Source organism: Oncorhynchus masou, chromosome 22 (assembly GCF_036934945.1).
Source record: "Oncorhynchus masou masou isolate Uvic2021 chromosome 22, UVic_Omas_1.1, whole genome shotgun sequence".
Lineage (NCBI taxonomy): Eukaryota > Metazoa > Chordata > Actinopteri > Salmoniformes > Salmonidae > Oncorhynchus > Oncorhynchus masou.
In genome coordinates, this window is record NC_088233.1 from 26,098,954 (window position 1) to 26,207,190 (window position 108,237).

Below are 108,237 nucleotides of genomic sequence, written 5' to 3' on the forward strand. Positions count from 1 at the left end.
TACAGCTTGTCTGTAAGTCTGAACTATCCTGCTCAGGTTTACCAGGGTCTGTCTATCCTATCTTTCAACTCCTCATTGATGATCAGCCTTTTATACACACACACACACACACACACACTTTCCCTTTAGGGGAGTTGTGAGACATAAGCACAAGTGAAAGTACACATGGCTGAAATTCCATTCACATTGTGCAACACACACACATACTGACAGTACACAAGAGTAAGGATTTTCTCTAAGCAGTTTGGAAACTGATCTTTTGGTTCTCACCTGCAATCTGTAATTCCTTCATCACTTTAAACTATAAGTACTGTGTGTGTCATGATATTGGTTTGACTTCTGTTGTTTGCACTGCAATTTTATGGTTAAGCAATAACACACGAGGAGGTGTGCTATTTGGTCAATATACCACGTCTAAGGGCTGTTCTTCTGTACAACACAACACGGAGTGCCTGGACACAGCCCTTAGCTGTGGTATATTGGCCATATATCACAAACCCCAGGTACCTTATTGCTATTATAAACTGTTTACCAACGGAATTGGAGCAGTAAAAATTAGTCTACCAAAATGTACTATTGTGTACCTTAGTTGCGCTTCCCTTCCTCTTCTTTCTACCACTAAATATATGTGTTTTGTCATAACCTTGGAATACAATCTGATATACCACGGCTGTCAGCCAATCAGCATTCAGTGCTCGAACCACCCCGTTTATAATTAAACTTAACATGGTGAATGTGTGAGGCAGGTGTGTCCTACGCTTATAGAGAAGTGTCTGGATCTCTTTACACCAGGTGTGCTCACCTATTCTTTTTTTCTGTTACTCCTCCATTTTGTGTGTTTGGTGTCCAGTTTGTTATATAAATGCAGAGTAATACAGTACTGTACATGAAGTAAATGTGTCCATACAATTTATCAATTTTCACCAATATAATATGAATTAATCACCTTTGTTATGCTGGTGTTAGGTTTGTTCCCCCTGTCAATCTATTTCTCTCTATTTGGCTGTCTATTTCTCTCTCTCTCTGAGATGTGGGGAAAGGGCACATAATTACTGAAGTTTAATTGGAGAAGCAACACAGAGACAGGGGTCTAATAGAGCCAAAGCAAAAGGCTGCAGTGAATTATTCATTGTGTGTGTGTGTGTGTGTGTGTGTGTGTGTGTGTGTGTGTGTGTGTGTGTGTGTGTGTGTGTGTGTGTGTGTGTGTGTGTGTGTGTGTGTGTGTGTGTGTGTGTGTGTGTGTGTGTGTCAATCAACTGACCTGAAGTCAATCCTCAGAGTACAGTACAGTATGCCATGACAAGTGATCACTTGATAGTCAAGAAGACTGAATGAAGGTAGCACATATACAGTTCAATGTGAGTGTCAGCATTGTAAATTGTGTTCATCAAAAAATCTAAAAGGACAGACAACATTTAGTTATGAATCAACATTTATTAGTTTCATAATCGTATGTACACCAATGGTACAACACTTATTGATATGTATGAACATACTTTTATACCACAGATCTGGTAAAGAAAATAATTCAGATATTTTTTGTCTTTATTTTGTAATATTCTGTCCCCCAGACATAATCTCTCCCTTTACATCAAAATTACAGCAACAGCTTTACAAATAAGGGACATCCTAGAACAGTAAGCGAGGGAGTGAAAGGTAGGGCAGGAGTGAGAAAGGTTATCAGGTCTACTCAGGAGGAGCCTATCAGAAACACAGAGACTTCTGCAGAATACAGACTTGAAGATATACTGGCTCACCTTAGAAATACTGTGCCAACCCATTTCCATTTGAGCATCCTCTTTACTCAATATTGGGTTTGTTTGTGTGTGTGCAAACAATTGTGATGAAAATGAAGAAAGGCAAAAAGGCAAATTTACCAATATGTGTGTGTGGATAGGTTTATGAAATGGTGCTGGTGGGTTGATAGTTCTGGATAGACAGAGGCTAGTGTATGGATATGGCACTGGGACTCGTTACAGTTACTGTCTCTATCTGTGAGGAATAATCTAAACATGAAATCTGACTGTTTGGTGTATTTAATTATGTCTTGTAGTTACTACAATATGATGCATAAAGCACAAGACAGGAGGCGGACACTGATGGTGAGTGTGGTGTTCTCTGGTAGAAAGTCTAGAAGATTCCTGGAACAGGATCAGGGTGACCACATGAGGAGCTATATTTTGTTAGATGCTAGGCCAGACATTCTGATCAGATTTGCTATTTTAGTCATAATGAACAAGCTAAGCTGTACTTGTTTCACTAGTTAATAGTAAATTTGACCTTTTCCTCTTCCTCTGGAGACCTAGTCATGATAACATCCACATCTCACCAACTTAGAAACAGCACATCACCCCACATGGACTCCTTTTTAAATCAGATAGTTTATCCTCTTTCTATTTGTCTTTCCAGTTCAACATTGTGCACCTCAGAATCATTGTTATCTCTGGAACATGTATGCACAATGAAAATGAATGTACATAACTTATATCTCCATGGAACAAACATTCAAAACGCTTACATTAGATACAAAAAAGGATATGCATATATTGATGTGTGGCAGCAAAGTGAGAACTAGTTAACAGCTATTAACAAATAAAAATAAGCGATTTATTACACATTATTTTCTAGACATTTTGACTAATCTGTTTTTATTCAGAACATAGATCATGTTTCTCTAGAGGATTACAAAAAACTGTCACAGCAATTAATCTCTATTCCTACATACCATGTCAACGCCCCCCCCCCAAAAAAAAATAAAAAAATATTTGTTACCCTCAATATGTACACAAAGTGCAAGGAGGCACTTCAATATCATGCTTTTAAGATAGTGGTGCAAAACAAATATCCTAATTTTTAACTTCATGCTCCTACAACAGTGAGTTTGAACAGAATAGTGTTCAAACACTCAATCCCTATGGTAACATACTAGTCTGCATCCTCTCCTTATTGGAGGACAAGTTCCTGAAGGTCACAAGGTCAAAGGTCAGGCCCTAGCCCTAGTGCCATCGGGGTTTTTAGTGCTGTGCTCAGCATCTCACTCATTGCATGTTAGAATGTGTGTGGTGACATTCCAGGTTTAATTGTGTGTGTGCATGCAAGTGTCAGATGTGTGTATGTGTTGTGTGCGTCTGTGCATGTATGCGAGTGTGCATACTTGTGTGTGCATATGTGTGTGTGCGGGCATGGGTGTGTGTGTGTGTCTGTGCATTGTGTCTTTGTGTGATGGCAGTGTCCATGCAGCTCTTACAACAGAACACCATTGTGTGCTGTGTCGTAGAGAAGAACACTTTGTTATACAAGCTCAAAAGCAACGTGGCATTGATATTCTGACTGAGAAAGATTTTAGGTAACTAAATGACTGTGTGCTGCACTATGAATGCTTGTTAAGTTTTCTAGTGTGACTTTAATCGGCATTGTTATAACGGTCAAACTGACTGTACAGTTTGGAGATAACATCTTCAAAGCAAGGTTGTCATTGAACAAAATAAACAAAACTAGACCATAGAGCAGGACATGACACAGATAAAGAAATCCACACCTGCAGAACGCCTCACCTGCACAAAAAGTCTCTCATACAATCACATACATGCATTAATGATTAGCAGCCAGTGATAGAACTTCGTGTGGGTTTATCTTTTTAGCCAGTTTGGTTCCATTAGGGGGATAGAATTCTCCTACCTGATTGTTGCCATGTTTGTAGTGGCCATTTTCAGGCAGCAAGATGACTGCTATACATTAGTAACAATAAGAGACCAATGATACACACAGCTGCAGCATTCAGGGTATCTGAGAACAGTCGTCATTGTCTGTGGTAATAGGTTGTTTACTCACAAAGGAGACCCCACTCTTGGGGTGGATAAAAATAGTTGGGATGTAAATACTGCCAACTGGCCACTAGTTGTGCAGTGAGTTATCAACCTGTTTTACTTTTTTGACTTCTATGGTTGTTCTGTGGCATCTTTGATAATATATGTGTGTTTGTACTTTCAGGCACTAAGGGAAGCCAAGAAAATTGGAGTCACTGGAATGGTAAAGTTGGAAAAATGTGAAAATTTATGTGGGCTAAAAATAATCCCTTAATTAAAGTATCTTACTTAGTAATAGTTGTAAAGGGAAGCTTTGTCTCTGTCATATAGCAAGATATACAAAAAATGTTTCTCTTTAAAAAATATCAAGGTGTTAAACAGTCGGTGTTCAAAGTCAAAGCTTTCATATTTAAGTTGTGCTATATAAAGGCAAGTGTCAATATCCTATTTTCTTTCATGAGCAGGTAAACATGTTGAGGGCTTGGTGAAAGTGTATCTTCCCCTGCCAAGGAGTTAATGCTACAGCCTGAGTATAGTTTCCCTTTATTGGGTTATTCGAATTACAAATGTCAAATGTGAAAAGAGACCCGTGTCAAAAAGGGATACATTTTTTTATCTATAACTCTTTTATCCTCAAAGCTGCAATTGTGCTATTTGTACTTCTCAGTATTACATTTACTTTCAGTTTTAGAACAACTTGATTTTTTACTTGTCATATTTATCAAGATATTTATCGTATCTTGCTAGATCCTTCACAATTTCTCATTATTTTTAGCCTCAGATAATCAAATTGACAGCTTCAGTAGAAGGGAGAAGGGTCTGATAAATACCTCCTACACTTCACTACTTGGACTAATTTATATGAAAAACATCCCTGAACTGAAGCTATTGATATATTGGTATCTGGGGACAAATTTCACCTTTACGTTTCTGTTTGAGGCATTGCAGTAATTGCGTGAAGAGATCTTTATGCACCTCTTGGTATATAATTTGCAGGAGTTAAAATGAGTAATGAGACACATTCTTCACTTGGAGACAAATAGACTGTGTACAGAGTAAGAAACCCCGAAAGACCATATAAATGACCGTCAATAAGTCATGGAGGTTTTTCAAAGGCTTCTGGCTTGATTGATTATATGCCTGTTTGGTCCCTATTAGTAACTGGGGAGATATGTCATGTTCTCACCCCCAACCCATCCACACATACACACACAGCCACACACCCAAATCACACACATACAGTATATAATCTCACACTAGAAGCTAGAATCGACAAGAAGTCCCTTTCCCTTACAGTAGAAATAGAACATATTACAATAAAAAGGGAAGGAGAGGTTCCATGTTTCGTTTGTGTTTTGTGCTTTTGAATTCCAGAGAACATGTGCTTGTGGAGTAAGGCTCAGGTTGCAGACCCTGCCCTTATAGGTCTGTGCCTCTCTATTCTACAGTAACACCACCCTAATTCCCCCTGGGGATTGTGGGTAATATCAGGTAATAAAGACACTCAGATAGGTCACATGGGCTCTGTCAGGTATAGGTCAAAGGTTAACTTGTGAGGAAAAAGGGGCCAGGGCTCAACAGATGCCTACTGTGGTATCATTGGTAATAGTAATGACGTGTGTAATAATGTCAAGTTTGATACAGGCATTCCTTCAGCCTAGCATGACTCACACTCTTATCTTCCACACATTGTCTGTTGTTAGACTGACAAATTGCCAGTACCAAACTCACAGCTACAATCACATTCTGGAGGACTGTTGTTCCATTGTTACTCCCCCAAACTCTGACCCTCCCCCTGCTTTCCCCCTGCTTTGAATGCAGTACTCTTATAGATGCATATATTTATAGGAATAATTTATGTTGTGCAAATGTTTGCTATGAAGCACACATTAGTGCTCTAACAGGTAAAACATACCTTTGTTATCATCTCACTGATAAGTGAATTAGTATTAGTCCTCTTAGTCAGTCAGATAGACGGTTAGAAACTCTGTAGGAACTAATACAAAACATTTAAAAAAGAAATAAAACTACATAAAAAAAGACAATTAGTAGTTTTGTTCGCATGACTCTTTTTTTCACCAGATAGGAAAGCATGTGGAACTGGGGATCTGTGTGCTGGCTTTATTCACCTCTCTGGGGTTCCTCCTCAACAAGCATGCACTCCGCCATGGTCGCCGCAGCGGTAGAGCCATTTGTGGTCGGTTTTACCTGAAAGCAATCACCATGGACATCTAAACAGCAGGTTTACACATCTATGTAAACAGGCACAGTGTATGCTTCATGACCTGGACTGAATACTGTGGAGCAAAGACAGTAGAAGAACTGTAGAACTACTCTGATCAATTGGTTTGCATTTGGTTGCACATACATTATATACTTAAAGGCTTTTACTTTCAAATTGTACTTTTCTAATTGTTTTAAGTGTCAAAATATCAACGAAAGACTATCATAATGAAACAATTGGTTCTGTGCTCCAATGATATGAATGATCACAGTATAACAGATAGGTGTATACTGAAGGTATCAGGAAGACCTGGACAATCACTGAGGATCATGCTGATGGAATCACGGTGGTATGTCTTAACAACGAGCACCAGACCTTTTTACTGACCTGAGAGAAATCAGCATATAATCACACATTTTACATGCAGTGAAATACAGAGGATCTTAATTTGACCCTGCTTCTCACAGCAGGAAAATAATGATTCAGCCGCAGGAAATGTGAATTATTATGCGGATTATAATGAATAGACATTTTTGTAGGGGTTGATACATTCAGGGGTTGGAATTGATTTAGGGAACAGAACAGAAACCCGAATAAATGAATAAATAATAATGACTGAGGAAAATAATCAGAACCGGGAACTAAAGTACTCTGTTCTGGAACAGAACCGTTATTTTAAAGCATGGGAACTGGTTAATAAGGTAGTTACAGTCTTGTCCCATTGCTAAAACTCCCATATGGACTTGGGAGGCGCAAATATCGAGAGCAATAAGTCCTCCGAAACATGACCCCGACTAGCCACACTGCTTCATGACACACGGCTTGCTTAACCCAAAAACCAGCTGCACCAATGTGTTGGACGAAACACCGTACAGCTGGCAACCAAAGTCAGGGTGCATGCGCCTGGCCTGCCACAAGGAGTCACTAGAGCGTGATGGGACAAGGACAAGACGCTGGGCCAATTGTGCGCCACCTCATGGGTCTCCCGTTCACGACCACCTGCAACACAGCCTGGAATCGAACCCGGGTGTGTAGTGACGCCTCTAGCACACCAGTGCAGTGCCTTAGACCTCTGCGCAACCTGGAAACGTTTCCATGCTCGTTACAGATAATATAGTTATCATTCTTCACATTGGATTTATTAACTAAGTATTTTTAATTCTGGTGCCGCTCTGCATACACAAGCTTGTTAGCTAGCTAGCTCTGGTCCAACATTAAGCCAACTCTCGAATGTTTAAAGACATTCAAAGTTCCTCCATAGAAGCCGCTCCACCATATGTATAATTCCATGGGCCTAATTTAGATAATGCATGTCATAACAAGATGCCCAGCACTTAAAGCCAAGCCTCCTCCTCCACCCTCTCTCACTCTCTACCCAATCGCAAAATTCCAGTTGCATCTCACACCCTACACTTGTTATCGAGCATGTAAACAAGTCTATAGGTTGCCCGCTCTATTGCAAGCTGATCTATTTGCACTGATTGATGAAGTAATTCAATGTAGAGCTAACGATAAAAAAAATACAGGTTTAAAAATTAACAGAAAGGAACGCTATAAACCGGTACTTTATTTGGGTTTGAACTGGTTCAGAACTTTATTTTGCAGGTCAGAGTGGAACAGAACGAAACAAATAATGGTTCTGTTCATAACTAAACGATTGGAAAATGATTTTGGTTCCAACCCCTGGAAACATTAATCAAATCCAGTCTGAATTTTTTTAATTGAAATTACAAATGTTTTAAACCTTGCCTACGCTACAATGTGTGTTTCTTGCTGTACAGGAAAATGCTCTGCGAAAACAGAGTGATTAAATTAAAATAGAAGATCGGTATATAAAATGTTATAAATACAAAAACAGATACAAATGAAACAAGGTACAAAATACTACAAAATGAGTGCAATGTTATGTTTTAGTCTGTACAAGTTATTTTGCAAGGCGTTCTACAATGGTTTGTGTCTTTGGTTAAATGTTAGAAAAGTTATTTGAGTTAGTTAATGTACACCCAACACACACAAGAAAATAAAGAGAGAAAACATTGGAAGAAACAGCCTTTGTACCATGCTTCGCTAGCTTAATGGATGGATACAAAACTGTCAGAATACAGTATATTGTTGTGGTCAGACCATTGGAGTACAAGGGCCTCCGTGTTGCTAGGCAACACCCTTGATCCTGTAATAAATGAATGGGTTCATCAGTAGGCCCTTTGAAAGCAGGGCTCGCTGCTCTACAAAATAAGCAGCCCAAATTCCACCACATCATAGCAGCCAATGGCCTTGATCTATTCAAACAGTGGAATCAAAGTGTTACTGTTTCAGATTATGCGTGAGCTACATTGTATCTTCCATTTTCACAAGATTTCTCACAATGAGCAAGAATAACTGGTCTGAAAATGCAAAAGCATCTCATCTCTAAAGACTGAGAATGACTCAGTCCCGGTCTGGAGGGTGCCAGGGCTCAGTCATAAAATGCAGTGCTAATGAAGCACTGTATCACTCTCACTGCAATTATATGACATCCCTTTAAAATGATCCAGTTAGACAGAGAAATTTAAGTCATTTTAATGGATATAACAGAGTACGAAGAGAATGCACATCTACAGTGTTTTCTCATATGAAGTCTAATTTGATCACAAATTCAATAACGAAGCCTAGAAAGCAGCAGGAATAACGGCACAGCCTCTGAAGTAGCCCGGAGAAAGAGCCTAAACCACATCATTTGACAAGGGATTTGGGGAAGGAGATAGTGGTGAAACCTGCATGCGCAGCTTAGATGGCTTTCCCTCTCTCTCAGATCCAACCCCAGCAGGTTGAAAGGGAGGGAATGAGGCCGGGTGGTGAGTGGGGGAGGTGGTGGCGGGAGGGGGCATTAGGGTAAGCCCACTCATTTGGATTTCCACTGGTGAGAGACACTCTCATATTTGTGGGTGCATGTTTTCTGGTTTGCAATTATTTGGGTATTTACATAAGCTGTTTGTGGTATTTACAAAAACAGAAAAAAATGCTGCAAGTTTAGAATGTATTCTTATAAACATTGCACAAAAGCTGATATTCCAAGCGAATTCACACGGAAATATATACACATGTATTTTTTTATATTTTTCTGTTTCTTCTTAAAATAACTGTGTATGTATTTACAATGGCATCAAACAAACATGCAAAATGAAAGAGAGAAAAGAAAAGTTGCAGTGCAGCATGCAGCATGTTAGGCAGCTATATACCAGTCTCTATGTCAGCAAGCATGAATTGTACCTTGCACTCATCTACCACTACTGAATTGTGAGCGGCATATTGGACGCACTGGTTGGAGTTGTTTTCGTGGTGGTTCTTGAGGTCATCATAGTAGGATGAGGTCTTGTTCATCATCTCAATGTCATCTGACTTGCCATGTGTAGCGTCCAGCTCGTCCAGCTCAGCCTTGGACAGGTGGTACACGATGCCCGCGCCGTATGAGTCTCCCACCACGTTCACTGAGGTACGGAACCGGTCCCTGGGATAGGAAAAAAAGGAATTGGTGGGAATACACCAAAGTGTTGTGTGGAGATCAGAAAACGGGATGGATTGGGGTAAGAAAAGAATCAGCTTTAACTGAGAGCATGGTATATATCCTGTATACACAATTTTATTTTACTTGGCAAGGCAGTTAAGAACAAATTCTTATTTTCAATGACGGCCTAGGAGCAGTGGGTTAAATGCCTTGTTAAGGGGTAGAACATCAGATGTTTACCTTGTCAGGTTGGGGATTTGATCTTGCAACCTTCCGGTTACTAGTCCAACACTTTAATCACTAGGCTACCTGCCATCCCCACAATCAGCTCCTTGACTTTGAATACATATGACTACATTAACTTGGTTCTGAATCACTAGCAATGCAGATCCACTCACAGGAGCCAGTCAACAGCAACCAGCAGGCTGATGTCCTGAGTTGGCAGGCCCACTGCAGTGAGGATCAGAAGCATAGTCACCAGTCCAGCACTGGGAATACTGGCCGCACCAACACTGGCCAGGGTCGCTGTCAGACTGCATGGGGAGAAAGATAGACAGGAGAGAAACCAGTTCATGGTTAAACTGCTCTTCAGATTAAATTTAAAAGTCCAAAGGCCAAGCACTGTGTCTATTAACCAAACTGCACTTGAGGCTAATGGGTACAGTTACTTCATGAAGCACGTTCAGAGTGAGTTGGTGTCACTGTAATAATAATATGGGGATTCAGGATATTTTGGACTGGCATCCCTGAGGATGAGTACTCAATTCCTGCCTAATCCACAAACACATAACTATGTATGGTAACCATAAGTGTCTTTGAATAACAGTGTCCCCTAAATTTGCTGAAATTTCCATAACTACTTATTAAATTGATAAGGTAGGCAGTGAAATTCCCACCCTGATCAGAAAAGAATTCACAGCCACATTTTGTTATGTTACAGCCTGAATTTAGCGTGATATTATGTCACTGGCCTACACACAATACTCCATAATGTCAAAGTAGAATTATATTTTTAGAATTGTTATAAATTAACAAAAACATTAAATAAGTACTCAAACCCTTTGTTATGGCAAAAGCCTAAAAAAGTTCAGGAGTAGAAATGTGCTTCACAAGTCACATACTAAGTCGCATGGATTCACTCTGTGTGCAATAATAGTGTTTAACATGATGACTTCCTCATCTCTGACTATGATGACTACCTCACCACACATTCAATTATCTCTAAGGTCCCTCAGTCGAGCAGTGAATTTCAAACACAGATTCAACCACAAAGACCAGGGAGGTTTTCCAATGCCTCGCAAAGAAAGGCACTTATTGGTAGATGGGTAAAAACATTTTTTTTAAAGCAGACACTGAATATCCATTTGAACATGTTGAAGTTATTAATTACACTTTGTTTGTTGTTTCAATACACGCAGTCACTACAAAGATACAGGCGTCTTTCCTAACTCAGTTGCCGGAGAGGAAGGAAACCGCTCAGAGATTTCTCCATGAATGAATACAAATATTCCCAAATATGCATCCCGTTTGCAATACGGCACTAAAGTAAAACTGAAAAAATGTTGTACAATCCAGGTGTGCATAGCTCTTAGAGACTTACAGAGAAAGACTCACTGCTGTAATCGCTACCAAAATGTGATTCTAACATGTATTGACTCATGGGTGTGAATACTTATGTCAATGAGATATTTCTGGTTTTAATTTTCAATAAATTAGCAAAAATGTATTAAATCATGTTTTCACTTCGTCATTATGGGGTATTGTGTGTAGTTGGGTGAGAAACAAAATCGAGTTAATCCATCTTAAATTCAGGCTGTAATACGGCAAAATGTGGAATAAGTCAAGGGGTATGAATACATTCTGAAGGCACTGTATGTTTTATGGCAGTCTGTACCTGACAGTGACGATCTGACCAGCATCCAGATAGATGTTGTTCATCTGGGCAATAAAGATGGCCGCCACGGCCTCATAGAGGGCGGTTCCGTCCATGTTGATGGTGGCCCCGACTGGGAGCACGAAACGGGTGACTCTCTTATCGATTCCCAAGTTTTCCTCCAGACAACGGAAGGTGACAGGCAGTGTCCCAGCACTGACAGAGACAAACACAGCTACAGTATGAGAGAGTCACGGTGTTGCATTCATTATTCCACAATGTTCAGTCTGCATATGTAATATGAAAGATATTACTAATTTTATAATATTTCTATGTCTATGAAAAGTTACCTGTAGATTTAGTGACAGCAGCGAGATGTAAATAGTGTAAATAGTTTGATGCGTCCAACGTTGTGGCCCTTACCTGGAGGCTGTCCCTAGGGCAGTGATCCAGGCCTGGAATATGCCCATGAAGAAGGTGTAGGGGTTTTTCCTGACAATGGCAAAGTAGATGGCGGGCAGGAAGATGGCTCCATGGATGATCAAGCCAACAATTACAGTAACCATGTACATCCCCAATTGCCTAGCAACCACCTCCAGGTCATCAATGGAGATGATCTTACCACAGATCAGGCAGCAGATACCGAAGGGAGAGTACCTAGGGGCAGAGAAGAGGTTTAACACCACAGGCGGCCAGTGGCACCATAATTGGGGAGGACGTGCTCACAGTAATGTCTGGAACGGAATAAATGGAATGGTATCAAACACATCAAACACATGGTTTCCATCTGTTTGATACCATTCCATTCACTCCATTCCAGACATTATTATGAGCCGTCCTTCCCTCAGCAGCCTCCTGTGTTTAACACTGTATACACTCTGAAGAGAAAGAGGTATCCTTCTTAGTCAACGTCTACAATATATACCGGATTACCAAACGCAATCATAAAAATACTCATGTTTCTATCAGAGGAGCCTGGTGGGAGGACCTATATGAGGACGGGCTCGTTATATTGTCTGGAAAGGAATTCATGGAACGGTAACAAACACATCAAACATGCTTGTCTCCGTTCTATTGATTCCATTCCAGCCATTACAATAAAAAAGACATGTTTATTTGTCACATACACCAGATAGGTGCATTGAAATGTGTTGTTTTAGTAGCACGGCACCCTGGAGCAAATAAGGGGATAAGTGCCTTATTCAAGAACACATCGACATATTTGTCACCTTGATGGCTCAGGTATTCGAATCAGCAATCTTTCGGTTACTGGCCCAACACTCTAACCGCTATGCTACCTGCCACCCAATGAACTATCTGCCACCCAATGAGCCTATTCTCCAATAACTCCTCCCATCAGCCTCCTCTAGTTTTTATGGCTACCGTAGGTCCATATGGAATGGGCTTGAAAGGCTAAAGATCTCTTACCACATGATCATGATGACCAAGTTCATAACAATCTCGTTGAGGATGTTGAAGAACTCCAGCATGAGCTTGGCCCTCTCTCCCATCTTCCCCATGCAAATGCCAAAGGCAATGAAGAAGCCAATCACACCTGCAGTCAGTCAGGATAGGGAATCACAGCTGGGAATGAGTAGAGTAAATTGGGCTCATGGAGAGATATGAAGACAGAAGATCATAGTGAATTGAGAAGTTGTTTTTATGATGAATAAAAATCTGCTACAGTTCGTGAGACAGAATTAGCTCCACCCAGGGATCACTTAAAGTGTGATACTATATGTTATGCACTGGTTTATTCTCAGACAAATAAGTAAAGACAATTTTAAAAGTGTTATATGCACAATTCCTTTCAGTTGGGCGGTTGTAGAAACAATTGCAGCCTGGTCCAAAAGAGAAGCCACCATACCTAACACGTTCATGCCACTCTTAAACTGGAGGGTCTTCTTGATGATGAACTCAGGTTCCTTGGTGGCGTTGGACAGGAGCCCCTCCAGGGTGGTGGTGGCATTGACGTCCTCCTCAATCACCTTCTCCACCTTCTTAGTGACTGTCTGGATCTGAGGTGGGACAAGAGAACACAGACAAGTCCTTAATATCTTACATCTCAACCTATCTTAACTTTTGGTAACAAGGGGCTAAGGATGTAAATACAAAAACATTTAAGTCATTGTAGTCTTCATAAGACTTGTTCTGGGGTTGCCTCATCCAGGCCCTTATTGACTCTCTCATCCAGGCCCTTATTGACTCTCTCATCCAGGCCATTGTTGTTAAAAACATTTGCTAAAAATTGACTCACCTCGTTAAATAAATGTGGGTGTTGTAGTGTATTTTACCTGTTGGAAGCAGGCCTGTACAAGGTTCTCAGGAAATAGGTTCCTGATGAGGTCAAAGAAGGCATCCAGGCTGGACACATCATCATGTTTTTGGCCATCTCCCAGCTGCTCTTTCATCTTGGGGTTTCCGGGGTGGATGGCCAGCACCAGGATGACTCCCAGCACAGCGGCAATCACCGTGGTGGACATGTAGTAGACCATAGCCCTTGTTCCCAGGCGACCGCTAGACTTGGCATCTAGACCAGCCAGACCTACAGCCAAAACAAGCACTTCTAAACCTGGCATTTTTCCTCTTTCAGATTGAATATGTGTTGTTATAGCAGTATGGAATAAGTATCGGCCTATTAAGTTACTTTGAAGTGCTAAAAGTGAAAGATGATGATTGATACTAATAAATAATAAACTGAACAAACTATATTTAAAAACAGTAGTTTTCTCTCCTATATTGAACCTATGACTGTACTATACCTGTGATTAAACTGGAGATGATGAGAGGCAGGATCAACATTTTCAGCATCCTCATCAGGATGTCTCCAGGGAAAGCGATCACCATGACAATGTCTGGGTGGATGGGAGAGGCATAACGAAGCAGCATCCCAGACACAGCCCCCATAATCACACCTGGAGAATGAGAGGGGGGAAGGGTGTGAAAGAATACTAATAGATACAGAGGGAATCCCCTATGCCTGCAGCCAGAGGAATGAGAGAGACACCATAAGAGGAGAGGGGAACCAATACTACATCGTGACCAGATACAGAGACCACTGCAGAGGGAGAGAAAGCAGTAGTGAGGAGGTTGTGTGCCACAGTGTTCATGATTACCCTAGTGCAGGAAAGGCATTAGGTCCCTAACTCAGGGGCCAAGGAGTTAAGAACAGGTGGGATTTGGAAGTGACCCACAAGTGCTGTGTCTGGCTCCCTTGTGAGAAGGTCTGGGGTGATAAGGACTTTCTCCATTTAGAAAACATGCTGTAAAACTGTGCAGAGAGATTTTGGCGATAATGAGAATAATTTCCAAATAAGACTTGCTTATGATATAAAGGCATCTATAGGAATATTAACAAACAATAACAATATTTAATTTTCATAGGTCTGCCTTAAATTGCTGCTTCTCGTTGCGTATTAATTTATCAGTCTGGATCTGGTTATGAGAGGCTGTGGATTGCATGTGTAGGGGCCAATGGGTAGGTGTGGATGGGGGAGACAGAATTGAGTCCCAGTGTGAGACAGGCTGATAGAGTCTGATAGAGGATTAAGAGCGGGTCTCTTTGAAGACAGAGGAGGAGTCAGAGCTTCAGACAGGGAGAGGAGCATCTCTATTCCCTCTGAATCAGGTTTTCTAGGAACACTCAGTTAGCATCAGGGTATGATAATATCACTCTCACTATACTCCAGTATATGGAGTAGGCCTATAAGCAAGGGGAGTCCTGAGGAAAACAATAACACACTCCTCTGATCCTACAATGGCCCTGACTCTATCACCATGTGCCCTCAACCCCATCAGACCTCCTTTGCTTCCCATGGTTCAACCTTGGAAAACATCCCTAACCCACTTCCCAAATCCAATCTACATGTATGCTAGATGGAAACTATACCCTGGTCCCCCAACACCCCAAACTCTCTATCCGTGTCCTTCCACCCCAACCCCCCTCCCCCTGTGCCCCAGAGAGAGAGCTGAACTCTGAATGCTCCTGCCCCCTGCAGTCCCGTCTGCACACTGGCCCTGTGGTCAGTCCCTGTCCCTGTCCCCGGTTCTGTCTCTCTCTCTGTCCAGCTCAAGCTTGACAAGGCTAGGCCCAGACCCAAGCCCCCACCCCTCACCCCCTGTAGGCTGCACTTCCTCTGCTGCTAGATCCCTGCCAAAGATCACAGGCCCTGAGAGGGGCAATTCAAGCCTTTTAATCTCACAGATATCTGTCAGCTGTTTTACATTCACGCACAGCTTCAGAAATGTAACCTCACCCTACTGGTGCTGCACACCTGCTGGAGGAAGGCATTTGTTTTCCTGTGCATGGAGCATCCTACATCCCTAACCCCATCCCAACCCCTCATCCAAGCCCTTATGCAATTTCCAAAATGGCAGATTATTGATGCCACTAAGGGAGCCGCTATGAAGGTGTTCTGCCAAATGGTCTGTATGTTATGAATACACATGCGCGCACGCACGCACATACATACAGACACACCCACAGATACACACACACACTCATTTATTTTCACGCACGTGTTCATTTGAACACACATAAAACCACTGAATGCAAACAAAACCGCTGTGACCTGAAACAAAAAGGGTATTTTTAGCATCACTACCACTCTGCCCATCATTCCATTATAGTAAATGACTATCATATCCTTCCCTGCTATGTCCTCACATTACACATGACTAGGGCCAGGAGTTGTTCCTGACCACATGACCTGAGCTGCAGATAAATCCATAATCAGAGTCTATATCTATCTATGGCTCACTCTACACATAAGGGAAGGGAGGGTGCCAGGTGGTGGTGGTGAGGGGGCACCAGGTGGTACTGGGCTAGGGAGGATCAGGGCACCTGCCACCTGGCTTGCTGGGCCAGCACAGATGGCTGCTCCTCTCCTCTCCATTGCCCTGGCCACTAACATAGCAGGACAGAGCACATCTGGCCAGAATACTGAACCGTGTCATCTGTCGGAATTGCCTTGTGTGTAACCCACCCCATGCTTGTCTTTTTCTCTGCCTCAACGTTAAACCGTTGGTGTCTCAAGAGGTGTTTGAGACACATCATGGGCTCTGATATATCAAGTAAGAAATTCATCTTTGTCATTATACAGTATATGGATAGGCAGACATGCAGGCAAACAGGAAGACACAAACAGACAGAAGAGAGAGAGAGAAGAAGAGAGAGAGAGAGAGAGAGAGAGAGAGAGAGAGAAGAGAGAGAGAGAGAGAGAGAGAGAGAGAGATTGTGATTGTGTGCTTGGTAAAACAGCTGACAATAGTACTGACCGAGCACAGTGAGTGTGAGCAGCAGGTTCTTGAAGAGAGAAGAGAAGCAGCTGATACATTTGTTCCTGGGCCTGGCCTCTATGGGCTCCAGATGACTCTCATGCATCCTCACCTCCACTTGCTTAGGCATGATGCCGGCACTGTGTAAGAGAGAGACAGACAGAGCCACAGAGAGAGACAGACAGAGCCACAGAGAGAGACAGACAGAGCCACAGACAGAGCTTTAATATGCAAACAGTCACATGTTTGGAGAAGCTATAGATGTACATTATATGATCAGCACATGTGCCACAGTCCTCTGTTATGAGAGAGACAGAACAGAAAACAGAGTTCTTTAATGAAAATACAGCCAGTATAGTGCAGGATGCAGCCAGGCAGACTCCGACAGGACAGGACAAGGTGGAAGCAGAACAGAGAAAGAAATAGAGAGAGGGGAAGAGAGAACAGACAGGAATGAGAGACAGCCAGGAACAGACATAACAAGACATGACAGACAGAGCGCCTCCTGGCGACTCCGAGGAGGAAACCTGGCGGCAACGGAGGAAATCATCGATCAGCGAACGGTCCAGCACGTCGAGAGAGGAACAACTTACCGTTACTCCCAATCCACTAGGTACTGATGACCAAACGCATGTCCAAAATCTTACGAACCCTGTAGATGGGTGCATGGGGGAGGAGACATGGAAGACCGGGTGAACATGCAGTCACAGTTAATGACCTGAAATACGAACGCCAATGACAGAGAAGCTGTCTTACAGTGGAGAGCCAGACAGCACATGTGCCATTGCAAAGTGTCCTCAGGTGCGCTCGCAACGCTGGACAAAAGCCTGAGCGGAGGGGACGCAGGACTCGGCGAGAGATGAGAACAGCGGAGGCTGGTACCCGAGGCTGATTAGATACTGCCCAGGGGAGCTACCAAGACTAGGGTTAAATATAACAGTATATGGGGATGAAAGCCGGGTGGCCCCAATCAAACGGGTAAAACTAGACGTGAACTGCGGACCTCTGTCAAACGATGTCAGACGGAAGGCCATGAATTCGGCCATTCTCCGAAATGATCTGAGAGCAGAAGGGAATCGAGAGAATCTGACAACCGTACATGAAGGCAGTCCGGTGATAAAATCTAAAGCTGTGAGACCACGGTCGAGAGGGAATGGGAATGGTCTGAACAAGGATTGCCAGATTTCCTCTGTGCACAGTCGACCGCGTAACCAGAAACGCTGGCGAATTTGTTCTTAACTGGATTCCTAGGACAAGCTAAGTGTGAGCGAGATGCCTCTCAATTCCCCAGACAGTCAACCCGGCCCCTCAGGGAGAATCCCATCAGACCTCAGAAGAACTGAAGAGACAGATAAAGCATCAGGTTTGGTGTTTCTTGAGCCCGGACGATAAGAAATAACAAACTCGAAACGAGCGAAAAACAGAGCCCAACGAGCCTGACATTAAGTCGTTTGGCTGAACGGATGTACTCAAGGTTCCTATGGTCAGTCCAAACGACAAAAGGAACCTAGTCGCCCCCTCCAACCACTGTCGCCATTCGCCTAGGGCTAGCGGATGGCTTCGGCCAACATCATAGTTACGTTCTGACGGCGATGATGAGAAAAAACAAGGATGGACCTTGCCGTCAGAGAGAGAGCGCTGAGAAAGAATGGCTCCCACGCCCACCTCTGACAACCTCAACAACAAACTGTCTAGAGATGTCAGGTGTAACAAGAATAGGTGCGGATGTAAAACGATTCTTAAGAAGATCAAAAGCTCCCTGGCGGAAACGGACCACTTAAAGCACGTCTTAACAGAAGTAAGGGCTGTGAGAGGAGCTGCCACCTGACCGAAATTACGGATGAAACGACGGTAGAAATTAGCGAAGCCCAGAAAGCGCTGCAGCTCGACGCGTGACTTAGGAACGGGCCAATCAATGACAGCCTGGACCTTAGCGGGATCCATCTTAATGCCCTCAGCGGAAATAACGGAACCGAGAAAAGGGACAGAGGTGGCATGAAAAGTGCACTTCTCAGCCTTCACATAAAGACAGTTCTCCAAAAGGCGCTGGAGGACGCGTCGCACGTGCTGAACATGAATCGAGAGAGACGGTGAAAAAATCAGGATATCGTCCATGTAAACGAAAACAAAATGTTCAGCATGTCTCTCAGGACGTCGTTAACTAGTGCCTGAAAGACAGCTGGAGCGTTAGAGGCCGAAAGGAAGAACCCGGTATTCAAAGTGCCCTAACGGAGTGTTAAACGCCGTCTTCCACTCGTCCCCTCCCTGATGCGCACGAGATGGTAGGCAGGTGAAAAACCTGGCTCCCTGCAGGATCTCGAAGGCTGAAGACATAAGAGGAAGCGGATAACGATTCTTAACTGTTATGTCATTCAGCCCTCGATAATCCACGCATGGGCGCAGGGACCCGTCCTTCTTCTGAACAAAAAAAAAATCCCGCTCCGGCGGGGAGGAAGGAGACTATGGTACCGGCGTCAGGCGAAACCGACAAATAATCCTCGAGACAGCCGACAGAGAATATAATCTACCCCGGGGAGTAGTTCCCGGAAGGAGATCAATACTACAGTCATACACCGGTGTGGAGGGAGAAGTGGCCTTGGAACGACTGAACACCGTGCGCAGTAGGAAACAGGAGGGATAGCAGACATTAAACAGGTTACATGACAAGAAACATTCCAGGATAGGATAGTATTACTAGACCAATTAATAGAAGGGTTATGACAGCGCACTAGCCAGGGATGACCCAAAACAACAGGTGTAAAAGGTGAACTTAAAAAGAAATGGTTTCGCTATGATTACCAGAGACAGTGAGGGTTAAAGGCAGCGTCTCCACGCTGAATCTTGGGAGAGACTACCATCTAAAGCGAACAAGGCCCTGGGCTCCCCTAACTGTCTGAGAGGAATATCATGTTCCCGAGAGATGATCCGCCCCAGAGTCTATCAAGACTGCAGGAAGCAGATGAACCGGGCCAGCGGAGATGGACCGGAAGGATAAAGTGCGTGAAGAGAAGGAGAGGCAGAGAGTAGTTGCGCTCACCAGTAGCCCTCCTCTTACTGATGAGCTCTGGCTTTTACTGGACATGAGGTGACAAAATGACCAGCGGAGCCGCAGTAGAGAGAGGCGATGGTGATTCTCCGATGCGAATACCCCCAGCTGCATAGGCTCAGCATCCGAGCCGGCGGAGGAGGGTGGCAGTGAAGCGGCAGGTGGCAGTGATGTGGAGAGGGGAAAACGTGAGCTCCTTTCCACGAGCTCGGCGACGAAGATCAAACCGTCGCTCTATGCGAATAGAGCTATTAAGGAGTCCAGACTGGAAGGAACCTCCCGGGAGAGGATCTCATCCTTAACCTCGACGTGGAGACCCTCCAGAAAACGGCGAGCAAAGCCGGCTCGTTCCAGTCACTAGAGGCAGCGAGAGTGCGAAACCAATAGAATAATCAGTTATGGATCTATTCCCCTGACATAGGGAAGACAGGGCCCTGGAAGCCTCCTCGCCAAAAACAGAACGGTCAAAAACCCGTATCATCTCCTCCTTAAAGTTCTGATACTGGTTAATACACTTGCCTCCCAGACTGCCGTGCCCCACTCACGCGCCCGTCCGGTAATTGCTAGTCTGTTGGGCTGGAGAGAGAACACCACATCACACTGAGTGAGGAATCTCAGTGGGCTCCCCAGAGTAACTGGCGGGTTGTTGATCCTGGGCTCCGGAGACTCGGAAACCCTGGAAGTGGGCGGTGGATCGAGGTGGAGTTGGTGAACCTGTCTTGTGAGGTCAGAGACTTGGACGGCCAGGGTCTCAATGTTGAGTTCCTCCTCATGTCTGCCTATTCATGAAAAGGGTCCGGGCCGCTGGGTCCATTCTTGGTCTGATTCTTCTGTTATGAACTTGAGAATGAAAATACAGGAATGGCATAAATCCTCTTCCAACGTTGTCAGGGAACAAAAAGAACAGTATAGTGTGCTTCAGCCAGGCAGACTTGGAAGCAAACGAGATGACAGCTTGCTTCTGGCATCAAAAAACACAAACAAGAATCAGACACTGAAAGTAGCAGGAACAGAGAAAGAAATGAGACCTAATCAGAGGGGAAGAGAGAACAGGTGTGAAGAGTGAAAGAGCTAGTTAAGATGTAGAACAGCTGAGGAATTAACCTAAAAAGACCAGCAGAGAGAGAGAATCAAGAGAAATGACAGAATGTAGAACAAGAATGAGAGACAGAGACAAAAAGACCAGCAGACAGACATAACAAGACATGACAGTCCTCATATTGTGAGGGTGAGGAAGGAGGCTGGATTAGATTGAGTATCTAGAGTTAAATATAAAATATGGGGTGGCAAATAGCCTAGTGGTTGGAGTGTTGGGCCAATAACCGAAAGGTTGCAAGATCAAATTCCTGAGCTGACAAAGTAAAAATATGTTGTTCTGCCCCAGAACAAGGCAGTTTCCCCACAGTTAAGAATTTGTTCTTAACTGACTTGCCTAATGTGAGATGATCAGTGGCTAAATACATAGAGGACATTATAAGTTCAGGTCATGCAATAAGTTCTCTGGTATCTCTGTAGTGATGCTTGTTGCCTAGCAGGTTGTCATGACAAGGTGGCCCAGGGTTACTTCGACAGCCAACAGATGGTGAGTAAAAAAACTGAATTCCCTCAGAGGCGGGGAATTCAAAGTCTGTTTAATCGAACAGATGGTGTATTTTGGAGACTTAGATCGGTTGTTGACAGGGTCTTGCTATCTGAGGCAGCATTTTAAGTCAAGTCCCAGAGCTGTCAGATAAAGTCAATATTTGTATTCACTTGGCAGTCCAGTAAATGGAGTATTTAGACTTTATTCCAACCCTTTTTGACTGTAAACTTGAGGCAAATGTTAAATAAATGTTAACTACATTTTGTGTTCCATCACTACATACTTAGAAAAGAGGGTTCCCTTAACTGCTTAATCTGACTATCCCATTAGAGATGATGAGAGAAGAATAGAGTAGGGATAAAGGCAAGAAAGAGAAACAGAGAGTGAGAGAAAGAGAGCGAGAGAGCAATAGAGAGAGAGAAAGAAAGAGAGAGAGAAATAGCCTGGATTTTAGTGCCTGTAACTGTATACTGTAACTATTACTGTACTTTGTAACTTGCTCTAATTTGCTATTCTGCTGAATCAGAGGGTTCTTTTCTGTGCATTCTAGATCCCATCTTGTATTGGCTTGCTATGACAGGAGAACTAATGTGAGTGCCATTCATAGTTAATCATATCAGAATAGCCAATGGGCACAGATGTCAATTCAATGTCTATTGAATGTTGGTTCAACAGAACTTCCTTGAAATGACGTGGAAGCAAAGTTGATTCAACCAGTGTGTGCTCAGTGGGTAATCTCCTGCCTCCTTGACACCGCTCTGCACTCCCCCCTCGCCCTCGGTCTAAATGTAATGAAAAGAGAGGAAAAAGGACAATTCTACTAAGAGCATTCATGCAGTAGCTCTCTCAAAATTACATTGTCAAATAAATGTCATTTTTATTACACTTCCTTCTAAATTAATATGACTTCTCCTCCAACAAACAAAAGCAATACTTTTTTTGTGACTAACTTTTTATTTAGTTCTGTCATTTAAAAAAAACTACAATAACAGCCGTGATGATGACTAATGTGTGCCTGTGCATGGTGTTTACATGTCCTTTCTGCATTTCACACGTATGAAATAGGAAATGAATAAGTGGAAGTGTTTGCTCCATCTGTGTGCCTGGGAGCAGGCCAGCTGCTTTATCCTGTAGCCAAGCCATATACACATCATTATAGAGGCTGAGATGATCTTTCTTCAGTCTTCTCCTCAGCGTGTCTTGTTGTGTGTGTACGTATACTGTATGCATGCCTGTGTGTCCAATTAGGGCTCTATTCAATCAGATCTGCTTTAGCCGACATCCGCATAATGGTTGTGTTGACGGTTTTGGAGTTGGAACTGTGTTAGAGCTGTCAAATCCACAAGCAGCTCTTGTCATTATACCTAAAGCGGACATTAAGTCGCATTAAGAAAACACCATTCAGCTTTGTTTACAAGTTTGAACATTGGAATGTGAGATGTAATCTACACCTTGATTAGGCTGACCTTAAATCATTTTAATTTTGAACATTATTATTTCTATATAGCCTACACTTTCTTGTTCTGAACTTCTAACGCAAGTGGGTCAGGTGTGGCTTCGTGACAATGATCAAGAGCAGCTTCTCACCAATTTGAAAGCTCCAACACAGTTACACCTCCGACATCGCCTAAACATCAGCTATGTGGGTGTCAGCTATCACCGGTTAACACTTGATCTGATTCAATCTAATGCCCGAGTGGCACAGCGGTCTAAGGCACTGCATCTCAGTGCTTGAAGTGTCACAACAGACACCCAGGTTCAATTCCAGGCTGTATCACAAAGAGGCCATGACTGGGAGACCCATCAGGTGGCGCACAATTGCCCCAGGGTCATCTGGGTTTGGGTGGTGGAGGCTGTCATTGTAAATAAGAATTTGTTCTTAGCCGACTTGTCTAGTGAAATAAAAAATCTCTAATATTGTGTGACATTGAACCTATAAGGTAGTTTAGAAAAATCAATCTGTCAATACTTTGGCTTCGTCTACAAGAGAATAAAGAATCTTAGCTACATTGCTCTCTTTCTGTGTCCTGTTCTTCTTTTTCTCTACAATTCTGAAAATACTTGAGAAATGATGATGAGGTGGAAGTTTATCAAGTACTTTCAGCCATTGCTGTCCATGAGGGTAAGGATGTGAGGAACAGAGGTCTATTGAGGCATCTGGGACACCCTCAGTGTATTTGTGACTGTGGTACTGCTAACCCCAGGGGTGCGGTCAAAGTTTGTTTCCTCTTTGTCCTTTTTTGTCATCTATTAACTGTCACACTTCCTTAATAGAGTCAATGATAACAAGTGAAACAATCATCCCAGCAAACCGGGAACATTCCCAGAACATTAGCTAAGATTTCCATTAAGTTCTAGTTAGGTTCTAGCTTTATCTAACATTAGGATGATAACATCACAAAAACATTCAGAGAATGAGAATTCAGAGAATGTTTTTGATAACAAAATGTTTTTATTTCAATTGTTTTATTTGAAATTAAATATCTTTGGAATGTTCTCCTAACATTCACTAAAATCTGTCACTACCACAGCACATTCCCCAAAAGTTCACGTTAGGATTCCAGGTAATGTAAATGCACAATATACAATTAATGTTTTACCAGCAAACCAAAATTGGTTATGTGAAAGTTCCCAGAACATTTCTTAAGGTCACAACAAATGTTCTCATAAAACAAGAATGGTCCATTCGTGGTGATGATTATAGAATGTTTGTATAAAACATTCACCTGACGTTGTTAGAACGTGTGTTGAAAGTGTTATGAAATGTGATTTTGGAATTGAGAAAAGGTTTCTGAAAAAGTTTCTGAGTCTGTATTTAAGAATCACATGAATACACAAGAATACAAGTTATTTAAAGGAAGCCATATCCAACTAAAATCACATTTCATAAGACTTTCATCATGTGATGAAGAAAGAAAATCATAAATTACAGTGTTACAAGTACACAATATATGAAGAGGATGGGAACATTTTAATAACCCAGAAATTATATTCTGTGTCCTGATTGATCATATCTGACTGAAAAAAGCACACAAGGCCACAGCTTGGTCCAGAGGCTTAAAGAACAGATTAAATGTGTTCTAGGAACATTCTAGCAACATCAGGTGAATGTTTTATACAAACACTCTATAAGCATCACCCCAACTGGACAGTTTTTGTGATATGAGAACATTGGCCGTGACCGAACAAATGTTCTGGGACCTTTCCCAGTACCAATTTTTGTTGTCTCTAGTATCTGTTTGTAAAATAATTGACTGATGTTTTAAAAACAAATTGCTGGGACAGTGGATTGAGAATGACATAATACAGATGTATGAAGTGAGATACAAAGACATGTTACTCTCCGCAGCAGAGGCATCATGCATTCATTATTTTAGAGTTGGCACAAAGTACATGACGATGGGGGGGAGGGGGGTCATGAGGGAGGCAGTTAGAAACATTTAGCATTTATCATACACCTGAAACAGCTTTGTCCTGCAATCTAGAGCCATAATCATTACGCCTAATTCTATGTATATATTTTTTTTCTGTATAGGTTATCTGAGAACACCTCAAACTGTTCAATTGTCATAATTAATTAAATATGTACAATGATACTTTGCGGCACAAACAACGACACAGAGTTACACATGGAATAAACAAACGTACAGTCAATAACACAACAGAAAAACAATTACAAGTAATTACAATTTCGCAAATAAAACACTGGAGTGATAGATATGCAGAAGATGAATGTGCAAGTAGAGATACTGGGGTGCAGAGGAGCAATATGGGGATGAGGTAGTTGGATGGGCTATTTACAGATGGGCTATGTACAGCTGCAATGCTCTGTGAGCTGCTAAGACAGCCGATGCTCAAAGTTAGTTAGGGCAATATGAGACTCCAGCTTCAGTGATTTTTACAATTCGTTACAGTCATTGGCAGCAGAGAACTGGAAGGAAAGGCGGCCAAAGCATGAATTGGCTTTGGGAGTGTCTAGTGAAATATACCTGCTGAAGCATGTGCTACGGGTGGGTGCTGCTATGGTGACCAGTGAGCTGAGATAATGTGGGGCTTTTCCTAGCAAAGACTGGTAGATGACCTGGAGCCAGTGGGTTTGGCGACAAATATGAAGCGAGGGCCAGCCAACGAGAGCATACAGGTCGCAGTGGTGGGTAGTATATGGGGCTTTGGTGACAAAACGGATGACACTGTAATAGACTTCATCCAATTTGCTTAGTAGGATGTTGGAGGCTATTTTATAAATGACATCTACGAAGTCAAGGATCGGTAGGATAGTCAGTTTTACGAGGGTATGTTTGGTAGCATGAGTGAAGGATGCTTTGTTGCAAAATAGGAAGCAGTGTCACGCCTTGGTCTTAGTATTTTGTGTTTTAGTTAATTAGTTGGTCAGGCCAGGGTGTGACATGGGTTTATGTTATTGTGTTGTCGTATTGGGGTTTTTGTAGGCATTGGGATTGTGGTTGATTAGGGGTGTGTTTAGTTTAGGTTTGGCTGCCTGAGGCGGTTCTCAATCAGAGTCAGGTGATTCTTGTTGTCTCTGATGGGGAACCGTATTTAGGTAGCCTGGGTTTCACTGTGTATTTCGTGGGTGATTGTTCCTGTCTCTGTGTAGTGTTCACCAGATAGGCTGTAATAGGTTTCACGTTCCGTTTGTTGTTTTTATTAGTTCTTTCATGTATCGTTCCGTTTTTCTTCATTAAAGACATGAGTAACCACCACGCTGCATTTCGGTCCGACTCTCATTCAACAAACAAAGAACGCCGTTACAAGCAGATTCTAGGTTACATTTTGGATTGGATATGCTTAATGTGAGTTAACCTCTTTGAACTCTAGGGGCAGTATTTAATTTTTGGATAAAAAAACGTTCCCGTTTTAAACAAGATATTTTGTCATGAAAAGATGCTCGACTATGCATATAATTGACAGCTTTGGAAAGAAAACACTCTGATGTTTCCAAAACTGCAAACATATTATCTGTGAGTGCCACAGAACTGATGCTACAGGCGAAACCAAGATGATTGAAGCGCTGTTTTCCAATGTCTCCTTATATGGCTGTGAAGGCACCAGGAATGAGCCCACAATTCCTGCCGTTTCCCCAAGGTGTCTGCAGCATTGTGATGTATTTGTAGGCATATCATTGGAAGATTGACCATAAGAGACCACATTTACCAGGTGTCCGCCCGGTGTCCTGCGCCGAAATTGGTGTGCAAACCTCATCTGCAAGTATTTTTACATGGAATTCAGAGAAGAAAGCAGGCTTCCACGAACGATATATCAATGAAGAGATATGTGAAAAAACACCTTGAGGATTGATTCCAAACAACGTTTGCCATGTTTCGGTCGATATTATGGAGTTAATTCGGAAAAAGTTTGACGTTGTTGGTGACTGAATTTTCGGTTCGTTTTGGTAGCCAAATGTGATGTACAAAACGATTTCTCCTACACAAAGATTCTTTCAGGAAAAACTGAACATTTGCTATGTAACTGAGAGTCTCCTCATTGAAAACATCCAAAGCTCTTCAAAGGTAAATTATTTTATTTATTTGGTTATCTGGTTTTTGTGAAAATGTTGCGTGCTACATGCTACTCAAAATTCTAAGCTAGCTTTGCATACTCTTACACAAATTAGTGAATTGCTATGGTTCAAAAGCATATTTTGAAAATCTGAGATGACAGTGTTGTTAAGAAAAGGCTAAGCTTGAGAGCAGGCGCATTATTTTCATTTTATTTGCGATTTTCAGAAATCGTTAACGTTGCGTTATGCTAATGAGCCTGAGGCATTATTCACGATCCCGGATCCGGGATGGGGAATATCAAGAGGTTTTAACCTCTTGAAATCAATATGCTGCATAGCTTGATAAACTTAATTTACAAACATACCTCCTGCGAGTCCTGCCTATCACCGGTGGCAGCAAAATTGCAATCAAATGCTGTGTGTGTCACGCAACACTCGCTCACCTCCTTCACTGACGATACTGTCTGCATGAACTAGAGTATCTAGCGTCCTGTCTTGCATATCTGTGCTCCGTGGTGCACCTTGGAAGGAACAACTTACTAGAGAGAAGAGTATACATACACTGAACAAAAATATAACCGAACATGCAACAATTTCAAAATGTTTACTGAGTTACAGTTCAATTGAAATAAATCCATGGATTTCACATGACTGGGAATACAGATATACATATGTTTGTCCACAGAGATCTTTAAAAAAAGTATAGGTGTGGATCATATAACCAGTCAGTACCTGGTGTGACCTCCATTTGCCTTCGCATAGAGTTGAGCAGGCTGTTGATTGTGGCCTGTGGAATGCTGTCCCACTCCTCTTCAATTGCTGTGCAAAGTTGCTGGATATTGGCGGGAACTGGAACATGCTGTTGTACTCATCAATCCAGAGCATCCCAAACGTGCTCAATGGGTGACATGTCTGAGTTTGCAGGCCATGGAGGAACTGAGACATTTTCAGCTTCCAGAAATTGTGTACAGATTCTTGTGATATGGGGCTGTGCATTATCATACTGAAACATGAAGTAAAGGCTGCGGATGAATAGCACGACAATGGGCCTCAGGATCTCATCACAGTATCTCTGTGCATTCAAATTCCCATTGATAAAATACAATTGTGTTTGGTGTCTGTAACTTGCTGTATGCCTGCCCATACCCTAACCCCACTGCCACTATGGGGCACTCTGTTCACAACGTTGAAATCAGAAAACCGCTCGCCCACGCAACGTGGCATACACGCTGTCTGCCATCTGCCCGGTACAGTTGAAACCGGGATTCATCTGTGAGGAACAGACTTCTCCAGTGTGCCAGTGGCCATCGAAGGTGGGCATTTTCCCACTGAAGTCGGTTGTGACGCCAAACTGCAATCAGGTCAAGACCCTGGTGAGGACAACGAGCATGCAGATAAGCTTCCCTGAGATAGTTTCTGACAGTTTGTACAGAAATTCTTGTTCGGATGTCTGAAGAAGCCGGATGTGGAGGTCCTGGGCTGACATGGTTACATCTGGTCTGCGGTTATTGGCTGGTTGGACGTTACAAAAATGATATTTAAAAAAATCTGAGTGTGTACATGCTCCAGCCAACTAATCCTTCTCTTTCCCAAACATGTCATCATCATTCTCCTCAATCCCTGAGCAAGTGTTGTGTGACAGCCACAGCTGCCTCTCCTCTACTCTCATTTTTCCAATTAGCACACTCACAACTCAACAGAAATAGACTCAACTTGTTTAGACTGGTCAAATGAGCAATCACTTCCCATTCAATTAGTTAGGATACTTAAAACATCTACATGATTCTCCCATGCTTTCCTCCCATCTGCTACTTTTTGTGACCACAATAGTATTGCAGAGTAGACAGACTGGTAATTACTGGTCAAAAGCCCCATTTCAGTTCCATTTAAGTTCCTGTAGGCCATACTGAGTGGAACCTCAGGACATACAATTGAGAAATATTGAAAATATGAGGTAGAGAGAAAGAGGAGAAAGGATGGTGTTGAGAAAGAATGTGTGATATAAAGAAAGGAAGAGAGATCCTGTATATGGTCCAGATGAGATCAAACTGTCAGTCAGTCTGTCTGTTACCCTTGTACCCTTCCCCGTACCCTGTCTGTTACCCTTGTACCCTTCCCGGTCATCTCCAATAGGCCCTATTATAGACTGTCTCCTCCACCTCTCTATATCCCCTCTTTCCCTATATCTTCTCTCAGTGAAGGCTCAGGGGGTGACCGTGACACACCGCAAGGGGAACCTGTGTTTTCCTCTGGGCTGCTGGAGAAGTCAGCTGAAATCAGTTCACCATTAAAGTCCCCCTCCCACTACTTCACTGGGAACCTCCCTGGAGGGTTTTGTCTCAAGTTGGCATTTACCTGGCCTCTGGCTGATTTTGATTGCATTATAGAGTATTTGTGTGCATTTGACTGCTGGTGTTTAGGATGAGAGTTCCTAATGTTCCAATTTTCTTCTGACTCTACTTTAGTTTATTCATTAAAAAAATTAATCTTACTTACTTTTTAAAAAACTCTGCATTGTTGGTTAAAACCTCTATGGGATCGGTGTCCCTATACCGGGACGGTTGTTGATAACATGCGCTAATGTGACTAGAATGACATTGCAAGTAACAGCCAACTTCCAGGACATAGACATGTCTTATATGGGCAGAAAGCTTAAATTCTTGTTGATCTAACTGAAGTGTCCAATTTATTGTAGCTATTAAATACCATGCTGTTGTGTGAGGAGAGTGCACAACAACAAAACACTTTTATCTGGTTTGATACATTCACATCTGAAGGTAAATAATGTACTTGAGGGTCTCAGAGATAAAATGTAGCACAGTTTTGTTTGATAAAATCCATTTTTATATTCAAATGTACGAACTGGGTTCTACAGTTTGAGCCCCTGCTGTGTCTGGCCCTGCACCCACCGCTCCTGGCCATCTTGATGTTTGAAGGTTAGTGTCTTTTCTGTAGGGAAGCTAATTATCTATCGTTTATGACATTCTTGGGAGTGTGTAAATGTACATGTTTTATTACCATATCATTTTTGTATGTTCTCAATAATTATGAACTTTAAAATTTATCAATTTATCAATTTGTCACATTTGGGCAGACTTGATACAAAATTTTGTGCAGTAATGCAATTCTTTATTGGATCAGTCGGAAACTTTGTACATACACTGCTGACATCTGATGGCCAAAATCTAAATTGCACCTAAACTACTATGTGATTTAATGGCCTTTCTCTTGCATTTCAAAGATGATGAAAAAAATTTAGAAATAAAATGCATGTTTTTTTGTTTGTATTATCTTTTACCAGATCGAATGTGTAAAATTCTCCTACAGTCATTTCAATTTTCCACAAACTTCAAAATGTTTCCTTTCAAATGGTATCAATAATATGCATATCCTTCCTTCAGGTCCTGAGCTGCAGACAGTTATGTTTGGGTATGTCATTTTAGACGAAAATTGGAAAAAAAGGGTCCTTCCATTTAAGGGCTCGCAAGTAAGCATTTCTACACCTGTTGTATTCGGCGCATTTGTCAAATAACATTTCATTTTATTTAATTGGAGGTCTCAGAGGCCTGGTCAGAGTATTTGAGTTCAGAACAGTAGCTATTGGCTGCTGGCCCAGGTGATGTGTATGTGTCAGTCACTAAGCTAAGGCATGTATCCACACACTGTGATACAGTAGGGCATGGCGGATGCCTGTATATCAGTGAACACCTCCCATCACTTTCACTTCTTTACCATGACAATGACGTATCCCTGGAAATGTCAGGTTGAACGACAGCTTCATTATCCTGCATTGGTGGCAAATTCATTTTGCAGCAGAAAACACCCTGTCTGTCCATATCCATATATTTTTTGGCACATCTAATTTCACATTGGTGTCATCAGAACACATGGGGAAAGGTGACATTTCAGTGTGACAGTAGGCTGTCTATCATTTTACTGCCACATAGAATATACACTGTAGGTGCATTGTCACACATAAATGCTGGTATTATTAATCATGAAAAGGACATTGGGTTTCTTAGTAGGTGGACTTCTCACTAGGCCATTAAAGGTAGGTGAGAGGTGACATGTATTTGTATTTGTATTTATTATGGATCCCCATAAGCTGCTGCCGAGCCAATACATTCACAGATTTCACAACACACTGTGTGCCCTCAGGCCCCTACTCCACCACTACCACATATCTACAGAACAAAATCCATGTGTACATGTGTGTATAGTGCGTATGTTATTTTGTGTGTGTGTGTGTGTCTGTGCCTATGTTTGTGTTGCTTCACAGTCCTGGCTGTTCCATAAGGTGTATTTATATCTGTTTTTTAAATCTAATTTTACTGCTTGCCTCAGTTACTTGATGTGGAATAGAGTTCCATGTAGTCATGGCTCTATGTAGTACTGTGCGCCTCCCATAGTCTGTTCTAGACTTGGGGACTGTGAAGAGACCTCTTGTGGCATGTCTTCTGGGGTATACATGTGTCATCTGTTTCACCTGTCTTTGTGATTGTCTCCACTCACCTCCAGGTGTCTCCTGTTTTCCCTATTAGTCCCCGGTGTATTTATCCCTGTGTTTCCCATCTCTCTGTGCCAGTTTGTCTTGTTTTGCCAAGTCAACCAGCGTTTCTCCTATTTTTCGCAGTCTCTGCTTTTTCCTAGCCTTCCTGGTTGACCCTTGCCTGTCCTGACGCCGAATACACCTGCCTGACCACTCTGCCTGTTCTGACCTCGAGCCTGCCTATCCCCTTGTACTGTTTGGACTCGGACCCGATCACTGAACCCCTGACTGTCCTGACCTCGACCCTGCCTATCGCCTGGTACTGTTTGGACTCTGACCTGGTTTATGAACTCTCGCCTGTCCCCGAACTGCCTTTTGCCTACCCCTTTTGCTATAATAAATATCGGAGCTCAACCATCTGCCTCCTGTGTCTGCATTTGGGTCTCGCCTTGTGCCCTTATAGTATGGGTGTCTGAGCTGTGTGCCATTAGTTCAAACAGACAATTCGGTGCATTCAACATGTCAATACCTCTCATAAATACCAGTAATGATCAAGTCAATCTCTCCTCCACTTTGAGCTAGGCGAGATTGCATATTATTAATATTAGCTCTCTGTGTACATGGGGACAGTAGCCATAAAAACCTGAACATCCCCTTTCTGTTTTTCTTTAGTTCCCTGTAATGGAAGGTCGAACCACCCTGGACAGACATATTTCCAGGCACAGACAGTACCGTCACATTGTGCATAATGATTTAGAACACTATGTCACAGGTCTGATCTTTCCATGCAAAAATATATTTCTGTTTCATGGACTTGATTTTTGTACCAGTTGGCATCAGGTGAGTATAAACAGCCTATAGAAAATGTACTAGACACATTGAAACCTCTGCATGTTCCCACAGAGCAGGTTTTCTCTGCTCATTGGAGGCACCAGCCCACAAAAGCCCTTCCAGTGATCAAGAAGAGGATCAATGTGCCAGAGATGAAAAGAGATGAGCAGAGGACTACAGGAATGCACTTCATCTCTGGTGTAGTGAGTGCCCAGCTAGCACATTTGGTTCCTTGGAAGTTCTGGGAATGTATGTTTTTGTTTTCCCATTGGTTCTGGGAATGAAGAAATACTGTAGGTTTCCTGACCAGTGAAACTGAATGGTTTTCTTTCTTTCTGAGAACAGAAATTAACATTTTTCCTGTTCTAGAAACATACATTTTTCGGTTGCAGGGAGCTTCTGAGAGCGTTTTACAATGGTTCCTTGAAAGTCTTCCTGGGAGGTTTTATTAATGTTCTGAGAATGGAAATTATAGCTTATTTGAAGGTAATTAACCCTCCTATTACATTGTGGGTCAATTTAAATCATTTTCACTTTTGAGTTGTCTAAAATACTAGTTAACCTCTCTTTTTCTCCATGAAATTAAATTATTAAATTAAATTAAATGTTGTGGAATATCTGTGTAGGTTTTGTATACAAACATGATGTTGTGGATCGTTTTGACCAGGAGGCTTTCATGCGTACAGATGTATTTATTTATTTTTATTTCACCTTTATTTAACCAGGTAGGCTAGTTGAGACCAAGTTCTCATTTGCAATTGCGACCTGGCCAAGATAAAGCATAGTAGTGTGAACAGACAACAGCACAGAGTTACACATGTAATAAACAATAAACAAATCAATAACATAGTAGAAAAAAAGAATGTATATACATTGTGTGCAAAAGGCATGAGGAGGTAGGCAATGAATAGGACATAGGAGTGAATGATTACAATTTAGCAGATTAACACTGGAATGATAAATGATCAGATGAACATGTGCAGGTAGAGATACTGGTGTGCAAAAGAGCAGAAAAAGTAAATAAAATAAAAACAGTATGGGGATGAGGTAGGTAAATTGGGTGGGCTATATACCGATGGACTATGTACAGCTGCAGCGATCGGTTAGATGCTCAGATAGCAGATGTTTGAAGTTGGTGAGGGAGATAAAAATCTACAACTTCAACAATTTTTGCAATTCGTTCCAGTCGCAGGCAGCAGAGAACTGGAAGGAAAGGCGGCCAAATTAGGTTTTGGCTTTAGGGATGATCAGTGAGATACACCTGCTGGAGCGCGTGCTACGGGTGGGTGTTGCCATCGTGACCAGTGAACTGAGATAAGGCGGAGCTTTACCTAGCATAGACTTGTAGATGACCTGGAGCCAGTGGGTCTGGCGATGAATATGTAGTGAGGGCCAGCCGACTAGAGCATACAGGTCGCAGTGTTGGGTGGTATAAGGTGCTTTAGTAACAAAACGGATGGCACTGTGTTAAACTGCATCCAGTTTGCTGAGTAGAGTATTGTAAGCTTTTTTGTAGATGACATCGGCGAAGTCGAGGATAGGTAGGATAGTTTTATTTACTAGGGTAAGTTTTGCGGCGTGAGTGAAGGAGGCTTTGTTGCGAAATAGAAAGACGACTCTAGATTTGATTTTGGATTGGAGATGTTTGATATGAGTCTGGAAGGAGAGTTTACAGTCTAGCCAGACACCTTGGTACTTATAGATGTCCACATATTCTAGGTCGGAACCATCCAGGGTGGTGATGCTAGTCGGGCGTGCGGGTGCAGGCAGCGAACGGTTGAAAAGCATGCATTTGGTTTTACTAGCGTTTAAGAGCAGTTGGAGGCCACGGAAGGAGTGTTGTATGGCATTGTATGGCATTGAAGCTCGATATTTGCGACGGGTCCAAAATAAACAAGTGTATTTGATGTATTTTGTTTCGACTGGTTCTGGCTGCACTCTTATAATTATATTTGGGTGAAAAGGAGCTTTCCCAAGCTTCTCCTTCTCAGTGTGAGAGCAGCAGATCTCTGACACAGACTCAAAAATGAGCTCCAAACAGAAAATGCTTGTTTTTGAGAAAGGAAATATGTTTAACAAATAGTTCTTAAATATTTTTTTAAATAAAATGTTATTGTATTTCTTCTTTCTGAAAGGTTTGACAAGACAAAATAAAGTCTTGGCTGTTTTAACATGATTCTTTGACTGCCTTGAGTGTGTTTAAACTGTGCGGGTCAATCTGACCCATACCACAATGGACATAATTTTTCTTCAGCAAAGCACAAGGGTTAAATAACATTCTGAGAATATGACTATTAATAACAATGCTGGCTTAGCTGAACTGTTTTGACACAAAACTGTTCATTTTAGTCTATTCAAACAGATTAAGAGCAGGTGTGGCCAATTAGTGGACATAGCGAACCCACCTGGCAACACTTAACAAGATAGAGGATAGAGAGAGTTTTGTTGACACTGAGAATGGAATGTAAATGTTATTATATTACATTCTTAGAATGTTCTTTGAATGTTACTAATGTTTTCTTATGGTTTTTATGGAAAGTTTTCTTGTTGTTCTGAGAACATGACTTTAAATAAAACAATGAGGAAACCTGTAGAAAACGTTATGCTGAGGTACTGGAATTCCCACTATAGAAACATATGGTGCTCATAGCGGTATGTGCTAGCTGGGTGCTGTGTACATTGACCAAGGTTAGATAATATTCTGCCTCATGCTATGCTGTACAGAAAGTGTCAATCAGCCAGTAGAAAGACAAGGTGGAAACACTGGTGCTCCTGACATTGTCATAAGTACATCCAAAGACAACACACCTCAGCATATTGAGCTCTGTGTAATTCAACTTGATCTTCCAAAAACTCAGCTACAGTTCATAGTAGGCCAGCAGCATTTTGTTAGCATCCAGATAGAGCCAAGCATCCCACCTCAGCCACTCTGCCCAAAGCTTCGCAGTCAGTCCTGATGTCTGTCACTACCATTGAAGTGGACCAGGTTTCTGTGCACAGGAACAACACACAATCTCTCACACACACAGACTCACACACACCACACAGGGGGCTAGAGGGAGGAGTCAACACTCCAGTTTAGGGAGGGGGGGTTGCTCCATCTATTCCGCATTGGCTGGTTTTAGCTGTAACCCCCGGGTTATCAAGTTCTCGTCTGGGCTTCATATCCTCTGGATGGGCCAGTGAGAGAGACTGAGAGAAAGGAGAGCTCTCTAATTGTATGGCATGGTCAGTGCTTCTTAAGCTTCTTAATGTTTAACTGAAGATTTGATGTATATAATGCTGACATTGACGTCATGGCCAGAGGATGAGACGTTAATGGGAAGCAGTGTCCAGCTCTGTCATCAGACCATATACGGTGTATGTCAACCAGCGTCCTCAATACTGGTGCAGGGGGAAATGTTGCATCAGCTGTCCTCAGCTTCCTGGTAATGCGGAGGTCAAAGGGATTAACTTTATGCAGGAAAATAGTGGTCAGTATACAATATAGAGGGAATAAGTCCCATCGTGATGGTTACTGATCAACTTTTAATCCTAAAATATATCTGTATATGTGTCAGAATGTTGCCATGAACATGAGATGAAGAACTGTATATATCAAATCAAATTATATTGGTCGCATACACATATTTAGCAGATGTTATTGCGGGTGTAGTGAAATTATTGTGTTCCTAGCTCCAACAGTGCAGTAATATCTAACAATAAACAACAATACACACACATCTAAAAAGTAAAAGAATGGAATTAAGAAATATATAAATATTAGGACGAGCAATGTCGGTCCAGAGTATAAATAAATATATATGATGGGATGTATAGAAATTATGGACAGTATATGGATATTTCAGGTATAGTGTCACACCCTGACCATAGTTTGCTTTGTATGTTTCTATGTTTTGTTTGGTCAGGGTGTGATCTGAGTGGGCATTCTATGTTACATGTCTAGTTTGTCTATTTCTATGTTTGGCCTGATATGGTTCTCAATCAGAGGCAGGTGTTAGTCATTGTCTCTGATTGGGAACCATATTTAGGTAGCCTGTTGGGTTTTGTGGGTGATTGTTCCTGTCTCTGTGTTTGCACCAGATAGGGATGGTTTGTTTTTTTTTGTTTTTTTTTTTGCACATTTCTTGGTTTTGTTAGTCTATTCATGTATAGTTTCTTTATTAAAGAACCATGAATAATAACCACGCTGCGTATTGGTCCGCCTCTCCTTCAACAGAAGAATCCCATGACATATAGGTAATATGTCTGTAGAATACATAGGATAGAATAGTACATGTACAGCAATAGTTAAATATAGGCCTTGACTAGAGTAGGGTATATACATAAGAAATTTGTAAAACAACATGAAAACATTATTAAAGTGACCAGTGTTCCATTTCTATGTACATAGCCAGCAGCCTTTAAGGTGCAGGTTTGAGTAACCAGGTGGTCGCTGGCTAGTGACAGAGACTATAGTTCAGGGTAGGATACTGGGCAGAGGCTGGCTAGTTTTGACTAGTTAACAGTCTGATGGCCTTGAGTTTCCCATCTTCTAATGTTATATAATAGTTTATCCATCAGATTGATATAAAGATAGAAACCATGTTTCCATATGTGACAGACAGTATCTACTGTCAAGGAAACTTTAGGCCATATGGAACATTAGGAGGGCAATATCAAACACAGATATATTACTGCATTCAGACTGAAAGTCAACTTCACAGACTAAGGAAAAAAGCTCTAGAGTCATGCTGATTTGTCCCCTGTCTCACAGCAGCATGGGATTACACAACCTATAGAGCAGTACCACATCATTCTAGATCTAATGAAGAAATGTGTTGGAAAGTTATTTCCTCTCCCAGACAAATGGCCATCAGCCCAACAAAAGCCAGGGGAATGCAATCACTGTCAGTAGAGGTTGTGGCATGAGAAATCACTCATCCCAAATACCTTAACATGTCATACTCTTTCAAAGAGCTCTAGCTCAGAGAGGAAAGAGACCATTTTGGGGATGAGGTAGGAGGGGGAGAGGACGATACAGGCATACGGGAGTCACACCACCAAGCCAAAGGAGAGGCCTGCGAGGAGGAGAGCGGAGGGAGGCAGCCATCCCTGCTTTTGGCTGGGACCATGTGAAGCACTCCGCTTCCCCTCTTCTCCCCCCGAGGGGCTTTTGTCTCTCACGCAAACAGTGGTGTTGGCCCCAACTCGCCCAGCCAAGCACTGGGTCCAAGCTGGCAGGGGCGAGGGAGGGGAGGAAGGGGGGTATGGAGGGTTGGAGGGGGGCAGCCTGCATGTCCAGAAAGCCAGTCCCATTGAGGGCCGCTGATGTCATGCCTATGCCCACCGTGGGAGAGCAAAGAAGAGGAGCGGAGAGGGGAGTGAGGTGCCCCTTTCTCGCCACCCCTTGGCCTCCCCCTCCCTCCACAGTTCTATTTTTCCGGAATGAATGAATCTTTCAGAAGCAGCAGGCCATTGTGTACTATAATCGACAGCGATTATTCCAATTTTATGCTGCGTTCCCGGGGCGAGGAGGTTCCCCAAGCTCCGGCTTTGAGAGAGACGTAGCGATGCAGCCAGCACCCAGAGGAGTTGTCCTAGCAACGCACCACGCACCACAGAGAAGTGGAAGAGAGACTAGAGAGGAAGCTCTTTGGCTGCTGCTGCACACAAACACACACACACACACACTTGATAGATTAACAGAGGCAGTAGGCACCTTGGATTCTCATTTCAACTAAAGAAAGTAAAACCTCAAGGCGCAGTGAGTAATAGAGACATCAGATATATCCAGAGACTATGGCAGCAGCCTTTTAAACAGCTTTAAACACACAGCTTAACAAGCCTCTTCCCACACCACCTCTATCACACACCAAAGAACTATCCCAATTCAAAACAGCACAATACATCGTACAACAGTACTCCACACCGTACAATGCAGTGAAATGTCTGTATAGCACGCAAGGCAAGGCTCGTGTGAATCTAACTCCATGGTGAGTTTTTGCTTTAGACTACTTCTTTAGACTTTCCAGTGTGCTGCTGGTTATATTGCATGTGGTGCCAGAGAGGGCCAGGGAGGGCCAGGGAGATGTAAATGGAACTGCAGTTTCCCAGTGGGTTCCAAGGAGTCCGATGACTGTTCTCATGACTGGAGCATCACAATGTAGCTGTGAGGTAGAGATAATTGGAGCTGGGCCATGTAGGCCCCAGATATCTGTTCACCCCTCGGGGGCCTCCCTGCCTACCAGCCTCTTAGCCACTTGTCATGTAGAGGGAATGGGAGATGGGATCACACACTGGCCTGGATGACTGTAAAAGAACGCTCTTAAATGTACCTCTTAGCAAACACTTGAGGTTGTACCATGCCTAGGAATAGGGAGATACAGCCTAAAAAGTGGGGGAAAGGTGTTACAGAGTCTTGATGACCTATTCCATGAAGTGGATAGGGCGAATAGATTCTCTAACATGTAAATGGTCGGTCAAGCATAGACTGCCTCTTGGTTACGGTTGAGGAAACAACTAAATTATTGTCTCAAAACCGCTCAGAGAGATTCTGATAATGATGTGGAAAAGGGAACATCTGATATTACAGTTTAAAATTGTACCTCTGAGTGTCGGCGAATCCTCATACACTCAAATGTCAAATGATATCTAGCTAGTTGATCAAAGTTTTCATAATAACATATTCTTATGAACAATGCCTTTCTTCTCTACCCTCACTCAAGCAATTGTGCCAAACAAAACTACTGACTGTATTGAGATAGAGCAAGTAGAGATGCTATGAGATGCTTGTGCCATCTGTTTTGTCACCAAAGCCCCATATACTACCAACCACTGCGACCTGTACTCTCTCGTTGGCTGGCCCTCGCTTCATACTCGTCGCCAAACCCACTGGCTCCAGGTCATCTACAAGTCTTTGCTAGGTAAAGCCCTGCCTTATCTCAGCTCACTGGTCACCATAGCAGCACCCACCCGTAGCACGCGCTCCAGCGGGTATATTTCACTGGTCACCCCCAAAGCCAATTCCTCCTTTGGCCGCCTTTCCTTCCAGTTCTCTGCTGCCAATGACTGGAACAAACTGCAAAAATCACTGAAGCTGGAGACTCATATCTCCCCCACTAGCTTTAAGCACCAGCTGTCAGAGCAGCACACAGATCACTGCACCTGTACATAGCCCATCTGTAAATAGCCCATCCAACTACCTCATCCCCATTCTGTATGTATTTATTTATCTTGCTCCTTTGCACCCCAGTATCTCTACTTGCACATTCATCTTCTGCACATCTACCATTCCAGTGTTTAATTGCTATATTGTAATTACTTCACCCCTATGGGCTATTTATTGCCTGACCTCCCTTATCTTTCTTCATTTGCATACACAGTATATATACTTTTTCTACTGTATTATTGACTGTATGTTTGTTTATTCCATGTATAAGTCTGTGTTGTTGTATGTGTCAAACTACTTTGCTTTATCTTGGCCAGATCACAGTTTTAAATGAGAACTTGTTCTCAACTAGCCTACCTGGTTAAATAAAGTTGAAATGAAAAAATAAAATATGTAATAATTATTTGGCATCCCTGTACAAAATTAAATAAAATTGCATGACAGAGTAAATTTGCAACTAATGTGTTTGTGAAATGTCCATGCTTATGTAAAGAAGCAGACATAATGGTTTCTAGTAGCCAACCAGAGCAAATTGAACTCTGGATTCCTGAACATTTCACCCTGTTTGTGGCCTCCGGCTCCTTCATATTATCAGAGCTAGAGCAAGATCACACACACACAGCAGATTAGCCAGCAGGTGGCTGTGATTATGAAATCTCCTCAGAGCTCATCTTCTAAACACCTCTCGACGGGCAGTCCCAGACCCAGGGGAGAACCACTGACTTGCCGCTTTGCTAACAAGTTTGATGGCCTATGAAAATCCTCTGAGATAATTGCCACATACGGGATCACTTCAAGCCAATCAATGCCACAATCAAAGCCACAAGTCTTGCAGCTACTGTATGCAACAGAGCCTTCAAAGCCTCAAAGGGAAAGTTGCCCACTAATGAAATACAGGTCAGAAATGTGTGTGTGCGTGTGTGTGTGTTTGACACTAGCAACTTATCTAGGGTTACTGCTGGTCAAGATGTTCCACTGCACTGGACAAAGAGGACAGTCAACATCAGCAATACCAAGGCCATGCACAGACACACACATTCTCTTTCTCTCTCTCTCTCTGTCACACACACATACATTTTCTCTCTGTAGTTCACATGACGGACTGCATATCATCCCCATTGTGAACCCTGTCAAATTGTCCTGGATGTACACATATGAGATGTCTTCAACATTGACTTATTGCAAAAATCACTGAAGCTGGAGACTTATATCTCCCTCTCTAACTTTAATCATCAGCTGTCAGAGCAGTTTACCAATCCCTGTACCTGTACACAGCCAATCTGTAAATAGCACACCCAACTACCTTATCCCCATTTTGTTATTTATATTCTTGCTCTTTTGCACCCCAGTATAGTTACTTGCACATCATCAACTGCACATCTATCACTTTAGTGTTAATGCTAAATTATTTTGCCTCTATGGCCTATTCATTGCCTTACCTCCCTAATCTTCTATTTGTGCACACACAGTACACACACACACACAGTTTCTATTGTGTTATTGACTGTACGTATGTTTATGTGTAACTCTGTGTTGTTGTTTTTGTCGCACTGCTTTGCTTTATCTTGGCCAGGTCTCAGTTGTAAATGAGAACTTGTTTAATAAAGGTGAAATAAAAATGTCAAAAAATAAAACATTTAAGTCAACATCTCATAACTGACAGGTTGACAGCCTTAGTACAACATTAGGTCCTGTGACGTGGCCTGTGACGTGGCCTGTGACGTGGCCTGTGACGTGTGAAAAGGCTAAGTCCTGTCAAAAAGCTTTGCCATGGCCCTGTTCCAAAACTCTCATTTATAAACACACAGTAATTCCATTAGGATGTAGTTTAGTGCTAAATACAGTGACATGCAGAGGCAACTTACACACACTTGTCTATGTGAGAGCAAATCCTGCCCTGATTCTTCTGATGAAAACAGGATACTGAGGCCTGTCCAAGTGGAACACAATACAGTGTGACACAATTCTTTCTCTATTACGTTCTCAGTTAAACAATCAATCATCAAATTCTCCTTTCTCGCTGACATCAGATGGGTGGGTTAAAGTTCTCTCTCTAGGAATAAGGTGAGATACTGTAACTCATTGTGCTGTTTCACATCAGACCCTCTCTCTCTGTTTTATGCTACAAAAACCTTTCAATTCAGTGCGATGATTCAGGGTCACACAGAATGTTTATTGGTGGTCTTAAACAAATCTACTTTGCAGCAAAAGTATACACCTCACACACATGGTTATGGGCTTTAAAAAAGAAGACACCTTTACCATGTCAGATATGGAGTTGACATTTATTACATTTTCAGTTTGCATCCCAATACTACACTCTATATACATCACAGAAAACTGAAATATAATGAAACCGTTTGACATAGACACACCAGATGTTGAAGTTGTAAAAAATGTGAATAATATTCCACCCATGAGGGAAATTTGGTAATTTGACTGCAGGAAAAATAACCAAGGGAAGCATATTCAGCATCCTGGTAACAAGGCATGATTGAACCATACGTACCTCTCTGTGTGTGTCCCAGCACAGCGCGGAGGTTAGGCCTTTGTTTGGACCACCTCTTTGTACCCATAATGAGAAACTCCTGGGAATCCTGAGGCCCCCTGCTGTTACTTAACTCTATGTCTGTGTGTGAGGGATGGTCAGAAAGACAGAGGCAGAGCTGGCTGAGATAAAGACAAAGAGAGTGAGTAAGGGTGAGTTAGAGTGAGTGAGTTACAATTCCCTCGCATCCTCCCTCCTCTTTCCTCGCCTCCTTCTCAAAAACTATTGGATGAGAAGCCAGAGGTCCGTCCACTCTGACCTTTTCCTCCAATGGATTTTGAGAGGGAAGCGAGGAGAGAGGAGTATGCAATTGAGATTCTCCCAGTGAGTGAGTGAGTGAGTGAGTGAGTGAGTGAGTGAGTGAGTGAGTGAGTGAGTGAGTGAGTGAGTGAAAGAAAGAGAGAGAGAGGATGACTGAATGAATCTCTCTTTTTTTCTCCTGTTTCCCTTTTACAATGCTCTCCCTCGAACTGCAATTCTCTCTCTATCCACCTCCTTTTCTTTCTCCTATATTCTTCTCTCCTCTTTATTTCTCTCTCTCCGTTTCCCATAGATCCCAATTAACAATAAACTCTCTCCATTTCCATCTCTCACGCTTCTCTCCCAGTCTTTTATGGTCTGATGCTGCTGTCAGCTTGTGGTTTTGTTAGCTCTCACAAAGACACCAGGAGGATTTAGTGTCTGGGCTGTCCACCTACTGTACCTCCATCCCTCTCAATCTCTACCCCAATCTCCCTCCACCTCTTCACTTCCCTACACCTCTCTCCCTCCCCCCAAACCACCTGTCCACCTCCCTCCACTTCTCTTCAAGCATTTCACTACACTCGCATTAAATCAAATCAAATCTTATTTGTCACATACATATGGTTAGCAGATGTTAATGTGAGTGTAGCGTAATGCTTGTGCGTCTAGTTCCAATGAGTAATCTAACCTAACAATTTCACAACAACTATTTTATGCACACAAGTGTAAAGGGATGAAGAATATGTACATGAAGATATATGAATGAGTGATGGTACAGTGCGGCATAGGCAAGATGCAGTAGAGGGTATCGAGTACAGTATATACATATGAGATGAGTAATGTAGGGTATGTAAACATTATATGAAGTGGCATTGTTAAAGTGGCTAGTGATACATTTTTTACATAAATTTTTCCATTATTAAAGTGGCTGGAGTTGAGTCAGTATTTTGGCAGCAGCCACTCAATGTTAGTGGTGGCTGTTTAACAGTCTAATGGCCTTGAGATCGAAGCTGTTTTTCAGTCTCTCGGTCCCTGCTTTGATGCACCTGTACTGACCTCTCCTTTGTTTTGTTGACGTTGAGTGTGAGGTTATTTTCCTGACACCACACTCCGAGGGCCCTCACCTCCTCCCTGCAGGCCGTCTCGTCGTTGTTGGTAATCAATCAAGCCTACCACTGTAGTGTCGTCTGCAAACTTGATAATTGAGTTGGAGGCGTGCATGTCCACTCAGTCGTAGGTGAACAGGGAGCATTAACATCTGCTAACCATGTGTATGCGACAAATCATATTTGATTTGATTTGATCTCTCCCCAAATCTCCCAACACCTCTTCACCTCCTCTCTCCATCTCTCCCCCAATCTCCCTCCACCTCCCTCCAAATGTATTCTCTCCTCTCTCACCCCAGGTAATCTGTAATCTAGGAGATTTCCCTTATCGCACCTCCCTTTTCCCCCTCCTCTCCTCTCACTCATTCCCTCCACTTAATCAGAGAAGAGCTTTGTTTCTACGCTAGAGCGCCTCTCCTCCCCTTTTCTTACCTCTCTCTCTTTCCTCTCATCTCTCTCCTGTTCCCCATCCCTGCATTCACACATGCTGGGTATGAGACAGTGCTGCTATCATTAACGCCAACACATCTGTTTAACACAGCTGGCTGTATGGCAGAGAGAAGAAGAGTGCAGCTTTTGATGGCTTCAGTCCAATCCCTATAGGACCTCATTAAATCAGGCAGGCAGATAGGCGGGAAGGCCCCCCCCCACCCCCACTCCCTACACCCGCTACACTGCACAGATCAGCTGGAATGAGAGGGAGAGAGGGAGGGGGCGAAGGAGGTAGCGAACGAGAGAGTGAAGGAGGGATGTAGAGATAGACGGCTTGAGGAGAAGAGAGGTTAGGAGACAGAGATATAGAGGGGAAGGAGAAATTAGGGAAGGGAGGGGAATGGGAGTGGATGGTTCAAGTGTACCGGTAGAGAGGCCAGATTAAAGCAATCAATTAAAGTGGAGAATGAGTATTTATGTGTATGTTTATTTGAATCTGAGGGATCCAGCATGGAATTACATCTGTTGGTTACAGAAGAGGCTGACATCTGTGTTAGTAGGCTCACCCTGTGAAATTTGATTATTGCGCTTATGTCACGACTTCTGCCGAAGTCGTTGCCTCTCCTTGTTCGGGCGGTGCTCGGCGTTCGACGTCACCGGTCTTCTAGCCATCATTGATCCTTTTTTCATTTTCCATTGATTTTGTCTTGTCTTCCCACACACCTGTTTTCAATCCCATTCATTACCTGTTGTGTATTTAACCCTCTGTTTCCCCTCATGTCTTTGTCAGAGATTGTTTTGTTGTCAGTATAGTGTGATTGTTGCATAGGTGCGCGTCGGGTCCTCGTACCCATGTTTGGTTTGTTTGTTCATTTATTGTTATGGAGCATACTCGTGGAACTTTATTAAAAGACTCCATTTTACACTCAGTTTGACTCTCCTGCGCCTGACTTCCCTGCCACCTATTACACCTATGCATGGCAGAATCTCTGACCAATATATATGAAGTCAGCAGGAGAGGACACTATGCCGATGGACCTGGAGGAACGCGTTCAGGAACAAGCGAGGGAGCTTGACTGTATCAGCTCCGTCATGGAGCACATTGTCCAGAAAATGGATCACTGGGAGAGACAGGGAGTTTCTCCAGCACCACCACCACCACAACCGGAATCTCCAGTGAACATTTTTTCCTCTCCGGAATCGAGGATCCATTTATCCCTACCCACGGGATACAACGGAGATACTGCCTGCTGCCAGGGTTTCCTCCTCAAACTGAACTTATATCTAGCCACGGCCTCCCTAGTACCATCTAACCGTGAGAAGAGTTACGCCCTCGTCTCATGCCTCACCGGGAAAGCCCTGGAATGGGCCAGCGCTGTGTGTAGAAGGGAGGATGCGGCGTTGGACCATTTTGAGGAGTTCACCCGCCAATTCCGGATAGTATTCGATCACCCACCTGAAGGCAAAGCAGCGGGAGAGCTCCTCTATCATCTGAGGCAGGAGACGAGGAGTGCCCAGGATTTCGCTTTGGAGTTTAGGACCTTGGCTGCCGGCGCTGGATGGAGCGACAGGGCCCTGATCGACCATTACCGTTGTAGTCTACGCGAGGACGTCCGTCGGGAGCTGGCCTGTAGAGACACCACCCTCACCTTTGACCAGCTGGTGGACATGTCCATCAAGCTGGACAACATGCTGGCTACTCGTGGACGTCTAGATCGGGGTCTGGTTGTTCCATCCTCCCGCACCCTCTCTCCCAAACCTATGGAATTGGGAGGGTTGGTGCGCAGGGAGACCGGAGGGGGTTCCCGCTCGAGCACCATTCATGGTCGCAGAGGGCACACTGCTGATCGGTGCCGGGTTGGTTCCTCTGGGAATAGAGAGGGCAGGCAGGGAATTCTGGCGTCACCCCAGGTGAGTAGGCAACATTCTCATCCAGAGCCCTCTGATGCACTAATGTTTGTCTCTGTCTCTTTTCCTGATTTTTCACTGCATTCCCAGTATAAGGCACTAGTAGATTCAGGTGCGGCTGGGAATTTCATTAATAAAAGTCTAGCTCATAGTTTAGGGATCCCTATTGTTCCTGTGGATATGCATTTCCCTATTCATGCCTTAGATAGTCGACCATTAGGGTCAGGGTTTATCAGTGAGGTAACCGCACCTTTGTGTATGATAACGCAGGAGGGTCACAAGGAGAAGATTAGTCTTTTCCTTATTGATTCTCCTGCATATTCTGTGGTGCTAGGCCTACCCTGGTTAGTTTGTCATAACCCCACTGTTTCTTGGCCACAGAGGGCTCTCACGGGGTGGTTGCGAGGAATGCTCAGGTAGGTGTTTAGGGGTTTCCGTTGGTGCTACTACGGTGGGAAGTCCAGACCAGGTCTCCACCGTGCGCATTCCCCCCGAATATGCCGATTTGGCTCTCGCCTTCTGTGAAAAGAAGGCGACTCAATTACCACCCCATCGACGGGGGGATTGTGCGATAGATCTCCTGGTAGACGCTGCATATCCTAAGAGTCACGTGTATACCCGGTCGCAAGCGGAGACGGAGGCTATGGAGACATATGTCTCTGAATCCTTGCATCAGGGGTTCATTCAGCCATCCATTTCACCTGTCTCTTCGAGTTTCTTTTTTGTGAAAAAAAAGGATGGCGGTTTACGCCCGTGCATTGATTATCGAGGTCTTAATAAAATCACAGTGAAATATAATTACCCGCTACCTCTGATCAATACGGTTATTGAGTTAATGCACGGGGCACGTTTTTTCACAAAATTGGATCTCAGGAGTGCGTACAATCTGGTGCGTATTAAGAGGGGTGATGAGTGGAAGACGGCATTTAGCACTACCTCAGGTCATTATGAGTACCTGGTCATGCCATATGGGTTGATGAATGCTCCATCAGTCTTCCAATCATTTGTAGATGAGATCTTCAGGGACCTGCACGGGCAGGGTGTAGTGGTGTATATCAATGATATTCTGATATACTCTGCTACACGCGCGAGCATGTGTCCCTGGTGCGCAGGGTGCTTGGTCGCCTGTTGGAGCATGATCTATATGTCAAGGCTGAGAAATGCTTGTTTTTCCAACAATCCATCTCCTTCCTAGGGCATCGGATTTCCACTTCAGGAGTGGAGATGGAGAGCGACCGCATTACAGCCGTGCGTAATTGGCCGACTCCAACCACGGTAAAGGAGTTGCAGCGTTTTTGGGGGTTTTCCAATTACTACCGGAGGTTTATCCGGAGTTTTGGTCAGGTGGCAGCTCCCATTACCTCACTGCTAAAGGGGGGCCCGTTGTGCTTGCAGTGGTCGGCTGAGGCGAACAAGGCTTTTGAGCACCTGAAGACTCTGTTTACCTCTGTGCCTGTGCTGGCTCTTCCGTATCCCTCTTTGCCATTCATAGTAGAGGTGGACGCATCTGAAGCTGGGATAGGAGCAGTGCTCTCTCAGCGTTCGGGTACGCCACTGAAGCTTCGCCCCTGTGCTTTCTTTTCGAAGAAGCTCAGCCCGGCGGAGCGAAACTATGATGTGGGGAACCGAGAGCTGTTAGCTGTCGTAGAAGCCTTGAAGGTGTGGAGGCATTGGCTTGAGGGGGCTAAACACCCTTTTCTCATCTGGACTGACCACCGCAATCTGGAGTACATCGGCAGGTGAAGAGATTGAATACTCGCCAGGCAAGGTGGGCCATGTTTTTCACTCGTTTTGTGTTTACTCTTTCTTACAGACCAGGCTCCCAGAACGTTAAGGCAGACGCATTGTCTCGGCTGTATGACACAGAGGAGCGGTCCATGGATCCCACTCCCATACTCCCAGCTTCGTGTCTGGTGGCGCCTGTAGTGTGGGAGCTGGACGCGGACATTGAGCGGGCGTCACGTGCAGAGCCTTCTCCCCCTGAGTGTCCAGCTGGTCGTCTGTACGTCCCGTCTGCTGTCCGCGACCGATTGATATATTGGGCTCACACGTCACCCTCCTCTGGTCATCCTGGGATAGGTCGGACGATGCGCTGTCTTGAAGGAAGGTACTGGTGGCCCACTTTAGCTAAGGACGTGAGGATTTATGTTTCTTCCTGTTCGGTGTGCGCCCAGTGCAAGGCTCCTAGACACCTGCCCAGAGGTAAGCTACAACCTCTACCCGTTCCTCAACGGCCATGGTCGCACCTGTCGGTGGATTTTTTGACTGATCTTCCACCTTCACAGGGTTACACCACGATCCTGGTCGTCCCTACGGCCTTACAAACTGCAGAGGCCCTGTTTACACACGTTTTCCGGCACTATGGGGTGCCTGAGGATATAGTGTCTGATCGGGGTCCCCAGTTCACATCAAGGGTCTGGAAGGCGTTCATGGAGCGTCTGGTGATCTCGGTTAGTCTTACCTCAGGTTTTCACCCCGAGAGTAATGGGCGGTTGGAGAGAGTTAACCAGGATGTGGGTAGGTTTCTGCGGTCTTATTGCCAGGATCGGCCGGGGGAGTGGGCGAAGTTCGTGCCCTGGGCAGAGATGGCTCAGAACTCGCTACGTCACTCCTCCACTAACCTTACCCTAATACACATTGAAAGGGAGTATCAGCCGGTTCTGGCTCCTTGGCATCAGAGCCAGACCGAGGCCCCTGCGGTGGACAATTGGTTTCGGCACGCTGAGGAAACCTGGGAGGCAGCCCACGTCCACCTTCAGCGTGCCATAATGCGCCAGAAAATTGGCGCAGACCGTCGCCGCAGTGAGGCCCCAGTGTTCACACCAGGGGACAGGGTCTGGCTCTCGACCCGAAACCTGCCCCTTCGCCTGCTCTGCCGGAAGCTGGGTCCGCGGTTTGTGGGGCCATTTAAAGTCCTGAGGAGAGTGAACGAGGTATGTTATAGGTTACAACTACCCACTCATTACCGTATTAACCCCTCGTTCCATGTGTCTTTCCTCAGGCCGATGGTGGCTGGCCCGCTCCAGGAGGCTGAAGTGCGTGATGTTCCTCCGCCTCCTCTAGACATCGAGGGGGTTCCGGCGTACTCTGTTCGATCCATTTTGGATTCGAGACGTCGGGCGAGGGGCCTTCAGTACCTCGTGGACTGGGAGGGGTACGGGCCGGAGGAGAGATGCTGGGTTCCAGTGGAGGACGTGTTAGATCCTTCCATGTTATCAGAATTCCACCGCCTCCATCCGGATCGCCCTGCACCTCGCCCTCCGGGTCGTCCCCGAGGCCGGTGTCGACGCGCAGCTGGAGCCGCGCGTCAGGGGGGGGGTACTGTCACGACTTCTGCCGAAGTCGTTGCCTCTCCTTGTTCGGGCGGTGCTCGGCGTTCGACGTCACCGGTCTTCTAGCCATCATTGATCCTTTTTTCATTTTCCATTGGTTTTGTCTTGTCTTCCCACACACCTGTTTTCAATCCCATTCATTACCTGTTGTGTATTTAACCCTCTGTTTCCCCTCAGTTTGACTCTCCTGCGCCTGACTTCCCTGCCACCTATTACACCTATGCATGACAGCTTACAAAACAATTTCTGTTTCATACATCACTAGGCTCACCTGCCACACTCTCAAATGTGCACAACTTATGTGGACACACACACACACACAATCATACTGTCAGCGGCATACATATTTCCATAAATGTCCTTCTGTCGGGTCCTGGGCATACAAGGAGGGGTGAAGGGATTGCAATCTCTAATTAAACACTACAGACCCAGCTCAGCTCTTCTCAACCCACAGACTCACTCTCCTCTCCCTTTGTTCTCTTCACAGTTATACATATTATACATTTTGTATTGTAGATATGTAGTGGTGAAATAATGTTATATGATGTACTGTTTTATCCTTTGTTTTATGTCTAATATAAGTGCCTTAATATGTTTGGATCCCAGGAAGATTAGCAGCTAATGGGGATCCCTAATACATACAAATACAATCACACTACCTCAGAGTCAAGCGAGACACAGCATTTCTCCACACTGACATACAGTATATACACAGACAAGTGCAGGCACACAAATAGACATGCACATTGCATCATATGCTGGTAGCACTATGCTATATCTTAGCATACATACTGTAATAGCCAGTACATCCAACTCCTTCTGAAACCACTCATATACAGTCTTCACAATGCCCCAGAGATTTTCACATATTATACACATTGTGTCTATTCAAACCTTTTACGGGATGTGCTTCATTAGTGCAGACAGTTTCTGCCATCTACCAGCTGCTCTTTATCTACAGATTCCTCCAGACACGACTTATATCATACTACTACCATTACATTACTCTAGAGATACATACCTACAGAAGCACCATATGTCATCTACCGACAGAAATGTAATACTACTAAATAGCAAGTACCACAGTAGTTGTACAACACTATGTGGAAACTGAGCATGCAGTACTGTGAACTACTTGTGTAAACTCTATGGTGCCAACCAGGCTAATAGATGCTGGCAGTAAGGGTATCAAGTATTCATTCATCGTTTTGTCTCAAAGTGTGACACTGTGTCTGTGGTGGATAATACTGTTGAACCAGGATGCAGATCAATGCCTGCTAGCACTGTGGGGAGAGAGGGATGGAGGGGAGGGCTGGTATCAGGGAGGCAGAAAAGTGTGACACTGTGTCTGTGAACCAGGATGCAGATCAATGCCTGCTAGCACTGTGGGGAGAGAGGGATGGAGGGGAGGGCTGAACACTGTGTCTGTGGTGGAGGATGCAGGATGCAATGCCTGCTAGCACTGTGGGGAGAGAGGGATGGAGGGGAGGGTGTGACACTGTGTATCAGGGAGGCTAGAAAAGTGGAGGGGAGGGCTGACACTGTGTCTGTGGTGGATAATACTGTTGAACCAGGATGCAGATCAATGCCTGCTAGCACTGTGGGGAGAGAGGGATGGAGGGGAGGGCTGGTATCAGGGAGGCAGAAAAGTGTGACACTGTGTCTGTGGTGGATAATACTGTTGAACCAGGATGCAGATCAATGCCTGCTAGCACTGTGGGGAGAGAGGGATGGAGGGGAGGGCTGGTATCAGGGAGGAAGAAAAGTGTGACTGTCAGTGGAGTAGCAAGACTCAGCTCCTGAGACTTCTCTCCTCTCTTTCTTCCTCTCATTCTCTAATCTCTACACATAGGCTATCTCTCCATTTATCTTTTCTGCTTCTATGTCTATTTGATAAGTACCAGATATGCTGCTGACCATTGTCTTGCTTGTGCTGATATGTCTGAACAAATAAGAAATCAATTTTTTCTTAGCAAAGATCAGGTTGGCCAAAAATCTGGACCACTCAACTGGTTTCTGAGCAAAACAGTTGAGAGCATACTAATAAAGCTATTGAATTTAGGGGAAAAGTCTAGCTGGACGAGACCCAAATGTTTTCCTAATGACTAGCCTAACACTGCGACATTCAATTAACAATTAAAAAAAAACTTGTGGGATATATGTAACATATGAAATGAGAAATTGCAACTTTGTCTAGCCTTTTGTAGTAGTGCATAGGCCAGGGCCTACGGGGTAAGCTCGGTTTGCTTGGCGTTTGCAAGCCTGCGCCAACATGCATATCAAACTTTTTGTTGTGATGGAGACTGGGAGCCTTTTGCTGCCTGCTGCACCTTGTGAAATGCCCTGAGATGGCTGGCACCCAGGTCATCAGTTTTTGCAACATGTTTTTTCAAACTATCCAAATATTTCTTCAGCAGTATTGGAATGCTTTTGAGAGAAAGAGAGAGAGAGAAAGAGAAATAGAGAGAAGGGGCTTGGGGTGGGGAGCTTCTTCCCACCTGCTTATGTCAACTACAACCAGTGTGAGTCAATTGTAATTACTTACATTTAAGCTACATGTATTTTTCCCCTGTCAAGTGTCTGATACTCGAGTATGTAATCTCTACACCCAGGGAATCCTCTCAGAGAGTGTTAAACCCTCAATCTGAGAGTTAAGGCACACAACAGAAATTCCGCCAAAAAACATCAGCCTAAAGTAATCCCATTTTACAACAGAACTGTGTGTGATTACCTGCGCTGTTCCATGTTCTGTCAAATACAGCTTTCTATGGAAATGTCCAGCTGTTCTCCAACAACACAGTGTATAATTGATTTCTAACTTAACATATATGCAATCTGAGTCAAGCACTTTAGCTTCCACTATGTCGCATTGCAACAATGCGGTTGAAGGTTCTGTTGCGGGACGACTGTCTTACTTAGAAGTTTTCCAAACTCTGGGTCTTTTTCAGTCCGGTTTTGACTAGGTGGTAGAAGTGATGACAGGAAGTTACTTTTCCATAGCAGGTATATATAATATATGCAGCAGGTTAGGAGAATTAGATGAAGGTTAGGAAAAGGGTTAGGGTTAGTGTTAGGGTTATCTAAAATGCCATCCTAACCTGCTATGAAAAGTCACTGCCGGTCGTAGCTGTACTCCATCTAGTCACAACCCTTCAGTCTGGACAAAATTCATAGAAGGACAGGAAGTTACCAAACGACAGAAGAAGATGAAAATATGTGGATAGCTAGTAACTTGTAAACAATTACTCATTCCTAAAAGTGAATACAATTCTACTAGTATGTTAAATAATACAGATTGGCTGTTAAGCCAATTATACTTTATCACTGTTTCCTCCTGTTTTAGTTCATTGAGATGTTATTGACACATGTTTTTGATTATAATTATTAGGTGGAGGTTGCTAGCGCTAGTATAGACTAGCCTTCAGCTAACAAGCAAAAAGTAACTAAATTAAACCTATTTTATTATTAACTGAAACAATATTTGTCTCCTGTACTGAATCAAAAGGTCATATTTTGCAATCTCCCCCCAAAAAATGAGATCTCTGACAAGAGACTAGACTATCTTCCATTTTGTCTTGCTTTGTAAAACCCTATGCACGCCGTCCAGTGGCAACCCTACGCACGCCGTCCAGTGGCAACCCTATGCACGCCGTGGCAACCCTAGTGTGGCAACCCTATGCACGCCGTCCAGTGGCAACCCTATGCACGCCGTGGCAACCCTAGTGGCAACCCTATGCACGCCGTCCAGTGGCAACCCTATGTGGCAACCCTATGCACGCCGCCCAGTGGCAACCCTATGCACGCCGCACAGTGGCAACCCTATGCACGCCGCACAGTGGCAACCCTATGCGCCGCAACCCTAGTGTGGCAACCCTATGCACGCCGTCCAGTGGCAACCCTATGCACGCCGCCCAGTGGCAACCCTATGCACGCCGCCCAGTGGCAACCCTATGCACGCCGCACAGTGGCAACCCTATGCACGCCGTCCAGTGGCAACCCTATGCACGCCGCACAGTGGCAACCCTATGCACGCTGTCAGTGGCAGTGGCAACCCTATGCACGCCGCCAGTGGCAACCCTATGCACGCCGCACAGTGGCAACCCTAGCACGCCGCACAGTGGCAACCCTATGCACGCCGCCCAGTGGCAACCCTATGCACGCCGTCCAGTGGCAACCCTATGCACGCCGCACAGTGGCAACCCTATGCACGCCGCACAGTGGCAACCCTATGCACGCCGCACAGTGGCAACCCTATGCACGCCGTCCAGTGGCAACCCTATGCACGCCGCCAGTGGCAACCCTATGTGGCAACCCTATGCACGCCACAGTGGCAACCCTATGCACGCCGCAGTGGCAACCCTATGCACGCCGCCCAGTGGCAACCCTATGCACGCGCCCAGTGGCAACCCTATGCACGCCGCACAGTGGCAACCCTATGCACGCCGCCGTGGCAACCCTATGTGGCAACCCTATGCACGCCGCACAGTGGCAGTGGCAACCCTATGCACGCCACAGTGGCAACCCTATGCACGCCGCCCAGTGCAACCCTATGCACGCCGCACAGTGGCAACCCTATGCACGCCGCACAGTGGCAACCCTATGCCGCCGTCAGTGGCAACCCTATGCACGCCGTGGCAACCCTAGTGGCAACCCTATGCACGCCGTCCAGTGGCAACCCTATGCACGCCGTCCAGTGGCAACCCTATGCACGCCGCCCAGTGGCAACCCTATGCACGCCGTCCAGTGGCAACCCTATGCACGCCGTCCAGTGGCAACCCTATGCACGCCGTCCAGTGGCAACCCTATGCACCCTATGCACGCCGCACAGTGGCCAGTGGCAACCCTATGCAGTGGCAACCGCACACGCCGTCCAGTGGCAACCCTATGCACGCCGCACAGTGGCAGTGGCACCCTATACGCCGTCCAGTGGCAAATGCATGTGGCAACCCTATGCCACACTAAGCACCTTGGTCCACTCATTTCAACGAATGTGACAGCATTTCAAATACAGATTCAACCACAAAGACCAGGGATGTTTTCCAACACCTCGTAAAGAAGGGCACCTATAGGTAGATGGATAAAAATAAAGAAATAAGACATTGAATATCCCTTTGAGCATGGTGAAGTTAATAATTACACTTTGGATGGTGTATCAATACACCCACTCACTACAAAGATAGAGGCTGTCTTTCCTAACTCAGTTACCAGAGAGGAAGGAATAGTGATTTCAATTTTGACTTTAAAACAGTTACAGAGTTTAAGGGCTGTGATGGGAGAAAACTGAGGATGAATCTAAAACATTGTAATTACTCCACAATAATAACCTAATTGACAGAGTGAAAAGAAGGAAGCCTATACAGAATACAAATATTCCGAAAGCATGCATCCTATTTGCAACAAGGCACTAAAGTAATATTGCAAAACATTTAGCTTAGCAATTTTTTGTCCTGATTAGAAAGTGTTATTTTTGGGGCAAATCCAATACAACACATTATTTAGTACCACTCTCCATATTTTCAAGAATAGTGGTGACTACATCATGTTATGGGTATGCTTATAATCGTTAAGGACTGTGGAGTTTTTTAGGTTATGGAAATGGAATAGAGCTAAGCGCTGGCAAAATCCTAGAGGAAAACCTGGTCCAGTCTGCTTTCCACCAGACACTGAGAAACTAATTCACCTTTCAGCAGGACAATAACCTAAAACACAAGGCCAGATCTACCCTGGAGTTGCTTACCAAGAAGACAGTGAATGGCCGAGTTGGCAAGACCTGAAAATGGTTGTCTAGCAATGATCAACAACCAATTTGACAGAGCATGACATAAAAATAAAAATAAAAATAAGAATCAGCAAATATTGCACAATCCAGGTGTGGAAAGTTCTAAAATACCCAGAATGTCTCACAGCTCGAATTGCTGCCAAAGGTGCTTCTACAGAGTATTGACCCAGGTGTGCGGATACTTATGTAAATGAGATTTATTTTCAATACATTTGCTAAAATTTCCAAAAACTTGTTTTCACTATGTCATTATGGAATATTGTGTGTAGATGGGTGAGAAAAAAAACATATTTAATACATTTTGAATTCAGGCTGTAACACAACACAATGTAGAATAAGTCAAGGGGTAAATATTCTTTCTGAAGGCACGGTATATGGTTGCAAGCACACTCCATACATTTACTTAAAAGGATTGATAAGGTATCAATCAATACAATAACATGGATAGCATACATTTTTACAGCTGTCATGTCAACTCCCGGAGTTTATAACAGCCTTCATTGTAAACTGTATGAAAACCTTTACATCTGCACATTAAAGGTGATTATGAGAAAACAATTCACACCCCATAAGTGGGCCATCTACACTCAAACCATCCAACCATAAGAAGGCCAAGAGCAGGAATCATCAACTACAGTAGATTCAGCCGCGGGGCGATTTTTTTCTTGAACGCATGGTCGGGGGGCTGGAACATAATTACAAATCATTTGTAGACTGCAAATTAAATGCAAGAAGCCCAAACAAATATAATATTTGACTATTTCAAACCTTGCTTACATTTTTGTATTTTATTTAACTAGTCAAGTCAGTTAAGAACAAATTCTTATTTACAATGACGGCCTACCCCAGCCAAACCCTAACCCAGATGACACTGGGCCAATTGTGCACCGCCCTATGGGACTCCCAATCACTGTCGATTGTGATACAGCCTGGAATAGAACCAGGGTCTGTAGTGACACCGCTAGCACTGAGATGCAGTGCTTAGACCGCTGCACCACTTAGGAGTCCACATGTATCTCTCTATTATGCTGGGAGTATTTGGGAACAGATTTCCAAAATTAAAATCACTTGGACCTGATTTCCTAGTGTTTTTACAATCTTGTATGTCCAACAATGAAGAACATCTCAGAAAACCTGGGGGGCCAAATAAAACCACTGCCAGTTGGGGTATCCTGGCCGAGAGCCGTGCATCCCTCTCATCAAAGACTGTTAGCTATTGTATTAGCATGAGAAAAAAGTCCTCAACCACTGTGGAACAGATACACAGGAAAATGCACATCACAGAAGGCTAACACTTGGAGGGTCCCTGAGGGCCACACACATCTCAACATGAAGTTGAGTTCAGGACTGTTGCGGTTACCATATTACCGCCAAACGGGCAGTCACTGTATTCTCCTGTTATGCCCTCTGGACATGCTTTGGTAGTACACAACTTGCTAACAACCATCAGGTCCTAATGACTTGGTACTCAGGGCTCTATTGTCTCTCTAACCACTCTGACATCAATGCAAATGCATTCAAAAATCACATCAAACACATATCATCAAAACAGTATATGGCTTTTAAAACTCCCATCACTGTGATGATCAGTTTGAAGAAAGAAGTTCAACAGCAAGTTGAAACTGAGTGTAAAACACGGTCGTTGTGGATTTTGTTTCAAAGGCTAACACAACGAAATGGACAGCACTTTCTAAGGTGATGATTAATTCAAAACACTCATGTGAATATTAAAGCTTATGCCTATGCATAGGCTAATATGAGCCCAAGCCCGAAGAAAACCCTGAATTAAAACTATATTTGTACTGTTATACAATATGTAGCCTACTGCATATTATGCATGCCAGAAAAAACATAAAATAAAACTGATTGAAGATGTCTTTGGTAGCCTCTACTCCAAAATTAAACGAATTGGAGTAATCATCTTTGAGTGTGGACTGTAATATTATGCATACTGGATGGACTGGTTACCTTTTTCTACGCTTGAAATGTTCTATCCATGAGTCAGAGAGAGAACGTATAGGTCTAGGCGATGCTGATGGTTCATTGATTGTGCAGGGCTACATAGTTAACCCAACGTTATATTGTATTTGTATTTGATTTTGAAAAGCCTGCTAATAGGACATTTATTTATATAATTAATAGGCTGACATATTACCTTTAGAGGCAGAATATCTCACCACCGTGCATTTCCATCGCCTCCTCTCTCTTCTTTATTCCTTTCTCAAGTAGGCTGTCAACAGTTTAGTGAAATATATTTAGTTTGTGAAAACATGTTACTACATCAATGTTCCTGAACATTGAACCTGCAGGAATAGGGTTAGAGAGCCCATGGCAGATAGAGTTTGGGTGGAATATCACCTTGGACGCAGAGAGAGCATGCTGCTAAAACATTGGTTGATGCGGGGAGTGAAATAAGTGTTGTTATATGTACTTCTCAGCTGCTCATATTAAGCACATGCTCTGCTATAAAACTGAAGTAGTCTAACCAGCATAATTGAAAAATGGACCTTCGGGAAAGCGTGCGTCCTCCATTCGCTATTCGAGTGCATTCCCCTGCACCTATTCCTTCCCATTTGATAATGAGCCATTCTAAATCTAAACTAATTTGATATATTAGTAAAGACAAGTTTAAATTAAGAATAGTCTGATGGGTGAAAATATGATCACTTGATGAGAGAACAGCTGTGCAGCCTAAGGCAAGCAACAGAACCTTTTTTTTGCGACTTTCTCAAATCATCATTAAGTCGCACCATGCAGCCCATATATGTGTTGATTTCTAAGACATTCAAAAGTTTGTATCTTTCAAAACTAAAGTTGCCAAATAACTCAAAATCTAGCATATACTGTAGGACCTTTTAAGTGACCTTTTAAGTTTTAAGTGATCACTTTTACGCTCAACATAGCCACTTCATATGCACACTCGCTCCGGAATGGTAAAAATATCCTTTCTCTTTTATTCAGCTAAGATTAATTACATTATTTTTTTACTATAAAGCATATCTTGTCAGCTAAAGGAAAAAGCCTACAGCCTAAGGCATGGAGCATAGCCAGATACAGTAGCATACAGTAGGCCAACTCATATTCTGTTCTTCTGAAATACATTTTCTTCATATGATGTTTCCAATAATGTATATATTGTGATGGAGTAATTTTAAAATTATTTATTAGACTTATTGAAATGTAGATGTTCCAAAGGCCTGTATCAGTGGCTTCTATGCAGCTTGTATGATGGAGGGCTGGAGATGCAAAATGTGTTTATGTTAACTAACGTTCAATTACCGTGAGACCGGCTTTTGCATGACAATAGCGGGCTGACAAAATGTCATGACCACAACAGCCCTAGTTGACTTGCAGTTCAACTACGGAGACAACTCATTCAGTTGCTTCCTTTGCCTCTCCCTACTCTGATACTATACAATACCCACGGCAGCACACGATACACTTATCAATTCCAAATGTTTCTAACAAAAATTACAGGTGGAGTGGGCAAGGTTTAGACAGAGACGGCAGTGATGTAACAGGGCCTACTGTAGGTGGACAGATGGATAGATACATTAATGCAGGTCCTAATTAACCAGTGCATGGTGTGGTGAGCCAAGAAGCCTGGAACAAAACCCCCTCTGTGTTGGTCAGCGATTGAGGAGAGGCGCTCTTGGAACACGCCAGCCCTGCTGGCATAATGGACCACTTTAGAGGCCTCCAAGTTAGTTCACAGGCCCCAGGGCTGGGAAACCGCTATATTGCAGGGTTCACAAGAGGTTTTTAATTGTTTCTTCTGTTTTTTTGTGTATTTTTTCTCTCTCGCCCTCTCTTTCCCTCACTCTTGTCTTTTAGTTCTGAAAAGGGGTCTGACAAACAGGCAATGAAGGGGATTGTTGTGTGTTCCGCTGGAAAAGCAGTGAGGTAAACAAAATGGGGCTGTATGCTCCATCGGCTCGGTTTGGGGATAGGCTGAGGTATGGGGGTGGGAAGGGGAGAGGGGAGTACACGAGGGAGGTTGGGGGCTATGGGGTAGGCATGATAGGGACGCATTAGGAGTTTGGGGGAAGAGGAGTAGGGGTAAAAAGATGGAAAGGGGGAACCTCCGGAAGGAGAGGGAGGTGGGCCCAGGGTGTCGTGGATACTCTTCAGAGTGTGGCCATTGTCCTTGGTGCTGAAGTTCTCATGCATGTCCCCCTTTTGGCTCCCGGAGTGTCTGAAAGTGATGGAGCTCTCTGCAATTAAGCAGACAAGTGGCAGCTCAGCTCTGTGCTCCCACAGCCCTGGCTATTTACATAGTCAAGAGGGACATTAATGCCCACCGATCCCCCTGAGCTGCACAAAACAGCACACAAACCTGCCTCACAGGACCATTACGGCACTAAATTGAGGATTTGGGGGAGAGAGAAAAGGGAGGAAAGCAAGAGGAAGGAGGGGAGAGATGGAGGGAGGAGGCGTTGATGGTTGATGGAGGAGGAGAGGAGGTGTGTGTTTTCATGATCCGTTTGCTACCGACTTGGACCACAGTGCTTGAGAGTGGTCAGATATTGTTTGTCAGATTATTTTTGTACAGCTCCCAAGTGGCTGTGGAGACACCTCTTGTGTTCCCTGCTGAGTGGTTTCACTGGAGGGAGAGAGACAGGATGGCCTAGTGGGACTGGGTTCCTACTGTCTACAATAACAGTTACATATGTAGGATCTTAATTTGACCAGTTTCCCACAACAGGAAAATAATCCTGCAGCAACAGGAAATGTGAACTATTGTGTGGATTATCATTAATGGATATTTGTGTAGGTTTTGATACATTTTTAAGTGAAAATTAAAAACTTTAGAAACCTTTTTAAACCTCAAATACACTGCTGTTCAGGACATTTCCTGCAAAAACAGGGAGATCAAATTAAAATACTACATCTGTATATGCTGAATAGTATAATTTTTTTATTCATGGCATAAAACTCCAACCAATCTTATCACCAACAAGATATGGTACTCACCAACAGCTTGGTTTATGTGCAAGAGAGTGAGTGCCAAAAAACAACGCCCACTCTCAATGCTGTGTCCATCTGATGGCTGCTCGGAGTCTGGTGTGCTACATATTGGGACAATTGTTCGGATGAGCTCTTCCATTTGTTTTTAATGATTCCTTAATGTGCTTTAATAATGATGATTCTTTTGTTTACCCACAATGGGGGATTGTTCTCAGTGGCATGGGCTTTGGTGCCAAGAGAAGGAACAAAAAGAGTGCACCCTCCTTGCTGACCTGAATTCCGCTGGAGCGGGTGCCAAGGGGATCGTGGGTGGTTTGGGTTTGAAGAAAGAGAGGGGGGCAAGCCATTCACATTGAATACTGACCACTATAACCCATCCCTGGTCTGTACTGGCCCCCTCAGCCCACCCCTGCCACCCCCTCCATACAAATATTAATCTTGGGCTTCCGTCCTTGATATTTCTTTATTTTATTTATTTAACCTTTATTTAACCAGGTAGGCTAGATGAGAACAAGTTCTCATTTACAACTGCAACCTGACCAAGATAAAGCAAAGCAGTGCGACACAAACAACAACATAGAGTTACACATGGAATAAACAAACATACAGTCAATAATACAATAGAAAAAGTCTATATACAATGTGTGCAAATTAGGTAGGTTAAGGGTGTCATGCCCTGACCTGAGAGATCATGTTTATGTCTCTATTTTGGTTTGGTCAGGGTGTGAGTTGGGGTGGGTATTCTATATTTTATTATTTGTATTTCTATGTTTTGGCCAGGTAGGGTTCTCAATCAGGGACAGCTGTTTATCATTGTCTCTGATTGAAAACCATACTTAGGTAGCTCTTTTTCCTCTGGTCTTTGAGGGAAGTTGACTTTGTTTATGGTCTTTCATCCTAAATCAAGAGGAATATGTGCACTCACCACACTGCACCTTGGTCCAGTTCTTTCAACAGCCGTGACAGTAAGGCAATTAATCGGCCATAGTGGAGAAATAATTACAATTTAGCAATTAAACATTGGAGTGATAGATGTGCAGAAGATGAGTGTGCAAGTAGAGAAGAAGCAAAGGAGTAAAATAAATAACAGTATGGGGATGATGTAGTTGGATGGGCTATTTACAGATGAGCTATGTACAGGTGCAGTGATCTGTGTGCTGCTCTGACAGCTGGTGCTTAAAGCTAGTGAGGGAGATATGGGTCTCCAGTTTCAGTGATTTCTGCAGTTCGTTCCAGTCATTGGCAGCAGAGAACTGGAAGGAAAGGCGGCCGAAAAAGGAATTGGCTTTGGGGGTGACCAGTGGAATATACTTGCTGGAGCGCGTGTTACGGGTGGGTGCTGCTATGGTGACCAGTGAGCTGAGATAAGGCTGGGCTTTACCCAGCAAAGACCCGGAGCCAGTGGGTTTGGCGACGAATATGAAGTGAGGGCCAGCCAACGAGAGCATACAGGTCGCAGTGGTGGGTAGTATATTATGGGGCTTCGATGGGTATCTATGTTATACGACAGGATGCCTTTCAAGAGAAGCGCACTTCACATCTTGAAACCATTCAGAGAGCAGTAAGTTTCCACTAAAACTATAGAATATTGAACAATACACAAGTACAGTTGGATCTGACGCTGTCACGCCTTGGTCTTAGTATTGTGTTTTAGTTTATTAGTTAGTCAGACCAGGGTGTGACATGGGGTTATTTTGTATTGTATTTTCATATTGGGGTTTTGTAGTAGTTGGGATTGTAGCTGGTTAGGGGTGTGTGTGTGTTAATTAGGTTGGCTGCCTGAGGCGGTTCTCAATCAGAGTCAGGTGCTTCTCGTTGTCGCTGATTGGGAACCGTATTTCGGTAGCCTGTTTTTCGCTTTGCATTTCGTGGGTGATTGTCCCTGTCTCTGTGTTAGTTTCTCCAGTCAGGCTGTATTAGGTTTCGTTCTGTTTGTTGTTTTTTTGTATTTATTAGTTATTCGTGTTAGTTCGTTCGTTTTGTCTTCATTAAATAAACATGAGTAACTTACACGCTGCATTTCGGTCCGACTCTCCTTCAACTAAACAAGAACGTCGTTACAGAATCACTCACCAAACTCGGACCGAGCAGCGTGTCAACAGGCAGGAGCAGCGCAAAGAAGAGCCGCGCAAAGAGGAGCCTCGTTATAAGGATTTCTGGACATGGGAGGAAATCCTGGAAGGAAGAGGACCCTGGGCTAAACCAGAAGAGTGTAGCCGCCCTAAAGCGCAGCAGGCGAAGAGTAAACAGGAGCAGCATGTCAACAGGCAGGAGCAGCGCGTCAACAGGCAGGAGCAGCGCAAACGGGAGCTACACGAGAAACAACAGAAGCAGCTTCAGTGGGAGAGGCTACACCATTTGGAGAATTGGACATGGGAGGAGGAACTGGACGGAAAAGGACCCTGGGCTCAGCCTGGTGATTATCGCCTCCCCAAGGAAGAATTAGAAGCGGCTAAAGCGGAGAGGCGCAAATATGAGGAGGCAGCACGGCGATGTGGATGGAAGCCCGAAAAGCAGCCCCAAATATTTTTTGGGGGGGGGCTATCAGGGGGAGTGGCTGAGTCAGGAGACAGACCTGAGTCAACTCTCCCTGTTTATTGTGAAGAGCCAAGGAGGAGGTCAGAACCAGTGTTGGAGGTGAGCGAAGCAGAGACTGTGAAGGAGTTAATGGGAAAATTGGAGGAGAGTCTAATGAGGGAGTTGCTAGTTTGGTGCTTTAGATATAATATTCGGCCGACGGAGCGTGTCGGGGATTTGATGGCACCTGGATCAGCACTCCATACTAGTCCTGAGGTGCGTGTTAGTCGGCTGGTGGAAAGTGTGCCAGCCTCACGCACTAAGCCTCCTGAGTACCAGCCTAGCTTTGCACGTCCTGTGCCAGTCCTGCATTCAGGCTCTTCAGTACTCCTTCACGGTCCAGTCCATCCTGTGCCACCTTCACACACCAGTCCTCCGGTAGTAGCTCCTCACACCAGGCTTCCTGTGCCTGTCCTTTATCCAGAACCACCTCCACACCCCAGCCCCCCAGTAGCAGCTCCCCGCACTAGGCTTCCTGTGCGTGTCCTCGGCCAAATACCACCAGTGCCAGAACCACGCATCAGGCCTTCAGTGCGCCTCGCCTGTTCAGCGCTTTCTCCCTCTCCTGCGCTGTCGGAGTCTCCCGTTTATTCAGCGGTTCTAGAGCCTTCCTCCTCTACAGCGCTGCTGGAGTCTCCTGTCTGTTCAGCGCAGCCAGCGCTTTCTCCCTCTCCTGCGCTGTCGGAGTCTCCCGTCTGTTCAGCGGTTCTAGAGCCTTCCTCCTCTACAGCGCTGCTGGAGTCTCCTGTCTGTTCAGCGCAGCCAGCGCTTTCTCCCTCTCCTGCGCTGTCGGAGTCTCCCGTCTGTTCAGCGGTTCTAGAGCCTTCCTCCTCTACAGCGCTGCCAGAGCCTCCTGTTTGTATAGAGCAGCCTGAGCTGCCAGTCTACATTAAGCAGCCAGAGCTGTCAGTTTGTATAGAGCAGCCTGAGCTGTCAGTCTACCTTGAGCAGCCAGAGCTGTCAGTTTGCATAGATCAGCCAGAGCTGCCAGTCTGCATGGAGTTGCCAGTCTGCATGGAGCTGCCAATCTGCAAGAAGCCGCCAGAGCTGTCAATCTGCATGGAGCAGCCTGAGCCGTCAGTCAGCATGAAGCAGCCAGATCTGCCAGTCAGCCAGACTCTTCCAGATCTGCCAGTCAGCCAGACCATTCCAGTCAGCCAGACTCTTCCAGATCTGCCAGTCAACCAGACTCTTTCAGATCTGCCAGTCAACCAGACTCTTCCAGATCTGCTAGTCTGCATGGAGTTGCCAGTCTGCATGGAACTGCCAATCTGCAGGAAGCCGCCAGAGCTGTCAATCTGCATGGAGCAGCCTGAGCCGTCAGTCAGCATGAAGCAGCCAGATCTGCCAGTCAGCCAGACTCTTCCAGATCTGCCAGCCAGCCAGACCATTCCAGTCAGCCAGACTCTTCCAGATCTGCCAGTCAACCAGACTCTTCCAGATCTGCCAGTCGACCAGACTCTTCCAGATCTGCCAGTCGACCAGACTCTTCCAGATCTGCCAGTCGACCAGACTCTTCCAGATCTGCCAGTCAGCCAGACTCTTCCAGATCTGCCAGTCAGCCAGGATCCGCCAGTAAACCAGGATCCGCCAGTCAGCCAGGATCCGCCAGTCAGCCAGGATCCGCCAGTCAGCCAGGATCCGCCAGTCAGCCAGGATCCGCCAGTCAACCAGGATCCGCCAGTCAGCCAGGATCCGCCAGTCAGCCTGGATCTGCCGGATTCAACTTCCTGGCTGGGCTTCATCTCAGTACTGGGCTTTTTCTCAGTGATGGGCTGCCTCTCAGTGCTGAGCTGCCCCTCAGTCCTGAGCTGCCCCTCTGTCCCGAGCTGCCCCTCAGTCCCGAGCTGTCCCTCAGTCCCGAGCTGCCTCAGTCCCGAGCTGCCCCTCAGTCACGAGCTGCTCTTCTATTATGTAGGGTTCTGGGTGAGGACTATTCGGCCATGGTCGGCTGTTAGGGTGGATTATCTATGGACGCGAAGGGGAGGAACATTGACATTTATGAAGTGGGGTCCACGTCCGGAGCCGGAACCGCCACCATGGACAGACGCCCACCCGGACCCTCCCTATGGTTTTGAGGTGCGTTCGGGAGTCCGCACCTTAGGGGGGGGTTCTGTCATGCCTTGGTCTTAGTATTGTGTGTTTTAGTTTATTAGTTAGTCAGACCAGGGTGTGACATGGGGTTATTTTGTATTGTATTTTCATATTGGGGTTTTGTAGTAGTTGGGATTGTAGCTGGTTAGGGGTGTGTGTGTGTTAATTAGGTTGGCTGCCTGAGGCGGTTCTCAATCAGAGTCAGGTGCTTCTCGTTGTCGCTGATAGGGAACCGTATTTAGGTAGCCTGTTTTTCGCTTTGCATTTCGTGGGTGATTGTCCCTGTCTCTGTGTTAGTTTCTCCAGTCAGGCTGTATTAGGTTTCGTTCTGTTTGTTGTTTTTTTGTATTTATTAGTTATTCGTGTTAGTTCGTTCGTTTTGTCTTCATTAAATAAACATGAGTAACTTACACGCTGCATTTCGGTCCGACTCTCCTTCAACTAAACAAGAACGTCGTTACAGACGCAAACATTCTACGTGAGGAAAATGCATGGATTTCTGTGAGTTGGAGTCTATTCTATACACTTTGCAAGAGTTTGTCACATCCTTACAGATATTGATTTAGATGGCTATATCAATGTTTGTAAGGGACATTCTAGACTGACATTTGATCTGACCTCAGAATTGGCCTACTTTGCAACTGTAACTTCCTACCTTTTTGGGTCTTTTACTGTTATCAGCTAGCCTACAAATTGTAATATCCATTACTATAACATTCAGCTAAGGCAGACTACTTTAAAATATATGCCTAAGGGAAACATGTCTATTTTTCTGTAAAAGGAAAGGATACACAACATTTCAGCTACAGTGCTGTAATGTTCTACAGTAAGACATGTTATATGTGACAACTGTCCACCTGTGCACTTTGCCCCTCTCCTGAACACCAAACCAGGGAAGATAAGACCAAAATAGCATGTTTGTGTTAACGATAGCTTTATCACACTATATTTAGAAGAATTGTGAGCTGTAATGCCATTCATCTTTCCTAGAAGCACAGTTTAGGATAATTAGGAAAAACTTGAACGCGAGTCTCAAGGGATTCATTATTCACAACAGAATCAAACTGCTGAGAGAAGGTGAGGAAACAGCAAACAGTTATGAAAAAACACAATTGGGACTAGATTCTTTCCTACACAGGCTATCCGCAGGGACCCAGAATAATAGATATTCTAAATTAGAGGAAATGTTTTTGCCTATGACCAGCGGAGATCTTTTAGTGTGCCGACCATGTGCAGGCAGGCAGGCGAGTAGGCAGGCAGGCAGGCCGGTAGACAGGAAGGCGGGTAGGCAGGCTGGTGAATGCCTGTGTGTCTGTTGTGGTGCAGTCATACAGAGGAAAAAGGAGCAAGGAAAGGGGCTTTTGTTTGTGCAACCCTTGGGAAAGGGCTATCATTTTTTCTCAGGGAGGACTACAGCTGCAAAAATAGCAAGTATCCTTTAGAAAAGGGAGAGTCATATAAAGCATAATGGGAAGAAAGTTGTCAGTGAGGGAAAAGGAAGAAAGTAAAAGAGAGGGAGAAAAAAGGAAAGAGATGGATTGATGAAATTGAAGGACCATGGGAAGAGTGAGAAAGACAGAAGGAGATGAAGAGAGAACGAGAGAGGCAAAAAACAGATGGGATGATGAAACAGGGTGACCAGGGAGAAAGAGAAAGCTACAGGAGAGATGAGAGTAGAGGGAGAGACAGAGGGATACACAGGTGATATTAGAGGAAGAGACAGGGATATACAGGGGAGAATAGAGGAAGTGACAGGGATATACAGGGGAGATTAGAGGGAGAGACAGGGATATACAGGGGAGATTAGAGGGAGAGATAGGGAGGGATATACAGGGGAGATTAGAGGAAGAGACAGAGAGATAGACGAGAGATGAGAGAAAGACAGAGGGATAGACATGGGAGATAAGATGGAGAGATAGTGAGAGACAGGGGAGATTAGAGGAAGAGAGAGAGATAGACAGGGGAGAGTAGAGGAAGAAACACAAAGTTTAACGGGACAGGGGAGGGAGTGTGATACAGTATATACAGGGGAGAGTAAAGGGAGATGTAGAGAGAAGAGGGTGGTGAACGGTGAAAAGGGAGTTGGATTATACTTTGGCAGTTTCTGCATGTTCCCAGGAGGATTACTCAAGAGCTAGATGCTACAGAATGCCAGCGAGCCCACAATGAAGCCCTATGAATGGAAACACACACACACATATAAATGCACACTCTAATTACTAATCTTTGCTTTCCTTCCCTCTCTCATCTCAATTTATACTGCATATTTTTCTGTCTCTTCCTTTCTATTCTTCCCTACCCCCCACACCCTCTCTCTCGCTATCTCTCTTTCAGCCAGACCTGGGAAAGACTGCTACTATCTCAGAGAAGCAGCAACGAGAGAGAGAGAGAGAGGTTGACTACCCCTGGCAGGTGACAGGTAACAGATGCCTAATGTCTAGGAGGATGGCACTGCCCTGCAACCCCCTCATGGCCTCACCCTCTCAGCACACAGAGCTACGCTTAGCATCAAACAGTGTCCCACTGTCTCTCTACCTCCACCAACCCACCACCACCAACACCACTGTCACCCCTCCGCCCATTTATCTCCTTTACTCCAAATAAAATACCTGATAGATCACTCTGTGTACCCTCTTCCTCCCTCTCGCCCTCCCTTTCATCATCTCCCTCTCTCTCTCCCTCCCTCTCTCACTTTCACTCTCGCCCTCTAACTTTCTCTCACTTTCACACCTTCTCTCTCACTGTCTCTCTCTCACTCTCTCCCTTTCTCTCTCATATATACATTTCTCTCCTCTGCTGCCAGAAAATGAAAGTGTATCACTTCCCTACATTCTACCTGAGCTCTATTACCAAGTGAACACACACACACACACACTCAAATGTGAGTAATCTTTGTGCCATGTGAACGAGCCTGGCTGTTATAACAATAAGAACACTTTGTTGTCTACCCCTTGTGGAGAACCTAGTGTTGATGTTAATGTATAGTCTTTCTTTAACAACATCTGCACCAGCGTGAAGGCTGTTTCATTTATTTGAGTTATTTCTTGTTTATTGGCTAACTCCAATCCACCATCTGGCCTTTCCCAGTCTATCAGCCCTTAATTTTCCTCCCCTCCCACTTCCACAGCATCACAGGGGAAGGCACCCTCTTTCAATTAGTGGAAAATATTAGTTGGATAACTGCTATATTACATATCTATGTTCTCGCTATATATTAAAGAGTGATCAATTAGGGCAAAAAAAGCATATAGGATCGTATGTTTTAGCTAATTTGAGCAGCTACTCCCTATTCCTCCCATATTCCCAATGTGCCTTTGTGAGCTCATTTTTATATCTCCCTTGTCCCCTACACGTGTTTTTTCCCTCTCAGAAGCAGAGACCCCCCTCGCACACATACTGTACGTAAACATGCCTTCAAAGATGTTTGAGATAATAGATTCTGTTTAATATTGTTTTGGCTGTGTCCACTTAGATCAGCACCACTCCAGGGTTTAACCTAGTGTGTGTGTGTGTGTGTGTGTGCGGTTGCATGGGCGGGCGGGCGGGCGTGCGTGATCTTGTATTACTATCCTTGTCGGTACCTGAACTACCAATGTTCCCACTAGAACAGTTTAAGGGTTAGGTTTAGGGTTAGAATTAGCATTCAGTGTATATGTATCTTATTGCGTTTTCTGTTTTTCCTCTACAGAGGCAATGCATAGTGTAATCTAGGAAGGATTCTGGATCATCTCCCATAGACTAATAATCTCCCATAGTAATCCAGATCCTTTTCCCAGGTTAACAGACTAGTCTCAGACACCCCAATCAGACCAAGAGAGCCCTCTAGAAAATCACAAGATCCATGAGGACTGGACAGCTCCTTCTCCTCCTCTGGTTTTTCACATGGAGTCACCAATATAGGCAATACAAAACAACAAGGAGATTAGATATGGATTTTGCAATTCCATGAAGTCTATTTCTGCATTCAGGGATTACAAATACTGGAGAATACTATGACAAACATAATGTGAGCCTTGTCCTTAGAATCATTCTCCCAGAAACACATTCATATCGATTATCTTAAATGGCTGTTGACACTCGAGAATCACTCATAATCTTCTACATGCATTTATTAAAGCCCCTGAAGGCCTGACAGACACCTCCACTCTGTCCGGCTTCGACCACCAATATCACCCAAGTGGTGATTGATGTTGCATCTGGAAACATGTCCTCTGGTTGTGTTCAAACGAAAGGCTGTCAGAGTAATGTGAACGCAATCAAGTGCCAAGAGAGTATGTTTCCATGGAGACGAGTGTGTGTGTGTGTATGTGTGTGTGGACCCCCGCGGCCGCATTGATTTTGTTCGTCAATGTCACTCAGATATTATATAAATATGGCATAAGTAATAGCAAAATATGTAGAATTGCAGGAATTAGCTTTAAAAATGCTAAAATGTCTCTCCACCCCACGGCAAAATGGGCAGAATTGCATGAAATGTGTTATGCAATTGCACAATTTTCTCTCCACCCCATGGCAAAATGAATTCAATTGCAGAAAACTTTATTTACAGATGCACCATGGCAACATGTGTATAATTCCAGGAAATGTACTTTAAAATGTTGTTTCTCTCCACCGTTAAGAAGCGGGGGTCACTAAAATGTTTTGCCCATGAGCTGGGGGCTCCCCCAACCAAATCTTGTGTGCATGAGTGTGCAATTGAATGAGGGGAGGAGGTGTGAAGTGATTGGTTCAAGGAAGGGGAGGTAAATTGTAAATATATAGCACTTTCGTGTGTGTCTGAAAACCCTGAAGAATCTCAAATATAAAATATATTTTGACTTGTTTAACACTTTTTTGATTACATGATTCCATGTGTTATTTCATAGTTATGATGAAATCACTATTATTCTACAATGTAGAAAACAGTAAAAAATTAAGAAAAACCCCGGAATGAGTAGATGTGTTCAAACATTTGACTAGTACTGTATATATATACTTATTGATTTGATGGCCGCCAGTTTTCCATCCCTTGGCTACAGTAACAACAGACCAGGTAGGCTCTGAGAAACCAAAGCCTTTATAACTCATAGTCAATGCAAGATAACTCTGCTCACCAAACATAACGGATATGGCCATGTAGAAGACTACGTATTAGCTCATTGACAACTGATAAGATACTGAATGACCGCTAGAAGAGCTCGGACATACAACACTAAAACAAACTTCCAATCAATGATCTCTCTTCATTGTTCTCTCTGTATCGGGTTGAGTAAGACCTGGCAGGCTACCTGCCACACACGTGGGAATGCTGCGCGGGGCAACAGATATGATGCAGTTCGTGCAAGACGCGCGATTTGGCATAGAGGTATGGAGCCGTGGAGACGTTTGGTAGAAGGATTATATCAACGCAATTTGAAGCCCCGATGCACGATATACCGTGACGTAATTACCACACATTGTCTGCAAACATTGGCGACTCACTATTAGACTAGATGAGAGTGTTTTATGGCAGAAACACATCTTGAATTATAGCTTTTAGTTGCAGGTTAATCCTTTATTAGGCTTATATAAAACAATGTGAATACAATGTAACAATTGGCAGATGTTTTTTGGATTCCACAGGGAGTGCAGATTGATGTGCTGCCTAAAATGGACTCCTCGTGCACCTGTTTAGCCCACGCGCGTAATGTGAAGTGCAGACCATTGTTTAAGGGAGGAGCGCTCCAACACTGTTCCTGACCATGCCATTATAAATGCAGTATATGGGCGTTTGGACCATATGATGGCTGACCACATTAAGCCTACTTTAAGTTGGTGTAAAGAAGCATGGACATAATAAGAAGAAGAATGATAGTGACAAAAATAATAATAATGATAGTAATTAGCCTATAATCAAATAATCATTCATTATCGTGGGCTGATCATCATAATTATAATGTGTCATTCATGTAATACTAGTACTGCAAATGTATTATTATTATTATCCCGTTTAAAGGCAAAAGCTCATGTCCTGTAAACATGTAATGTACATGCATAATAATCGCCTCTCACCTTTATTTTCAATCACGGAGTTATTGGAAAATACGTTTCAGTCTCTTCTTTCCCTTCTCGGGGTCTCGCGCATCCGCTTCAGAGACGTTCGATCACTGAAATGCCGAGCCGTGCCGTCAGTGCGCCCAGGGCATGAGCGAGCGCAGCAGCAGAAACCAAACAGACGGATTTCTATCACAGTAATCCGTGGAGCTCCGGTGCTCAACAGTCCGACTGAACGAGCTCTGCCTCACTTCGCTCTCCCGCGCGTTCACTTCCCCCACCTCCCCTCCTCCTGTTCACCCCTTTTCTTCTCTGTCTCGTGCTTTGGAATGCTGCTCCTCGTTGGTTGACAATGCAACCTCGACGCCCCCCACCTATATATCTATTTAAATGTTAAACAAGTTTACCTTCATATAACACACTCACAAGCTATTGTGCATGTGTTTGTTCGTGTGTTTGTTGAATGGGTGTCATTATCTGGTCAGGTGTAGTCATTGTGGGTTTAACAACAAGTTCACTATTTTCTGTTGAAGTAGTAAAGGTTATATTGGGGGTTTAGAATGACTAGCGGTTATTTGGTGAACACTGCTCATGTAAAAAGTAGCCTTGCCTGAGATCTAAAAACTCCCAAAGCCACTGCCTTCTTTAACTCAGCAGGCTAATTCGACCAAATTCAAATTCGTCACCAATTTCAGTGGGTCCCGTTGTTGCCTTAATCAGAAATGTCGGTTAATGTATCAATTTCTGTGGTAGTCGTGGAGAGATGGAGTAGCATAAATCAAAGGTGATCGCAGAGGCAGTTGGGTGAACGAGTCATAACATTGCCTGAAACCTGACTAACTCTCCCTGTTACTGCTTGAAAACTCCAAGTGTCACACTTATTATATGGTATGTTTGTCTGTATTAGAACATTTGCTAACACTTATTTCTCTTAAAACTGGTTAAGGGCTTGTAAGTAAGCATTTCACTGTAATGTGAATGTGACAAAAAAATGATTTGATTTGACCAATGATATCCACCTGTCATGAATCGTTACTTTATGTCTGAGTGAAGACCAGATGTCCCCGTGGGACAGTTGAGCTAAAGTAGGCTAATATGATTAGCATGAAGTTTTAACTAACAATAACATTTCCCAGGGCAGACATATCTGATATTGGCAAAAAGCTTAAATTCTTGTTAATCTAACTACACTGTCCAATTTACAGTAGCTATTACAGTGAAATAATACCATGCTATTGTTTGAGGAGAGTGCAAACACATGTTTTTCGTTGTATTATCTTGTACCATATCTAATGTGTTATATGCTCCTACATAAATTTCACATTTCCACAAACTTCAAACTGTTTCCTTTTAAATGGTATCAAGAATATGCATATCCTTGCTTCAGGTCCTGAGCTACAGGCAGTTAGATTTGGGTATGTAATTTTTGGCAGCAATTGAAAAAAAGGGTGGGTTCTTAAGTTAAAAAAATAGATAAGTAAAACATTTAAATAACAAATTATTAAAAAGCAGCAGTAAAATAACAGTAGCAAGACTATGTACAGGGGGTACCGGTACAGATTAGCTGTTCAGGAGTCTTATGGCTTGGGGGTAGAAGCTTTAAGAAGTCTTTTGGACCTAGACTTGGTGCGTCGGTACCGCTTGCTATGCGGTAGCAGAGAGAACAGTCTATGACTAGGGTGGCTGGAGTCTTTGACCATTTTTAGGGCCTTCCTCTGACACAGCCTGGTATAGAGGTCCTGGATGGCAGGAAGCTTGGCCCCAGTTATGTACTGGGCCTTACGCACTACCCTCTGTAGTGCCTTGCAGTCGGAGGCCGAGCAGTTGCCATACCAGGCAGTGATGCAACCAGTCAGGATGCTCTTGATGGTGCAGCTGTAGAACGTTTTGAGGATCTGAGCACGCATGCCAATTCTTTTCAGTCTCCTGAGGGGGAATAGGGTTTGTTGTGCCATCTTCACGACTGTCTTGGTGTGTTTGGACCATGATAGTTTGTTGGTGATGTGGATACCAAGGAACTTGAAGCTCTCAACCTGCTTCAATACTGCCCTGTCGATGAGAATGTCCTCCTTTTTGGTCTTCCTTTTCCTGTTGTCCACAATCATCTCCTTTGGCTTGATCACATTGAGGGAGAGGTTGTTATCCTGGCACCACAAGGCCAGGTTTCTGACCTCCTCCCTATCGGCTGTCTCATCATTGTCAGTGATCTGGCTGTTGTGTCGTCGGCAAACTTAATGATGGTGTTGGAGTCATGCTTGGCTATGCAGTCTTGAGTGAACAGGGAGTACAGGAGGGGACTGAGCACGCACCCCAGAGGGGCACCAGTGTTAAGGATCAGCGTGGCGGATGTGTTGTTACCTACGGTAGCCACCTGGGGGCGGCCCATTTGGATGTCCTGGAGCCAATTGCAGAGGGAGGTGTTAAGTGCTAGGGTCCTTAGCTTAGTGATGAGCTTTGAGGGCACTATGGAGTTAAATGCTGAGCTGTAGTCAATGAATAGCATTCTCACGTAGGTTTTTCTTTTGTCCAGGTGGGAAAGGGAAGTGTGGAGTGCAATAGAGATTGTATCATCTGTGAATCTGTTGGGGAGTTATGGAAATTGGAGTGGGTCTAGGTTTCTGGGATAATGGCGTTGATGTGAGCCATTACCAGCCTTTCAAAGCACTTCATGGCTACAGACATGAGCTCTACGGGTCAGTAGTCATTTAGGCAGGTTACCTTAGTGTACTTGGGCACAGGGACTATGGTGGTCAGCTTGAAACATGTTGGTATTACAGACTCAGTCAGGGACATGGTGAAAAAAGACACTTGCCAGTTGGTCAGCGCATGCTCGGAGTACATGTCCTGGTAATCCGTTTGGCCCTGCGGCCTTGTGAATGTTGACCTGTTTAACGTTCTTACTCACATCAACTACGGAGAGCGTGATGACACAGTCATCCGGAACTGCTGATGCTGTCATGCATGCTTCATTGTTCCTCGAATGAGCATAGAAGTAATTTAGCTTGTCTGGGCTCGTTTCACTGGGCAGCTCGCGACTGTGCTTCCCTTTGTGGTCTGTAATAGTTTGCAAGCCCTGCCACATCCAACAAGTGTCGAAGCCGGTGTAGTACGATTTAATCTTAGTCCTGTATTGATGCTTTGCCTGTTTGATGGTCTGTCAAAGGACATAGCAGGATTTCTTGTAAGCGTCCTGGTTGAAGTCCTGCTCCTTGAATGCGGTAGCTCTACCCATTAGCTCAGTGTGGATGTTGCTTGTAATCCATGGCTTCTGGTTGGGATATGTATGTACAGTCACTGTAGGGACGATGTCATCAATGAGTTTATTGATGAAGCCAGTGACTTATGTGGTGTACTCATCAATGCCTTCAGAAGACTACTGGAACATATTCTCTCTGTGCTAGTAAAACATTCCTGTAGCTTAGCGTCTGTCATCTGACCACTTCTTTATTGACCGAGTGGCTGGTGCTTCCTGCTTTAGTTTTTGCTTGTAAGCAGGACTCAGGAGGATAGAATTGTGGACAGATTTGTCAAATGGAAGGAGAGGGAGAGCGTTGTTTTCGTCTCTGTGTGTGGAGTAACAGTGGTCTAGAGTTTTTTTCCTCTGGGTGCACATTCAACATGCTGGTAGAAATGAGGTAAAATGGATTTAAGTTTCCCTGCATTAAAGTCTCTGGGCCACTAGGAGCGCCGCCTCTGGATGAGCTTATGTTTCCTGTTTGCTTATGGTGGTATACAGCTCATTGAGTGCTGTCTTAGTGCCAGCATTGGTTTGTGGTGGTAAATAGACAGCTACGAAGAATTTAGATGAAAACTATCTTGGTAAATAGTGTGGTCTACAGCTTATCATGAGATACTCTACCTCAGGCGCAAAAACCTTCCTTATTTTTAGATTTCGTGCACCAACTGTTGTTTACAATTATACACAGACGATCACCCCTTGTCTTACCGGAGGCGGCTGTTCAATCTTGCTGATGCAGCATAAACCCCACCAGCTGTATGTTACTCATGTTGTCGTTCAGCCACGACTCGGTGAAGCATAAGATATTACAGTTTTTAATGTCCAGTTGGTAGGATATTCGTGATTGTAGTTTGTCTATTTTGTAATCCAATGATTGTACGTTGGCTAATAGGACAGAGGGTAGAGGCAGACCTACATCCCCGATATCTCTGTATCTTTCTCGTGCGAATCACTGGGATTTGTGCGTTGATGGGTGTCTGAAGTAAATCCTTTGTATCCGACTCATTAAATAAAAAAAGCTTTGTTCAGTATGAGGTGAGTAATCGCTGTCCTGATATCTAGAAGCTATTTTCGGTCATAGGAGACGGTTGCAGAAACATCACAAAATAAGTTACAAATAACGCGAAAAAACATACATAATAGCACAATTGGTTATGAGACTATCTTCTGTACCATACCATGTGGATTCAGTTACAGTCGTAGCACAACAACATCGACATGGCCTATTACCACACTGTTTTGGCCTATCCTCATTTTTAAATGTTTTGTCATTTAGCAGACACTCTTCTCCAGAGCAACTTAAAGGAGTAATTAGGGTTAAGTGCCTTGCTGAAGGGCACAGTGCCAGATCTTTCACCTATTCAGCTCGGGGATTCAAAACAGTAGCCTTTCAGTTACTGACCCAATGGTCTTAATAACCACTAGGCTACCTGTCAAACCTCCATGAACCTCATGTGGATTGTGTAATAACTCAAAGGTGCTTCAAGGCTTCTGGAGATAAGGAAAAGGAAAGGTATGAGGACAGTGGGATAGGCACAGACATGTTGAGTGGAGAAGAGAACCTTCTCGATGTCGGTAAAGGAGCTATGTGGAGTATGACTAATTAAACATGATACATTGATAGGAGAGTATGTGCTAAGGCCCCAATAGGGTGTATTATCGCCTGTAGGCCAAATTGTCTTTTCATGCTAGGACCTATTCCAATTGTATTTCCAGGTGCATAATTAAAGTCATTATGCCATGTGTAGACTGAGATTGTCGACCACATACATTCTTATAGCATGAGGGTACAACCATTGGTTTACAGTACGCTGTGGTATGCTATTTTGACCAAGTGGTTCCTCTAGACAATCTTGTCTGCTGTCCAGGAGTATTTAGCACATGTCCTTTGGTCTATTTCTGGGCTGGCATACCTCACCTGGCGAGGAGTACTTTATTCATGGTACATAAATTAAAAGGTATTTGTGATCGGCTCGATTTGGTCTTATGTAGCAAAATTTGAAATGGTGTTTTTTACATTGGATAAAAGTAGAAACTCAGAGCTAGAAAATTGTGAACTGTATCATATACCACAGTTGAGGGACAATGGGAAGTAATTCTGCTTTCACAGTTGATACACTTGTATCCCCACTTTTGAGAAAATGGCCCTTGAATGTTTTGGTAAACCTACTGGGAAGCTCTTCTTCGTCTCCATCCCTTCCGCATCGTTCACACCCTCTTAATCCTTAACCCCACTCATCTCTTTAAGGATTCACATGTGAGGCCATGTGCTAAACAGAGTGAGTACGGTAGTGTACTAAAGAACCAAAGATTTCAAGACTAAAGGCTGGTCTATACTACGTATATCGACATGTCTGTAGACAGTTGTCGCAGTGACATCATGAACATTCTATTGTCGTCTGACGTCAAACTTGTCGTTGTCATTATGAAAATGTAAGAACTCAAAAACGACAGGCTGCATGACAAAAGCGTAACTGGTGTATTTTAACACCAATAAACTCATCTGTTTAAAAATGAATTTAGTATATGTCAATCTAACAAACCAGGCAACTAAAAGCAACTTTCTAAACATTGTTTTGGTTTGTTTCTAGCTTGTTAGCTAGTTAGCATTTCTTGTCGTGAGTCTTGTTCTGGAGGCAGCTCTACAGAGTGGTCACAAGCTGGCACAGACACAAAGTCATAAACCTAACCCTAACATTAATCCTAACCTTAATGACACCACTAAGGGAATGACCACAGCAGGTCGTAAAGGTATTGTTTGTTGTTGTTCTTAAAAACCTCTTAAGGATCGGATCCTTCATCTCAATTTCCGCCTAAAATAACATACAAATCTAACTGTCTGTAGCTCAGGACCTGAAGCAAGGATATGCATATTCTTGATTCTATTTTACTTTCACACCTCTAGATGGTCAGGCGGGGGTGGGTTTGGCTCCCACAGGTCATGTTACTCTCAACCACTATTGAGGATAAAAAAACGTGTTAGAACTCAAGTTTACTATTACTTATTTTATTTCCCCTTTATTTTAGCAGTGGGTGAGCACTGCATCAATACATCAAATACACAACACAGATCCATAAACATGTATTATATATAGTATGGAGAACACAATCACTATAATGAAACATGTAGATCAGTAGGGAATAAGACGCATAGACTATACTAACATATTGTATGCCTCAGGTCTATATATTATTTAGACGTAAATAGAAATCAAAGACAAATACCTTAAATGAATATGCAACCATTTAAACAACTGGATTAGCACGAGAAGCAAAAACATATTTTATTTACTGATCAAAAAATCTCCTTCCAATCTTTCACGTGTGTCACTCCTCGTGTCACTCTCCCGGTCAATTTCTGCAATAATCTCATTCAAATGTGTATACTTGAAGTTCAATTTAGCATTTCTACTCTTAGCATAGAATTATGGACAGATTTGCCAAATGGAGGGAGAGGGAGAGCTTTGTATTCATCTCTGTGTATGGAGTAACGGTGGTCTAGAGTTTCTTTTCCTCTGGGTGCACAGTCAACATGCATGAGGTGAATGTATCAAACCAGTTTCCTTGATAAAAGTGCTTTGTTATTGTGCACTATCATAAAACAATTGCATGTTTTTTTCTCTGCTGTAATAGCTACTGTAAATTGAACACTGCAGTTAGATTAACAAGTATTTAAGCTTTCTGACCACATAAGACATGTCTATCTCCCGGAAAGTTGGCTTTTGCTTACAACACCTTTCTAGTCAAATATCGCATATTGAGCAGCAACTGTCCCGATTTCGGGACACTGAACTCCCTAGTCCTTGTCGGTGACAAGCATACGCATAACATTATGCAGCCACCACCATGCTTGAAAATACACAGAATGGAACTAAGTGATGTGCTATGTTAAATTTGCCACAAACATAATGATTTATATTCAGGACAAAAAGTACATTTCAGTTTTACTTTAATGCTTTTGCAGCTTTACAATACCTCACCCTTCTTTGCGAGGCATTGTAAAACCTCCCTGGACTTTGTCATTGACTCTGTGCTTGAAATTTACTACTCGACTGAGGGACCTTACAGATAATTGTGTATGTGGTGTACAGAGATATGGTAGTCATCAAAAAAAAAATGAACCTCTCTGGGATGTTCGGGATGGTAGCATCCCAACCGGACAACAGCCAGTGAAAGTGCAGGGTGCCAAATTCAAAACAACAAAAATCTCAATTAAAATTCCTCAAGCATACAAGTATTTTTACACCATTTCAAAGAAAAAAAAAATTCTCGTTAATCCAGCCACAGTGTCTGATTTCATAAAGGCTTTAAAGCGAAAGCACCACAAACGATTATGTTAGGTCACCACCAAGTCACAGAAAAACACAGCCATTTTTCCAGCCAAAGAGAGGAATCACTAACCTTTCATCCTATGACACTCATAGGACTTTATGTTACACAATACCTGTATGTGTTGTTCAATAAAGTGCATATTTATATCCAAAAATCTAATTTTACATTGGCGTGTTATGGTCAGTAGTTCCAAAACATGCAGTGATTTTGCAGAGAGCCACATCAATTTACAGAAATACTCATAATAAACATTGATAAAAGATACAACTATTGTACATAGAACTTTAGATAAACTTCTCCTTAATGTAACCGCTGTGTCAGATTTCAAAAAAACTTTACGGAAAATGCATTACATGCAATAATCTGAGTACGGCGCCCAGAGACCAAACAAGCCAAAAAGATATCCGCCATATTGTGCAGTCAACAGAAGTCAGAAATAACATTGTAAATATTCACTTACCTTTGATGATCTTCCTCAGAATGCACTCCCAGGAATCCCAGTTCCACAATAAATCTTTGATTTGTTCGATAAAGTTCATAATTTATGTCCAAATAGCTCCTTTTGTTAGGGTGTTTGGTAAACAAATCCAAACGCGCATGCAAGTCCAGCCCGAAAGGTCGGACGAAAAGTCCAAAAAGTTATATTATAGGTCGTAGAAACATGTCAAACGAAGTATAGAATCAATTTTTAGGATGTTTTTATCATAAATCTTCAATAATGTTCCAACCGGAGAATTCCTTTGTCTGTAAAAAAGCAATGGAATGCAAGCTAACTTTCACATGACCGCACATCACGAGCTCGTGGTAATCTGCCAGATACGTGGCTCAATCCCATCTCATTCGGCCCCACTTCACAGTAGAAGCATCAAACAAGGTTCAAAAGGCTGTTGACGTCTACTGGAAGCCTTAGGAAGTGCAAGATGACCAATATCCCACTATCTTCGATAGGCTATGAGTTGAAAACCTACAAACCTCAGATTTCCCACTTCCTGGTTGGATTTTTCTCAGGTTTTTGCCTGCCGTTTTTCTCAGGTTTTTGCCTTCTGTTATACTCACAGACATCATTCAAACAGTTTTAGAAACTTCAGAGTGTTTTCTATCCAAATATACAAATGATATGCATATTATAGCTTTTATGGCTGAGTAGCAGGCAGTTTACTCTGGACAGCTTATTCATCCAAGCTACTCAATACTGCCCCCCAACACCATTACAACACACAGAGTGAGTCCATGCAACTTATCTGAGTTGCTAAGCAAATTTTAGGACCCCTTTTGTGATAACAAATTCATCACTAAAAAGCTGTAAAGTTGAAGCGTTACAGATTTCATGATAGAAATATAAAATACATTTCCTATTGAGCCGAGCTTTTACTGTGAATGCAGCCTCTTCTAAAGCGGGAATTTTTTAATTTTTTAATTTATTTCACCTTTATTTATTAACCAGGTAGACAAGTTCTCATTTACAATTGCGACCTGGCCAAGATAAAGCAAAGCAGTTCGACACATACAACGACACAGAGTTACACATGGAGCAAAACAAACATACAGTCAATATTACAGTATAAACAAGTCTATATACGATGTGCGCAAATGAGGTGAGAGGGAGGTAAAGGCAAAAAAAGGCCATGGTGGCAAAGTAAATACTATATAGCAAGTAAAACACTGGAATGGTAGATTTGCAATGGAAGAAAGTGCAAAGTAGAAATAAAAATAATGGGGTGCAAAGGAGCAAAATAAATTAATTAATTAAATACAGTAGGGAAAGAGGTAGTTGTTTGGGCTAAAATATAGGTGGGCTATGTATAGGTGCAGTAATCTGTGAGCTGCTCTGACAGTTGGTGCTTAAAGCTAGTGAGGGAGATAAGTGTTTCCAGTTTCAGTGCTTTTTGTAGTTCGTTCCAGTCATTGGCAGCAGAGAACTGGAAGGAGAGGCGGCCAAAGAAAGAATTGGTTTTGGGGGTGACTAGAGAGATATACCTGCTGGAGCGTGTGCTACAGGTGGGAGATGCTATGATGACCAGCGAGCTGAGATAATGGGGGACTTTACCTAGCAGGGTCTTGTAGATGACATGGAGCCAGTGGGTTTGGCGACGAGTATGAAGCGAGGGCCAGCCAACGAGAGCGTACAGGTTGCAATGGTGGGTAGTATATGGGGCTTTGGTGACAAAACGGATTGCACTGTGATAGACTGCATCCAATTTGTTGAGTAGGGTATTGGAGGCTATTTTGTAAATGACATCGCCAAAGTCGAGGATTGGTAGGATGGTCAGTTTTATAAGGGTATGTTTGGCAGCATGAGTGAAGGATGCTTTGTTGCGAAATAGGAAGCCAATTCTAGATTTAACTTTGGATTGGAGATATTTGAAATGGGTCTGGAATTTAGATATGGATATGGGTCTGCATTTAGTTTTACTTGTATTTAAGAGCAATTGAAGGCCACGGAAAAGGAGAGTTGTATGGCAATGAAACTTGCCTGGAGGGTTGTTAACACAGTGTCCAAAGAAGGGCCAGAAGTATACAGAATGGTGTCGCCTGCGTAGAGGTGGATCGGAGACTCAACAGCAGCAAGAGCAACCTCATTGATGTATACAGAGAAGAGAGTCGGTCCAAGAATTGAACCCTGTGGAACCCCATAGAGACTGCCAGAGGTCCGGACAGCAGACCCTCCGATTTGACACACTGAACTCTATCAGAGAAGTAGTTGGTGAACCAGGCGAAGCAATCATTTGAGAAACCAAGGCTGTCGAGTCTGCCGATGAGGATGTGGTGATTGACAGAGTCGAAAGCCTTGGTCAGATCAATGAACACGGCTGCACAGTAATGTTTCTTATCGATGGCGGTTAAGATATCGTTTAGGACCTTGAGTGTGGCTGAAGTGCACCCATGACCAGCTCTGAAACCAGATTGCATAGCAGAGAAGGTATGGTGAGATTCGAAATGGTCGGTAATCTGTTTGTTGACTTGGCTTTCGAAGAACTTAGAAAGGCATGGTAGGATAGATATAGGTCTGTAGCAGTTTGGGTAAAGAGTGTCCCCCCCTTTGAAGAGGGGGATGACCGCAGCTGCTTTCCAATCTTTGGGGATCTCAGACGACACGAAAGAGAGGTTGAACAGGCTAGTAATAGGGTTGGCAACAATTTCGGCAGATAATTTTAGAAAGAAAGGGTCCAGATTGTCTAGCCCGGCTGATTTGTAGGGGTCCAGATTTTGCAGCTCTTTCAGAACATCAGCTGAACGGATTTGGGAGAAGGAGAAATGGGGAAGGCTTGGGCGAGTTGCTATGGGGGGTGCAGTGCCAGCCGTAGAAAAATGCTTATTGAAATTCTCAATTATGGTGGATTTATCAGTGGTGACAGTGTTTCCTATCTTCAGTGCAGTGGGCAGCTGGGAGGAGGTGTTCTTATTCTCCATGGACTTTACAGTGTCCCAGAACCTTTTTGAGTTAGTGTTGCAGGAAGCAAATTTCTGCTTGAAAAAGCTAGCCTTGGCTTTTCTAACTGCCTGTGTATAATGGCTTCTAGCTTCCTTGAACAGCTGCATATCACGGGGGCTGTTCGATGCTAATGCAGAACGCCATAGGATGTTTTTATGTTGGTTAATAACTTCTTGATACTACCCATCCCGTATCCGGGCTCGTGAATACAGCCTCAGGCTCATTAGCATAACGCAACGTTAACGATTTCTGAAAATCGCAAATGAAATGAAAATAATATGCCTGCTCTCAAGCTTAGCCTTTTCTTAACAACACTGTCATCTCAGATTTTCAAAATATGCTTTTGAACCATAGCAAATCAAGCATTTGTGTAAGAGTATTGCAAGCTAGCTTAGCATTTTGTGTAGCATTTAGCACGCAACATTTTCACAAAAACCAGATAACCAAATAAATAAAATCATTTACCTTTGAAGAACTTCGGATGTTTTCAATGAGGAGACTCTCAGTTACATAGCACATTTTCAGTTTTTCCTGAAAGAATCTTTGTGTAGGAGAAATAGCTCCGTTTTGTACATCACATTTGGCTACCGAAACGAACCAAAAATTCAGTCACCAAAACGTCAAACTTTTTCCAAATTAACTCCATAATATCGACCGAAACATGGCAAAAGTTGTTTAGAATCAATCCTCAAGGTGTTTTTTCACATATCTCTTCATTGATATGCAGTCAAAGCTCGTGCTATTTTCTCCGTTGCACGTCTCATTGAAAGACGGGAGCGCGCTGAAGAAATAGAAACTGTTCCCAGATCCGTAGCTGGTTGGGAAGGGTGGGGGCGATGACGTCAAAGTTGGAGCAACTTTCTTAGGAGAGAGAGAGAGTTTGGGAGAATGGCTGCCCTGTGAGTTCTGCTTTACATACAGACATAATTCGAACGGTTTTAGAAGCTTTAGAGTGTTTTCTATTCAATAATAATTATTATATGCATATATTAGCAATTTTTGACAGTTTTTTTTTAGTTTACTTTGGGCACACAATTCATCCAAAGGGGGCAGTATTTCCCATAGCCCCATCATTAAGAACATTCATTGTGGATTTATAATATTACATTGTACATCTAAACTTTTTCCGCAGATTCTAGAATGAACAAAGCTGTAGGCTAATTGCTAGTGGAACATTTGTAAGGGGTGTGTTGGTGCCAATTTCACCTCTCTCTACCCCTTCGACAAGAGTGGTAGTTGCAAATTTGCCTCCATTTATTACGGATGATCAAATCAGGAAGGAGCTGAGTTGTTTTGGTAAGTTTGCTAGCGGTTTTCGTGTACTGTCGGCAGGTTTTCAGGCAGATGCCGTTAAGCGCGTTGTTTCGTTCCGGAGGCAAGTGTTTATGTTTCTGAATAACAATGAGCAACAGCTAAATGTGCATTTTTATGTGAGGCATGGGGAGGGGCTCTATGCAGGGTTTGCCAGCACAAATAGTCTACAGTGTTTTGAGTGTGGGGATTTGAGCTTCGCGTGCCCACATAAAGGGTCTAGTCATGTCTAGTCATGCTATGAATGGTGGGGTAGATGAGGCTAGGTCTAGTCAGGCTATGGATGGTGGTGTAGCGGAGGCTGGGTCTAGTCAGGCTAGAGATGGTGGTGTAGCGGAGGCTGGGTCTAGTCAGGCTAGAGATGGTGGGGTAGCGGAGGCGGAGCCTAGTCAGGCTAGAGATGGTGGGGTAGCTGAGGCTGGGCCAAGTTATGCTATGGAGGGTGGTGTAGATGAGGCTGGGTCTAGTCATGCTATGGAAGGTGGTGTAGATGAGGCTGGGTCTAGTCATGCTATGGAAGGTGGTGTAGATGAGGCTGGGTCTAGTCATGCTATGGAGGGTGGTGTAGATGAGGCTGGGTCTAGTCAAGTTATGGAGGGTGGTGTAGATGAGGCTGGGTCTAGTCATGCTATGCAGGGTGGTGTAGATGAGGCTGGGTCTAGTCAGGTTATGCTAGTCGATAAGGAGAGTATAGTGGGGAAGTGTTAGAGACTAGGGGGGTAGGAGGAGGGTGTCAAGCGGAAAAGGAAAAAGGGTGTGGTCAAATGCACCATGGAAACTTTGCCTGTTGCTGTGGGGGATGCCCTGACCAGAGAGGAAGGGCAGGTGGTCAGGATGGGAGATAGAGATGAGGAGGAAAGTGAGTGTGAGGAAGAGGATGAGGAGCTATTGTTTTCAAACTCCTCTTCACTGGGCCCGGAGCTGACAGCCAGTCAAGCAGAGGGTTCAAAGTACCGGTTGAGAGAACTGACAAGGTTCCTGAATGAAACCAAGGGGAAAAAAGTTCATCTTGAGGCTTTTTTTCTGATCCGAGAAAGTTTGTAAGATCAGTACAACATGCTATGAAAAATGAGGGGCATGGTGTCCTCTCACTCAGGAAACGGTTTAGATTGAGGAAGTAGGTCTCAACAGTGCATAAAGGTTTACCTTCAGACACTGTTTAGATGTATTTTCTTTCTGACACTGGGGCTTTTTGAGATTTGCTATTGGTCTGGTTCTTTGCTGGCTTTTCTCCCACTTCTTATGGAGACTCGTCGGGTAGGCTCGCTCAATACAAATGTTGCCAGAGATGAGGGAAAGAGGAGTGTGTTGGGTGAATATGAAAACCAAAAAAGTTCAGGTGTTTCTGCATAGTGATGATGTGTTGAATAAAGTCTATTGGGGGCTCTGGTGGAAAGGGGCAAGTGTGTTGAGCCATGGGACACATTTTAGTGCAGGGGTGGCAGTCCTTTTTGCACCAGGTCTGTCTGTAAAAATTTGCTCCTCAAAGGAGGTATGTAAGAATAGGCTGTTTGTTGTAAAAGCAGAAATTAACTACATGGGTTTTGTCTTTATAAATGTGTATGCGCCTAATACAGGGAGAGAGAGTTTTTTTTAATTTGGGAGTCTTAGACAGGAACTCTCACAGTTGGCGCCTGAGGAGACGCTGGTGGTCGGAGGGGACTGGAACTGTACAATGGATTTAAAAAAAAGACATATTGGGATGAGCCTCATTCAGTGGCAGTATTAAGGGACATAATTAATCAGTTCAACCTAGTGGATGTTTGGAGAACTAAACATCCCAACACAAGACAGTATACATGGGTAAAGGTTTTTGGGGCTAGGGTGAGTGCAGCCCGACTTGATCGGTTTTACATGTCTAGGAATCAGAACAATAGGCTGTTAGGTGCTACCATTCTCCCGATGGGGTTTTCGGATCACCACATAACTATGGCTTGGCTTTCTATTTCACCAGGGCCCCGGCAAGCATCCTATTGGAAGTTCAATGTAAAGCTCTTACAAGATGACACTTTTTGCTCAGATTTCGGAAAGGTGGGGGCAGCGAAGAGAGGAGTATGAGTCTCTGAGTCAATGGTGGGATGTGGGGAAAGTCCAAATTCTGCTTTTCTGTCAACAGTACACAGCTCTTTGATCCTCAGAGGCTAGGAGAGTATTGGGGGAACTAGAGTGTTGTATTAGTGGAGATAGAGAAGGTGGGGCAAGGCAATGTAGGCCTTCAGGCTAATTTAGCTGAATTACATAGGGACCTGGGTAGTTTTTTCCCGGTTAAAGCAAAGGGAGTACTTGTAAGAGCTAGGTTCTCCATGCTCAAGGAGATGGATGCTCCTAGCTCCTTCTTCTTTGGTTTGGAAAGACAGATCGGTGAAGCCAAGGGTACGCATTGTCTGCAGTTGTCTAATGGGCGGGTGACCTCTGTGGTGGGGGAGATGCGGGAGCGGTATAGGGCAGAAGTGTGTGATCCTATGTGTGCTCAGGTCTTATTCGCAGGTCTTCCTAATCTCTCTCTGGCACAGAGGGATGAAATTGACATTCCTTGTCCCATGAACCGGCAGGTGCCGTAACCCAGATGTCCCCCAGTCGTGCACCGGGGGTCGATGGACTCCCAATTGTATTTAATAAAAAATTCTGGGGAATAATTGGACAAGATTTATTTTGCGTGTTGCGTGAATGCATCGGGGTAGGAGAGTTGCCGATGAGCTGCCGACTGGCGGCTCTGACTCTCATGCCCAAAAAAGGGGACTTGTGTGAACTTAAGAACTGGAGGCCTGTGGCATTACTCTGTGCGGACTACAAGATATTTTCCAAGGTCCTCTCTAACAGACGGAAGTCTCATTTGGACTCGATAGTACATAAGGAGGACCAAACATATTGTGTACCTTGACGCTCAATCATGGACAACTTGTTCTTAATCAGAGGCATGTTGGACTTGTCGAGAGGTTCTAATGTGAACTTTGGACTGGTCTCTTTAGATCAAGAGAAGGCTTTTGACCATGAGTATCTGTTTAATGCGATGTTTGGGTTTAGGTTTGGGAAGAGGTTTTTGACCTGTGTGAAGTTGTTGTATGCTGGGGCGTCATGTATGGTCAAGGTGGGAGGGGGGCTCAGTAGGCCAGTCTGGGTGAGACGGGGCATTAGACAAGGATGCCCTCTATCTGGGCAGTTATACACACTAGCCATTGAGCCTTTTTTGGGACTGCTACGCAGGAGACTGCAGGGAGTGTGCTGGACAGGCATGGGATGTGGTGACAGGCATAGCAGTGTCAGCATATGCAGATGATGTTTCTGTGATGTTCAGGGATGGTCAGGATATGCAGGCACTAGAGACTAGTCTGAAGGTGTACGAGGGAGCTTCTTCAGCTATGGTGAACTGGGGCAAGAGCAAAACTCTTATGTGGGGCATGGGGGGAATAGGGCCCGTCCTCTGCTTCCAGGGGGTTTGCAGTGGGGCTGTGAAGGGCTTAAAGTGTTGAGGGTGTACCTGGGCTCGGAGAAGTGGGTCAGGAAGAACTGGGATGGGCTGTCACAAGCAGTGGTGTCAAGACTGGCCAGGTGGAAGTGGCTACTGTCCAAAGTGTCATATAGAGGGAGGGTGCTGATAAACAACAACCTGGTGGCATCTTCCCTGTGGCATAAACTGGCTGTCCTCTACCCACCCGCCGGTCTGCTTGCAGACGCAAGCTGGTAGATTTTTTCTGGTCGGGCCATCACTGGCTGAGGGCGGCAATGTTGTACATGACCGTCCACGAAGGAGGGCAGGGCCTGGTGGAACTGGAGAGCAGGATGGCTGCTTTGAACCAGCTTGCGTGCTGCTGAGGAGAGCTGGCGGATTAGGGTTGGACCGGCAGCTGTTCCTCATGAAGCTGGAGAAGCTGAGTACAGCAGGTCTATCAGATTTTTACTCTGCAGTGCTGAGGGCCTGGCAGCTGCTAAGGCTCACATGAGAAGGGGGTGTGGCGTGGGCTGTGGGTGTGGGAGGAGCCTATCTTCAACAACCCAGCCATCCCTTTGAGATCGGTTCAGTCGGCCACCCTGCAGAGGCAACTGATGGCGGCGGTTTTACAAAGGCTGGGTGACCTGAGACTGCTGGGAGAGGAGGGGTGGAAAACCCTGGAAGTCTTGGCACAACAAACAGGAATAACGTCTCTTAGGCTGCTGGAGAGATTCCTGGAGGAGGTCCAGGAGGCACTGTCTGAGCTGGTAAGGGGAGATGTTTGAGTGGACAAAGGGGGAGGGGCCACCAATGTTCCACCACTACAGGTGACGGCAGAGACTGGAGACTGGCAAGGGGGTCTGGAGGACTTGTTAGATTTTAATACTCCGATCCTGGGGGAGTTTGAAGGGGTGGGAGGTAAAGCCCTCAACAACCTCTGTGTTAAGGAACATTAGGAGCCTAACAGGAGTGAAGGCACATCAGTGGCATGGAGTATGTGGGGTGGAGAGTATGGTGGGTTTTTAGATGGAGGGGGCTCAACAAACGCCCAGTACCAAAGAGGTCAGGGGACCTCCAGTTAAGGGTTCTTCTTGGAGCCCTGGCCACTAACAGCTGGTTGGCACGGGTTGAACCAGGAATCGGGCAGGGGTGTCCTTTCTGTGTAATGAAAGAAACTGATTCATGTGTTTTCTGTGTGCACCAGGTTAATGCCATTAATTTCTTTTGGCTGGGGGGCAGTATTGAGTAGCTTGGATGAATAAGTTGTCCAAAGTAAACGGCCTGCTCCTCAGTCTCAGTTGCTAATATATGCATATTATTATTAGTATTGGATAGAAAACACTCTAAAGTTACTAAAACTGTTTGAATGATGTCTGTGAGTATAACAGAACTCATATGGCAAGCAAAATCCTGAGGAGAAATCAAAACAGGAAGTGAGAAATCTGAGCTTTGTATGTATTCACCAGAGTCCCCAAATGAAATCCCATTGAGATATTAATGATGTTGCACTGCCTAGGGGTTCCACTAGATGTCAACCATCAATATACATTTTAATGAGACTTCTATGGTGTTGTGAGAGTGAATGATAGCAGAATCTTTCAGGTGTCTGGCAGTCAGCCATTTTCTGGATACGCTTATTCCTCATGGTACCCACTTGCGTTCCATTGCTCATGAAGACACGAAGGAATACTCCGGTTGGAACTTTATTGAAGCTACATGTTAAAAATATCCTAATGATTGATTCTGTACTTAGTTTGAAATGTTTCTTCGACCTGTAATATCATTTTTAAAGTTTTTGTCAGATGTAACTATGACCAGAATGAGCGTTTGGATATGTATACCAAACGCGCTAACAAAAGAAGGTATTTGGACATAAAAAAGGGACATTGTCGAACAAAACAAACATTTATTGTGGACCTGGGATTTCTGATGTAGATCATCAAAGGTAAGGGAATATTTATCATGTAATTTCTTGTTTATGTTTACGTCAACATGGCGGCTAATTGTGACAGATTTTTCTGAGTGCCGTCTCAGATTATTGCATGGCTGGCTTATTCCATAACATTTAAAAAAAAAATCTGACACAGCGATTGTATTAAGGAGAGGTATATCTACAATTCCAAGTGTATAACTTGTATTATCATCATCAGTATTTCCGTTGAATGATGTGGTATGCAAAATCACTGGATGTTTTTGGAACTAGTGAATGTAACATGCCAATGTAAACTCATATTTTGATAAATATGAACCTTACACTATACATGTATGTTTTGTTTGATAACGTGAAGTCCTATTAGTGTCATCTGATGAAGATCATCAAAGATTAGTGATTAATTCTATCTCTATTTGTGCTTTTTGAAACTCCTCTCTTTCGCTGGAAAAGAAATGGCTGTGTTTTTCTGTGGCTATATGTGGTGACCTAACATAATCGTTTGTGGTGCTTCTGTTGTAAAGCATATTTGAAATCGGACACTGTGGTGGGATTAACAACAAGAATAGCTTTAAAATGGTATGAGATACATGTATGTTTGAGGAATTTTAAATATGAGATGTTTGATGTTTTGAAAATGGTGCCCTGCACGTTCACTGGCTGCTGTCGTATCACTCCCGTTAACCTGTTGAAACTCCCCATCCCGGATCCGGGATCGTGACTAAAGCCTCAGGCTCATTAGCATAATGCAACGTTAACGATTTCTGAAAATCGCAAATAAAATGAAAATAATGCGTCTGCTCTCAAGCTTAGCATTTTCTTAACAACACTGTCATCTCAGATTTTCAAAAAATGCTTTTGAACCATAGTAGAAATTGACTAATTTGTGTAAGAGTATGCTAAGCTAGCTTAGCATTTTGAGTAGCATTTAGCACGCAACATTTTCACAAAAACCAGATAACCAAATAAATAAAATCATTTACCTTTGAAGAGCTTCGGATGTTTTCAATGAGGAGACTCTCAGTTACATACCAAATGCGCAGTTTTTCCTGAAAGCGTCTGTGTGTAGGAGAAATCGTTCTGTTTTGTACATAGCATTTGGCTACCGAAACGAAACGAAAATTCAGTCACCTACAACGTCAAACTTTTTCCGAATTAACTCCATAATATCGACCGAAACATGGCAAACGTTGTTTGGAATCAATCCTCAAGGTGTTTTTTCACATATCTCTTCATTGATATATCGTTCGTGGAAGCTTGCGTTCTTCTCTAAATTCCATGGAAAAATACTTGCAGCTGACTTTTGCGCACCAATTTCGGCGCAGGACACCGGGCGGACACCTGGTAAATGTGGTCTCTTATGGTCAATCTTCCAATGATATGCCTACAAATACGTCACAATGCTGCAGACACCTTGGGGAAACGACAGAAAGGGCAGACTTACTCCTCTCGCATTCACAGCCATATAAGGAGACAATGGAAAACAGAGCCTCAAAAATCCTGCTCATTTCCTGGATGCCGTCTCATCTTGGTTTTGCCTGAAGCTCACATTCTAGGGCACGCACAGAAAATATCTTTGCAGTTCTGGACACGTCAGAGTGTTTTCTTTCGAAAGCTATCAATTATATGCATAGTCGAGCATCTTTTTGTGACAAAATATCTTGTTTAAAACGGGAACGTTTTTCATCCAAAAATGAAATAGCGCCCCCAGAGCATCAAGAGGTTAACGGGATTGCAGCCATAAGAAGTAATGTCTCTGTTGGAATGTCTGTCTGATTGGTTGGGGGTGGTTTTTACTATTGGGATGTTTTTAATGGGATACAGGTATTCGATTAAGGAGGCCAAATGTGTTTTGTTGAATGTTCTGTTTGCTCATGCGAACTTGGCTATTTGGCTAACAAGGCGAAACAGGGTCAAAGGTGGGGGAATGACAGACCCTTTACTATTGTTTAATGGGATGGTCTCTGCGCGCATTAGAGTTGAGTTTGAGTACTATAGAATGATAAAAAGTGTGGAGGTGTTTCAGGAGATATGGTGTGTTGGGGGGCTGTCTGTATAGATGGGGAATATGTTTTGGATATACGGTTGTAGAAGTGGGTATTGTTTTGGGTATTGTGATATTGGTTTGTATCATGTGGTCAGATGGAAAGGTGAGTATGGTACATGAATGCAGTACAGGATATATTTTGGTGTTTTATTTTTAAGGGGGGGGGATTTAAATGAAATGAGAATGTTTCAGTAAAGAAAGACAAAGTCTCTCTCTCTCTCTCGCTCATATATATATATATATGTATATATATATATATATATATATATATATATATATATATATATATATATATATATATATATCACTGCTTGTGTTTCCCAATAAGCCATGTAGTTTTGTTTTGACTGTTGTAATTTGTTTTATTCTAATTGATTGGATGTTCTGGTCCTGAGGCTTCAGTGTGTTAGTAGAACAAGTTTGTGAACTCAGGACAAGCTGGATGAGGGGACTCTTTTCTTTGCTCTTGACATTGCAGGGTTTGATAATGATATGAGAGGGGGTCACTGTATTTCAGTATTTATTATTAGTGGATATTGGCCTAATTCTGCCCTGCATGCATTGTTTGTAGTTTTCCTCTGGATATGTAGGAGAATCTTACAGAACTTTGCATGCAGGGTTTCAATGGGGTGTTTGTCCCATTGATGAAATCTTGTTTTGCAAGTGGACCCCACACCTTGCTGCCATAAAGTGCAATTGGTTCAATGGCACATTCAATTAGTTTTAGCCACATTTTAATAGGTATTTCAATTAATTTTTTAATGGCGTAGAATGCCCTGTGTGCTTTCTCTCTCAGTTCATTCACTGCCTCATTAGGGTGTCAAGTTGAGCTTATTTTTAAACCTAAGTAATTGTAGTGTGTGCAGTACTCTTTATATGTTGTACCAATTGAGAACTTTGGTCTAATTCCCTGAGATCTGGATCTCCTTTGGAAAATCATTATTTTAGAATTTTTGAGGTTTACTGCCAGGGCCCAGGTCTTGCAGTACTGCTCTAGCAGGTTCAGGCTCTGCTGTAGGCCATGTGCTGTGGGTGACAGCAGGCATAGGTAATCTGTGAAGAGTAGGCATTTAACCTCTAAATTGTGGAGACTAACACCAAGGGCTTAGGATTTTTCTAGAATAGTGGCCAATTTGTTGATGTAAATATTGAAGAGTGCAGGGCTCAGATTGCAACCCTGGCGAAGGCCCTGCCCCTGGTTAAAAGATTCTGTTCTTTTCTTGCCAATTTTAATGCTGCACGTATTGCCAATATACATTGATTTAATTATGTCAAATGTTTTACTCCCTACACCACTTTCAATAACTTTGTAGAACAGTCACGTATGCCAAAAATAATCAAATGCTTTTTGGAAGTCGATAAATCAAGCATATATTTTGGTATTATTTTGGTAGACATGTTTATCTATCAGGGTGTGTAATGTGTAAATATGATCAGTTGGGCGATGTTTTGGTATACATCCAATTTGGCTTTCACTCAAGACATTACACCTGTTATGGCTGCATCCCTTTGTTCTCAATTTCTGCCTGAAGAAATACCCAAATCTAACTGCCTGTAGCTCAGCCCCAGAGGCAAGGATATGCATATTCTTGGTATCATTTGAATGGAAACATTATGAAGTTTGTGGAAATGTTAATTGAATGTAGGAGAATATAACACAGTAGATCTGGTGGAAGAAAAGAGAAAGAAATGTTTTCTGTTTTTTTATTGTTGTAGTATCATCTTTCACATGTACTAGAATAGCCACACAGTCGGATAGGATGCTGGAGATAATTTTGATTGATAACACAAGAGGGCAACTGTAGGTGTGCAAAGTTTCAGACTGATAACTTCAGGAATGGGTGAGCTACATGACATTTAGCATGAAGTCACCCAGGTGTCCCACACAAGTTGCCCAAATGTACCCAAGTGGCCGAATTGGTGAAATGACCTATAACTATATACAGCAGTGCAAATAACTATATACAACACATCAAAAGTCAATTCTAACACACACACACACACACACACACTTTTTTTTAAATATTAGAAAATAAATATAGAAACAAAAACAGTACACCCCTTGGAAATCCTCGTCACAGTATTTTGCTGCCTGTGCCCTGTCCCATAGCAGTCTCTTCTGATGTAAAGCAGAGGCAAACTGAACAAGTGGTGCATTTCATGCGACACAGAACACAACGACGCCTCCATGCTGTGCCCTTTTGGCCCTGAGGCACAGTCATGCCTGCAGTAATGAACTATGGCATATGAACACCACTGGGGGCACAGATAGAGCGGGCAGCTTGGCACCGGGACCTGCCAGTCGGAGTCGCTATCACTGTGAAAGAAAACATTTTAAAAAATTGTATTGTATGAGCCTTTTATCATCACATAAAATAAACAGATATATATTGTATAGAGCAGAGGGAACAGTCCCTAAGGTGAAGTGCTGTTCTATTCAACTCCGGCCATTGTTGTGTGTATGTATATATATATATATATATATATATATATATATATATATATATATATATATATACACAAACAAACAAACAATACATTGCAACATTTTTTTTAATATATATAATATATATATTTTTATATTTCATAAAACGGCATTAGCACTTACCCGTCCAGAAGTACGTCCTGTCCTTGCAGAAACAGCTCCACAGTACGTTTGAATCATAACACTCCAAGATTTCTCAAACAAAAAATCTGTCTCACTTTCACTTTAGACTTTGACTTCGCTTTACATGATTTATTCGCCATGATATCTTCAATGAAATCTTTGAAACTGCAACTTTCCGAAATACAGCTGCGCGTAAAAAACCTTACAGCAACTCCTCTGATCGTCAAGGCGAGAATGGAGTTCCCTGCGCAAGCGATTACAAACACAAAGAATTGTGGTCCAACCCCAAACCATTACATACTGGTGTTTACCTTATCTACCCAGCTAGATTTCAAGAAGATCAGTGGTCATTGGGCAGAAATATAGTCAATCAATGAAGCTTCGCTAAAATTATTGGTGCGTAAGGTATTCATTTATCGTTGTCTTCAAATCAGCCCACTTCGGTCAATTCTCGACGCAAAAAAAACAATGACGTTTGACTGTGTTGCAAACATCCAGAGGAATGCACTGAAACCCACCATGACTAGATAAATGATTGTTTACAGGGTGGAATCATGCCGAATGCTCCGTAAAAAATTGATAGAGATGGAATTCACGGCACTAACGGTTTACAAAATGTTTCGATTTAGGCTATAAAAATTGATTTTATCAAAGAAAACGGCACTTCATTTGATCAATAGGACACTCGGGAAGAGAAATAAGAGCAAGATATCAGAATGTAAGTCATAATTTTATCTTCAGATGTGAATGTGTAAAAACTGTCATGGCGGAAAATGTTTATTTTCTTGAATGCGCTTCTCAAACAAAAGCATGGGATTTGTTCTCTGTAATAGCTCTTTTAAATTGGAAAACGTAGTTTGATTACCAAGATTCTAATCTTTTGAAGGGTGTAAGACACTTGCATTTTCAAGAATGTTTAATGTTACGAAATTGTATTTTTAGTTGTCACTCTAAAATTTCCCCTGATGTTGGTCCCTGTACGGGGATCGTAGTCGTAACAGGTTTTAACATAAGGCTAAGCTGTGTTTCGCTATAGTGCACTTGTGATTTCATGAATATGAATATTTTCTAGTAATATTATTTGACTGTTGCGCTATGCGTTTCAGCGTTTCTGATGACAAATATACCATATCCGGGATGGGTGGTTCTAAGAGGTTTTAAGGAAGCTTAGAAATCTTACATTTATAATAGTACAGAAAACCTTCCCCAGGTTACTGTTCACACGAATGCCTCTGTAATTGTTAGGGTCAAATTTGTCTCCGTTCCTAAAGATTGGGGTTATGAGTCCTTGATTCCAGATGTCAGGGTAATAACCCACACTCAGGATCAAATTAAATAGTTTTAATATGGCCAATTTAAATTTTGCACTAATGAGTTAGAACATCTCATTTAGGATTCCATCACGTACGCATGCTTTTTTAAATTGGAGGTCCTGAAGTTTCTTATAGAGCCCCTGGTCAGTAATTGGGGAGACCAAAGGATTGTCCTTTATAGCATTTTCTAATCCATTCAACTTCTCATGAATTTAGCGTTATTCTGCGTTTGTGTCAATTTTAGTGTTTTTAAAATGGGTTGTCCATATGTAACCATTTTGTATAGCTAACTCTTGTTTTGATTTTTTTGTGTTTATGGACTCCTCAATTTGTAATTTTTTAAAATTTTTATTTATCACCTTTATTTAACCAGGTAGGCTAGTTGAGAACAAGTTCTCATTTGCAACTGCGACCTGGCCAAGATAAAGCATTGCAGTGTGAACAGACAACACAGAGTTACACATGGAGTAAACAATTAACAAGTCAATAACACAGTAGAAAAAGAGTCTATATACATTGTGTGCAAAAGGCATGAGGAGGTAGGTGAATAATTAGAATTTTGCAGATTAACACTGGAGTGATAAATGATCAGATGGTCATGTACAGGTAGAGATATTGGTGTACAAAAGAGCAGAAAAGTAAATTCAGTGTCCCAGAACATTTTGGAGTTAGAGCTACAGGATGCAAATTTCTGCCTGAAGAAGCTGGCCTTTGCTTTCATGACTGACTGCGTGTACTGGATCCTGACTTCCCTGAATAGTTGCATATCGCGGGGACTATTCGATGCTATTGCAGTCTGCCATAGGATGTTTTTGTGCTGGTCGAGGGCAGTCAGGTCTGGAGTGAACCAAGGGCTATATCTGTTCTTTGTTCTGTATTTTTTTGAACAGAGCATGCTTATCTAAAATGGTGAGGAAGTTACTTTTAAAGAATGACCAGGCATCCTCAACTGACGGGATGGGGTCAATATCCTTCCAGGATACCTAGGCCAGGTTGATTAGAAAGGCCTGCTCACAGAAGTGTTTTAGGGAGCGTTTGACAGTGATGAGGGGTGGTCGTGTGACTGCGGATCCGTAGCGGATACAGGCAATGAGGCAGTGATCGCTGAGATCCTGGTTGAAGACAGCGGATGTGTATTTGGAGGGCCAGTTGGTCAGGATGACGTCCATGAGGGTGCCCTTGTTTACAGATTTAGGGTTGTTCCTGGTGGGTTCCTTGGTGATTTGTGTGAGATTGAGGGCATCTAGCTTAGATTGTAGGACTTCCGGGGTGTTAAGCATATCCCAGTTTAGGTCACCTAACAGAACAAACTCTGAAGCTAGATGGGGGGCGATCAATTCACAAATGTAGTCCAGGGCACATCTGGGAGTTGAGGGGGGTCGGTAGCAGACGGCAACAGTGAGAGACTTATTTCTGGAGAGAGTCATTTTAAAAATTAGTAGTTCGAACTGTTTGGGTATGGACCTGGAAAGTATGACATTACTTTGCAGGCTATCTCTGCAGTAGACTGCAACTCCTCCCCCTTTGGCAGTTCTATCTTGACGGAAAATGTTATAGTTGGGTATGGAAATCTCAGAATTTTTAGCGGCCTTCCTGAGCCAGGATTCAGACACGGCAAGGACATCAGGGTTAGCAGAGTGTGCTAAAGCAGTGAGTAAAACAAACTTAGGGAGGAGGCTTCTGATGTTGACATGCATGAAACCAAGGCTTTTTTGATCACAGAAGTCAACAAATGATGGTGCCTGGGGACATGCAGGGCCTGGGTTTACCTCCACATCACCCACGGAACAGAGGAGGAGTAGTATGAGGGTGCGGCTAAAGGCGATCAAAACTGGTCACCTAGAGCGTTGGGGACAAAGAATACAAGGAGCAGATTTCTGGGCATGGTAGAATATATTCAGGGCATAATGCGCAGACAGGGGTATGGTGGGGTGCGGGTACAGCGGAGGTAAGCCCAGGCACTGGGTGATGATAAGAGAGGTTTCATCTCTGGACATGCTGTTTGTAATGGGTGAGGTCACCGCATCTGTGGGAGGTGGGACAAAGGAGGTATCAGGGGTATGAAGAGTGGAACTAGGGGCTCCATTGTGAACTAAAACAATGATAACTAACCTGAACAACAGTATACAAGGCATATTGACATTTGAGAGAGACATACAGCGAGGCATACAGTAATCACAGGTGTTGAATTGGGAGAGCTAGCTAAAACAGTAGGTGAGACAACAACAGCTAATCAGCTAGCACAACAACAGCAGGTAAAATGGCGTTGACGAGGCAGGGAGGGTCGGATTAACTACACACAGAGCCTGAGTGCGGCTGGTGCTGACAGATAAAACATAAACATGCAGAATGGAGTACCGTGATTAATGGACAGTCCAGCAGGCATCAGCTATGTAGTCAAGTGATCACAGTGTCCAGGGGGCAGCGGTGGATAGGACAGGGAAGCTAGACTGGCGAGTATTATCCAGGCTAAAAAAAAACTGTCTGGCTGTGCAGAAGGTAAAAGCCACTAGCAGTGGCTAACAATGACTAAATAGCTTGTAGCTAGTTAGCTGGTTATCTTCTGGAGGTTCTTGAATGTGTTCTAAAAATAATAGCGATTCCGTATCACATTGGGTGAGGCAGGTTACCGGAAAGTATAATCGAATTAAAAATCGAAAAGAGATTGAAAGTAAATATGGGTCCAGTGAGTGGTTGGGCTGGCCGGGGACGTGGCGATTCAGACAGTTAGCAGGCCTGTGCTAACAAGCTAACAGTTAGTAGGCCGGGGCTAAACAAGCTAGCAGTTAGCAGACCGGGGCTAAACAAGCTGGCAGTTAGCAGGCCAAATTAGCAAGTAAGCAGATAGCAAGGGCTAGAAAGTTAGCCTTTGGGGGACGTCACAATGGGGTTAAGTCTGTTTATGCCTCTTCATGCGGTGACATCAATAGACCGGTCGTGGGTCCGGATATTGTAGCCCAAGAGTATGCTTCGGTGGTAGCACAGGAGCTCTGGCCGGGCTAGCTTCAAGCTAAGTGGATGGAAACTCTAGCCAGGAGTAGTCATCCGGGGTTGCGGTTAGCTAGTTAGCTAGTTGTGAAGATCCAGATGAAAATGTTCCGTTTGAGGTGGGAATCCGGGGATAAAAATAATAGGTCCGTTATGCTCTGGTTAGAGTCGCGTTGTTCGAACTGGCGAGAGCTTTCCGAGCTAAAGGTTAGCTGATGACCGCTAGCAATGGTTTGCTGACTCACAGCTGGTAGTTAGCTGGCTAGCTTCAGTTGAGGGGTTCCGGATCTGAAGTGAATATAAGTACTTTTGGGAAAAAAAGCAGATCCACGCTACAATGGGTGAGGCGGGTTGCAGGAGAGTATTTAGATGTTGAGGTTTAGCAAAATGTTTTAAAAGATATGTAAAGAAAAATATGTAAAAAAAACAACGATATATACAAGGGACACGACACGACAATACGTCTGACTGCTACGCCATCTTGGACAGTAGTGTGACAATTAGTGTCAGCTGCTTGCTGTTGTACTGTGTTTTTTTTGGGTTCTGAGTGTATGTTTATAGAGTTTTAAAGTCTCACAGTAATCAAAACGTAATTCACCATTATTTGGGTCTCTGTGCTTTTGGTTGGATAGTGTTCTAAGATTTTTCCTAATCATTTTACAATCTGCATCAAACCATCTGTGTTTTTTTTATCAATTTCAATTGTGCTTCTTTTGCCGTTTGCATGAATATATAGTTTATGTTTTTTACTGCTGTGAGTGAATGTGGTATCCAGAAAGTTATCTAAGATTGTTTGGATATTTTGGTTACATTTTGTTTTCTGGTATTCTTCTGTGCTGTTTTGGGCCCATCTGTATGAATTTCTGATGTTGTACAGCTTACTGGGCTGTAAATGTGTGGTTGTTTCCATGTCTGTTCTTTTGAGGAACAAGGTAATTTGGCTGTGATCAGACAGAGGTGTTAGTGGCGAGACAGTGAATGAGCTGAGAGAGAAAGTGTCAATGTCTGTAATCATATAGTCTACTGTACTGTGGCAAAGATGTGAGCAGTAGGTGAATCTCCCCAAAGAGTTTGTTAAAAAAGTTTGAAATATCCAATAAATGTCGTTCCACTTCATGATTGTGTCCCACTTGTTGTTGATTCTTCACAAAAAAATACAGTTTTATATCTTTACATTTGAAGCCTGAAATGTGGCAAAAGGTCGCAAAGTTCAAGGGGGCCGAATACTTTCGCAAGGCACTGTATCTGGACATCAAAGTCATTCATGTATACAGTGGGTACAAATGTTAACCCCTTATAGAGAACACTGAGGTGAGTGGATGTCAGGGTCTTACTTGATAAGTTGAAGACATTTAGCTCCTGTTGGACTGTGGGCCCGTCCTGGGTCTCAATTGGTAGTTGTCGCGGGGTGGTAGTGGATTTCTTCTTCCCCGACGTATGCGTCAAACCCTCTTACGTGCTGGGATTGTTGGCCTCGACGTTGTCCCCGCCCTCTGTTGTAGAACAAAACGCTCACCGGTAGTATAGGAGCCAGAGATAGCGCTGTCTGTGGATAGTCGGTCTGACAGAGGCACTCGGCGTCTGTCATCGGCTTGTCTCTTCCTGTTTTTTGGTTTCTTGTGCTTGGAATCTCTACAGAGATATATTAGTCCATTGTTCTTATCTTCCAAATCACATTTATACTTCTTGATTTTCCTCTCCTTCAGTTTAGTTGTAATCTTAGTCTGAAGGTCAGCATTACTCTTAATGAGATCATCCAGTTTAATAGGGTCATTAAGCTCGTCTCGTAGAGCTTGCTGTGAATTTTCAACTGAGGTGGCGATATCCATAATATCCTTTTTAAGTTGTTCAATGATCAGTCATCAGGTCCAATGAACACTTATTTAGTATAGCACACTATCATTCACAAAACTCTTCAGTGCTTTGGCCAAGTGAAGGATCTTTTTGCCAATGTAGGGTCACATACACATGGTTAGCAGATGTTAATGCGAGTGGAGTGAAATGCTTGTGCTTCTAGTTCCGACCAAGCAGTAATATCTAACGAGTAATGTAACAATTTCACAACAACTACCTTTTACACACAAGTGTAAAGGAATGAATAAGAATATGTACATAAAAATACATTGATGAGCGATGGCCGAACGGCATAGGCAAGATGCAGTAGATGGTATAGAGTACAGCATATACATGTGAAATGAGTAGGGTATTTAAACATTATTTAAAGTGAAACTGTTTAAAGTGACTAGTGATACATTTATTACATCCAATTTTTAATTACTAAAGTGGCTAGAGGATTGAGTCAGTGTGTTGGCAGCAGCCACTCAATGTTAGTGATGGCTGTTTAACAGTCTGATATTTGTTTTTCAGTCTCTCTGTCCCAGCTTTGATGCACCTGTACTGACCTCGCCTTCTGGATGATAGTGAGGTGAACAGGCAGTGTCTCGGGTGGTTGTTGTCTTTGATGATCTTTATGGCCTTCCTGGGACATCAGGTGGTGTAGGTGTCCTGGAGGGCAGGTAGTTTGCCCACGGTGATGCGTTGTGCAGTACTCACTACCCTCTGGAGAGCCTTATGGTTGTGGGCGGAGCAGTTACCGTACCAGGCGGTGATACAGCCCGACAGGATGCTCTCGATTGTGCATCTGTAAAAGTTTAAGTGTTTTTGGTGACATGCCAAATTGCTTCAGCCTCCTGAGTTTGAAGTGGTGCTGTTGTACCTTCGTCACCACGCTGTTTGTGTGGGTGGACCATTTCAGTTTGTCCATGATGTGTACGCCGAGGAACATAAAACTTTCCACCTTCTCCGCTACTGTCCCGTCGATGTGGATAGGGGGGTGCTCCCTCTGCTGTTTCCTGAAATCCACGATCATCTCCTTTGTTTTTTTGACATTGAGTGTGAGGTTATTTTCCTGACACCACACTCCGAGGGTCCTCACCTCCTCCCTGTAGACAGTCTCGTTGTTGTTGGTAATCAAGCCTACCACTGTAGTATCGTCTGCAAACTTGATGATTGAGTTGGAGGCGTGCATGGCCACGCAGTCATGGGTGGAGAGGGTTGAGAACGCACCCTTGTGGGGCCCCAGTGGTGAGGATCAGTGGGGTGGAGATGTTGTTTCCTACCCTCACCACCTGGGGGCGTCCCGTCATAAAGTCCAGGACCCAGTTGCACAGAGTGGGGTCGAGACCCAGGGTCTCAAGCTTAATGATGAGTTTGGAGGATACTATGGTGTTAAATGCTGAGCTGTAGACAATGAACAGCATTCTTACATAGGTATTCCTCTTGTCCAGATGGGTTAGGGTGCAGTGTGATTGTGATTGCGTCGTCTATGGACCTATTGAGGCGGTAAGCAAATTGGAGTTGGTGTAGGGTGGAGGTGATATGATCCTTGACTAGTCTCTCAAAGCACTTAATTATGACGGAAGTGAGTGCTACGGGGCGATAGTCGTTTAGCTCAGTTCCGTTAGCTTTCTTGGGAACAGGAACAATGTTGGCCCTCTTGAAGCATGTGTGAACAGCAGTCTGGGATAGGGACTGATTGAATATGTCCGTAAACACACCAGCCAGCTGGTCTGCGCATGCTCTGAGGACGTGGCTAGGGATGCTGTCTGGGCCGGCAGCCTTGTGATGGTTAATGCGTTTAAATGTTTTACTCACATTGGCTGCGGTGAAGGAGAGCCTGCAGGGTTTGGTAGGTGGCCGTGTTGGTGGCACTGTATTGTCCTCAAAGCGAGCAAAGAAGTTGTTTAGTTTGTCTGGGGGCTGGTTTTCTTTTTGCAGTCCATGATTGACTGTAGACCCTGCCACATACCACTTGTGTCTGAGCCATTGAACTGCGACTCTACTTTGTCTCTAAATTGAAGCTTAGCTTGTTTGATTGCCTTACGGAGGGAATAGCTACACTGTTTGTATTCATGGTCATGTTTCCGGTCGGCTTGCCCTGATTAAAAGCAGTGGTTCGCGCTTTCAGTTTCGCATGAATGCTGCCATCAATCAACAAGGAGGCTCAAATGGGGACACCTACTACAGAGAGAAGCTCTCTGCCCCCCCAACACATCCCCACACACCCCTCCATGTACACAGGCCCTGGGTACCCCAGCCACTGACCATGAACGCACTAATCTAGTAAAACCCACTAAGTTGGCCATCCTCATTGACTCAAATGGGAAATTCATCCAAGAGGATAAACTCTTCCCCCACCACAAGGTGTGCAAAATATGGTGCCCATGGGCAACTACTTTGGTAACACAGGATCTAGACCAGGTTGCATTTGTGTCCCTGTCCATTGCTGCGTCCAATCATGGACATGTAAAGCTGCTGCCTATAATAGTCAGATATTGTAAGATATATGATGGCAGGACATCTGTGGAAACAAAACTGCTTGATTTTGTTGAATTGAAAGGAGAAACAGCAGAGAGAATTGCAGCTGAGGTCCTGGTGGTCATCCAAAAATGTAACCTGGAAAACAAAGTTGTGGCATTCTCTGCCGACAACATAAATACCAACTTTGGTGGACTGAATAGGCTGGGCAGAGTCAATGTCCATACCAAGTTAAAAGGTTGTCCTGCCCACATCATTCATAACATGGCCAGAACAGCTTTGGATATGATTCCCCTTGATGTTGAGAACCTGCTCACAAAGATATTTGGATATTTTCACCGTCAGAGTAGAAAAACTGAAGAGCTTTTGTGATTTTGTTGCCCAGGAGTACCATAACATTTTAGGACACAGCAATGTTCGCTGGCTGTCCATGCTCCCTGCTCTAGAGAGAGTGCTGAAAATGTATGTGCCATTGAAATCCTTTTTTATTTCTAAAGACAAATGCCATGTTGTCCTGCGAACAATGTTCAAAGATCCACTGACTGAACTTTGGCTGGCCTTTTTCCATGGAAACCTGACCGTATTTAGTGACACGATCGAGATGCTTGAAGGCCAGAACCTCTGTGCTGTGGAGTCCGCTCCAATTCTGAGAAACATTGAGGCAAAATTGACTGCAAGACGTGATGACAACTTCATTCCAGTTTTGGTCAGAGGACTTCTGAGAGCGCTAGAGGACAACGGAGCCATGTCTAAAGAGAGCTTTCTCAAAACATCCCAATCATTCTTCACTATGGCTGTGAACTACTTGCAAGCATGGGGAAAGCACACAGATAATCTAAAAGATTGACATTGTCTCCTTTTAAAAAGGCAACCTCAGCGTGAAGAGATCCAGAAGGCAGCAGGAACAATGCAGGAAAAATGCCCCAATGTGACCATCAATGAGGATGCATTGTTTGACGAGGTTACTGGCCTGCAAGAGTTCCTAAATGGGGGATCGCTTGATGAATGGAAAATATCTGAGACACCGCTTAGTCAGAGATGGAGCACGGTGGTTACCCACTTCAAAGAGAACGACATCCCACACACTAACCTGGCTAGATTAGCGTCTGTTGTCATGTGCTTACCTGGAAGTAATGCACCAGTCGAGAGAGTGTTCTCCCAAAAGAATGATCTATGGACAGCAGCAAGAAATAGATTCACTGTTCCTACCATCAAGGCCATGCTTATTGTGAAGACAAACTTCAACCTCCCTGCCAGGAGTTCATGGAGTAGCTTGCCAAAGACAGAGCAATCCTGAAGAAGACACATTCTTCTGAGAAATATACAGATTAGGTATACAATGTAGGTACCAACGTCATCGTCTTATTTCTTTATTATGTTGTTAAGTATTTCACATATACTATTGTCTGTTTTTTTCAATTTCGCTCATGTTCTCTTCTGCTCTTATTCTACCCTACCAGGACCACTGAATGGCTGTTCAGATCAGACAGTTCTGTCTTGTCTGTAGTGTTTCTGTAATATAGTTGTTTTCTCTATCACAGTGTGCCTGTTAGACTATATACATGAAACCGGAATTGTCCCCCTTTTTTATTTCATAGATAATAACATTGGATATTTTAATGATATATTGACCACTGAGCTGGAAATGTCCCCGGTTTTAATTTCAGAAATCTGGTCACCTTATTATAGGTGCTTATGTGTGCAAGTACTGTATATGTGTCTGCACATGTATAGGATTGAATAATATGTGTTCTGTTTGGTGCCTAAAGCCCCTCATAGCTATGCATGGGGTGGAGATGGAGAGGGGAGAAAGAGAGGATGAGGTGGCAGGCAGGCAGGGTGAGTAGATCAGGGGCTAGGAGGGTGGGGCTGGTGGTGTGTGTGTGTGTGGGCTGTGTAGTAGGGATAGCGAGGGGACGTAAACACGTCACCGAACACCACTGGGGAGGTTAAAAGTAAATGCACGGTCTCCATGGACACAGCAGAACCCTGAGAACATCACAAGACTAGTCCTACGTCTCTCTCATGTCGACAGGAAGGAAGGCGATCTCTTTGTTGTCTAATTCCCTCTCCCTGGAGTCTCCAACGAGTGAGTCAAGGCGGATCTCTTTTCTTTGCTCTAAAGAACACGCAGCACTAGTGACATCCGTAGTACAGCTTGATTTGACTGTGAAACTGGACTGTGATCGGCCATTTTGTGTAGGCCTACGTCAGGTGTCAAGTGCCTTGCCCCTCTGCCTCTTCAGTGCAAACACTCTATAGCGCCCTCATCGCAGCACTTTTCTCAGCATTGTCAGGTGCTTTCCACTGGGCTCAGGGTCATACTCTAGTTCCCAGCAGAACAGTCAAGTTGTGGTGAAGTGTTGGCCGGCTATACTGATGTTGACCTGTGAACTAACAGGGGCCTGAGAATACGTCTGCTTTCAGCCGGGGTAGAAAAGCTCCCTACCCTGGGGAATTAAGGGCCTAAATGAGGGCCTTGTCCATTTCCAGTAAACAGGAGGAGAAAGGGGACAGAAAAGCTTTCATAAATCTTGTTCCTGTGCGAAAGAGAAAGTATATTGTCTCTAGGATGACATCCATCAAAAGATTTTATTGAACTTCGATCTCCCTCCATGTATCCTTTGTACAGACTATTCCTACCAGGGCAGTGAGTGTCCAAGGGATGGCTATGGTCAGATTGTAATTCTTGCCAAGAGCAGATTTTCTACAATGTGATGTCTCTCAGCTTGCTAAGGCAATCTTGTAGATGTCGTCGAAACACCTCCCAAGATGCTTCCTATTCCTGTACAATGAAAGATGGACATCTCACTGCCATTTTCCATTTCACATGGCCATGAGGCCACTATTGTATTTGAATCACAAACAGTATATGCAATGATTGGTTGTTTACTCTTCATAAGTTTTGAAGTGCTATCACAATGATGGCACCCCAGCATAAGCATCACCAGTAACACCAGCTCATTCTCCTTCCCAGAATCATCATGACTCATAACCCAAGCGCCTATAACACAATCACAGACACAGCAGTTCCCCCAATGTGGTAGAAATACCCCTTCATCTGTTCATCTTTCAGACACTGTGTGTGTGTGTGTGTGTGTGTCTGCATGTGTGTGTGTGTGTGTGTGAGAAGAAAGAGCAAGGTGGGCTACGGTAGATGTGCTGCAATGTATAGCAGAGAACAGTGGACACACACACTTACAGTACATCACACACATCACACAAATATGGTCATGATAAGTACAAGGTGATCAAAAACTGTGCTGGGCTTGGGGCTTGTTCTGACGTCATTTTTTGTACATGTCAAATCAAATCATATCAAATTTGATTTGTCACATACACATGGTTAGCAGATGTTAATGCGAGTGTAGCGAAATGCTTGTGCTTCTAGTTCCGACAATGCAGTAATAACCAACAAGTAATCTAACTAACAATTCCTAAACTACTGCCTTATACACAGTGTAAGGGGATAAAGAATATGTACATAAGGATATATGAATGAGTGATGGTACAGAGCAGCATAGACAAGATACAGTAGATAGTATCGAGTACAGTATATACATATGAGATGAGTATGTAAACAAAGTGGCATAGTTAAAGTGGCTAGTGATACATGTATCACATAAGGATGCAGTCGATGATATAGAGTACAGTATATACGTATGCATATGAAAAGAATAATGTAGGGTAAGTAACATTATATAAGGTAGCATTGTTTAAAGTGGCTAGTGATATATTCACATCATTTCCCATTAATTCCCATTATTAAAGTGGCTGGAGTTGAGTCAGTGTCAGTGTGTTGGCAGCAGCCACTCAATGTTAGTGGTGGCTGTTTAACAGTCTGATGGCCTTGAGATAGAAGCTGTTTTTCAGTCTTTCGGTCCCAGCTTTGATGCACCTGTACTGACCTCACCTTCTGGATGATAGCGGGGTGAACAGGCAGTGGCTCGGGTGGTTGATTGTCCTTGATGATCTTTATGGCCTTCCTGTAACATCGGGTGGTGTAGGTGTCCTGGAGGGCAGGTAGTTTGCCCCCGGTGATGCGTTGTGCAGACCTCACTACCCTCTGGAGAGCCTTACGGTTAAGGGCGGAGCAGTTTCCGTACCAGGCGGTGATACAGCCCGCCAGGATGCTCTCGATTGTGCATCTGTAGAAGTTTGTGAGTGCTTTTGGTGACAAGCCAAATTTCTTCAGCCTCCTGAGGTTGAAGAGTCGCTGCTGCGCCTTCTTCACGATGCTGTCTGTGTGAGTGGACCAATTCAGTTTGTCTGTGATGTGTATGCCGAGGAACTTAAAACTTGCTACTCTCTCCACTACTGTTCCATCGATGTGGATAGGGGGGTGTTCCCTCTGCTGTTTCCTGAAGTCCACAATCATCTCCTTAGTTTTGTTGACGTTGAGTGTGAGGTTATTTTCCTGACACCACACTCCGAGGGCCCTCACCTCCTCCCTGTAGGCCGTCTCGTCGTTGTTGGTAATCAAGCCTACCACTGTTGTGTCGTCCGCAAACTTGATGACTGAGTTGGAGGCGTGCGTGGCCACGCAGTCGTGGGTGAACAGGGAGTACAGGAGAGGGCTCAGAACGCACCCTTGTGGGGCCCCAGTGTTGAGGATCAGCGGGGAGGAGATGTTGTTACCTACCCTCACCACCTGGGGGCGGCCCGTCAGGAAGTCCAGTACCCAGTTGCACAGGGCGGGGTCGAGACCCAGGGTCTCGAGCTTGATGACGAGCTTGGAGGGTACTATGGTGTTGAATGCCGAGCTGTAGTCGATGAACAGCATTCTCACATAGGTATTCCTCTTGTCCAGATGGGTTAGGGCAGTGTGCAGTGTGGTTGAGATTGCATCGTCTGTGGACCTATTTGGGCGGTAAGCAAATTGGAGTGGGTCTAGGGTGTCAGGTAGGGTGGAGGTGATATGGTCCTTGACTAGTCCCTCAAAGCACTTCATGATAACGGAAGTGAGTGCTACGGGACGGTAGTCGTTTAGCTCAGTTACCTTAGCTTTCTTGGGAACAGGAACAATGGTGGCCCTCTTGAAGCATGTGGGAACAGCAGACTGGTATAGGGATTGATTGAATATGTCCGTAAACACACCAGCCAGCTGGTCTGCGCATGCTCTGAGGGCGCGGCTGGGGATGCCGTCTGGGCCTGCAGCCTTGCGAGGGTTAACACGTTTAAATGTTTTACTCACCTCGGCTGCAGTGAAGGAGAGACCGCATGTTTCCGTTGCAGGCCGTGTCAGTGGCACTGTATTGTCCTCAAAGCGGGCAAAAAAGTTATTTCGTCTGCCTGGGAGCAAGACATCCTGGTCCGTGACTGGACTGGATTTCTTCCTGTAGTCCGTGATTGACTGTAGACCCTGCCACATGCCTCTTGTGTCTGAGCCGTTGAATTGAGATTCTACTTTGTCTCTGTACTGACGCTTAGCTTGTTTGATAGCCTTACGGAGGGAATAGCTGCACTGTTTGTATTCAGTCATGTTACCAGACACCTTGCCCTGATTGAAAGCAGTGGTTCGCGCTTTCAGTTTCACGCGAATGCTGCCATCAATCCACGGTTTCTGGTTAGGGAATGTTTTAATCGTTGCTATGGGAACGACATCTTCAACGCACTTTCTAATGAACTCTCACACCGAATCAGCGTATTCGTCAATGTTGTTAACAGACGCAATCCGAAACATGTCCCAGTCCACGTGATGGAAGCAGTCTTGGAGTGTGGAGTCAGCTTGGTTAGACCTGCGTTGGACAGACCTCAGCGTGGGAGCTTCTTTTTTAAATTTTTGTCTGTAGGCAGGTATCAGCAAAATGGAGTCGTGGTCAGCTTTTCCGAAAGGGGGGCGGGGCAGGGCCTTATATGCGTCGCGGAAGTTAGAGTAACAGTGATCCAAGGTTTTTCCACCCCTGGTTGTGCAATCAATATGCTGATAAAATTTAGGGAGTCTTGTTTTCAGATTAGACTTGTTAAAATCCTCAGCAACAATGAATGCAGCCTCCGGATAAATGGTTTCCAGTTTGCAAAGAGTTAAATAAAGTTTGTTCAGAGCCATCGATGTGTCTGCTTGGGGAGGGATATATACGGCTGTGATTATAATCGAAGAGAATTCTCTTGGTAGATAATGCGGTCTACATTTGATTGTGAGGAATTCTAAATCAGGTGAACAGAAGGATTTGAGTTCCTGTATGTTTCTTTCATCGCACCATGCCTCGTTAGCCATAAGGCATACACCCCCACCCCTCTTCTTACCAGAAAGGTGTTTGTTTCTGTCGGCGCGATGCGTGGAGAAACCCGTTGGCTGCACCGCTTCGGATAGCGTCTCTCCAGTGAGCCATGTTTCCGTGAAGTACAGAACGTTACAGTCTCTGATGTCCCTCTGGAATGATACCCTTGCTCGGATTTCATCAACCTTGTTGTCAAGAGACTGGACATTGGCAAGAAGAATGCTAGGAAGTGGTGCACGATGTGCCCGTCTCCGTAGTCTGACCAGAAGACCGCCTCGTTTCCCTCTTTTTCGGAGTCGTTTTTTTGGGTCGCTGCATGCATGTTGTGGACATTGTAAGAGAGAAAGTGGAGTTAGTACCATTTTGGTGTGTATGAATACCCAATCCCTCTGGTTGTGAGATTTGGGCTGAGCCTGGTTCCTATATTTGACTTAGATAGTTTGTGTGTATGCATTGATATGTAGGCTACGTTTGCCTTTTTTAAATTGATGTAGTTCTGTCCTTGAGCTGTTCTTGTCTATTCATCTTCTGTATTATGTCATGTTTCATGTTTTGTATGGACCCCAGGAAGAGTAGCTGCTGCTATTGCAACAGCTAATGGGGATCCTAATAAAATACCAAAATACCAATACCAGAGCATCCCTCCACATAAATCCATATAAATTGACGTTTTAAAACTGCCACCCTGTGGCTAAATGTTCACACTACACTTTCTCCATCGATTACTTACCAATTGTTCTCTTTAGATGCTTGCAGAGGGGTCAACACTTAAATTATTAACTGTGTTATA

General features: G+C 43.8%; 1 protein-coding gene across 2 annotated transcripts; it reads right to left on the minus strand.

The window, feature by feature from the left end:
* Positions 1-1,414: 1,414 nt before the first annotated feature.
* On the minus strand, positions 1,415-70,569 carry LOC135509241 (excitatory amino acid transporter 2-like). Of its 2 annotated transcripts, none has more exons than XM_064929731.1 (11): positions 70,298-70,569; positions 16,665-16,804; positions 14,150-14,302; positions 13,682-13,932; positions 13,255-13,405; positions 12,816-12,942; positions 11,811-12,044; positions 11,409-11,603; positions 9,913-10,047; positions 9,280-9,517; positions 1,415-6,014 (listed from the first exon to the last, which is right to left on the minus strand). In XM_064929731.1, the coding sequence occupies exons 2-11, from the start codon at positions 16,792-16,794 to the stop codon at positions 5,928-5,930; spliced, it is 1,701 nt and encodes a 566-aa protein (XP_064785803.1). In that variant the 5' UTR covers positions 16,795-16,804; positions 70,298-70,569; the 3' UTR covers positions 1,415-5,927. The 2 variants fall into 2 exon arrangements, with proteins under 2 accessions (XP_064785803.1, XP_064785802.1); XM_064929730.1 differs by having other exon boundaries at positions 9,329-9,517; positions 70,298-70,568.
* Between the last annotated feature and the right edge of the window lie 37,668 nt (positions 70,570-108,237).

Excerpts from the sequence above, each read along its gene's own strand:
- LOC135509241 (XM_064929731.1), bottom strand. The coding sequence starts at position 16,794 with ATGCCTAAGCAAGTGGAGGTGAGGATGCATGAGAGTCATCTGGAGCCC. Across the intron at positions 14,303-16,664 it reads GCTCACACTCACTGTGCTCG|GTGTGATTATGGGGGCTGTG; the intron begins GTCAGTACTATT and ends CTCATTCTCCAG. Across the intron at positions 12,045-12,815 it reads TTGGTCATCATGATCATGTG|GTACTCTCCCTTCGGTATCT; the intron begins GTAAGAGATCTT and ends CTCTGCCCCTAG.